Source organism: Larus michahellis, chromosome 14 (assembly GCF_964199755.1).
Source record: "Larus michahellis chromosome 14, bLarMic1.1, whole genome shotgun sequence".
Taxonomy (NCBI): Eukaryota; Metazoa; Chordata; class Aves; order Charadriiformes; family Laridae; genus Larus; species Larus michahellis.
Window position 1 is genome coordinate 14,037,630 of NC_133909.1, and position 126,793 is coordinate 14,164,422.

The 126,793-nt window shown below is 40.8% G+C and overlaps 3 protein-coding genes across 7 annotated transcripts; 1 reads left to right on the forward strand and 2 right to left on the reverse strand.

Moving 5' to 3' along the window:
- Window positions 1-725: 725 nt before the first annotated feature.
- On the forward strand, window positions 726-11,480 carry CACNG1 (calcium voltage-gated channel auxiliary subunit gamma 1). Its single transcript, XM_074608171.1, has 4 exons — window positions 726-1,445; window positions 7,433-7,507; window positions 9,605-9,742; window positions 10,479-11,480. Exons 1-4 carry the CDS (start codon window positions 1,205-1,207, stop codon window positions 10,703-10,705), a joined length of 681 nt encoding a protein of 226 aa, XP_074464272.1. The 5' UTR covers window positions 726-1,204; the 3' UTR covers window positions 10,706-11,480.
- Window positions 11,481-19,270: 7,790 nt separating this feature from the next.
- On the reverse strand, window positions 19,271-109,080 carry HELZ (helicase with zinc finger). Of its 4 annotated transcripts, none has more exons than XM_074608168.1 (31): window positions 108,992-109,080; window positions 91,531-91,758; window positions 89,566-89,602; window positions 86,084-86,208; window positions 83,516-83,572; window positions 82,636-82,684; window positions 82,144-82,219; window positions 78,984-79,182; window positions 77,780-77,887; window positions 77,154-77,451; window positions 72,808-73,075; window positions 67,685-68,018; window positions 62,246-62,376; window positions 59,619-59,798; window positions 58,981-59,082; window positions 52,624-52,802; window positions 50,882-51,000; window positions 48,973-49,118; window positions 46,349-46,496; window positions 43,671-43,854; window positions 42,478-42,706; window positions 38,208-38,412; window positions 34,087-34,138; window positions 33,060-33,253; window positions 30,436-30,646; window positions 29,880-29,956; window positions 29,168-29,732; window positions 28,558-28,798; window positions 26,904-27,417; window positions 23,821-24,073; window positions 19,271-20,835 (listed from the first exon to the last, which is right to left on the reverse strand). In XM_074608168.1, exons 2-31 carry the CDS (start codon window positions 91,738-91,740, stop codon window positions 20,504-20,506), a joined length of 5,823 nt encoding a protein of 1,940 aa, XP_074464269.1. In that variant the 5' UTR covers window positions 91,741-91,758; window positions 108,992-109,080; the 3' UTR covers window positions 19,271-20,503. The 4 variants fall into 4 exon arrangements, with proteins under 4 accessions (XP_074464269.1, XP_074464268.1, XP_074464271.1 ...); XM_074608167.1 differs by having other exon boundaries at window positions 58,981-59,085; XM_074608170.1 differs by lacking the exons at window positions 89,566-89,602; window positions 91,531-91,758 and having other exon boundaries at window positions 108,992-109,052.
- Window positions 109,081-116,087: 7,007 nt separating this feature from the next.
- PSMD12 (proteasome 26S subunit, non-ATPase 12) lies at window positions 116,088-125,430 on the reverse strand. 2 transcript variants are annotated; one of them, XR_012589980.1, is made up of 11 exons: window positions 125,247-125,430; window positions 123,418-123,477; window positions 123,045-123,173; window positions 121,569-121,676; window positions 120,548-120,652; window positions 119,955-120,104; window positions 119,656-119,790; window positions 118,988-119,100; window positions 118,427-118,601; window positions 117,834-117,966; window positions 116,088-116,532 (listed from the first exon to the last, which is right to left on the reverse strand). XR_012589980.1 is itself a non-coding variant. In XM_074608119.1 (11 exons), the coding sequence occupies exons 1-11, from the start codon at window positions 125,352-125,354 to the stop codon at window positions 116,323-116,325; spliced, it is 1,371 nt and encodes a 456-aa protein (XP_074464220.1). In that variant the 5' UTR covers window positions 125,355-125,425; the 3' UTR covers window positions 116,088-116,322. The 2 variants fall into 2 exon arrangements, 1 of the variants encoding a protein (XP_074464220.1); XM_074608119.1 differs by having other exon boundaries at window positions 117,834-117,911; window positions 125,247-125,425.
- Between the last annotated feature and the right edge of the window lie 1,363 nt (window positions 125,431-126,793).

Sequence of the window (126,793 nt, forward strand, 5' to 3'; positions counted from 1 at the left end):
CGTAAGCCAGCCCTATAGCACATCAAGCAAAGCAATGTTAACACCTTTAAGTCATATTTCAATTGCAGTTATTTAGGGTCAATATTTTTTAACTTATTCTTCATTTTCTCTCCCTTTCCCACAGTCCCGTTTAACCTTAACTCCTTGCTCCAGACTGTCATCATTAATTTAAGCTGAACCCTCTGCACCTTTCTTTTGACATCAAATTTGGGTGTCCATAAAACAGGCCCGGAGTATCTTTGACATTATCTCGACATGATAACAGGATATTTGCAGCTTTCCGCTGGCATTTTTTTAACCATTCTTCTGACATTCAGGTGCTATCACCCTCCTCAGTTTGGCATTGCAATTGTAATGTCACCTCCGTAGTGGCCTCTGCATTGACATTATCATCAAATTAGCTTTACGATCAGCTGAAATACCAAAGGGAACGAGAGAGGTTGCCCCCAGCCCTGGCAATCTGGGTTCAGGGCGACAGAAGTCACTTCCGAAGGAAGGAAAGGATGTGCTGGGCGGCCGCTGGAGTTACTACACACAACAGGGAAAACCTGGGCGATGGGAAAGCGAGCAAGCACTTGAGAGGTTTTGTATTAGAAAAAAGATTACTCAGAATGCGTCAGGCTAGTTAAAAATAATTATAATAAAAATAAACAATGTCTGCTCCTTTGCCACTTCCTTTACGCCGCAGCGCTCGCTCCGGAGGGAAGCCCAGGTCGGGACTCCTTGCAGAAGCTGCCGCCAGCTGAAGGCGTGGGCGTGCAGGCTCCGGGGCCATTAAACTGTTTAGGATAACGCTGAACTCAGGCCCAACGCTATTATAAACACAGATGTTTTTATAACCTCGCTGAAAAGTTAATCGTCCTATTAATGCCTATTTCTGGGCATGCCACAAGTCAAGAGATTACAACCCTCGGACGGCGGCCGTAGTGGCTCTGAGCGCCCGCCCGCCCGGTCGGCTCGTGGGAATCCAAAACAAACCCGGCAGGACGGGGCGGAAAGCTGAGCTCCTCCGGGCGCTGCTCTCATTACGTGCATTAATAGCCTCCTCGCTGCGCCGGCTGACACAGCCCAGCAGCTGTCTCGGCCGCCCCGCTCTCCCGGGCAGCGCGGGGCTGACATTTCCAAACGCTCAGATGCGCCAGGATTCCGGGAGACCTCGCGAATCACCCGCCGCGCTCCGCCAGGAGCACCGGGCCGGAGCGGGATGGACGAGAACAAACCCCTGAAGGTCCGGCTGACATTCTCCGTGATCCTGGTTGGCGTCTCCCTCCTATTTGCTGCCGTAGTGACTGACCACTGGGCCGTGCTGAGCCCCAAAGTGGAGGAATATAACGCCACCTGCGAAGCGGCTCATTTCGGGCTATGGCGACTCTGTACAAAGCGGATTTTTATGCAGGAGCAAGGTCCCAAAGAGAAGGGCTGTGGGCCGATTACCCTGCCAGGAGGTAGGTGACCACTCACCAACTCATGGGAGGAAGCACCAGGCGGTCATGCCGGGCTTTGCTTAGGAGGTTGCAGGATGTGGCAGAAGGAAAATTGGGTCCGTGTTCCCATGGCACTTAATTCAGCATGGGGCTGCGTGGGGCTGGCTTCATGTTGGTCTGCAAACACACCCCGTTCTCATCCCTCTCGCCGTCAGCGCACGCTCTGCTGCCTTGCCCGTCGGTTTGTGACCATATTTGAGTCTCCTGTGCAGCAACAGCAGCGGCGGGGAGAAGGGGAGGAGGATCGGGCAACGGTGGAAACCACCGAGGGGAATTGGGATGGAGGAAATTTTGCTGATATCAGCCAAGGGTCCCGCAGCACCCAGGCACACTGACGGCGGCAGGCAAGAAAGGGGATTTATGGGTCCACCATACGTAGCTGGATCTTTAGGATTTCCAGATCCATATGGCTACAAAGGAACAGCCTTTTCGCGGCTGGCATTAGGTTATCTCCAAGCTATTTCCCTAAGAACAGTTCCTCAGGGCAAGGAGGAACAGGGACCTGCAGTATGTTTTGCCAGCTTCCAAAAACAAGTCATAAACCGAGTTCGAAGCAATTCCTCAACGACTTACTGACCCTCCTCACCTCTCGGCGGAGGCAGCCTGGTCCCACACACGCCTCCATCATGGGCTCCTCCGGCGCGATGGATAGGGAGGGCGGCGGGGGAGCGGGCACGGCTGCTTTCCGGGAAGAACGTTACATTCCCATGGTAAAAGGAGCTCATTATGTTTTTGCTGATTGCAAAGTCAGCAACATTCGCGCTGCATGCACTAGTACACTCCATCCGTGACCGAGCTACGCTGCTTTTTTAGACGGCTCACGGGGTACTGGATGCTTTCCAGAACAGAAATAACAGGATTGCCTTCATGTTAGACTCGCCGCTTGAAATGAAATATATATGTTAGCACATCTTTGAAAATTTCCTGCGAAAAATCTTGCTGCCTGGGCTTACTGTGTACTCCCTGTATTACTGCAATTCTTTATCTCTTTGGCCAAATTGCATGTGCTGAGGAGAGGAGCTCAGCCTCAGCGTTGAGATCTGCCTCTAACCAAATTTGGGAGTGTGTCATCCATATGCTTAATGTCTCTCGCGAAGGTACTTACGTGCCTAGAAACATATTCCTCACTGTACGCCTTTCCTCGCATGCGGAGGAAAACTCCCACAAAAGGAAAAAACAATAGAAATTGGTGCATAAACACCAAAATTGCACAACTGCGGGGTAAATATAAAACTCATAAATATCCAGCTGTCTGCAAAAAGCAGATTCGCAGGCGGGGCAGCACGAAAGCAACTACTGTCTTTGACAGACATCAGCATGTGCTTGCCCGGGCAGTGAATCACGTCCCAGCGTTGCCGTCCCGCCGGGCACAGCGAACGACCCGGCGACGACGGAGGGGCTGAGCCACCTGCCTCACTCCGGAGGCGGTTTTCCAGTTTTTTGAAGATATTTGGGAATTTGGATGACATCCTGTGCTGTAATCAGCATCCGAGGTTTCAAAGGGCGAAATCGGCACCTCAATTATAATATAAATATTTTAATCCCCGCTTTACCGACAGCAGGAAGACAGCTAGGGGAGGAGGGGGAAAGCGCAGCCCCCGCGGCTCTGGGCTGCTAAACGATGCTGCGCCCGCATGGCTCGCGTTAGATTGATTTCACACTTCTGGGAAGAGATGTCGGCAGGGAAACACCGGGGTTGTGAAACCTGCAGCCGTCAGGAAGCCATGAATGAACAGACGTGCAGTAAAAGAGCAGGTGTGGGCACCGGTTTTCCTGAAAATCACGAGACGTAACCAGACATTACTGCCAGGACTGGAAAAGAAACATAAGAATTTATCACTGCATTAATAACCATTTACCAGTCACTCCCTGAGGAGGAAATGGATGGCACGATTAACATTATTTATTGGGTTTTGAGCTCAGCACAGTGCAAAATGGGGAGGATGGCTTGGCTTGTGTTCCACAAAGCAGGGCTGTGATTTAGGCAGAGCTTTAAAATTTTACAGCGCTCTTCCGAGGATGCTGACAAATTGGAAGGGGTTCAGCATCCTGCTGTAAGAAATAGAAAGATCAGGGAGATGGCTGTTAAAACCGGGCAAATTCAGATTAATACTGAGACATTTTTAACGGTGGGCAGTGGGCAGCAGGGGGATTACACCGGCTGTAAACTGAGTTCACCCCCCCTGCCAGTAACCGCAGGGCAGGTGCTGCCCTACAGGGTGGGCTCTCGTGTGCCTGCACGCGGGGCAGCGGCAGCGAGGGTGCTCTGCCGCCTGCCTGTCCGGCCAGCAGCTTAAATAGGTCCTTGTAAAGATGGGAACCTGAGTTCAGGCAACTGGAGAGGAAAAGTGCTGGAGCGAATGGGTTATCAGCAGGGCTGTCTCCTTCCCTGGGTCTACCTGAGAGACTCGCTCTGCAAGACCGGTATTGAAATTAATGAATTTAAACTATTTGGATTTACCATCTCCAAAACTCAGTGTGTGCCGAAGGCCTTCCCCTGGCTTGTCGGCCCAAGGCCTGGCCCCCTCCACTGCTCAGTCCTCACCTTAACACCTCCCCTAGTCACAGCAGCAGGACCTGTCCCCCAAACCCGACACAAGCAGAAGCCTCAGATTAAAATCAAAATTTTTCAAACCATCCAGCCTGACACAAACCCCCACATGCTGGTGTCTGTCTCAGGTTCAAGAGCAAGGTGGGCTCCAGCCCCTTCCCACTCCAATGCTCATGGGTGACAGCTGCCACCTGAAACTCCGCGTGTCCCAAACACCTTGTGGCCTCTCTGCCCTTTCTTCCCCCATGAGGTGTCCATATTGCAGACCCCCAAGTTTTATCCACAGCTCAATGCGATTGCATTTTGACCGCGTCCCACGGCTGTGGTAGCTGCCACCCAGCCCCGTGGCGACGAGCAGCAGGAGAGGTTGGTTCTACACAAGCAGAGGAAAGATGAACTGGCCCATTTGCCCCCGCACAGCCGTCACCCAGGAATGGTGGATCGGAGGGGAAGGGCCCAGGAGGGCAGTAAGGGTGGGTGACCTGGAAGGGGAGGACACTGGGTGATGAACCGCACGGTACAACCCTGAACTTCAGGCGAGCCTTAATGTCCACAGAGCCCCCGGGTTGTTCCTGTCAGCAAACTGAGGTGACCTCACGGCAGAGATAATGCAATTAGGGGTGGAGAGAGACAAAGATTGCCACACAGTTTTCATCCATTATAAAACCCATTTTAAATCCTATCCATTATGTAAATGTGGCGTGACACAAATGGGCTTTTCTCTTATTCATGGTGGCACCAGAGAGGCATTGAAGTGCCTCAGTTGTCTCCAATAACAGGGAGCCCTGTTGAAACAGATACTCCCAGCTCAGCAGAGCACCGAAACATCTTTAAACTGAAAGCAATATATTATTTCACCAAAAGCAATCTAGTTATATTTCCTCACAATAAATACATTTTCCAAAAACACCTCCCCTAGAGCTAACCCGCTTCTGCCATAACCTCATTCATCGCACCTTGGCAGAGCTTTGCTGTAAGCCACAAGATGCGGAGGCGGCTCCTTTTCCTGCGGACAAGTCCATCTCTAAAACAAGGTTTTGTGTGCTCCCCCTCTGCGGAGCCTTCACGGGCTGGAGGGTGGACCGGGCTGGTTTGGTTCACCTGCAACGGACACAGAGCTGTGCCGTGTCCTCCATCACACCACATCTGGGTGGCTTCACCTTGGGCTTTGCGCAGTCAGCACGCCTGGGGACTCCTTCCAGTTCAGCCTTGGAGAATTAATTAAAAGCCAAACCAAACAACCTAAGATGAAGTGTTCCGCTTCCATCCCACCTCCCTCCCCTTTAGCACAGGAGCCAAAGTATCCCCAGACTGGACGCTCAGCCTCAGCCACCACTCGGTGCCTGGCAGAGGCACACAGCCTCCGCTCTGGGGCTCCAAATTTGCAATTTCAGTCATAGAGGTCTGAGTTCAAATATGTTTCCTCCAGTCGTTTGCAGGGATAATAAAGAACGGGTCAGGAGATGCCAGAGCTGAACGTTAACCTAGTCTCCAGCAAGGAGAAGCTGCAGATGAAATAAAAGTCAGCTTATAAAATTAAGTAGATAAGAGCGTCTCGAAGGAATCTTCCACTAATGGGCCCAAAAATGCTGCTTTACAGTTGCCTATCTCCTGGGAGAGAGAACATAAATCCTCCTTGAATCAGTAACTCCAAAATCTGCCATTCACATGACAGAAAAAAACAAGAAGCAGCAACAGGTAACATCCAGTACGCTGGTGCCTTCTTGCCGCTAGAAATTAATGCTGTAAATAACTGCCTAAATGCAGTATGTGCTCCCGTGTCCTGCACCTGGCCCTGGCTCAGGCTCTGCCCATGGCCGTGGTCTGTGCTGGAGCAGCCCGTCCCAGCCTGGGTGTCAGAGAGGACCAGAATGTCCTCCCAGACCCTCTCCCAGCATCTCCTGGAAACTGATGCCAACAAGAGCTGCTGGTGTTACCCAAGTGGCCCCTCACTGCAGGCACTGTCTGTGTTTCATGCCACCTTGGCCCCATTTCCCGGCCCGATGGGATCCCATCCCAGGGCACAGGAGGGGCGATGGGGAAGGCACGGAGCGGGTCCTCTCCAGCAGCTCAGCAGAATAGTGCAATCAGAGCTGGCGCCGCTGAGCGCATCTCCGCGATTGCACCCTTCCAGCCAAATTCCTGGCGACCAACTGTTCTCCCGGCTCCGCGTCCCGGCAAACCTTCAATTAAATCAGTTATAAATAGCGAGAACAGCCTCCACCCTAACCCTGCTGCTGCCAAAGCTTCGAGTCAGCAGGTCCTCACCAGACCCTTCCCCATCCCGCTGGGGCTGAAAGGCCTGGGTGTCCATCGACACCTCTTCGCTGGCTGGCTCTCGCCAGGCTGAGCATGAAGCAATATCGTGGCCACTGAGAGACGCAGCTGCCAACTTCCCTCCTCCCAGTTCACTCCATAACCCCTCTATAAATACCCCACGTACCTGGCAGCGTGCTCACGTCAAGTCCAGCTAGAGGAACTCCATAAAGTTCCCGTTATCTAACTCTTCTGTCTTATCAAATTAGCTTAGTAGACCGCTCTGATGGCAGTGAGCTTCGGCAAAGCCAGGTGGCACAGGAGCCTCTGTGCCCTCAGCTCGCAGGGCTTTGATCAGCCTTCCCTTCCCTGGACAACCGCTTGCGGCTTCAGACAGCTTTTGTCTTTTTACTGGCGGCCAAAACAAAAGCCCGTAGTGTCCCTGTTGTAGTAAAGCACCGTGTGCTTTGCTGCATTGTACCAGCCTCATCTCTGGGACCCCCATAGTGTGGTGACCCCCCCTGCCATGCAGCAACCCCCCCTGGGCTGCTCCCCCCTGCCAGCTGCTGCGGCGCAGGGGTCTGCACAGGGAAGGAGGGATGAGCCGGGAGGGAGAAGGTGGATGAGGACACTCCATCCTGCCTTTTTGGAGTCCAGGCTCACCACAGGAGCGGTGACCCTCCTACAGCCGGTGGGGTGATGCCACTACGGAGCGGGTTGGCCGCAGGAAGGTGAGCCGGGATGCCAGCTCAGCTGCGGGCACAGCAGGTCCCATCACCAGGAAACGCAGCTACACAGAGAGGTGGGAGCATGGGGTGGCCGAAGACAGAATGAGAAAAATTATTTGTAATTCACTTTTTAAATAGATGAGCAATCAGTGTGAAAAGCTCTGGGAGGGAGCCACCGACAAAAGGTATCGGGGGGGGCTTCAGCCTTGTCCACGCTGGAGCCGGTGGCCTGGCGTGTGTGCGCCACCCATCTGCTCCCAGATAAAACAGAGCCAACTCCAGGTTCTCTGGGCCACCAAGGATGGGGTACCTTAAAAACATTGCAAGTCTGATACATCAATAAAAAGCAAATTCAGTTTTACTACATATTACCAGAGATTTCCAAGCACACTGTATTTCCTTCCCTCTTTCAGAACACAACTGCTCCTACTTCAAGCACTTCACACCAGGGCAGAGCTCGGAGATATTTGAAGTAACCACCCAGAAAGGTAAGAATTATCCTGAAAAACATTTTCCTAACTGAGGTGAACACAAGGACTAAAGTAAAGGGGTTCCCAAAATGAGGAGGGTTCAGTCCTGGTTCCGCTGAAAGGCGTACGGGAATTTCTATCAGATACCACCAGCTGAGAAAAATGTAAAGAAAAAATGCTTTGAACAAGGTCAAATGCCACCTTCCTGGGAAGAATAATTTTTACATATGATCACACCCATAACTGTGATTTTATTCAAAGTTGTCCCACAAATATATAACAATGCCAATACATAAGAAAACTGCAAAAATTCTTTTCAGCATAAAAATGACTTTACAATGTTGGCACTATCCGTGACACTCCGAGCCTTTGCCGTCGAAGGGAGAAGGCATTAATAAAATCTAAATGAATAAATCGTACCCCAAGCAGAGTCTTGACCCTGAAAAGAAGTACAGAGACTCTGTGAAGACCATTAGGAATTTTTATGCTTCATATTGATTTTATATGAAATCATGCAAAAAACAGAGCGATCAATGGAAGGAAGGAACAGAGACCCTACAAAGACACCACAGTCAGTGTTTACAGAGCATGAATTTTGTAAACAGTCTCTCGGAGACAAATTTCACATTTCTAATAAGTCCCTGATAAAGCCAAATATTTTTAGCACTCGTCTATTGTGCTCCTCTCCCTTTCTCGCCCTCTCATTAAGGACAAATTCCTTTCTTGTTTGCCACACGACATATTTTGCTGCGGAGTAAATGAGTTGCTGATTACATTACACATATTAAACAATCTGCTTTGCTTCCAGTGGAAACGATAACGGTGGAAAACCCTGCAGACAGGTTTTCTAAAAAAGCAGTTTCCTAAGAGGGGAAAGGCTGGGAAATTCAAGCGGATAGAAGAGCGTGTCTGTGAGCTACCTGCTTCTGCTCATTTATGTACTATCAGATCCAGCCATCTAATCTTAAAAATGCGCCTGATGCCGCCTTAGTCATTTCGGAAAAAAAATCAGGAAGAACTTTTCTTTGAAGCAAAAGAAAAAGTTTAAGCCCCAGCAAAAAATTTTACATTGAAACAAACTCTTTCAGGCGGTTCCAGCACATAGTAAAGAGAAACATTAAGGAAATTATAATAAAAGAGTGGTATGAAAAGCAGTGAGAACAAAGAGGGATCCGCTGCTCCCTTTTGCAGAAATAGCTATGATTTGATGGGAGCTAATTAGGAACAGGCAAAAAAAATTTCTTCATGATTTTGCCTGGGAGATATTTTTTTTTAAATGGCTTGAAAGGCAAATATCATCAGGCACTGTGATGTTCACGCATGGCTACACGTGTTAAATATTAAACTAATCTGAAAACGAATGCAATATGTAAATGAAGGCCTGAATTATTCAATTAGCAATTCTTCCCCTCCATTCGGACACTGACGTGTGCCTCGGCGGGGGGAAGCGTCCGGCGCACGTCTTGGCTGGCTTAGCCAAAACCAGGACATTTTATGGAGGGTTTAATTCTTTGCCCCAAAGAAGCTGGGTTTTCACGTAGCTGGAAATCATTGTCTTAACAGGGGAAAAAGGGGAAAAAAAAAAAAAGGTGCTATGCAAACACTTCACCTCTGGCCTCCTGCCCGCCCGGATTTTGAGGCCTACGGAGCCCAGAGCCGCGTTTCTGCGTCAGTACAACACCGGCACCACGCGCGGGGGCCTTGCCGGGGCTCTGCAATACAGCCAGGGAAAAAAAATAGCCTCGAGCTGTCTATTTACCGTGAGAGCGGAGCGTGGGCCCAGGAAGGCTTCAACAACAACGTCTGTGCAGCAGAGCTAAACCAGCTCCAGCCCAGACCTTCATCAGACCAGCACCGGTGCCACTTGCTCTTTCAGAAGGTGTTTCCCCCTTTTGCTCTGTTTTTATACCCTTCTCATTCAAAAGGTACATGGCCAATACCCGCCCCTGCTTTTCTTTGGGGGAAATACTCAATTCACCAGAGCCACCTCTCCACAGCAGCAGGAGGATACGTGTTTCTCGGACTGACCTACTGCAAAGTCACCAGAGCTGATGGGAGCATGCTCAAAATTTGCATACATTTGCATTTTTTTGGTGTTTTGTTTTGCTTTGGCAGAGTACAGCATTTCAGCTGCAGCCATTGCCATCTTCAGCGTTGGCTTTGCAATCATCGGAACAATCTGCGTCCTCTTATCCTTCAGGAAGAAGAGGGATTATCTGCTGAAGCCAGCATCCATGTTCTACACCTTCGCAGGTAGGAGGCTCGGTGCTCACGTACCTGCACGCAGTTCACAGTACAACGCAGAGAATCTTAGATAGATCCCGGGAGGATGGAGACACTTCTAAAAATGCCCTGAAAGTGGCATTTTCTTCCTTAACAGTCAGGCTACAAGTCCCCATGTGGTGCTCCAGCTGAGGAGCTCTGAAAATGTCCCCAGCAGCTTCGCTGTATTTTCTCCAACTACCTTTCGAAGGGGCATTTCTAGCATATTCAGTGCTGGCCACAGTGTAAACCAAGGCTATAGACTATTCCATCTCATTTGTTACGACTCAAACCAAGGAAACAGCTGGTCCAGGCCCAAAATACACAGCTGTCTCCCAAAACCACGAAGACTGCATTTTTACGTGAGCTAATAATACCTTGGCGTGCCACAATGACTGAAAGACAAAGGTGCAAATTCTTACCTCAATAAAAAACTGACTCAACCTTTGGAAGAGCTCCCTAGGGAATGCAATTATTCCTCCACCGCTTTGAGTTTCCCATCCAAGCCTGCCTAAGAGATCACACAAGTCACCGACTGGCTTGGATGGCCTGGGTTATAGCAGAGCTCTCGGCAGTTGTGAGCATTGGTTCCTTCAACGCTTGAAGTCAATGACTCACCTGTGAATCTCACTGCAATGCCGGTACACAAAAAGACAGATGAGGTGGTTAATTAAGGATGAAAAATTGACAGCTGGTTATTCAACCCACTGCTCCTATCTTCCTTCAGGTCTCTGCATCATCATCTCTGTTGAAGTCATGAGACAATCGGTGAAAAGGATGATCGACAGCAAGGAGACGGTCTGGATGGAGTACAGCTACTCCTGGTCCTTCGCCTGTGCCTGCTCCTCCTTCGTCCTGCTCTTCATCTGCGGCATCGCCCTCCTCCTGATTGCGCTGCCTCGCTTCCCCCAGAACCCCTGGGAGACCTGCATGGATGCAGAACCGGAGCACTGATGTTCCCAGCACCCATGACAAAAAAAGCCAGAAAAGTGTTTTGAAATGATTTGTATTTTTTAAAATGTCTGGGTCTCACTATACAATGTGCACTCCATTAACTGAGGCCTTACTGAACCAAGGCATGCTCAATTGTAATTCTTGCTTTGTTTCTTCTTTATTTTTTCTTTTTTCCTTTTTTTTTTTTTAAAAGAAAGCAGAAAGAGCGTTCAGCACCAGCGAGGGCCGCAGGTGAATGTCACCGCTCTGTGCCAGCCTGGGGACACCTTGGGCTGATGCAGCTGGGGGAAACCCGGGTGTGAGACAGCTCGTGCCCCAGAGAAGACAGCTTTCTTAGGGAGAAGACATTTGGTGTCGCTAGGGCTAAAGAGCAGATCCACGAGGGATATCGGGCTTTTACACCTCACCTGGTCAGAGAGAGACAGTGAGAAATTCAAGCGCGTCTCCCATCCGTGCCGTACTCCTCTACCTCCCCAAGAAGGGCTAGTTCACCCCTCTGAAATAAGCTGGAGATCCTTATGTTATTCTATTAACTGTTAAAATTTGTCAGGAAAAAAAAAACAACTCAAAACCCTAAACCCAACTTTGTCTAGCATTGGGATAAAACTTTCTCCTACAAATTTATACTCTGCAGCTCCATTCTTTTTGAATTAAGCACAAAACCCCTGCAAAATAGTTTTTGTTCTGCTTGAACTTTGATAGCAAATCCAAGAAGTGCTGAACATTAAGAGTGCTATTTTCCTTTAATAAAAAGCATAATCTTCCAGTAGCATGATTTTCTGGAAAACGATTTTGATGGATGAATCACTTGGCCCATCAAATTCTGCTGGGTCCAGAATGACAGTGTAATTCTGGATGGTATTTACTGCACCGAGCTCTCGTTTGTTCCTCGCGAATGGGCTTTTTAAGAACGCCGTGCTTTGCTCACTGCATGCATATCTAAAACTACGTTTTAGGAAAAAATCCTTCAAGGCAGCTGCAAAGAAGAGGAGGATTTGGACTGAAACACCCGGGAGATTCAGGCCCGAAAACACTACAAAAGCGCATCGCTGTTTACCTGTGCTTGAAGAACCGTGCACCCGCGGCACAGCTGATGGGGATGCTGCGGAGGCTGCTTGTGTTGCGGACCCCCCCAGTGCCCCACCGCCTGCAGCACTGGGGGACACTGGGGCCCCCCAGTCCCTCCAGCCAAGCCCTTTGCACCACCACGGTCCCCCAGTGCCAAGAGGTGGGTGGGTTTTTTGCTTGGGTCGGTTGGTTTTTTGTTTTGCTTTTTAGTTTTGGGGGTTTTTTTACAGTTCAATTTTCAGAATCTGCTCAGCATTTCCCCCCCGCCAAGTACAAAAAAGTATGTGTTTCACATTGCTGTTTTTTCACCCGATAATTTAAAAAGCAGGAGAAAAGGAAACTGAAGTGCCCTTCCCTCCACACTTACCTGTCCACAATTCTAAAAAAAAAAAAAAAAAAAAAAAAAACAACAGACAGAACTCAGAACAGAAGATTTTGGACCATTTTGAGGAAGTCAGGACCTGTTCAGTCCTTTAAAGAAATTCCCCAGCAATTTCATGCTGGTGCGAGGGGCTGCCCATGGCCCCGGGCCGGGAGCACCGAGCCCCAGCAGCCCCCAGCCCGACCCCGGCATCTCTCCATTTCCCCATCAGTAGAGTGGCAGCGACAACAGAAGCATTTGTGAAGTTGCATTAGTATTTCTCAAGCTCTTTGAAGTTGAAAAGCAGTACAAATAACACATATATTATAAGTTTTGGGATAAAGCATTCATTGGCGCTCAGATCCGAGTATGAGCTGGGAGCTCTGCCTGTCTCTCATCATGAGAGACAACTGCAAGTCTTCGAGTTGTCACCGAACCACTGTGAAATGCGAAATGGTTTTGAAATCTTATTTTAGGGTACGGAGCTGACATTCTTAATTTGCATTTGCATTCTTTGGGAAAACAGAGGCTAGTTTCTAGGGAGATCCTTTACATGCGACAACAGAAAGGGAAGTAGTTGGTGTGACCCCGACGGTGGCTGGCCCCGGGGTGCGACACCCAAACACCCGCAACACACGTTATTCCAAGCAAAGCAGGTGGCAGGCACAAAGGCATTCCCATCATCATCAAAATGACCTCACCTTGGACGTGCCGTGGGGTGGGATAAGCAAGGTTTGGGGACATGGGACTAAGACCGTCACCCCGTGAGGACCAATGGCACGTGCTGTGCCCCCGGGCAGCCCTTCGTCCCCACGAAGCGCCATCCCCCTCTTGCAACGCTTCTACGGGGACAAAGTGATTTCTAGGTGGCTTCTTATCCTGATGGGCCAGCCCGTTGCCCAGCCAAGGAGCTGCTTACTCCCCTTCGCGATATTCACGAGCAGTGACGTACGTATTTTGGAAGGTCTCACCTGTCTCATGCATGCTCCCGCTCCTGCCAGGGCTGAACCGCTTTGCCCGAGCCCCAGTGAGGGCAATGGAAAGATTCCCCGCGAGTGCTGGGGTCTGGCCCGGATCAGAGGTTTTACAGCCTCGCTGGGATCACTTTGCTCATGGGGCAGAGAAAACACACAGCTCATGGGAGCAAGACCCAAACCCCCAGGCAGCAGCTCAGACGCCTCCTAAAGCTCTTCAACTCGTTAAGCTTGATTCCCGCTCTGCCCTAAGATGAGGTTTTTTCATCGTTCACTACTTCGTACGGTCCCTGCAAGACTGAGAAGCACGTGGATGACTTCATTTTCCAGATATTAAGAAATGCTGACGAGGGACTCGTGCATTAAATTGGCCATTGGTATTCACAGCGGGGCGGGCGCTGCTCCTACAGCAGGTTTGTTCTGCCCTATCTAAATCTCTCTGCCAGGGAGCTGATAGTGTGTTTTGAGAGAGTTAATAAAAATGATTGGCCTTCATAAAGGAAAAAGAATATAATGTTGCAGGGGGAGCTGTAACCAGTTGAGTTTTCATTCTCTCAGCTGAGCAAATAGCAGGGAATTGCCACCAAAATTTCAGGAACGTAGCAAGAAAAGGTGAATGAAACGTCCTTGCTGGCAGGGAGCCATCAGAGCGAAACAGGGATGGGAACCCAGCTGCTGCGCGGCCAAGAGGAACACAGGTGGGTTTGGGCGATGGCCTGAGAACCGAGTGGGAAACACGCACCAGGGAGAGGAAGGGCAAATCGATCCGCGGAACATGTAACTACCACCAGCCACCCTGAAATCTTGAGCGTTGGTCCTGCCATTACCAGACCCGTGGACACCTTCGGTCACGGGTCTCTTGGGCACATGCCGTTGCCACGCTGTAAACCAACGTCACTGCCCATCACCGAGGTGCCCCGGGGCATCGCACGTGGCATGGCACTGCGAGATTTCGGTTGCTGAGGCCTGCCCGCCGCACCGCAAAGCCCAAGTGTTAAATCACAGAGTCGACACAACAGGAGACGCGAAGCTTTTGGTTTATGTAAGAGTACGATTTGCTGTTAGGCAAAAGGCGTGGAGAGAATCTGCTTCCCTTATTTTTAAATGCTGTGTTGTGAGAATTTAATGTGCAGAAAAGGTGCCAGACTAACAACCCTGAAGAACAAAACTGCCTGTTTAGCACGCAGCTGAGCGCTCGGCACAGCCTTCATCTGCAGAGGCACCGCAGCTCCAACAAGCGGCCCCCGGCGCGCCGGGGGGAAGCGCTCACCCCGAGCTCGCCGGTCACACGGTGTAGAGCGTGCGAGGGCGCAGAGATGGGTGCGTGCAGCAAAGGAAAGGCACATTCAGAAATCTTGGTACAAACCCCTACTTTTCCCTCAGTCCGTGTCTGAAAAGGGCCAGCAGATGCCCGAAGCTCAGGTGTTTGACCACCCTGGCATGTAATTTATACAGACACAGGTACACTTACTTGATTCTTTTTTTCACTGCTCTCTTTCCGCTCAGTTGCTTCCTTGTGGCCCATCACCTCTTTTTTCTCCCTGCATTGACAGCTGTGGAAATTATTTCTAGAAGGTCCGAAAGATTTGAGAGTTTTTGCTCCCCCACAACGATGTCCTTGGCCCCGCTGCAGAGGGGCGCTTTCTCTCCTGGGCTTGAAGCTCTTGAGGAACACACCTGATGCAAGAGGTGACCAACACCAAGAGGCGGCTGTTTGCAGTGTTACATCCCGCCAGCCTCAGGGAGGGCCTTGGGGATCAACACCGAGCCCTTGGGCTCCATCCAGCGCGCTCCGAGTCGGGCATCTGCATGCCAGGAACCCGGCCAATGCGCAGAAACAGTTTATAGCATAAACTTCATTTTCAACATCGCTTAAAATAAGCTTCTGCTTTCACGGTGGGGCAGTGGCTCTTTGAATGCTGTATTAATTTTATAGCTTAAATATTAGGCTGTATAACTTAAGTATTAGGCTGCTCTGTACCACAGATTACACCCACAGCAACAGGATCTGTTTTCAAGGCACCTATTTGATTTTTTTTTCCCTTTCCATTATCACCAAGAGGGCAAGAAAAGAGCGTCACGTCTTTGTTTTGACTGAAGTAGAGGATGAGATTGTTCTTGCTTTGTCATACTTGATCAATGTTCTGGCTCCGGTGAAGCTACTGAACGTAAATCCAAGCCATACAGCCATCACGCATGCACGCCCCGCATCCACGCAGACAGCGAGCTGCTCTTCTGCTTTCGAAAAGAAATGCAGAGAAGGGAATAAATTCAGATTTCTGGCCTACTTTCTTTTTACCAGAACCAGCAGCTCAAGTCGGTTTTGGCAGGGCTGAGCCCCAGGGTTCAGCTTCGTGCCCAGTGCCACTGGTCTCGCTGGGAACACCCTGATGGCTCTGCAGAGGTCTCCTGTGAAAGCACCTGCCCCTCAGGAAGGAGCGAGTCTTACGGAAATCAGACTGACAACATCTTCTAACTAGTCTTGGATCGTTCAGATGACAGAGCATTTTCTGTTAATTTATCAGCAGCGTATATTAATCCTTACGAGGTAAAACCTTCTCAACGTTTCTCAACTAAAGCTGAAGTTGCCAAAATCCCCCACACCAAACTGACACTTCCATCGCGTTTGCTGTAAATCCTTTTACTGTTCTTGAATGAAAGAAAAGAACTTGGAATGAGTCAATCCTTGCTCCCTGACACAGCTCTCAAAAAGATACTGGCGCGAGTATTGCTGTACCAACAGAAATAACCCATATTTCATGTCAAGGAACATGACGTGCACATTTTTCCAGGCACCATACATCACCACCATCCGTCTTGACAAGTTAATTGTCCGCAGTGTTTCTAGGAAAACTAGAAACTTAAACTAACAAAACAAATGAAATGAGTTGAACGATGACACGGGCAGAGCAGGACGCGCCATGGGCTTATTGCTCGGGCAACGCACGGGCTCCGACATGCCTGAGTTCACTCTCAAAAGAAAACGTAGAGTGGTCAAACACGCCGCTCTCAGTGCTATTTAGAGCAGAGATATTACATACATAGCAAAAGAATTGCTTATAGAGCATGATCTCTGCTAAAAAAAAACCAGCTGAACTTGACAAATCTGGGAACAAAACGTTAATTAATCAAAGCAGGGAATGGTACTCACAGGCCTGTAAAGTCAATGGAAGCATTCGCACGCTGCTAAGGGTCAGTAACGCCACAGCCCATACAATTAAGTAAAACAGCGCAAACTCTACTAGATGACAGCTTCCAGGAGAAAATATGGATGCAAGAGCTTTGGTGCTAATTAAGCAGCTTTTATGCATAACGCTATTTATTGGCTGTACTGTGGAAACACTTCAGGCTGCCATCTGAAGAGCAGCTGAGCACTGCGGCGGGTGAGGATTTACGCCGGACGGGCGGGAGGGGAACCGTCCCCGTGACACCTCTCGGTTACGGGGAGCTCAGCGCTGCGGGCAGACCCCGGAAGGTGTCCCCAGGTGGGTCCCCTGCAGTGTCCTAGGGAGAGGGGAGCCGGGCACGCTGCCGCGGGGCACACAGCAGCCGGGAAAGTAAGGAAGGGAGAGGGGAGCGCCAGGAGGGCTCTGCCCGACGCCGGCAGCAGCAGAGCTCTCGCCAGAACCAGGCTGGCGCCCGCCGGCAGCACCAAACCAGGCAAGCACCTTCACACCCCACGCCGTAACAAAGCTCACCCGGGACGCCAAAGGGACGCGCCACGCTGCCAAAAGGTGTAGGTGTGATCTCCGAACCCATTGGCACGTAACCTCTGTGCGCAGGGAAGTGAGCAGCATCGCCTCCCGACCCTTTGTCTGGCTCAGTACGGCCATGTCTAAAGCTTGGAGTTTCGTGAGAACTCAGTCTCCAGACACACGCAGGGAAACCTTCCGGCTGCGTTCAGTAAGTAGCTATTGAAGGGCAGAAGCTCTATTTGGAAAAAAAAAAAAAAAAATTTATAGTCCAAATACCTTTTAAAAAAATCTTTCTCTCAATTCTTTATTAGTTCTTAACACCACACTGACAACCTCCCATGCGATATCCTGATTTTTCTCAAGAAAAATTAGAATTAAAGAGAATAAAACCAGAACTTACTCCCGGTATTAAATACAAGCTTTCTAAATTCAGATTGGGATGACCCTGTCATTTACGTTTTCCCCAGACAACAAGAGGGGTTTATTCCTGGACAAGGAGCACGGGATTTGGCACTAATCGTACTTGCAAGTGTGACATTTTAGCCAGAAAAAAAAAGTCAAAGAGCCAAATCCTCAGCTGGTGAATACGCCCAGGCCTCCATTCATTTCCTCTGAGTTGAGACAATTTACACAAACCGAGAATCTAAACTCATAATTTTGAATTTTGACCATAACTGCAACAGTTCACATTTACTGTGCAGCCTGAGCCAGTGCCCACTGAGCCACCTGCGAGGCTTAATTTGATTTTAATAAGAGTTCGATTAAAGCCCTAGAAGGGTTTACAATACAGTTTGGGGTTTCTTTTTAAACAGCTATGACTTCAATAAACATTGGATAATGCGCTCTAAAAACAAAAGATCTCGCTCAGGGCCATATCCATGACATATGAAGGCTAGACAAGACATTTCAAAATAAATGATCTTTTGGGGAAAAAAAATTAACTCTAAGAAATGCAACTGATTCATGCTCATCATCTCCAAAGTCGACAGAAGGTCCCCACTATACCATCCCCGAACTCCTGGCTGAGAGCACTTCGGAGAATTCAGAAGCAAAGCCAGCAGATTTTCATAAAGCTACAGAATTGAAATCGTAAGTCAGGGAGCAAATGCTCCTTTACCCATAATATTTTCAGTGCAGATAAAATGCCAGCGTAAACCAGAATAAAACATGGTGAGATGCGACCATCTCCCCCTTAACTAAGTGACAGATAGCGGTAAATTAACAAGTGATGTTTATTAGTTTAATATTCAAATATGGTGAACAGAATCAAAAGACTGCTCCATATAAATGAGTGATTTTGAAACCCCTGAAATTACAATGCCGACTCGGCGAAGTGAAGTGCATTTGAACCCTACCTCTCCTCTGCCATGGCCTCGCGCATCCCAGCCAGAACGAACTCTTCCCCGGCTGCAACGCCCAGGCACACGCGTTTCCCTCCTCTCCCCGCGGCGCCAGGCGCTCCGGTGAGGAGAACTGGCCCAGCTCCACTGGAATAAAAAGCCTGAGGATAATTTACACCGAGCACACGCCCGGCCCTTCCAAACGAATTTCCCCTGGAACCTGTTTCTGCAACCGTCAGCTCAGCAAAATCCCATTTCACAGTAGTTTTGCTTGATTCAAGGTTGCAGAATTTGGCCTGTCCTCGTTTTTGGGTCCTCTTGATTTGATGCCATATGCTGAAGTGCTAAGCAGGACTTGGCAGGGGCTCTCCCCTCCCCCAGCATCTTTTGTTTGGTATAGACATTAGGAAATAAATTAACGAGTTACGCGTGCTTTTCTTTACAGCAAAAAAGAAGGAAAAAAGTTTTCCAGTTAAGTTTCTGAATCATGAACCAGCAAAGATTTATAATGAAAAATTTATATGCAAACCTCTGCAGCGTACTGCGTTTAAGTCAACCCCGTTATATAAAGACCCTTGCCTTAAAAGATGAAGCCAAATGCAAAAAAAACCCTAATTGTAACCAGAGCAAAAATCGGACTGAATACAGCAGCGGCCACTGCTCATTACTAAGGTGTCCCACGGACAGCTGTGAAAATCAGAAATCGCCCCCCCACGGCTCTAAAATTTTAATTCTTGTATGTAGTGAATGGAGGAATACCCCAAATACAGCCAGCTCAGCCCCTGCGAAATATTTCCCGGCTTTAAAGTTATTTCTTCAAGTGTAAAAGAAGATCTACTCGATCTGGAGAAACTCTACACCCCCTCCCAATTCCATCCCCCCGCTGCAGAAGCACGAACAGCCTGCGAGACCAGAAATCTTTACCGACAAAGTTTATCTTCTGAGTTTTCAGTCACACTTTTTACTTTAATTTTTAAATATCCCATAACCATATTTTTTTTTTCAGTTTGTATTCCTGAAGGGCCAGGTTTGTGAAGAACTTAGAGCAGAACTCATATAGATAAATAACCTGGAAACCATTCTTGTCCCCCAAAGATTTAGATTAATTTGGATACAGCTTTGACAAACATTAAATCTCTTCTTTAATGATGTTCCTCAAACAAAACAGTTAGCAAAATATCTGAATTTCCTTGTATAATGTCACATTTTAATGTAAACATCAAATAATGTACCAAAAGTTTTACCGGAAAAAAAAAAAAAAATTAAAGCGGCACAATTCTTTATACCACTGGAGAAGGGGGGAGGAAAAAGCCAGATTACAAACATTTACACATGCATAGTGGAAAAAAAAATTAAACAAACAAACAAAAAAGTATTTTACTAAATTCACGCATTTTTTTTTAAAATAGTTATTAAATCTACTAAGCACCAACATACCTAAAAATTTATTTTCAGCTTCATGATTCATTTAAAAAACCTATCAAATTAACTTTTCAAACAAGCTTATATTACTAGCTTGTCCAAAAATAAAATGTAGAGGTTTTTTTGTGGGTTTTTTTTTGTTTTGTTTTGTTTTTTTTTTCTTTTTTATTGTTATGGTTTTTTTTGGTTTGTTTTTTTTTTTTTTTTTTTTTTTTTTAAAGTATACCAATACTTTTTATCTGAATGTTTCCAAACAATGGCATAGGTGTCTGCAAAGAATGCCTTTACTTTACCCTACAGTGGATGGAAAATACAATACCACATCATACAGAATCTAAAACTATAAAAGTCTGAGAATGCAGCATCCCTTCACAAAAAAGCTGATAAAACTGAAAGTATTTAGAAGATGCTGCACCTTTATTTAAAAAAAAAAAAAAATTAAATGAATTTAAGCAGAAATAACATACATTTTTACATTAACTGGCCATTTCTGGTACAGAAACCCAGCATAGTATGCTAATGTTATTGAATAAATGTAAATGCTACTTACAATCTTCTTAAATACAATTTAGACAAACTTTTTTTTTTCTTTTTTTCCTTTTTTCTTTTTTTTTTTTTACCTTTTTTTAAAGTTGTACAGGTAACCTCTCAGCTGCTAGTTTAACGCAACATATCATTAACATTACACAAATTAAAAAATAATGTGTGTGTGTTTTCCTACAGAAAAGCTTCCAAAAGAACCGACCCACATCAAAAAAATGCAAAATAATGGAATATAATTAAAAAATTAGTTGCAAGTCTAGCAGCAAAGCAATTAAGTGAGGATATATTTACTAATATAAACAAAGGGAATATTTGCAACTACAGGTGAAGCCCCAACTACCTTAGATCTACTGACACAAATAAAAATTAAATTCTCTCTAAAAAAAATAATCTGGTTATTTAAAATAGGAGTAAAAGCCATTGCTACCTGATGAACTACCTAGGCTAAGTTCCTGAAACAAAGACAAAGGGTCGCTATTCTTTTTTGTCTGCTCAGGAGGAGGTTTGGGCTTTGGCGGAGCCCGCAGAGCACTTGCGTAGGACATGACGGGCTTGTTCCCCCCCGCGTTCTGCTGGCTGGTGCTGTTGGACTCCACGATCTGCTTGTTGGGCATGAGAGGTGGGAACTGGCCCAGGTGTTGGAGCACGCTGTAGTTGAAGGAATTGGAGAGCTGGATGTTTTCGGCCTTCAGGTGTTCCTCTGGGGGCTTGACCGTCTTCGGAGGAGCTGCGAAAGGAGGAACCAGACTTTGTCTAAATGAAGAGCTCCGACTAAGGAAATCTATTACAGCAACCCCAAACAAGCACCGAGGGGCACTGAAACCACCTCTCCTGGTAGCCGCCACCACCAATTTTCCGTATTTAGTCACTCTGGGTCCTAGGAGATTTCTTATTATTCTACCTAGCTTCACTCCCAACCATTGGATCTTGCATTACCCTTGTCCGCAATGCCGAGCAGCCTGACATTATTAAACGTCTTCTCCACGTCCGCCTGCCTACAGAGTTCCTAACACCGAACCTGTGATCCTGCCCAGCCGGCTCTAGCAGAGCGCTGGAGGTAAACTGCTTCAGAACGGGATATAGTCTAAACACTTTATCCACTGAGACAGCACAAAGAGTATTTCACTCTTCTTGCTTTATAGCTTAATAGGCTAAAATTAAAATTTACAGCACCGTATGTAATTCACTCTCAAACAGCAATTCAGAGTCCTGAATGCCAACCAACTCATTATCGATATTTTAGTCTGAATGCATTCCTGCTAATTGATACGTTCTTGCTCCACATTTAACAACTCCTGTAACTGTCAGAAAAAATGGTGCTTTAAACCATGGGTATAAAACTGCTTTCAAGTGAATTTCCTGAATCCTAATGAGGCATCTTACTTTTGGCTGCAGAATTCTGCTCTTACACAGCTAGAGAAACTCGACACTGAAATGCAGGTATACGTTCTATCTAAAATAGCCTAGGACCTGGGCAACAGAAAAATGGAAAGAACATAAGCAAAACAGTTTTGCTAGGGTTGCTACGATTAAAAAAAGAAAACCAGAACACAAGCAAAAAAACGTCCCCAAAATAACCACAGCACTCAACAGAAGGCAAGTAACGACAAGCAGGGCCACAGGTGAAAGCTACATGTGGCAGAAGCGTCTAACAGAAGAAAAAATATGAAATAAACATCTTGAATACGAACTTAAATCGTTTTCTTTCTATCAACATAAAAAGCAATGCAAATCAAGCTCTCAAATTGCAATTTTGGAAAGTGCCTGCATATAACAAGACAATTCACAGCAGCTCTCCCTGCACTCCATAAATCCACGTGGATTTAACCCAATCCTTGTGCCGCAGCCGTTTCTGTACTGGAAACACAAGCCTTTGAACGGTCTGGAGTCGTGATCGCTCACTCTCAGGCAACAAATACACAGGACTAGTTCACAGCATCTCATTCTCATGGGGTTTTATTTCATGGATAAAAATCAATAGTAACCAGAAACGCTGAAGTTACTGGTCATTAACCCTTAGCACTATAAAACACATTTGGGCTTTAAATATGATCATCATGGCCAGCGAGCTGTAAACGCGGAAAAGCACAGCGCCCATAAAGATGGGGATTTGTTTGCACGAACTATTAGATGCAGGGTAACGTTGCATATACATTTATTTACAAAACAGAAACCATGCTTAACTACAATAACAAATATTTTCATAGCAAGTGCAGATACTAGTCAAAACTTGCCCCTTCCGTTTGGGAGTTATTATTTGACAGCAGATGTGTGGATATGGTACTTTTCACACACACACCTTTCCTCTGAGGATTTTACTCACAAAGGTGCTCTCAACCTTTACAATAACGTAAGGAAATGTGGTACCAGCTGATCCCACCGTCGTCTCGCCAGGGTGCTGAGCTCCCGGCAGATAACGCCCGAGCCCAGAGAGCCACCGCAGAGACGGGTGCCACTCCTGATGACACACTGTCCTGCACTCAGCTCCTTCATTTTCAGTCAAAATATAAAAAGATTGAAGGAGGTGCCCTGAACTCGAAGCTTTGAACTAAGTACAAAAGATGCTGCCATAAATATGGTTTTGTAAAATAACATTTTCACACTTTGGAAATGAAAATGCACATTAGGAACTTAACTCTTGAGCGCTGTCACTGATACAAACAGCTTTTCTTCTATTCAGTCTACACTGCATGTTTCTACTTCACAATTACTATACTATGAAATTACAAGATGTTTTAAGTTTATAAATTTGACCAAAAGCAATTAGATCTTTTAAGGGCAATAAAACCAACTTATAAATAAGTTTTCACATTATTAAGTGTTTTTAATACACTGGAAGAGTTTTCATATGTTTATTAATTCTATTTTTAATTATCATTGAAGCCTTTCAAGCAAAATCATGGAGAAGAAACTGTACTATCGCGGTAATTTTGGTTTTTTACAAACATTAAAAATATGGAGAACATAAGAATAGCTGCACTGCTCCAACCCTCTACTTGCAGCTTTTTCTAATCACTGAAAAGCTAATTGAGTTTCTCTCTGCTAAACCAATCAGCACTGCTGCTACCACCAGGGACGCCAGGGTCCAGTGTGATTCCTCCACGGCGAGAGTTTAAACTTCATCATTACTTTGATGAAGTACCAGAATTTACAAGGAAATACACTGAAATTAGTAATTCAAGTTTGTGTCATTCCTCGTCCAGACTGTAATATCAACAAGAAACATCACTGACTCTGGAAACAGATCATCTATCTTGCAAATAAATCCCGTTAGTAACCTTAGCTCCTTCTGGCACAAACTCAGTTGCGCTTGAAACCACTGTAAGAGTATGCGTGGGTTTACTAGAATTTTTGTGACAAGACTAAGAAGCAGTATTGCTTTTTGTAGATGGAGAATACTCAACAGTTTCTTCTTTAGACATCAGCAATGTTCTGGGATGTTAAAAAGAATGCAAATGAAAATAGGATTACTCTAAGAAAACCTTTAACTACTAAAACAATGAATACTTCAAAAATCTTTGCTTAAATTAGTTGGGATTTGAAGAGATGGCAGGAAACATCTGTGAAAAAAAAAAGAAAAGAAAAAAAAAAAACACAAACAAAAAATGAAAAACCAACCAATCCTTTCATTCAGACTTGCTCACTCCAGCCTAAATAGTCTACTTACCGGAGCAGAGAGAAGCAGAGAAGCAAAGATCAAGTCTGTACGTACCTAACAGCTCCCGGGGTGGAACTGCTCTGGTGGCTCCGTTGCATGGAATGTTTGGGTACGGGGCAGATGAGGAGGAGTTTACCCACAACTCAGGTGATGAGTAGTTGAAAGATGACTGGTTACTGTGGTCCTGAAGCTCTTTACACTGACCAAGACTGTCTTGAGGAGTGCTTAATTCTTCAGAACAAGCCTGGACTGAACTAGAGGAAATTCGTCTTTGGTACAACGGCCTGCCTGGTCCTCTTGGTTCATACTGTGAATAGCAAAACAAAACAAAAAAAAGGCCTTTTGCTCCTTTTATTCAACTACATGTATCAAATATCATTTTTCCAGCCAACTTCTTTCTCTGCAATGTCTTACGGAAAAAAAAAGAAAAAAATTCCCTTGTATTTAGAAAAAAGATCTAATACATTTCAAGTTATATGTTGTATATTGCAGTCACTGATAACGTATTTTAATCGCACAAAACAGACACAGAATTTTAAAGGAAGTGCAAAGAGCATCAGCTGAGATTCCTTAATTCTTATCAGCCTTTACATATCTCACTCCTATGTGGGAGACATATCAAACAGCGAGGAGGAAGATACCCAGCATTTACAAAGGAAGCAAAGGAAGCACAGCACCATAAATGAGCAAGAGAAAATGTTCAATCACAATAAAGAGAGGAAAAAATGCCTCTCAGTTTCCAAAGGAAAAATGAGTGCCTTGTATTGCAGGACTTGGGGAAGCACGATCCAGTTGTATACTGGATTTTGTGTACGTATGAGGAGTGTGTGCCCTCAGGAGAAATAGTGCACAGAATTTTATCTGAAGCCACAGAAATTACTTGCTTCCATAAACCCTGTAGATCATGCAGATGAAGACGGCAGGAGCTCCATTAATGAACCTGTTGGCTTCAAGAGTTCAGATTTAAGGACTCTCTAAACTTTCTTAAGATTCAAAGCAAGTCTGTTGCATTACAGTTTATTTTTATAAATCAACACAGTATTGGCTCCCTTCTGCACTGCACTGACTAACAAGGGCACAAATAACAGAAAAGTCATAGATGTAAATCTGTACTTGGTAAAGGGAAAAAGTAAACATCCTAGTGAAATGTCACAAAAATATAGCTAAATAAACATCAAATAACTTGCTTGCAATGCCCCAATATCATTATTATATCATCCACAAAAAACAGACAGGGAAAAAAAGCGCATGAAAGAAAACTGTAATATCTCATTACAGCCGCCACACTACTATGATATATCAAGAGAACAGCACTTAGATATCCTGTCACCCTACTCTCTTGAGGATATTCTTCTGTAACAAAAAAAAAACAAATTCAGAAGTTACTGCCTGAATCACACCCAACAAGTATACTTTATTGAGTTTAACAGGCAATTTGGTATGTAATGAGGAAGTTACCAAAGTTCTGGACACTTGCAAGTACAGGACCAGACAGAAGAACCTACGTATTCCCTTTGATATGCAGTTCAAATCTGGTTTGACTAAACACATGCAAAAGCTTTCAAGTATCAAGTCAATCAACAGTTCTCTACATATCGATTGAGAAAACAGTTCAGTAAGGATACCAGAAGTCATGACATCCCCCCGATATCTGTCTTATACGAGGGATCTCTGTTAAAAATACACATAAAAATGAATTTTTATTTCTTTGTGTATTCAGTCCTACCTACCAGCTGAACTAGCAGTCTTGGAAACTTTACAAGCAAGTCTCTGTCTTGTAACACTTCTACTGCATTTGGCATTTCTGTCACACATTTCGAAAGGAAGAAGAAATAAGAACTAAAACGAATTTGCACTAATTACATAAAGGCTCACTCTATTTGTCTTCAGATAGCAGGAGCTGTCACAAACTCTATAGGATTATTTATTAGTTTATTAATGCTGAAAAGTCATTGTTCCTATGTCCCGCTGTACTGACCGCATTAACTGTTGTCACGAAGCATTAGACTTTATACAAGGTGGTATGTCCTAATGGACTGAGACGTAGAATTTCTAAATGTCTATAAAACCTTACTACAGCTCTAGCTGGGCCTGAGGACGCCATTAACCTCTCTGGATCCGTGTAAGACAGAAATTTGTAAAATGCACTGGAATGCCATTTTAGTTATTGTGCTCGGGCACATAATCAAAATATTTTGAGAAGTCAAAAGACAAAGTATGTATTACGTGGGATAGTGACGAGCAGGGACACCCCCACAGCTTCTGTAAAAACCTTGACAAAAATGCATCCCAGAACGAGCCATTTAAGTACAAATATTGGATTACATGCAGTCAGTGCAAGACTATCCAAGAATATTAAGTCTGACATTCCTGGAATACAACCTGGCTCCAGCATACTCCGCGTCTACGTATCATACACTCCTTAGCGCTCCGGATTCCAACAGGGATTAAAAACTCCCGTTCAGAACGTGACCTGTCCTGGCTGTATGAGCTTGCATAGTCTGCATCCCATCACTCACCCCTCGGAGCCCAGAACAAAAAGAGATCAAGAGGGACAGAGCCAGCTCTGGGGTGGCAGGGTTTGTGCTGGAGCCAGATCCACAAAGCACAGCTGGACACCTCTGCACTGACTTCCCCCCAAAATACTCAGCATGGCTTTTACACAGAACCAGCTCAGGTCAGGTGGGATTTATTAAATCAGGTTTTGTACCACGTTGAAACATCTGCACTGCTACGGTCTCCAGTTCATATGAAAAGTAACTCAACCGTGTTCACGGTTTAAGACTGAGCCAACTGGCTGGCTGATTCAAGATGACTTTCCAGAGAGACATTTCAAGAGTTTTCACCTGGGGTAGGTAAATGACACGCAGATAACAGAGCAACGATTGCAAAAAAACTATGAGTAACATTCAAATAGCCAAGACCTCCAGTTTAGTAGAGAAAATGTCATACCTGCAGTGATGATACCCACGAATACGCACAGGGCGAACAGAGAAGACGTAGAGAAAATTTCTACCTCACAGAAATTCCCAGTGTGAGCTTTTGATATGTGAGGTATTTTTCATTCATTACCACTTTTGAATATAATTTGATATTAAAATGACAGGACAATTGCATACGCAGAGAAAAATGCCTACCTCTTCTAGGCTGTGGAGCGAAGAAGCAGATACTGCTCGAGATGCGAGTGGATGAAATGGCTCCTGACCGACTGCATGCTGATGATTCGGTATTTGTATAAAAGGGTTTTGTTGCGACCTATGGGGCAATGGAGGTATACCGTAATGAAAGCCCTGCCCCATAAGGTGATTCTGCTGTAGGTTAGCATAAGTCCACGATCCATCAGGCTGCAGGTATTTCAAGGGAGATGGGGTTATATGTTCAGATGGCATCGAGAAAGGGGGATTGTATATTTGGGGTAAATGCTGCTGAAATGCTGGGTTACTGGGTATTTCAATGTCTCTGTTGTTTTCAGCGAAGTTAGGAAAGTGACCGCTGTGGTTAGAGTTGCAGGAAGGAGAAGGGAGTGCTGGTGGGCTTCTGGGCTGAACTTGTCTGTATTGCAACAGTCTTGACTGAGGGGGTGGCATTTCAGCTAAGTCCCGACTTTCACTTTGATCACGGTGTGACAGTTCTCTCAGCAAATCCTGGAACCTGTATTGACAGAACAAATATATCAAGAAAAAGAAAAAATGTTTTGCTGAAATCCCACTCTTTTTGAGGTGGAGAAAACTCAAAGCGCAAAACACTGAATTTAAATATACTCATCTTCGCGCTTACTGACCCTAACTTCAAAGGATATGACTGTGAGCAATCAGAAATTAGGCACAAGAGGATTAACTGGATGAAATACCTACCTGAATTATCTCAAAGTTTTAATAACTCTTGAGATTTCCTTTTCAGTCACAAGAATCAATTTTTTGTTATCTCTTAAGAGACAACTAAGGCAAGGATTTCCTGCTTTATTATACAAAGTAGTTAAAGAAATTTTAACCCCTTAAAAAGCAAAAAAACCCAGAACAACCAGGGATTCCCCTCACTTGCACAATATACTTCCAAACTTCTTCAAAAGGTCAAGAACATTCAATTCAGCACTTCCCAGAGTCAGATAAGAGGGCATTTGGATGCTTTACTATGGCTATAACAAACCAGATGGAAAATAAAGCATAGTGGGAGATGACAGTAAACAGAGGCAATTTAAAAATCCAGCCTTTACAATATACATGATTAAAGCTGATGACCGCTGGAACCATTTTTCAGTTTATGTTCAACAGCTTCCTTTCTTGCCCCCTAATGCTCCATCTTAAATATAAGCATTTTTTTTAATCTGCTTTTAAAAGCAAAGGCTTTTTGAAACGGAAGAAAAGTTTAGGTTTTACTGGGGAGCAGTGCTTGGGGAGGGGGTTGTTTTGTTTCTTTTCAAGCACATAAATTTGAGACTGCCAATTCAATTTGAAGAATTTACAACTTAAATAGGCCTTAACTACACTCGGACACCTCTTTTATAAACCCAAGGTTGTTACTCTCTATCCATTCCTTATTCCGTAAACACAGCACTGAAAAGCTCCATAAAAGTATTTTTTCCACTGCAGCTTTACTACCCAATATACTAACAGAAGAAAGCATAACACATAATAAAAGCATAGTTGTAAGTCAGCCTGCCAACTGTTTCACCCTTCATAATAACAGCAGCGAAAAGCAATACCTTAAGTGTCTTGCACTTGATCACCGTGTTACAGACAGGTGCCCACTGCTCAGTTTTATACAAGCTCTGATGACTCAGTAAACAAATACCTTGAATATGTTGCCTCTGTTTCATCTTCTGTATTACTGGCAAGTTTCCAGTTTGCCCTAACTTGCTGCTGCTGATGCAATCCAATTGGTTGCTGAGGAAGATGTGGTAGATGAGGATGGTGATGGTGTTGATATGGAATAGTGCCTTGACTGAGATAGGCATTATGTTCATTCCATTGCTGTAACCTGGCTTGTTGTTGCTGCCTTATTGTTTCCAAAGCTACATTTCCATGCATGCGATCTATAAAAATAGTTTTAAGAAAAAATTTTATCTAATGCCCCTTTTTAAAGATCTTCACGTCAGAAAAAAAAGAATACTTTTTATACAGTATATTCCAGGCCCTATTATACACTAACTGCATTGCAGTGTATAACCTGGTTATTTAAATCATATGGAAAATCATATAAACATGAATCTTCTAATAAAGTGCTGAATATTCAAACATGCCTCAAGCAGCAAATTATGCTCAATGACATTACTTATGGAAACTAACCCAGCAATGACCCAATTCAGAGCAATATGCCTGAAAAGGTAAATACCTCCCTTCATTTTCACTTCAATGTAGTTATAATTGCACACTCTGAATTTAAATGAAGAAAAGTCACCTACCTAAAGTGTCCCCTAAGGGCATTCCTGATGGATTCTCTTCAATGAAGTTGTTCAAGTGGGTTGGCAGAACAGGGTTGTGCTGTGCAATAGGCCTCAAAGGATTATTGACTTCTTGTAACATAGGTGGGGGGTGTTCTGAAATCACAGCATCTACAGCAGGAGAATGCGGTCGGTGGGGAATTGGATTATTAAAAAAAGACTGGCTGGGGCCTGCCGGGTAAGCAGGGGAAAGCTGCGAAGGTGGTGGAGGCTGCTGATTCAAATGGTTATGCTGCTGAACTACCTGGCTTTGCTGGGGTGGCATTTGGTTTTGTTGTTCGGGCAAATGATTTTGTTGTTGACTTAAAAGGTTTTGCTGCTGTTGCAGAGGATATGGCTGCCTTGGTAGCTGTGACAGGTGCTGGAAGTGGCGGTTGGGAACTGCGTACTGGGAGTGGGGTGGGGTGAGATGGAGATTCAGCTGCCTGGGGTTAAGATTATCTTTGCGATGAAATTTAGCGTTAGGATAACCAACGCCGGAACGTGACTCTGGGCTTCTATTCTGAGAATGTGCTTCTAAGTCAACCTAGAAAAAGAAAATGAAAAACTCTGAAAAATCACATAAAAAAACCTACACAAAAAACATGTCAGTAACGAATAAATTCATTAAAAGAGAGAATATTAAAAAACAAACAAGAAAACCCACCCACACACCCAAACAAGACAAACCCACCTGCTTGGATTCCAGAGGTTTCTTCTCAGGTGTTCGAATTTTACTGATTTCAGGTCCAGCAGTGTTTTCACTTTTACCTAAAAGAGGTAATAAGTTTCAATAGAAAAATTATTATTTATTGGGGTTTTTTCCCCCCAAGACGCAGAAAATTTAGACTTAATAGTATAGCACTTACAGCATCATAGACATTTAATATAATTTACCCAGATAATACTTCTCCTTTAAACTCTGCACTTTGTTCATCAATCATCACTAAGTAGTTCTTCCAACTTAATTGCAAATAACATCAGCAGTAGTTACCACTGGACTGCAGAACAGAGACAGACCAATTTTACAACACACACACATCCCAACTTTGTTTACTTTCTCCTCTGAATCTCTCAATATCGTACTTATTCTATCTGTAATGGCAAATGACAGGTTATTTCCCCAGCTCTGTAGATCCCTCGATGTCGCTTAAAAGAGACACAGAAGAAAATTCTTTCCGCAATACCCTATTTAAAGTACACACTCCCTTAAAACAAAATTAATCTGCAATGCAATTTCAACAACTAACCATTTCGACTTTGTTCGTGTTGCTCCTTGTCCTGATGCTGAAGCTGCTGCTGCTGTCCTAGGCTAACTGGCGAGTGATGTCCCAGGCCATAAGGAATAGGAGACCCACGCCCATGTGCCTGTAACAGGTTCATATTATATGCCATAGCTGCTTGATGAGTAATGATTCGAGGGTCAACTGCAAACCTACCCTGATACCCCGTCCATGGTACCTACGTAATTTAAGAAAAAAAAAAAAAAAAGGGAAAAAGATGCAATCACATTAAAGGAAGTACAGTAACGAGCACACTGATATTCGGTCAGTAACAAGCAGTTTTCCACGCGTTGGATGACCTGACACGCTAACACACAACTGCCGGTGGTGCTGGGAAGGGAGAGCAATACGGGCAGGCTTAGCAGCAAGGGGCAGAGAGCAGAGATTTTGAAGGACTACCCTGGGGAAAAAAAAAATTGTATCAAAACCAGTTCTTCTCTCAGTGGTTTAAAAATGCGGAGAGAAAAGACTGATTGACAAAACGTATTTTAATAAACTTTATATTAATCTCTTCTCTAAATAATAGAAGTGGGTGAAGTTCAAGAAAATAAAAAGCCCTTTCTCTTGGTAGTTAAAAGAGGCATTAGGCTACGTCTTAACGGGGAAACAGAGAGAGAACCCTCTAACCTGAGGAATTCGGTATGGTCCTTTTACCACCTAGCATTGTGATCTCGTCACACAGAAGGAGCGGGCACACCGCACCTCTGCGCCACAAGACGCTTAGTGAAGTAAGAGGACTACTGGCGGAATCAAGAGACTATCGATATGTTAAGAATGACAGGGCCACTCCAAAGTGTCTATGCTACATGACGCATGCATTGCAGATCATCTTCCTAAATATTGGCAGTAAAATCCACCTCCTGAAAGCGTGTAAAAGAGTCAGGAATTTTTACGTTTTAAATTTTATTCCTAAAAGGAATGCAAAGGAAGACAGCTCTGTATCAAATTAGTTCAATCTCATCCCGTAGGGAATTTATTAAAAAGAGGAAAATGTATGAATAAGAGGAGAGTGCAGGGAAAGTAACCATCAACACTCGGGCTGACAAAGCATCCTTTACTGATGACAGCAGACAACCTCCTCGTGTTTTTACCTTGGATATGGAAACTACCTTAAACAAAGCAAAGAGATCATTTTATCTTACATGAACATAAACACGTTTCACTGCAGTCCCTACTTGTTTTAAGTGTAACAATTTCCATGTAATTCTTTTTTTAAATTAGTATTTGCCCTTGAAATGTGCACTTTGAACTTTAGCTTTAGGCTACTATCGCATCTGTACAATCTCAAATCATCTCCAACAAGCTTCTTTGCAAATGCAGCAGTATCGTTAGTACCTCAGTCTTCCCACTTAATTATTTTTAAAAATCCATCCTCAGGGAAGGTGCACTCAAAGTACTTACTTTTAATATGTTTCTTTTGATTGGAAATACATAAAAATATATTAACCTTGAAACAATAAGACAGAGCTTTTTAAATTATCTTGGTTTGATATTAATATAATGTGAGCAAGCATGACAAAGATACAGCTGCTGGCCTTCTCATTGCATTTAAATTTATCCATCAAACACAGATTTCTGGTGAGCTAGGAAAAAGGAAAATTCCTTGACTTCGCAAAGAAAACCAATCTATAGCTGCCAGCTGATCCAACACCTACAACTGAAACTAGAGTCTCTACGGCAAGTCCCCTATAGAGCATCCATTACCTAAACTCCAACAGAGGACTTATATAATTATTAAAACCCAAATGAACTACATGCCAATGTTTAGCATTACGAATAGAGTCAAACACATCTGCACGTGTGGGTTCCTTGTCCTTCACGTCTTCAGGAGTTGTGTACAACACATACGTGTTAATCCACAACATCACTTCTGTTACCTTGGTTCTTCCCGCCCTATTCTCCTGCTGGAATATCGGACTGTGGAGGTTAAAAATAAAGTAGCAACTGCTCCTTTAGTTTGTGTAAGTTTTGGTGAGAGAGTTTTATTTGTAATGCAAAATTCCAAACTTAAATGTTGCCTAAAAGACCCGATTAGGGATCTTCATTGTGTTCTTAAATGTCATTAAGGAAAAGGATTGGAGAGGAAACTGGTTTGCTATGAGGTTCTGGAAGGGGAAAACATCCCATTATGCTTATTTTTCTTATCACTTCACTTCAGACACCTTGCACTGCAGACATCCAAAGCTGGTAATTTAAACTGTATGAAGCCAATAAAGAGAAACAAGCTCTGTCTGAATCACCTATGTCTCTCCAATGATTAAGAACTGGACTAGGCAATTAATTCAGATGCAGGTATCTCAAGTCAGATGAGACAGATCCCACTGGTGTGCTTAAACCTAGAGCTGAGAAAATACACCAAATTACACGAACATGAAATTGCTTTTAGGCTGCCTGGAGGTATTTGTGGGAGCAGTGTTAAGTCCTCATGTTCTGGTGGTCCTCTGCACAGCCACTCCTAGAGCCAGCTAAGCCCGCATATTTGAAGCAAAGTGCTGAAAAAGCCTGCAAAATATTTACTGATTTTGGCGTTCATTTTTGTACATACAATAATTGGGGAGGGAGGGGGGTCTAAACAGAAAATGATTTCTTACAGGCAAAGGCACAGACATGACCATATTTCCTCCATAGACAGCAGGTACATAGAGAATACTTGTCCCAGTGTGTGGATCTATCCTTTGAACAGGACTCGGAGATTTCCCCAGATTGGGGTGAGGTCCCAGAGGAGGAGGGGGAGGAGTATATGCTCGGATAGGATTTCCAATTAAAACAGAAGGATTGGGCTGAACTGAAAAAAAAGAAAAAAAAAAAGATATATACAGACAAATAAAAGAAGTTACATACACAAAAAGAATATGAATACTATCTATTTCTTTCTTTTTTCATCTTAATAGCATCTATCTTTACAAAGCATGTGTGCAACTCTCTAACAGCATAGGTCTGCCACACCGAGAGAAAGCATTAATCAAATCCCATATCCTATTTCAAAAATCTGAAGAGGCAGAAAATACGAGTTGAGATATAGAGAAACAGGTAGCTGGTAACTGCATTAATGAAAGAATGTCCCAAACCAATTAAATATGCTGACAGTCAGAGCAGCTGTTAAACACTGCATCAAAAACTAGAATCATGCTTCTTTCTTTAGCAGGGAAGACAGGCTTTAAATTAGTGATTTTTCAAATTAATAACAAAATTATTACGCTGTTGCATGCTACCTTGCAAAAGTAGGATCAGTAGTATCTGGATATATGACAGCACAACATAAGTTCAAAGTACATCATAAAACAGTGCCCATGCAATATATGTCCTAACTCATAGTGCAAATACACTGGTAGAGTATTTTACATCGTGAATTTCAAACACAGCCATTTTTATAAGGCCAACGACAATGTTGTGTTAAGGCTCTAACATCAATGTGCGCAACACCTATAAAGGGACAGCCTTGGAAAAACCTCATCTCCTCAGTCTATAACCTGTTTCCCAAACGCACACGAGAAGTAAATGGCTTTCAAATGGAGAACAGACCAGACAGTAACTTCACGTAAATTGAGTATCAACTTCGCTGAAGCCAAATCGGCGTGAGCTCAGAGGAATTCCTTCATTAACAGCAGAGATACTTACCAATTCCATCAGGTGGGAAGTGGTCGTTCTGGTTATGATGATGGACCTTGCCCTTTAAAAGGAAAAACAATCACAATAATGCTTTGTATTCTTATGTAAGCGAGAGTTTTTTATTTCAAGGAACATTATAATTAAATATAAAATAGACTTTGAAAGAAGTTAGTCCAACATTTCATTCTTACACATTCAACTGTCCAGTTCTATCACCTGACTATGAATTAATGAAGTTGGACATTAAATACCACTAATTCAATTAATCACTAGGTCGTTACCAGTCCCTCTGGGGATACTCCCTCCCAAGGCCTGTGTTAGATGCAAGGAGAGTTACAGCCAGCTACTGTCAGTTTCTTTTCTCACTATTTTATAATTTACCACTGTCTCACTTCTTTTAGGAGCAGCACCTGGTACTAACGTAACTCTCCATATTCCTCTTCCATGGCAGCTCTTAGTGGCAGAATGATCCATTTTCTTTTCCAGGTTTCAACTCAAGAACCTTGGAGACAAGTAGCTGCCACCAGTTTTACTCCATTGCTCATCCAGCCTCATTAGATTTTGTCTCCCCACCCCATCCCATGTATCTGCTTCTGGACTTTGGCCCCTTAGTGACTGCTCCTCCAAAAGTCCAATAGAGTAGAGTCAAGAACCAGAGTACGCTGGAGAAACTGTTTTTCCTTCGTGAATTGTACATTAGAAAAGGATGTTAACAGAACTGAGTTATCCCTCCTACATGCTCATGAGTTTACAGCATCAACTAATTAGTTAATATTCACAAACTGTGAGCACACATTCAAATGCCAGTATGCTCTTAAGTCTTTTGCAGGATAGGAATACCTTACTTAATCTGGACCTAAGTACATTCACAAGTTTAAAATAAATCTTAAAAGTCTTTCATGCTGCAAAACTTTTCTTGCCCAGGAGATAAGTCTGGGCATTTTTCCAGCGGTCTGAGCAAATTAGTCAGGGTACAAAGACAGGTTGTTTGACAATGTTGACTCATGCATAAACCAGATGAAAGAACCAGTCTCTGAATTTTCTTCTCGTTTTCAAAATGAATTATTGAAAAATAAAACAATAATTGCTTTTCATTGTAGTACTTAAACAAAAGAAACCTGTTTATTCACTAAAGAGAGCAAGATTCAGTCTAAAAATGTAGAGGAGCTACATGCCTTAATCACTCGTGGTTAGTACAAGGCATTTCTGTATCTGTTATGCTGTCAGTTAACATCAAGCTGTATGTGCAGACGTCTAACGAATCTCTGTTCTACCTACCATACTTGTATGTCATAGGGGCCACATTTTTAAAACCGAAATAGCAAATAATTACATAAATTCATAAGAACAGCTGTCCTGTTGAACCAGAGCTTCAGCACGTAACGATATCGCATTGGTAACTGTAAGTCAACTGGGGCCATTTGTAAGTTGGGGAAGGGAGGGGTTGGCTTTCTTTTGTCTTTTTCTTTCAATAGCTTTGGTGGCTTAATGACTTCATTATAGTCTATTAATGACTAAACCATTATCGTTTCTCAAAGACTTCCAGACCAAGGTTCACTTCCCTACCCATCTACAGAACACCTAAACCTACTCTTTAACTGATGGTGACTGAGAGCACTGGAGCACAGATACATTCAGTTTCCTCTAAAAACCTGCTCCAACTTCAGAGTACAAAAATCCTCGTTACATAAGGCACTTAGAGGAAACTCAGACCAAGATTTAGGTGACTTCAGGCAGTTAACAGCCGCATCGCTCCTAGGATCCCCCTTTAGAGAACAGACAGGAGAAGAGAGTGTTCTTCAGAGAATTAATCAGGCCTGCGGTCCTCACTGACTGTATAAAGTATCTGGGATGACAATGGATCCCGACAAAGTGCCTGAACCCTGGCCGCAAAGCTGGAGCAGAGGCAGTGAGCGGGAGATGGGCAGAGTTGTAAGATTCAGAGCCTAATTTACTATACGCTATCGACCCTGCAGGAAGCTCCGAGTTCTGAAAAACTTTCATCACCGTTAATTGAGGCTGTGCCTCTCCATCTCTGCTGTCCCTCCCGCAGTTCCACCGTCCCCGGCCAGGCCACACCAGGCAGGCGCAGGCAGGTGCCCCCCCAGACATGGCTGCCATGAGGCACAGCAGGCCACAGCCAGCCAGCTCCATGTTAGCTGTTCGCTTCTCAGAGACAGGACTGACTTCTTTAAAAAATAAACAGCAAAGAGGTTTTTTGTGTCCCTGCATAAATCCAAGAGCAATGTGGCTGAATAAGAAGATGCCGTTTTTACAAAATCACTTTTCACCACATGTGAAAAACAAGGCCTGAACTGCACGGCTGTCCACAAACTCACCACAAAACACTGCGTCAGAGGCTGTTCTCATTTTTTCACTACACAATACACCAGTGCTAGGTTCTTAATCTTTCATCTTTTAATGTTAACTCTTGTAGTTAGGAGGTCTAACATAGGCAAAGCTAACCATCTGCTTTTAACACTTGAGCAAAGGGACGTGTATCGCTTATCCCAGACATTTTCTGAGTGTGTTTGTGTATTACCTGCTCGCTTCACTGCTGCTACTGCACATGCTAGCTGTCAATTGCATTCAGAGGGAAGAGGTTTCATTTTAATTATGATATAGGTGGTTAAAACACTTCAGATCTTAAACTGAAAATACAGTGCTGGCAGTTTGAAAGTGTCTCTCTTGATTTCTCCAGCACAAGTGCCTAGTTTACTAACAAACTGGAAGAAAAATAAACACAACAGTCTTTTCACAAGGCTCTCACTTCCCCCACCCACTCCCTTTTTAGTTTGTTTTTGATTATTTTTTTTTAAATGTACTATATCTGCATTTTCAAATACTTTTCTTTCATTTTAGGAAACAAAAAATATTAATAGTGATGTTCTATTATTAAAGAAAACGCATCCAAGGCTGAAGCCCTCATGAAAAATGAGAGCGCAGCAATGACTTTTTAAAGCCAATAATTTTTTAATTCAGGGTTTTCTGTAAGCCTAGTGTTTTGACACATGACTAGATGCTTTAGAAATCTGGTGTTTGTTTCAGAGAGTAATGCATCTTGATGAAGAAACCAAATGTTCTCACTTACAAACACTCTTTTGGGAAGGACTGCCAAAGGCAAGGCTTTCCTTTTTGTACTGTTAAAGTTAAAAAGCCTGTCGTAAAAATTTCATTTAAATGATGCAGCCTGCAACAAAAATCCAAAGCTATGGAAAATATGTACATTTCTTCCTTCTTGTACAACAGAATTCATCACGAAGCTGACAACCTGCATTTTAGTTGCATCTCTATAAACACAATTTAATTAAATTATAACTCAAATGATTTTGAAATAAACTACAAAGAACTATTAAAATGGAATTGATTACAAATATCTCACCGCCAAAAAAAGCTCCAAAATTTAGTTTTATTCTTTATCATCCTAAAGAACATATGTATTTTCATCACTTTTTTATCTGCTTTTATAAAAACCGATGATAAAATTACCACTGAGTGGTAATTTCATCTCTCTGCCCTCTTGATGCTAATGAAATTTGGCCTTCTGAAGGACATTATCAGTGAGCTAATCTATGCAATATACTGTTTTACAACATATTTTTAATTAAATCAAACAATTATCTTGCATAAGTCCTTGAATTTCAAATGTGATTTTTAGATCAAACCAAATCACATTTGGCTATCATTTTGTGGTTTCCTTACGCTCCCTGCCACTGTCTACATCAACCCGCTGTTTCTCAGGGTACAGTCCGAGCACAAGCTGCTCGGCACAGGGATCGCCTCTGTTCGCCTTATCTGAATGCTGAGGCCACAATCCACGGCTGAAGTTCGTCAAGGTTATTGCAACACAGGCAACGAACATACCACAGTGACCCAAGATATACATTTTAGTGTGGACACAAGGCCTGGACAACCCCAAGCTATATTGCCAAATCCTGTATTACCATACAAGCCTACAGCTTTCACTTGAAAATGCCGAGGATCCCTCTGGAATTTGCTTTCATATCTGATCATATTGATGCCATTTTAAAATAACAGCTCGTTCCATAAACCTTTTATATCATTTCTCAACAGGCATTTCTACATTCACTTTCACTTTCTGACAAAATTCACGATTGGTAAAACTTTACCTTTGGTGGTGACTGCTGTTGTTTGGTGGTATTTGCTGAATGTTGATGCCGAAGAGCTCGGGGGATAAACTCAGGGGCCAGTGGGTTCAACACATAAGTTTTCTTTAACTCCAAAGCTTCCAACTGAGCTTTGATCTGTTCAAATGTGATACCGTGGAGACTTTCATTCTCATGACATAGGGCAATAAACCTTTCCCAAAATTTCCTATGGAAATAATTTTTAGAAACGATAAAAAGGAGTAAGACTCGATAGCTGTTGTTAAAATTAAAACAGATTTAACACAACTGTGTGGCATGTTTATTTTTCCTGTATGCTCATTTTACACACCAAGCCATCCATCCTGCAACCTGATCCACACATCTGAACCCCACAGCATAATGCAAAGCACCTCTGTCACTTAAAATGGACGTACTGCTCTGTCCGTGTGTATCAGATCACAGCACTGGGTGTATGTCACATTTAACAGTAATGTCACGGACAGGTCTAACTTGGATTTTTTTCCTAGAAGACCAAACACAATGCTTAAAATTATGGAAAGCATGTGATTTATGGAATTTATTAAAGCTCAAAGAGTCACAGGGATTATCCCAGAAGATGCCAAAAAGATTCTATGAATTTAGACAGATCATTCAATTCCAGTGTCACAAATATCAAAGTTGAGATATACCCTCAAAACTACTCTTGTGAAACACCCAAGAGTCACGTGAAGACTAACACGTCAGGAGTATCTGGAGATCTTTGAGATCCTCCGGTGGAAAACAAATACAACCATAGATTTTATTGCATGTCAGATATTTCTATAAAGCATAAAAGAAATTTCAAGCCAGAAAGACAACCATCAGACGACACGTGACCTTCTCTCTGAAAATTCCGTATCCAACTTTTTGGAGGGTGGAGGGGTTATTTAAACCATGTCAGAAAAGAATACTCCCACCTGTCTTCTGCTTTGTCATGACATGTCTTTCTGTTGCTTATAAAAAATGTCTTTACGTTTTTAATATCCACAGCAGGATCTATACAAAAGTTTTTACACTTATGATGATTTTATTTACGTTTTTACCCTCAAAGGAACTTTTGGTGGTGAAGTTACTTGAGCTTAAGAGATATTTAAATAAGATCTGAAGGTGTCACTTTAAAAAAAACTGATTGAGCTGTTCTCTTTCAAAAAAACCAAGAGTAATGAAAGTTATTGTAAAGGTGTTCTTGACTACGGCTCATTCTAGTTCACCCTTCATTAATAAGGGCTGGCCGATAAGCAAGTTATTTCAGTGTTGTCTCCCCAAAACCTGTAAAATGAGAGATCGCTGCACGCTAATTTTAAGAGCAGCATCACATTTTGCTGAGTAGCTGACCTTTGTGGAAAAGCATACATGTCCTTCTTGCAAGAATACTGTAATGTTACTGATGTATTTAAGAATTCAAAATAGTTTTCTCTAAACCCCCGTCTTCTGTTGTGCTTTTGTAGAGGCAAGAAATGCTCTTTTAAAATTCAGGATGCAAGATGGCCCTTTTTCTGCATTTCGCTGTAAGGCAAATATGTCTTGCAAGGTTTTAAGTGAGGATTAAAAACCAAAATTAAATACTTCACTGGGGTGCTTTAATGATGGAACTCCCTCTGATTAATCAATTCAGTCACCAAACCTACTGCCAAGTACCACAAATCCACTGAGACCCATCCACTTTTGCTTAAAATGCCCCAAGCAGTCTCTCTACACATGGAACACTTGTACTGGGGTGTAAGAACAGAGAATAAAATACTGCTGTCTCTGTCTTACAGTGTGCTCTGCAGTTTAAAGGGAGTGTCTGCCAAAACAGCCCTGTCTAGTCCGATTGTAACACACAGAAATGTAATGATTACCCTGGGCATACTTCACAAAGCTCTCTACAACTATCATTACAGAGTCTTGACTCACTTTGACAGGTATTAGAATATTTATAAAATTCAAGTACTCTCTAAACTTTTTTGAGGTCTGTTTTTCCTAACGAAATGTCACTTCTTTCAGACTTCTATGCTCCTGTTGTACTAAAAAAGAACCATCTTTCCAGCAGCATGCCTGAGCCCCTCCAGCACTATTTTCAAAGAGTGAATGCTCAATTATTCAGTGAAACAAGACAATGGTGTATTAAAGAGAAAGCTTGAGATACATCTTAATAAAGCTCCAGTGCTCCTTGTTTCTTAATTATCTTTTTGTTTTATAATTTTGAACAGCTATACATTATATAAACAGCTGCTGGTCTTCGAAAGGCAAATTCAATCCCTTACTGCCAAGACTGTAACTTACGTACCATGCTGATAGCCTATGCTTGTATTTTAGTAAGTTTTTGCATGCCCTATTTCAGATATCTTGAAGGAGTCATACTTGGAGAAACTGCTGAGCCCCCACATTTGACAATTAGGTCCCCTTTCGGTATCTACTTTAAAACCTCAACACTCAGGCTTACGTGAAAATTCAAGAGATTATCTTCCCCACTAGGATGTAGAGAGAATAAGAGATACGGTCATTCTCCAACAAAACCTGTATTTAGACAGGTGGTGAGAGGACCAGTAACGGTCTAGGTGCTGGCTGGGCTAACTAGGGACTAACTAACTCTCAGACTTAGTTAATGTTCACTGCACATCCTGAAACCCAATAGTAGGGAAGAGAGGCAAAATTTATCAACTAAGAGTAATTTCTGAACAAGCGGTAAGAGAAATCTCTGTCAGCACAGCACGGCAGCCTCTACAGCTAAAAGTCATGTGTCTCTGCAGCGTAAGTGGAGAACCAGAGACTGCCCCAGACGACAGGAACAGACACCCATCAGCTGTGGATCGAGGGCTCGGGAGGCACAGAGCTCCTGCTCACCAGGTAGCTACGTAAACCAGACCACGTCTAAAAAAACCAAGCAGTTAATGGGGAAAGTGAAATAAACCCACAAGCATTATTTCTCTTTTAGTAAGATGTTATGAGCAGTTCAGAGCAGATCACTGTATTAATGTATGGATACTCCAGACGTGTCCCCAGCAGGTAAGTGGTTAAATTCAGGTTACGTTTCGTAAATGCAGTAAACAAAGGTTGGGTTTCCATTTGGGTTTTTCAATTCTTATCTTTGAAAAGCACATCCATTTTCAATGCAGTAGAAGAATACTGCTCAGGAAAGTAGAATACGACATAGATGTAACAACTGACTAATACGTATTTTTAGCTGTATTATAATAATGTAGTCAGTGCAATGTTTCCTCTCTTCGAGAAATAAGCCTCAGGGTTTATCTCTGATCACCTCAACATTTCAGCTCCTCCATCAAAAAAAGAAACCTTTGAAGAACAAGAACTTGGTATCCTTAACAACAGTGTTCACATCTCTCAGCATTTTCCACATTTCTTCATTTAAGTCTATAAAAAGTAAATTCACTCAAATCTTAATGAGTTTTTTCCTAGTGTCATGAAGAGATACAAAAACATAAATAATGGTTTTCAAGTCTTCTGCCTTCTGCCTTTATATGCCATAATATTCAACTTTAAAATACATTATATCACAATCTTTAACTCCAAATTATGTATTAATTTTATTTATATATAAAATTGTAATAGGTATACAAAAAAAACCCCACCACTAGAAAATAAAATGAAGCATCTTCAATTGTTACTGTCAAGTAAAAATTAGAGCAACTATAAATATATCAAACAACAGTTTATCAATGACCAGTTGGCAGGTATCTCACACTTTTTCTCTAGAGGTTGATATAGATGGTGACACTGTGACCCCTTGATAAAAGGTAAAACCAGAATGAAACAAAAGAAAAAAAAAAAAAACACACCAAAAAACCCAAAAACCTCCAGAAAAAAAAAGCCTCCCCTCTCCTCCCCGTCAGCAAGACTGATGAGGGGACAGAGTGGCCCTTGCACAACTGGACGCTTCCAGCTCCAGAGAGCCTCGGGAGATGGCAGGGCAGGCATTCCCGACACTGCCCGGGCTGCGCAGGGCTGCAGCTGCCCGCTCTGCCCGAGGCTCAGCTTCGGCAGCGCGCTGTGCCCCAGCTGAAATCCCGCCTGCGCTCGAGCCTCTGCCAGAGTTGGGAACCAACTAATGCTTTACCGTCTTCATGGTTTCTATGGATATAAGCGTGAAGAATTTCAATTTCATTACACAGTTATTTTAAGGGTTTAAATATATTGTGTCTCATTTGGCACCTAAAAGAACATCCATCATTTTACTGACTCCATCAGTCATAGATAAACACATTTCCTACTAACCTCAGCTCCGATTAACTAAGGAACATATATAAAGTACCTGCATCTTCCAATGGAACATAAAGCAATAGGATCTCCCACCACAGCTACCAAGGATTGTGCTCTTGTAATGGCAGTGTTGAGAAGTTTGTAATTAGACAGAAAACCATAATCCAAGTCTTCTGTTGAATCCTCCAGTAACTGCTCTTTCCGTTTAATTGGCGTTTGCTTATGTTTGCACGTATGCCGTGTTCGTACTGTGCTGAGAAACAAAACTCTAAACTGTTTTCCTAAAATGAAACAAAAAACAAACATCTGAGATAACAGTAGCTATTTCTGAGAGCAACACAATCAGACCGTTGCACACGTCAGCCAGATTTCACACCTAGACACTCCGAAGAACTGAGAGCTACCCTTCACATGAAGAGCTTTATGCAAGAATAATAAGATTTAAAAATTTCAAGAGATGCACTATAAATAGCACATGCTATTACAGGAATATTTCCTCTTTAAAAACCTTATTTTTCATCTTGATATTAATCACTCCAGAACTTTCTGAAATGCTAATTATCTTTACAATGCTGCCAATCAGCCAATAACAAATCTCAAATTTATTTATTCTGCCTTTAAAAAGTTCTGGACGTTCTTGTTTCATATTGAAAAATTTCTCACACATACAAATATCTACCCTGAAAAAACAGAACACACCACTCACTGTCACTCAGTTACTCTCTCATCTTCCTTTGTTTAGTACTGACTCAAAGTGCAACCTAGCAACAGGCTATGCCTACACCAAATTCCTGTTATCAATGTGATCCCAAGAACAAATACCTAAATTAGTGGACCCCTTTGTACAGTCTATTCCACAAACACAAAAAAATCAGTAAAACACTTTGAGGCTAAAGCCTTGTTACCTTTTCATTTGGAACTCTGGTTTTCCCCTTACAATAAAAATCCATCCGTTTGCACGTTTTTCACTCAATCAATTTATTTTTTAAGTAAGCTTGAACTTAATTTTGAAAAAAAAGATAAGTCTCACATCCATGATTTTATGGCTTTGGTATTTAACGTTGGAATAACATCCAGTCAGCGTACTTGCCAGTTTCGTTTTGATATATTAGTTTTTATGGGCTATATCACAGCTCTCCTTTTGTTCTGATCGTTTCAAGATTATTTTAGTAAGTCTTACTTAACTTCACCAGTCACATTTTTTACTTCCTTAGCATATCTTTGAGACACATAACTATTACTTACCCTGAACATTTAGCACTCTCTCTACGCTGACATCAGACAGTCTTTTTTTCCGAAGTTCAGCCCGAATTCTGAACACTTGATCAGCGTAAGGCGTTACCACACCTATACTGCCGTCATCCAACTTGCCCCAGGCAACAGGCCATTTTCTTCTTAATTCTTCAACACGCTCTACTACTTCAAACACCTTAAAAGAAAGTCAGAATTCTTAAAAGTATACGCCACTGAAGATCATTCTTTGATATGGAGAGAGAATTTGAATGTTAAAGCCCTAAAACATTTACATGCGACAGCACTACAGAGCCTTACTGAACAAGCAATAATACTGTTGTATTCTATAGTGATACTCTAAAATATCATGTATTAAACCAATGCAATTACTATACGCCACCTTTTCATAATCTTGAAAAAAACGTTTGCCCGCAAAAATGTCACCTTTAAAGTATAAGATGGGAAATTATATAATAATCTTAATTTTCATGCTTATGTTCTTACAAAAACGTCAAGTGGAGTAGGACCTTTCTTATCATACTTTAACTAGTTTCCATAAGTAAATATACCGCCTAAATAGGGATTATTTTATTTTTATTCTAGATTTTATACATGTCATAGTAGAGTTTGAGAACTCTAGAAAAAGAATATGCATACCAGAGTACAATCACTTCCCATTCCAAAGGATACCATCAGGACTTTCGGATTATTCATCAACTGCTAGTTCATCTCTATGAAATATGATTAAGTGTGCTACCTGAAAAGACTAATGAGTAATAAAAACTGGAAATCTCCTCCTGGGAGGAGACAGGCTCAAAAATGTTAAGTGGGACTTCTAGGGACTTTTATGGACATTTCAAGAACATGAAAAGTGATATAAATCACAACGGGTATGTACAATAGTATAAAGCACAGTAGTTCCTAACTGTTGAAAATCTGTTGTTTCACACTGACTTCTTACCATCTGAGATCTGATTATATGACACACAGACTCATTTAAGTAGATTTTTTTTTTTAAGAATTAATCTAAACTGGAACAGTTTATGGAAAAACTCGGGAATTTTTAAAAAAATCAGGCAGAAACTAGTACGGCAAAAAAATCTCTTAATCCTTAAAAAGTAACAAACAGTTTATTTTTTAAAATTTCAGATTTTCAGAGGGCAGTGAAAATATGTGGCTGTTTTTGAGCAAGTCCTGAATATAACTTTTTGCAACAAAAATTCTTGTATTTAAAAGCTAGTTCTACTGACAAAGGCTATTAGAATAAACTTTGATATCTATTAGAACTGTAGCACAGATATGACGATCTTTTGCAGGTATTTTGGTACGCTTTTGTGAAAGCATATAGCTTCTGGATATGTAGTTAGAATTAACACCATATAGGGAGATTTTAGAATTAAGACCAAAAAGGAAAAGCGCATTTTCCCCAATGAATATTTAATATAGGTACCAATGAACCATAACATGCCCCAGTGCAAACGTCCACTAAGGGTCAAACAGAAAAAAATCTCCCTCATCATCTGAATTTCAGTTTTTCATGTTGGTGTTTGAGCAGCTGTTGTCCTTCATTTCTGCCTGTAGCTATTAATGACTCACAATTTTCAGACAGTTATTTGGCCACTGAAGATATTTTTAGGTTTTTTACAACTTTTTTTAAATGGCAAAGCAATCCAAGTAGATTAATCAAAGCAGTCAGGTGCCTTCGGTTTTCTTTGGCAGTAATGTGTCCAGAAGTCATTGGAGCTTCTTATTTAAGTAGATATTTTAATACCTCAAAGAATGCATAACAAGTGCAGCATAGCAACAACAAAAAGGTTGAAAACTGGGCATCAGACGAACTGCACCACTATCAACAAGGGGAAACACAGACAGCTCTCCAGTGCTTCACTGCTGTAGAACGGCAACCTAACGTCAGTTAAAATTCCTCATAAGTTTAAGAAAATTAGGGATATTTCTTTGGTTTTCTTTAAACATCAAGGGCATTTCTTAAGACATATTTTTGGTGGGGAAAAAAAAAAAGGAATTGGGTCAACCCCTCCCTAACTTGAGGTGACTGGAAAAAGGCATCTTCCACCATGGAAAGCATTACCAAGTTGGGGGGAAGAGGGGAGTGTGCGTGGGATTTGTTTGGTTTTCTGTTTTGTTTTTTTTTTTTTAACTCAAAGGAATGAGAATGAAAGTAACCTTTGAAGAATGCAAATAAATCTATGTGAAACAAACATATTAAGTTCTCACTGAAAAAAATCTCATCTGCACATGACTAGTTAGAGACTGATCCTAAACATATTAAAGGAAATATGAAATGTTACTCCAGAGGACTCTTATCTGAGTGGGAACATTTCTACAACAGTCAAAGAAATCTAAGTTTTACTTCAAATTGCAGTTACTCTCAGTTGCTAAGATACATCCATCAGAATGTCACAAAAACTATCAGGAAAGACATCTGAAGAATGAGCCTGAGAGAACCATATGCAGCTCGCAATTGCAAAGAAAAAAAGAGAAGATAAATTAGTGGAAATGTTTGCTACAATTGCAATGTTCACTACTTCATGTTCAGCAAACTCCACGTTCCCTTCTCTTAGTAGAGGACAATTTATGTCTTCTACCTACACTGAGCATAAACCAATAAATTTGGGGGGAGCTTTAAGAAAAAAAAAAATAAATCAAGAATAAGGCCAAAGAAGAGTTACCTCTGCATTATTGTAAAAAGCTGTACTATTTTTTTCTTGCACATCTTCTCCCCGTGCTGTGAAGAAAGTCAAAGGGTAGAAATCTTTGTGTGCTGGCTGCTTTCCACTTGCCATCAATTTGCCTTCATAGAAAAGTTCGGATGTATAACTGTAACGAGGCAAAACAATAGAATGTGGAGTCTACATATGAGCTCACTGATAAAATATGCAAATCTCACTGCTAAAATATGCAATCACAAAATACTTCATAAGAAAAACAGAACCACTGATTACTACGCAGCATCTTCAAGTGATTTCTCTGAACTGATATTTCCATACTACAAATGGAGCAGAAGGCACTAAAAATATGCTTTTCCAACACTTTCTCTACAAAGGCAGTATTTTCTTCTAATCTAAAGCACGACAAAGTTACTAACGTTGTCACTAATGTTTCACTCAGAAGTTCTAGTGGCTTGAAACTGGGCCAAAGGAACGCTGGCTGTCTGGGACTGGTTGTACCCCAGGCCAGCTGGACAACGAGCCTGCTTACACCAGTTAGGAGTCCTTGAACTTGGAAGATAAATTTACTAAAGATTTCACGTGCACTAAGCACAATTCAGGCCAAGTGTTTGGCTTTCAAGGAAGCTCTTCGTCTGCGACCTCTACTCCAGACCAATCTATGTTGCTAGTCATCAGAAACACAACCAGAACTTAGTTCCTCTGCTGGCAGCAGGCATTACTGAAAAAGAAATGAGGCCAGCACTACCTTCATGGTGAAAAGCAGGAGGGAAGAAGCCAAACTGAACGGAACCAGACAAAAAGCCAGCAAGAAGAGACTGCAGAGCACTACTGCATGCACAACAGAGCTAAACTGATGTACTGACTGTCATCAATTAGTGAATTCTGGTATAATCTAACTTCTGAATGCTCAGCCTCCAACCTTAATGCTCTTCAGATACAGCTCTGTGGACGCAGTAACACGAAAACAGCCTGACATGAAGACAACAAAAGCAGGGGACGGTGCAGTCAGTGGGCCCATCGAGTTCTTCCAGCCTTCCCATTATTGTAGCGTAAGATGTAAATAACTGGCCGTGGAAAAGCTGAAGAAACGATCCTGCTGCCAAACAACATCAGACAGCTGCAGCCCACTGCTGCCCAGAACGGGTTTACATGGGACAATCCTGAAGAATATGCAACTCTTCTGTGGATCGAGCTGCAGCAGTCCACTGCTGCCAACAAGCAAAACTAACAATTTCTTCTGCAAATTATTTCTTAGTAATGAGTTCTTATTAAACAATAAAACACCCTTTCCACAAGGACTGTTTTTTCCAATTACAGCTCCAAAGTCAGGCTGAACTAATGGCTGCTTCTTTCCGTAGCTTCTTTTGGTTTCCTTACTTCAGTTAGGTCGGTATGATTAATGAGCCCACTCTGAGCCATACTTCTACACTTACTTCTGTCTTAAATGCCACGGTGCCATTCGTCAGGGGAAATTCCACATTATAACAAAAGTAGACTTGAGACAATCTCCAAATGGGCCACCGTCAGAGCACTTAGCAGGTTTCAGTTCACACGGCAATACTTTCTAGTGGAAACAGGCAGACTGGACTTCCACTAGACAGCCGAGCAGCCCCAGCGGTATTTCTGCAACCCTCACCTCGGTGGCCAACACAGTGGACCCTTCTAGGAGCTCACTGTCTGAACTCCAACTGCTGAAGTGAATTTTCACGATCTGAGGCACATTTCATGGAAGTGATCTCTAACCAAAAGCTGAACTGATCCCTTCCTTTTCAGATTCTCTCTTATTTTGAACTTCCAACTCCAAGAAATGTATAAGAAACTTAGCATCACTCAGCCTATAATTGCAAAGTCCACAAAATCAAGACAGATCAAGCAGTGTAACAAAATCTGTTACATTCTCACTTTTGATTCCCCACAGCACTTAAATATTTCTGCTTCTGCTTTGAACACAGTGATAACCTAATTAGCGTGACTGGATACCAACATAATATTCCTCAGTACATATTTGAGCCAGGATTTAAACTTTAGCATTTTTCCCCATGATTGCACTTATTCTTTCTAGGACAGCTCATGGATGAGCTCATTACACTGGCAGCCATTAGTTTACCATAGCATAAAACTGCAAACCCACTGATTAATGTCTCTTGAAAGAAGTGATAAAAAAAGACAACAGGAAAGAAACATGCCCAGAAAAAAATAGGTCAAGTTTTGTTCATGGTTGAATACCCATACATTCCTTACGTTGCAGACAGCTTACCATTCCAAGATAATCCACCCCAGTAATTCTAAAATTCTGAAACAGTCCAAAGAAACGCAGACTCTATGTAATATACTGCACAAAAGTTAAAAAGGGAAAGTTAGCTCTTCTTGGCTTAGGTGCAAAGCCAAAAGCATCCCCACCTGAATGACGGGTCTGTAACGCAGCTGCCTAACTGAACCGCTGGCACCTGTGCTAGGAGACCGAATTTCAACCCAGTAACAAAGAATTACTCTACTAATTAACTTTGAAAACTATGATTTTGTTACAGAAAGACATAATGCTTCTCTCTTCGTTCAGTTGTGCTAGGCTCTTTGCTCCCTCACACCAAAGAAAAGCATGATACAGTGAAAAAGTTCACACCTACTTGATGATAGCTTCATGGGAGCGATAGTTCTCACACAGCAAGATCCTGCATGGAAATTCTGCAGGGTAGTGCTCATAGAGCCGATCAAGCAATGAAACATGAAGGTTTCTTTCCCTGGCAAATTCACTGTAGACAAAAGGACTGAGCTGTAATAGACACACACACACAAAGAAAATGTAACTAAATAGGTGGACTTGGAATTTCATGCTCCCAACATACGTATTTTGCATCAAAACAAAAAGAAAACCTTACTCTTACTGTACATTCATAGTTGGAAGACATATACCATGGCAGTTCCATAGAAGTGCCCATTCCTACTGTAACAGGGACAAAAGACCAGCATGCTCTTAAAAGGAACAATAAAACATTCAGTTACTATGTAAAGAGGACAGAAGAATCCTTATATCTACGGGTTTCCTTTGGCAGTTTGCAGAGATGAATAACTCAAAGCAGAGAGCTGTTTGACCAAAAAAACCCTCCAAAAGCATGTTTTGAATGACATGACACAATTACTCTGACAAGCACTTTACTGTTAAGTTACTACCACAAATAGTACAGATCAGAAAACATAGAGATTTGTAACACAATTTTAAAAAGTTAAGTGGGAAGTCATGGGAAAAACTAAAACCCAAGTAGCCTGGTTACTATTACACTAAATTACTACTGGGCTTGTTTAAGAATAAAAACATCCGCTACTACAGCAGGAAAAATAGAAACAAAGTTGATGAAAAAAGATTTTTAAAATAAAATTTTAAAACGCAGAAATTAAGCCAATCTATTTTGACTGAATGCATATGACTCAGATTCTGAGTTTGAGTTTCACTTCAGATAATCCTGGATACCTCATAGAGCAGCTTCTGTAAGAACCTGAGCTATACATCAGCTCTTGACGTACGTAGCCTGAGCCACACAGGCCACATCCAGACTCTGACCATCCGGCTGGGCTGATGCGATCCAGCCTTAAGTGGGAGGAATTCTAATCTCTTAAAGAGGACTTTAGAGATCTGTATTTAAAAAGCACTTCCGAGCCCTTGGCATTACTATGATTGTGACTTGAAATGATCCACTAGTATTAAATCACAGGTGGCAACACTACTTTATTACTATAGCAAAGCAAACATCCACTCTAATCCTATTGTGAAGTGTCAGGAGAATTAAAGGCAAATCTATAAAAACAAATAAATCTGGCCTAAATCAACAAAGCAAGTAAGGTTGACTTTTCCAAGCATACTTTCTCATGCCTTCGGGCTACAAAGTGGCATGCATAATCAGTGTTTTAAACTCTTCTAAACTCTGAATGAAGCAATTCCTAGGCACATTGCATAAAGGCAGTGGTTAGTTTCAGTTTCCTGTTTCTTACTTGTTCAAATCCTTACCAGATTATGGTAAAACAAATCTTATAAAATAAAATAATTAAAAAAAAAAGTTGTCTAAATCATAATACTCATTCTTCATATTCTTCAATTCTTTCAGAAATCACCAGAGAATACGAGTCATAAAAAGTAGGAGAAACTCCCACCCTGACTGTAACAATAACTATCCCTGACCTCACGCAGATAAAATCCCTTGAATTTTCCTTGGCTTCCCCATCTATTATATGACCAGTAAAATTTATGCATCGTCCTCTTTAAAACGAAATTTTACTTGCATATAGTTCAGTGGTTGACGAGCCGCCCAAGTCTGTTCTACAACAGATTTCCTACGTAACTCACACGCTTTGTGCCTCAATTCCCTCGCTGTAAAACGGAGACAGCAGCGTAGTCTCGCTCAGCAGAAATACTGGGAGTCTACCTGAGACATTACGAGGTATCCACATACCACAGAAATTTGGAGCAGATAAATACCTTAATTGTATAAATACAAATATTATATATACACACTTTACATTCAAAAACTCTATAGCTCTTACCTGCATATGGTCTCCAGCCAAGACAATTCTTGTGTTTTTATTAGCTAATGCCAGAGGCATAATAGTTTCACACTCCATAGCCTGCGCAGCTTCATCTAACAGAATGTGTGTAAAAAAACCTGTAAAATAGATATCAGCAAATAAATGAAACCTACAATATGATAAAATAAACAGCGATATCAATACAGGAAATTGTACGAAAAGTTCTGTATTCCGATAGTAACCAAAACTAGAAAAAAATTCAGAATGGCTTACACAAATTAATTTCTAGCAACTACTAGAAACCACACAAACAATTTTCAAACCCATCGAATGACCAAGAGCGGTCAACTGACTGCCAGCGACATTAGCAGTAGCCCACAGATCTGCCTTTTTCTTCTGATATACGTGAAGTTAAACTTTTATCTGAGCTCTCCTTATACTGAGAGGAAACGCCTCTTGGCAGACCTCCCTCAGCAGGTTTCTCAAATCTTAAAATCTTTTCATCATCATGAGGCTTGAAGAGCTTTGGACAATGACAATGAAGAGGACTTCCTCATGTACTTCAGTCCTATTAACTATTTTATATACTAAATTTCCCATTAAAATTGCACACATACCTGAGCACTTTGCTGGTTATGGGCTTTAAGGAATGTCGGGGGGAAAAAAGGAGCAGAAAGTGAAGGAAAATTGAAATTCAATCTTATGATAATGTTGGACCAAAAAGGTTTGTTGGGGAGGGGTGGAGGGAATGGAAATCCATGCACTGGATAACACACACTTGAAAAAAAACGGGCCACAGTAGGTTCATATTTTATGAAATGTAAATTCAGGATAGGTATGGAAGAGAAGTGGTTTTATATATACACCAAGAGATATTAAGGTTTAAAACAAACTATCAGAGGACTTAGTTTGCCATCCAATTAAGATTATATACATAAAAATGTAACAATTTTCTTTGGAAAACATGGATTTCATAAAGTTGCGCACACATTACTATGGTCTGACTGTACGCAGCTCATTGCCAAGCAAAGCAGTTACTTCCATCTGAAGTCCTGAAAGACTAAAGGCCCTAAAGACCTGCAAATATTTACCATGAATTCCGTATTAGTTTTCTCTATTGCAACAAATGCCTAAATGTAGCCATAAAAAATTAACCGTAACAACTTCAGTAAAGAAATTCCACGTTCTCCAAAAAGCAGATGGATTTCATTGGGAGACCAAGGAAACAATAAACCCTAAGCAGCCTCTGCCCCCAAGAAATCAGTCTAATATATCGCAGTTTAGAAAACAACCCGAGAAGTATCACGTTAACACAGCACGGGTTTGTACGTGTGGGAGTTGTTTGCAAAGCTAAACAATTCACAAAACAAAAACAAAAAAAAGCTCTCCGTGCGTATTTATGCTTACATGCTCCACTGAGTAATGACCATAATGAGCATAATACTCAAAGTCAGAATCTCAAACAGAATTTTCCCTCTTGAATCTCAGAAACACCAGATCATACAGTACTGCTTCTTTATTTAGGGTTTTTTTTTAAACAAGGAAAAAACAGAATAAGCAAAAGGTTAATTTAAATGCCAGCAGTTTATAGCTTTGTAATAAACATTTATTCATTTAAAAAAAAAAAAAAAAGAGAAGACCATTTTAAGATTATCATTGTTTATTTTTTAACAGTTCAAAGAACTAAGTAAAGAAGTGACACTGATAAAAGGAAGATAATTTTCAAAGCACGGACACTTCTGGTTTAGAAATTATTTTACCTGGTTCAAGATCCAGTTGACACAGATACTGTGATGTATTTAAAGTAACAACTACTACTCGTTGCTTAAGAATGTCTTCTTTCTGTGGCATCTGAAAGGTGGAATGTGTGCTCGAAATCAAACAGTACTGATGCACAACTGGGTGGACAGTCTTTACCCAGCGATTTCTGAAATATACCCTAAAAAAGAAAGAGGGGGCTTATTTTCTATACAGCTTGAACACTGTGACAGCCTAATATTTCAAAGGCTAATATTCTGTTTTCTGATAAATAAAAGTTATCTTCAGAAAGCAAAACATCACAACTGTGCAGAATTACATGCTAAAATGTCTTGGATTTCCCTTCCATTATTTGCTGCAGTGCAATACTACATACACAAAACAGTTACCAAGGATTCATTCACATGTGAAAATCTGTACATTCTTCATACGTTTCAGTTCTGCGACCCTCAAATCAACGTCTATTTCCTTTTAAACTATCAGTAAACTCATGTAGAAGAAACATTTCCTCAGATGAAATATAAATATAGCCCACAGTCTTGGAAGTGACCGAGCTGCAGTGGTCTGCACATTTCAACTGCAGCCAAAGGATCTTTAAAAAAATAAAAAAATAAAAATAAAAAGCCATTAATAAAATCCTGTACTTCTTACACACACGCTGCATGTCTCAGTTATAACAACCAAACAGGAAGTATATTCACTTTTTTCTCACGCAGGGCCATAATTACACTACACCGTATAAAAGCACCCGCCAGCAGTGCCGAAAAGGACGGCTAGACTCTCAAATACCAGGACATTGCCAGCAGAGCACGGGACTTCAATCATCGTATCATGAGATCGACGACGAATTTTTTTTTAAAAAGTGATGAAATGTTACGACCAGTCTAATGGAAGAGGAACAGGGAAGACACAAAGACTATGCCCCAGAAAACAGCGTATAACTAACCCCACCGATGGCTACAGAAATACACCAAAGCACATCAGCTGCGGATCTGGATAACGACGTCAAGGGCTGCTGTACGGGGTGTTCCGCACAAACAGGATCTGTATCGAGTACAAACTGTGGATCTAAAGTGGAAGCTTTAAACCACAGGAGACTATTGTACAGATTTTAATATTTAGAATTAAAGCTACTTTAATTTATTCCAAAGAAAATTAAGATTATTTCAACAAATTTCAGTTCTAAATATGGGATTTAATGCTGTTTGGTTTATCTATTCATCATTTATTTTCTTCTGATTAAGTTCTCCTGCGTCCATATTACAAATCCCACATCATTAATGAAGTATTTAGAAAAGTGTAATCAGGCACCTAAGTGCAAAACATGTTTGCAGTGGCCAGACTGTGGATATCACGTGTCCAGCCACGTCTGAAAATTACAGCTCAGTTCCGTATAACGTGAGAGAAACAATTATTTGGGCCCAGCCCGGGAGCACACGATACACTCCGGCACCATTCTCACAACATGAACCTTCTAATGTTACCCCAGTATATTTGTTTCTTATCAGCCATCAAACTGACAATCTGTGTTTGATAAAGCGTTATGACATCAATGTAACAACACGCAGCCATGGCCCGACGGCTGGAGGCAGGTAGCCGGAGAAGCCCTGCTCTCTTCACCCCAGCCATTCAGGCAGCTTTTACACGATTTAGTTTCTCACTCTTAACTGCAGGTAACGCTCACCTATCGCCCCACAGGAGTGCTGTGAGGATTAATGAGTTTATCGGGAGTTTATGTTTGTAAAGCACTTTGAGATTCTTGGATGAAAGGTGCTATTGAAATGCAAAATATTATGGTTATTAGACATTATTATACCATGCACTGTCTTTTAGTACAAAAATTCAGCTATGTGTGACTCACAGATTGGCTGACAGCGTTTCAAACTGCATTGCTGCTTATCCGTTCATTTCTTTTATTTTGATGTGAGATCAAAAAGGTATCCCAGAGCTATTATTCGCCATTGGCATAAAAACACCTGCCAGATGTGACTACTTGGAAAATGTCATGATGCAAGTAAGCCACACTGAACAAGCGATTTCTTTCTCAGGTGCGATTTGGGCTAATAAAATCTCCTGTAATTTCATTATTAGGGTTTTTTTCCTGAAAGCTAGAGGAACCCATTACAAAAACGGGTTTTACCAGCTTAACATGAATCATAACATTTCCCCCTGCAACACACCCTTAACTTCGGATTAAAGCAGGCACTCACCTTCTCATCTCAACACCTGCCTACGCAGAGTACCCGAACGCCAGCGGCGTCGGGCAGTCACTAATCAAACATTCATCAGTACCTGCGTTCTATTGGTGTGCAGCTATAGGTACAAAGATGAGCAAAAACTGCAGCTACAAAACCAAAACCCAGCTACAGCTCACATAAGAGTGTATTTCCTCACATCAAGACTTTAATTCTGGAGAAATTAAAACCTTGAAGGCTCAGGTTTACCCAAACCACAGGCAGTGAAATTACCAGTGAACAGAGAGAGAAGCACATTAAAATGGAAATCCCAAAAGACTACAGACGAGGGACTCAGTCTTCTGCAAACAAAAGCACTGAATGTACCCACCGTAGTTACTAATGCTGGGTTAACATGCACAGCATCTGCATTTCACGTGGAAAGTCATACCACTTTTATCTCTAAATGTGGCATCTGGGTATCTACGAAAGCCTTAATTTCTGTGGAATTCTAGCCAATGAGGCAAAGAATGGAACGAGCTGCCAGCTAACCTGTCTATATTTCCATCAACTTTCCAGCCATTATGTCAAAAAAGAAATTTGCCCAAGTATTTCTATAAAATGCTAGTTAAATTGAGTATTTTCTAATTTTCTGTGGTTTGCTTCCATTGATAAAGTTCCATCAAAGTATCAATTTGTACAGTAGACTATTTGCAAAAGCAGTGAATTTAACTCGGTAATTAAGATTCACAATCATTTCCTTGTTCATGTTTCAGGCTGGGATTGCTCTTAAATCACTTAAAATACATTTCTAAAAGTGAATAAAGTGGGAGTCGAGAGTCAGAACCTCCGAGGGAGGCTAAACAGAGGTTCATTTGCACCCCTGTCCTGCAAGTGACTCCTCATGGCTCCCTACGACAGAGTGAATGGGGACTAAATTTACGTTTTTCAAAACTTCTTTTCCCTGTTCTGAACTGGAAAACACTAATTCCTCCCAGCTCTTGATAAAAAGGCCGGGATTCTCCCTTCAGGCTGGGCTCCAAAGAAATCTTCTTGGATAAACTCCAATCCCAGCTCCTCAGATTTTGTGCAGTCAAAAGATCTTTGTTTCAGATCACCTGCAATCCCTCAAGCAAAAAGAACACAGAATCTAGCAGTCTCGTTTCATGCCTCTGCTAAAAAACCATAAAAAAATTAAAAAAAAAAAAATCTAAGTAGTCCCAAGAAGCCTAAAGAAAACTTTAAAAGCACCTGATTTCCCTCTTCCATCTCTTTTCATCCACCTCCAAGGGGAGGCTCATTCTCAGGAACAAGTACGCTCCTCGGCATGCAGAAAACACGTGAAAGAGCTGTCTTACAGCCTGACAGTTAACTTTTTAAATCAATCTTCCTTTGAGGATAGGCATAAGATAGAAGCGAGAGTTTCAAGAAAAAGAAAGTAATTGGCTAAAGAGGCATTTATTTTACAAACTAGCATTTGATAAGATAAATTAGTACCGTTTTCAGTATGAGAACTTTACTCCAGGCAAACTGGAAAACAGGGCAGTGGTCCTTTAAAACCTGTCGGCGCTTTGGTTTGGGTTTTGGGGTTTTTTTAATTCAAATTCTGATCTGCTTCGATTGATTAATTTTTATAGTCTGGGTATTTCCTGATGCTAGCAGCCACGTACTGGAGGTACCTGGTTTCAGGCCACGTGCGGTACTTACACACCTACGTTATGATCAAAATATTTACAAAAATGACCCAAAGAGATTTCAGCTGAGATCTTTCAAACAGAATCAACTTACAGTCTGTCATTGCTGAACTGATAGTTAGCAATAACATATTTAGGAAAAAATAAAGATAAAAATATTAAAAATGCAGATAAGAGCAACGTCACCCTTCTTCATTTTCCCCTAGTATTACATACAAAACTAGCGTATGGATACAACTAACTTTCATTTTTAAATTTAATTAAATTTTATTTAGGTACAGAACTTAGACTCGACATGAATTCTCGGTGTTCATTCTGACTTTGCATTTTCCAAAGGGCACAGCAAGTTATTTTGTTAGGAAAAAATATTAATTTATAACATGATATTTAAACAGAAACCCCCAAACTCTAGGCTTCGAATTGTTGTGTCGTATCACCGGCAGGATAATTTATTTAGTGTGTATGTCTTACCCATCGAAATTTACAGAAATATCTACAGCTTTCAGAACTCAACGGTAAATAATTAAGCTGTCCTTCTTTAAAAACAACATAAATATTATGGTGTTGCGCACTAAGCTATGCAAACATCTTTAGCACGGATTCTATTCACCCAACTCATCACTTGTAGAGTAAATGAGGAACAAAACCTAAAGCAAACTCTTCAGCCACTTAAACCACATCAAACTCTGCAAGCAGCACATCCAGCGTTCATAATTAACTCTTTCTACTCCATGTTTCCTTTACAATATTGCAGGAGGCTCAGAGCAGCCTCTTTAAACTAGCGATAACGAATTTGATTTGAAAACGTATCTTGACAGCAGCCAGTAAGAAAGGTAAGAGATCCATAATTAATTTTATGCCAGGAGGCTCACGTAGCTCTAGCTTTCAATTCAGATAAATTGACCCTTTAACTCCCGCCAGACCAGGCCGCCATGGAGTCAGCTTTCAAACAACGTATGCTTCTCAATTAGACGTAATATTTTTTATTTCAAAACACACATGCGTGTGGATCCACAAATAAATGTGTATATATATTTACACAATTCCAGAGGTGCCTCCATTTTCTAGAACTGCAACTTTTCCTAGAGGCATCGTGACTATTTGAACAACATCATGCAATCTCCAGCACCACTTTCTGAAGCTTCATAACAAATACTATGGCAATTATACTTAAATTCAAACATTCGGTGACTTTTAAATTATGTGCTGTAATTTTCTCGGCAAATACGTATTTATATTTTAACCATAAGAAAAATCCCACTTTTGTTTACGTATGGTTTTCATAAGTATTTCTGAGATTGGACTATATAGTTGAATACAGAACATAAAAGAAGGTAGCAAAAACCTGGCAACAACAATAAAACTGTATTTAACTTTAACTCCTGGCGCTGTTAAATCACACTGTGATATTCCCAAAAGTGTTAATTACACGCATTTTTACCCACCACAAAAATCAAGACAACACACAATGCTTTTCATCACAAAGTGCTTTACGAATCACCTTAAGACAATCTGTGTTAAAATACAACCAGATCAAAGGTAACTTCAAAAATAAGCTGCCGCCTTTGCCTTGGTCAGATCCTCGGCGTCTGTAAAATGTCACACGGCAACTAACGCCAGCAAATCTAAGAGAATTTACACCTGTTGTAAATCTAGCCCTTTCACATAACTTCATCGGCTTTACTGACACCGCATAAAATATAAGTCCAGGATGGCTTTTAATAGCTAACAAGTAAACATACAGACTCGTTTTCTTAATAATATAATAAACTCACATACTGGCACTCAGAAAATGATGCCCGTAATTTAAAAAACATATACCAAGCTAGCAGTACACATTATATATTGTGATTACTGTGCAAAATATTTCCTGGGGCAGGTTTCTGCCCATAAGTAAACCCTCCTTAACTATCTCTATGCAAGTTGACCCTCCTCGCTCTTAAAGCTTCCACCTCTTCTTCAATTTTTTCCTTACCTGATTTCCCCCAAACACCCACGGTAAGTACATTTAACCACATATACAATGGCTTCAAACTGACTTATCAGAAGAGGCCAAACTACTTGCACGTGATTCTCTAAATATGTACCCTATGACACCAACATTTTTCTTCAAAAAGCCAGGTGGGTAGCCCCGCTTTCCAAATGATCATTACAAGTGTAAGTCAAAATTTTCTGGAATTAAAATACAATTAAAGTCCATTTTATTTTATCACAGTAGCTTTTAGAGAGCACATCAAAAGTTTGCTCATTAGGAAAGACACATTTATCAATAGAATAATAAAAGCTTAAAAAAGGATGTCTTTATTTTTATTTAACAAATGACCCAAAATTACGTTGACAATGTTTCACATTCTTTTTAGTCTATGTTTTTAAAAGCACTGCTGGTAACGCCAATATGCTTTTATGTTTTAGAAGTTCTTTAACCTTTTTTATAGACACCTTTTCTTAAGAATAGTATTTTACAGATACATAGTAAGCCTTAAAAAAATACCTGAGAGGTCTTGCCTGGGGGTTGCCTGCTTCTACATATGGATGTAAATAATCCTTTATGTAGAGATCAGCAGCACTATTAGAATGGGTGCAAATGAGAATCCTGCTGGAATAAATGGTGCAAATAAAAAAGCAATGAAGAAACAGAAAACAATTCAAAGCAGTAGAATACAAAAAAAAGGAGACAGTGGCCATCTTCCTGCACATTTTTCTCTTAATGGAACTAGTCACTAACCTACCATAGTTGGCATGATTCAGCCCTTTAACTCAAATCCTTCAGCTATGAAAAGATTTAAAATTCAAACAGTTTTTCAGTAATTATTTTATGATTATTAATCTAGACTTGATTTTAAGTAAGGAACAGCTTTTCTATCTAGCATTCTGCAAAACTTTCCATATCGAGCAAATCACAGTCTTTCTACATATCGTTAATTTTATTTAGTTTTGTTCTGAAGGGAAAATACAGGCTAAGACAATAAAATTACCTCATCATTCAAAACAATGACAGATGGCTTGGGGTTTTGTTTGTTTTTAAGCTGGATGGAAATTCTCTATTTCTACCTTTCACTTGAATTTAAGCAAAGAATTACATCTTCTCTGCCACTCAAGTACTGCGGTGTATTCAGTGCCCCATCTCACCTAGTATCCTGTTGTTGGAGTATGTGCTTGACTGCCTGAGCCAGAGTGAAGGTTTTTCCTGTCCCATAGGGACCGATGATAAGAACAGGAGGCAGTTGTATGGACAGTGGAGTAGTGATAGCCAGAACAGCCTCCTTCTGCTTAGCGTTTAGTCGAGGGTCCAACTGCTCATCCCATTGTCTGCACACAAGGAGACAACAGAGGTTAAAACCAGAAGCTAGGAGACTCCGCTGTTGGTCAGAAATAAACGAGGTAAGATTTTAAAAGCTTTAAAGAAATGAAAGAGCCCATACGCTACTGTATTGATTGCGTCATTCTCAGGCACCTCGAAACAGATCAGCAAGTCTAGCAGAACAATCACATGCTTTAATTGCAATACTTTGACAATATTTGCAATCAATCAGCTGTGGTTTTTTCTTCAAAAGGAATCTAATGACTTCTCAATTTACATTATCTCACCTCACAATAATTAACCCGAAGAGTACACATTTTAGAAAACATATATGCTGCACCATCACCTGAGCACAAAAGCAAGGAGACGTACAGTAATTTTCTCCCATTGCTATGCAAAACGTACTATTAGTTATGTTCCTTCCCTGCATTATTTACATTGTCAACTTTAAAAGTCAATAGTTACACAACCCCAGGGCTTGGTAAAAACTATCTACCATGAAATTCAAAAACAATTAAAAAACCAATGGCTACCAATTAACTACAAACTTCTCTTCTGTTTTTTCTTGAGATCATTAAGGCACATACCTCTAATGAGAAAGCAGTCTAGAAGAAGAAAAAAAAAAAAAAGGCTTTTTGCTGTAACCAGCTAGCAATACCAGCATTAAGTGGAAGATGCTTTCAGAAAATTCCAACGAGCAGAAGAGGTTAAAGATTTGTAGACACAGTTTTTAATGTTCCCACTGACAGATTTAAAAGTAGACACGCACAGTAAAACCCACCTGTCACTGTGGCGCATGTGGCCATACTTCAGTAACGTGATCTGCTCTGGGACAAGCCTCTTACACGCTGGGAAAGGTTCTATTTGGTAGTAGTTAGCAACAGGGAGTAGAATCAAGAGGGAACTGACTGAATTCCTAACTTTTAAGACAGCTATGAACAACAAGCTGGCAGGAAAGTCTAGGAAACACTGAAAAGTAACAGGCACGCAGAACAAAAATAGAAGAAAAACAGAGGGACAGAGAGTCTGGAGTCAGACAGAAGTACTGAATCTTAAGGTGGGGCAAACCAAGCCACCGGATGGAAAAAAAAACCATGCTTATTACATTCACTTAAGCTGAACTACAATCATTACATGTATCACTTTTTATAGATATATACACAAATATTAAAAGATTATACAAATAAATTGTATCAACTGCAACCGGTGTGTAAATTTCTGTAAATAGAAATTTCCTGACATAAACCGAGGGGACAAAGTTCTAGCTTACTTGACTTACCTTCTTTTTATTGAAATCACTGCTTACTTCCAAACCATTCCTAAACGCTATTTCCTTGTAAGATTCACTCAAAACTTAACTAAGTGAAAAGATTGTCATTGACCTCCATAAGCTTTGTAGCGTAACTATGCAAAACCCATTCCCTTCTTTCTGCCTTTACTGTCAAAGCTTTGATGGATGCAGCATCCTCACCCAGAACACTGCACCCACCCTGCCATCGTCTCTGTCCCTCCTGCACTTCCAAAGACAAACTAAATTTTTTCCAGTAATGTTTGCCTTACATTATCTCACTGTCTCAGGTTTCTGGCCAGATCACTTTCCTTTTAATCCTTGAGCTATCTTCTGATTTGTACTGCATCACAATCACGTTCTTAATTCTCACCTTCGAGACCCCACACAACTCATCGCATGCTGTACAGGCGATCGGTTCCACATACCGCTCGTTTCCCTGGTTTCGAAGTACAGAAACCTCGTGCCTCTTTTATCCTTCCCTCCGCAGCAAGAATACTGACCATATTCCCCGAGCAACACAGCCCCACGTGCCTCTTCCCTAATTTTCCTCTTTGAGATAAACTCTTTTCACTGCATCAGCCTTAAGTTTCCTTAAAAGTATTTCTATAACAGAGGGGTTTACATTCATAAAGGAAGCTGTATGGCATGTATACAAAGACTCTCAGGACTGCTTGCAAGTGCAATGCCGGTCCTTCCAAGAATCCCTCCCACACCTTTCTTAGTCATCCCGCTCAGTGATATATCCCAATTTGGGCTCGTTACATCAAACTCAGAAGGCACTAACGGATCGCTCCTTGCACACAGAAGCTCCTGCCCAGCAAGCTCCTCGTAACTGGTATTTCCATTCCTAGAAGTACCGCGCACGTTTTGAGTGAAGACCAGCACAACAGTAAACAACAGCAGCACATTTGTTTCCTACAGCTGCAATGCCTATAAACCCACGGCTGACCCGCAGGGAAAACCAGTCACAGACTCCAGTCCTCAGAGGATCAGTTTGCTTGGTTTGGGTAGAACGGTTTCGCTCCCTTCTCTGAACCATCCTCACCCTTAATGAAGAGCAAGGCACGTTTCTTGTTCCAGGGCAGATTTCAGCCATCTGTTATGAGAAATTCAGTACTGCATTACCATACAATCTTTGATATTAAAGCGTTTGTATTCTTGTACCTGTTGGGACTCCAGGGTATGGTGGGAGTCATGCTGACATCTGGAAACAAAATACTGTTGTCCTTAATCCTGTCCAAGGCATAATGCATTTCACAGAGGGGTAAGCGATTTAACTGAAACTGGAGTTCAACCTGCAGCACAAAATGAATGAATAAATGAACAGGTGAACCAAAACCGATAAACTTAGGAAACACTCGTTAGACTTTGCTGCATATGAGACATTTTTATCTTCCTGTAAACTACCGACTCTCAGAAGAAAACAGCAAACATCATTCAATCAAAAGATCTGCAATAAAATTAACTTGCTCCTTTTTTTTTTTTAAGCAAAGATAAACACAGCATTTGCTCTAATGTAATTTTGTGGTTTGACTTTTAAGGTTAGATTCCACTGTACTTTCACAAAAAGGGAAAACATTCTTGAAATTATTTTTGGAATACAAAAAATACTTCCAGAAAATATTATTGTCCTAAAACATTGTTTTTAAAAATACAAGCTTTCATCCCTTTTTGTAAGAGCAACCTTGAAACAGTGACAGGCGAGAAATTTTTACAGATCACCAGATGACATAAATCGGATGTGTGACCAGCAGAGATAAAACCCAAACGTTATTTATTTCTAGTCAAACACTCTGGTACAATATAACTCACCATTTATGTTCAACTGTTAGAACTCTCCAAAAGTTAATTTCTAACAATTAGTTGCTTATCAATACATTCATTTTTTTTGTTCTCTCAATTACTTATATTTTAATATTAGTAAATAAAAGATAATCCCAACAAAATCCTGGTACAAAGCCAGAAACAACAAGCAGAGCACGGTAACATCCCCGAGTAAATCCAGAACTGAACGACGGATAGTGAAGTTAGTTTGTATATTACACACACACTAAAAGAGCAAAGAGAAAAATACATGCTAAGTCTGAACACTGGATAAAAGCAGCTCCTGGGGAAGCAACTCATAGAAACAGCTCGCTCAGATTACCATTCACACGTGTTTAAATTTGCAATTATTAATCTCTCCAAAATCAAATTAATCTGATCAGAGCACTGTGTCAAAGAACTAAATGTTAACAACACAGAAGCCTTTATACAAAATGTGACACAGATTTGCACTAATATAAAACAGCACAAAAACACCCAAAGCTGCTGAAGAACTGCAAGTGACTGACACACATTTTTAGGTTTTTTTCAAAGCAATGCTATCTATTGCTAAGTGCTTGGGTAATTACTGTGCTAGAACTCTAATGAGCATTTTGTGATTAAATACGAGTAAATAAGTACCTTTCTGAGATTTACAATGAATTGTGCGCATGCTGACGAACAGCCAGCCAAATTACCGCAGCCCGTCTGGAAAAGCACCCATACAAAGCAGACCCCTAATATTTAAAATTTCTACGGTCATCTTTACTGATAGCTTGCATACCCACTTTAGAGAAGCTGGTTCTGTACTAATCGGAACAGACGAGCTGCAGCTGGTACCTGGGCACCGTCCCTGAGGAGAGGGGGCGAAGGTGCAGATGGACACCCCCTGCCCTCCCAGGGAAACGCCACGGGGGCGACACGTCATTCTAAATGTACCCCCCGTGCCCAAAGCAAAAACCTGGTCTCAGATCTATTCATTTTCTCCTCTAGCACGCACCAATTCTCTCTTAATCAGTCCATCATTACTTAATCATGCTTTAATCTCACGATAATTATTGCTACCGACCAGAAAGTTCAACAAACACAAAGCAATACTAGAATATATTTTTGTAATTATCTTTTATAACAACTTATATAAAGACTTTAAAAAGTCCTTGTCAACTAAAATAAGTTTCCCATATACATTACAAACAAAACCCAATATGTTGTACTAAAGATACCTGTGGTTATCAAAATAAGACAGCAAACTTGGGAAAAATGGGGGGGGGGGCGAGCGGGAAAAAGAGTTGGAAAAGCAGACAATCATGTCTCTAAACACGACATGCCTCACCCAGAGCCATACAAACCATACAAACTTCTTCTATGGAGGGGAATTGCTCCTATGGAGGAATAATTTAGCCTTCTAGATTTAACTGCTTGTTGGGCCTGACGCTCTGTTATCTGCCCAGAAGTCACTTCCTACCACGGGGATCGCAGCTGTAAAAACCCTCTTGTGCACCAGCAATGTTTCCTACTTGAAGATCATCTCCTTCAAAAGGATTTGCAAAACACAGCTCGTAGCATTTCCTTTTTCTAGCATATTTAAATATTACACCGTTCATACTATTATATAGCATGTAAACTCAACACTAGCTTTGCTGTAGATTAACAATGTTTGCTTGTATCGCTGCAGAATGTAGCCAGTAACTTCCCATCTCTGGCAGATAGAAAGACATTAAATTTTCACCTTTATCACGTTTTACAGCAAGATGTATAGCCATAACTCTGAAGAAAAGGGCGGTAACAACATGGAGTTCACCGAAGTGATCGTAACTGCTAGGAAAACTTTTTTTAAGTAGGACACACGAATGTTTAAGAATGTTTTTTCCCCACTGTTCCACCATGTATTTCACGGCTACTTTAGTAAATACCCTGGTCTTCAAAAGCAGCGTGGTTTGGCACTTGTCAAGAACGACAGGGCCAGCTCGTCCTGCCAAGGGGGCCCTCAGGCCTCCTTCCGAAGCTCCGTCCTACCCAGCTCCACCCGGCGCCCCTCTGTCCACCCAACAACGTCCCCCAGATGTTTGGAAAAAGGCTTCCACACAAATGCAATGGTCCCAGCCTCACAGTTTGATCTATACAGGAAAAAGATCTTTCCTCAGACAGATCCAGGGCTAACAAAAGACCATCCAATATAACAATGATAATTTAAATGCAGAAAATCTGTGATGCTCATCTGAACAACGGTGTAACAGCCCCTCCTGGGAGTCCGAGCAAGGTGCCTAGCATTAAATACCTCTTATTATCTACCTGCATTCACCACTGTTTTTAACAGCTTGTGATTTGTTTTGGTTTTAATGCAGTTTGGATTGAAACAAATAGTTATATTTGCTGTTGCAGAGTACCAAATGAGGCCATCTGTGAAGGAGAGGCATGTAACCTGCTTTAATACACATTCCACAATAAGAAAACAGTGGGAAAGGAAGTTAATCCATTGCCAGTTCCACAGAAGAGGACACAGAACAGAGTAACCACTCCAAAAATAAAACAGTCGCATGTTAGTTTGGTCACCAAAAAGAGCAGCAGCCAAGGGGGTTTAAAGCACCCGTTCTCTCTGCCCCACCTCCGTGAACGGCACTTGATAAAGGCAGAATTGTCTATTCATTACAGCTAAGCCAGAACTGCCAAACAAGCCATCAGGAAGTTTCCAAGATTAATTATTAGAAGGGAAAAGGAAGCAAACCACCTAACTTAGACAAAACACACAGAAATAAAAGCTATTTTGTCAATGTTTAAGAATCGCATAGGGAACACTACCTGCACTGAAGGCAACAGCAAAATTTCCAGCATCTTTAATAAAAATGCTATATATCCAAATTATATCCTCAGCTCTAACCTGAGGATCCCTTTCCAAATTTTCAGTCAATACTTAATCACAAAAGATCTCCTCACAATTAGAATTCATTGAAATATAGGTAATACTTTAAGGATTTGACTACCAGTTCACCGATATATGTATGAAGCACTACATGGTTTTACAACAACTTCAGAACCCAATTTTTAATGCAGAATAGATATGCTGTCTCAGGCGAAGTCTTGTAAGACGCTCAAAGGAAAATAAGCCAGTTACTGAAGCCGCAGCTCATTTTGCATTCCAGTGGAGGTTCTGATAGAATCAATTAGTAAGTTTAATTATTGTTTTAAGAAAACAAACACAAAGCCAAGAGCCCAGAACAACATAAGTCTTCCCAGACCAATTATCCATGTTAAATTAAGACATTAGGATTCTTGCATATGTTTCCCCAAAACAAAACGAATGGGAGGAGATAATAGTTTGGTGAAAATGCATTCATGTCAAGAAACTCCAGTGACCTTAATTTGAGGTTATTTCTGTTTAGTAACAAGATCGATCCCAAGGTCTACAGCGGACGCACACCGGGGATGGGTGAGGAGTTTAAGCTTTTAACCTAACTACAGCTTTGTCTTGTCTTCCCTTACATGCATTTACATCTAATGCACTATCTTGTTTGCAAAGTACACTATTTATTTTTCTTAAATGCATCCTCACCCATTTCCTGTTAACTGCAAAGTAAACAAAAGCCTGATCTTACTGCTAACACAATTTTCTCCAGCAAAAGTGTTATAACTCCTCATTTTGTGACTGAATGCCTCCAAGACAGACAAACATCTGCCTCGGATATAAGTGTCAGCAGAGTGAGAGTCATAGAGGCAAGTGTTATCATTCTGAAACACAGGATATAGATATAAAATAAAAGTATTTATTCACCTTCCTCACGCCTCCATCTACCAACCCTCATCATCTTCATCAGGGAAATACTTTAAGTTGAAGACTTTTCCATGGAAGGACAACATTCCTTTTGTTCTGCCATGGGCGCAGAAAGCAGCACAAACACCATTCATAACCTCAACAGACCTTATTAAAAATTAATCTCACCTCAGGCCTAGGAACAAATAGTGGAATCCACAATAACAGAAACAAAAAGAATAAGATTTAAAAAGAATGAGAAGATACAAAAATAAGGAGTCAAAGATGCAAGTTATCAAAGACCGAGTTCTAGCTGGCTATGTCAAGAGCAGCAAAGATTTTTTTTTTAGAGGGAAAAAAATAAAAGCCAGGAATAGAAAACTCCTTCCTTTGACTTTGTTAAGAAAAGGCTCCTGAGGTCTCCGGTGAGAAGAGCTATGATGGACAGAACGATGGAAGCCACATCAGAGAGCCTACGCTGGCAAAAGTCCAGGCAGCAGAGGGAAGCAATACATCGAGTGGGTTTAGAGTGAGGGGGTGGGTAGGTGTGGTGGAAGAAAGCCTATGAACTACCCAAACACCTACCTGCAGGAAACCAAAAATAAGACATAGCTTGCCTTTGGAGGTCCATAGAGAGGGCTTCGTATTTGAACCAGACATGCAAAAATAATGTCCAAGACAACTTTCAAATCACACTCTCAGAACCATGGGATATACGAGCAAAAATCTGCAAGCAATGCCTAATCACCTCAGAAGAATTTTGCCAGAAATTAAATCCATTAAAATGTTTTTTTACTCTAACACTTCTAAAATATTATTTTATTTTCCAAATGCTAACTCATCTATACACACAACACACCCATATAAATACATGTATATTTACGTATAAGAAGATTTCACCTATCTGAAATTCTCATCTGGGCTCTGCTTCCTGTGTTTGACGATGAATAACAGAATTCCTTTGCATGTCTTCAAGCAATTATTTCGGGTGGAGCCAAGACAGACACAATGCAAACCGTTCCCATATTAAAACCACTTCCACTCAGACTCACCTGCATTTCACAATCTGCCCGAAGATTAAGTTCTTCGCAGCATTCCCTGGATACCCTCAAGAAGATATAATCCTTTGTTTTCTCCTCAATAGCTGCTTCATAAACCTTCTCTTTGGTTCCTTGGGTCTGTGCTGACTTCTCTTTAGTGACAGGCAATAAATAAACAGCATTGACTTTGGTCATCACCAGCCGTCCAGCCAAAGTGTCTTCCGAAAGTGTTTCAGTGAGCTTAAAGCGGCCAAAAAGTTGTCCATTTTGGGCGTACTTTGCACCTCCAGAAACCCCGGTGAGCATGAAGCTTGCTACAATCTGCAATTGCACTTTTATGTTGAACCTGAGCAAGAAAGCATCGAGTCAGTGCAGAAAAACGCTCACAGGTACAGAAACTTCATGCATTCAGACTTAAGGTTCACCACCTGACATTTTGACTGGGTAACTTTTAAACATAAACAAGTACACAATTACAAATAGCCAAACTGGACCTTTGCAAGTATGTGGCTGTTGAATGTTTACACATTTTCCTTTTGACTATAGCCTATAAAACATATATTCAAAAGAATCAACATCTATGAAGCTTAAAAAAAAGAACCCTCACAAGAGAAAACCAAATACTAGATTTTCTGAGACCAAAATAATTTAAGAGTGAATCAGAGTTGCTGTGTATGTCCCAAAGCAGTAAAAACTTCTTACAATTTAAATAATTTGTAAGCTTATGTTAGGTATTCAAGGAGAGACGTGCAGGTAAAGAACAGAGTAAGATTCCTATTTATGTATCTCTTCCAGGCTGCACACCAAGGATGGTGATCTACATCTTAAAAGGTAAATGGTATTATACCTATAATTCAGAGGAACTGATTAAAATGCCTCGAAAAAAAAATCAGGATGTAGGCATTAAAATGAGATAATGTTATTTGAAATGAGGGACTGGCATCGCAGGCTCAGCCACAGAAGCCATCTATCCACGGAATTCCTATTAGCAGCAAGTTCCTCCTGTAATCGGAGACGTAAGACATTCGTTCTTTGTAGTTACCATTTTCTAGAAGTCACATGCACAACACATTAAAGTGACTTATTAGCACGCTTCTTTGACCTCTCCCCAATACACAGTAATCTGCTCCTAGAGTCTTGGGGTTTTTTTTAAACAGATTGCTTCAACCTGGTTTTAAAAAGGACAAAAGGGGGAAAAAGTCTGTCACACTAACAATATTCTGTTCTCTTCTCATCAGCAACTTTTTCCAGAATTTGCAACAAAAGTAAAACACAAAGGTTTTCACAAATGAAATAAAATCTCTTGGAAAAAAAATTCATTTTCTTTTAATACTTTTCATTTCATATTGGTTTTATTTGATCCGTTCTTCTTATAATTTCTATTTTAACCTAATAAACTGGTAATTTATCGTTTAAGCCCTGCAGTGTCAATAATCATAAGCCTGTAACAATAAAATCCAACATTTTAGCTCACCTGGTAATTAATCATCTACCAAACCAATCAAATACAGTTTTTCTTATGTGGCAAATCGTCAGTCCTGCACACAAATTGCGAGTTTGCCCCCTTGTGGTAATAGTTGCCTCTTTACATAATACGGGCATTAAGTCACTTTCAAATTTCACACTCCACTCCCAAAAAGCAGGAGATGAAGACGGATTTGTTTGGTTCATCAGTAACGGCCGATTACTGCAGAAGCTACAGTTAAAGCAATCACTCAAAAGCGCGTACTTCAGGGAGCACACTAGAGTTAAGTGCAATCCTTCCAGTTTCCACCTGTGCTAAAAAAAAAACCCAAAACAAAACCAAAAAAACCAAGCTTTCTTCTATCCAAGCACAGCACTATTCAAAGGCGCTATCAGCAAGTTAGCAACGTCTCAAACTGCTCATATCTCATTCAGGTGATTGTTAAAATACTACATAAAGCATGTAACACAGTAACCAAGAGCTCGGCATTATTACTAAGATACAATCACTTGCTATTGTTAATTTCTTTTGTTAAAACTTTCCTAAGCTGAATCCCTATGCTACTGAATGTGCATCAGCTCATTCTCAAACGTGGATTTGTGAAAACGCGCCAGGAAACAGTAATACTGCCATTCTGAGACAAGGCACCAGTTAAGGTCTTGAGAAGGGACTAGACCGGACCTGCTGTGGTAAAGGGAAGGAGAGCTTAGAGATTATCGAGCAATTTCTATTGAGTAAAACGACACCTTCTGGCAAACTGTTAAACTGCAAAATCCTCTAAGGATTAGATTTAAAAAAAATCAGAAGTTGCGTCTTTCATCCGTTCCTCACCCTTGCTTTCCAGATTCATACAAAATAAGGTTTTCAGTCAGGCTTATAGAAATCAAACAAAAACTTACATTTCCTCCTAAGCACTGCAAAATCCCAGCCTAACTGCAGTGTTAATGAAACTAGCTAAAAAAAAAAAAAAAAAAAGCCTCTCGTTCATATTTAAAAATACAGAAATTAAAGAAAGACTTCATAAATCATTAATCACTCAGTACCAATACAAACAATAAATTCCCAAAAGGCAAATAAACCCATTCTGAACAAACCCCATATAACACCTCCTTATTGTATACGTTTCCTCTTACATTTATATACGTGGAGTTCAGACGGGTGTGCAGTGTGACACCTACCTACATATCAATAAATTTAAGACATAGTAATGAGAACAGCAAATTTATTTTCCAAAGTCAGCATTTTAAGTTTTCACAGCTGTGAAGATACAGATACATCTGCTCTGTAATTCTGGTAGCAGCCAGCGTGCTGCGTGGAAGGAGCTACGTGTCACCTCATGCACAATTTAATGTTCATACAAGAAAATACACAGTAATTTCTAGGCACTCCAACAATTTTACGCTGTTTTTCTTTTGAACATGCAAGGCAGAAAGGGAAGAGTTTTAAAGACATCAACAGATGCATGTAGGCAAAACTTTACAAAACTAAACTAGTATCAGGACGAGAACATCGTTTAGCTTTTTCTTACAGACTATGCTTGCATTTGGAAATTGGGCAGCAGCAGCTCCTTTATTCTAACCTTTATTACTCTATTTTGTGATGTACTCATGTGGAGTGACTTTTACAAATGCCTCTTGAAATATTAGAATAAACATCTTTTAAAAGTAAAGCGCTCTGAGGCTATCCAGAATGAACTCCCTTACAACTGAGTTCAAGACTTCTTAAAGCCACCGCAACCTTCATCCAGCGCTTTTCAGCAGCTCTGCTCAGGTGATTCCACAGAAAGTCTGAAACAGTGTTTTCCTAGAAAGTGAGAAACCATCAACATTCTTAAAACCCAACAATACACTCCAATCTGAACTGCAGACACTGGTGTTATTGCAGTCGTGTCATAAGAGACCGTGTTGACATCCCTACCAGTTTTACGATATGGATACACAAACCCATTAGAGAGTAGCAGCTCATCAACATTTTCACTCACGGCACCACTTCAGAGGTATCACAGCCCACTTGCGTCTGTGTTTCTGGGCCCATTTCAAGGCTTGCAACCCTGACACTGCACTAGAGAACAGCAAGTGTGTGATCTCAGCCGCAGAGGATCAGAAAAGTGTGCTAGTTTGAGCCTTGTTGCAATAAAGTGGGTCAGCTACAAGATCAAAAGAATATTTCTGTCATCAGCACTATCAAAACAGATGATTTCAAGAACATTATTAAAACTTCCTTTTATTCATCTACTAGATAGAAAAAGAAGAGCAATAACTTAGCGCTGCACCAAATTGTCCAAAGGGGAAGCATTACACACAGAAGTCACTTATTACTCTCTCACTTCCACGGGCACGCTGCTCTTTGGTTTCCTATGAGGCATGAGAGCATAATTCTCATCGCGAATATTCACTCAGTAAAAATATTGTTTACTTTTATATCATATTTCATAATGTTTACTTTAAACCCACTTTTGTTTTAAAAGCCCTTAGAAAAGTCAACCTGCTTATAAATAGGTATGATGGAGAATATTTCTGTATGCTGAAAAGAGTGTTCAAGCACAATTCCTCCCTATGCCAGATTCCAGCTCAAGAGCAGACAGCAGCAGCGATGAAAGATATGAAAATAGTCCAATAAACTGCCCTGCATCTGAGATACAAAAGAGAAATGGAACCATTTTTCTGCTTTAAAAGCATCAGAAAGACAACTACTCATACTATTTTCTTCCTGAATTCCAGAGGGGTGAGTCAGCTGAACCTCTGGAGTTCCAGGAGTGGTTCATCTTAAAAAGACACTGCTGGTTTGGAACTCAAGTAATTGATAGAACTAAATTTGCTACCAAATTAAGTTAAAGGGAAGTTAATCCTTTTTGACTTTCCGTTCTGAGTAGTGTTAACACTTTAAAACTCTTTCGTACCACAGGAGCGCAGGCAAAATTTTAACCACAAATACCAATCTACAGGAAAAAAAGGCCCCATGAGAGTCTATGCACGGGAAGTTCACATCTTTTTCCTAACTCTGTATTTGTTCATGCAGCTAATCCAGTTGGGTAATATGTACATGATACCTAAAGATATTACATAATAAAACAAAAAACTTATACTATATGCCTTTTATTAGGAACTTCTATTCAGAAGCAGCTTTTCAGACTATTTAGAGAATAAATATAATAAAGGCAGCTGCCACATCATTGCAAGATCAGAGCTTGATCCCCCCACAATTCAACTTTTTTCTTAAAAAAAAGAAAGAAAAATATTTTACACTCCCCCAAGGCCTTTTACACAAAGATTTCACATATTACTTTGCTGTAACCTACTTTCACCACGGAACAAAAAGTATTACTCCTCTTATTAGTATCTTTTTGTATGGAGCGCCAAAAAACTATGAACAAAAATAATTATTATCCAGACATTAACAAAACATTGTACAATAGCTGTTTTGCGCCTCCCATCACGAGCACAGACTGAAACATACAATTTGTTTTAAATGAGTATCAGTAACTTATATTTGTTAAGTGCTAGTGACCTTTATCACAAGTTACTATTTCCAGGCTCATACTCAACTTCATTTCCAAGCGCCAGGAAGACTTAGTATCTTAAACAATCACGTAGGTTTAACGGAAACAGTTGCCATTCTAACAGGACAGCGAGAAATATCTAAGAAGTATTTTTATGAAGGTATCACTTACTTGCTAACTTCCTTATACTGTGCTATTTCCTCAATGTACAGGAGGTCATGTAGCCGTGACTGATAGTTGCTCTTGGTCAATGATTTGTCCAGCACAGATTGTGTAAATAGCTGGTCAGCAGACAGAGGGATTTGGTATCTGGTAAGAAGGCTCTTCTCCAATTCAGTAGTTTCATTAGGCTCAAATTCTACAATAGTCTTAGAAGTGGAATCCCAACGCTTAGCTGTGGTTAGTAGCTGTTGCCGTGCATGCATCAGGTATTCAAGATCTGGATGTAAATACATAACAGGGAAAGGAAATAAGTTCAAACTCTGTATGTGTTTGGGTTTTATTAAAAAAACAAAACAAAACCAAACCAAACCAAAAACCCAATCAAGACAACAAAAAAACCACAAAAACCCCCCACTACTAAAAACACTCCCGTTAGAGATAACGAACTAAACGTAGGTAAGAATCTCCTCTGCCTACAACAGCTTTAGTAAGTTCACTGCTAGTAATTACCACCTCTATTTTTCAGGTGTACACAGAGAGCAAGCAGGCTCTCAAACAGTATCAGAAAATAAAATATTCTACAGATAGAAAATAAAATAAATACAGACAAACAAGGAAAGCACTTTTATTTTAATAATTGCAAGCAACTTTGACGGACTTGGCATCACGACATGCTTTCAAAGCCTAACTGCAACATCATCTCATTTCAAAGATATCAAGTAGTGAAGAACCTTGCAATATGCACTATAAAATTTAGACAGTAATAAAAACAAGTTGATAAACTGCCTGGTAAGAAATCATTACATTTGCAACATTGTGAAAACCTTTAAAAAAATTCTACAGTGCCATAATGTGTGTATTCTGCAGACAGTTGCAGTATATAGATAGAGTAAGTTTGCTAGGAAAAACTTTGGAAATGTCACCTAACATGATATACACTTCGAAAATTAAGAGGAAATTAATTTTTCAGTATACCCTAATTTCAAGGAGCACATAGCTTAAATGAGAAACAGAAGACCAAGCACTGTCTACAGCCACCCAAAATATATCCATTAACGCCACAAAACCATTATGACAACAGCGCATCAGTTCACAGAATGAGAGTGAAATTGCAAAGCTGAAAATATCTGGCATTTATAGTGAAGCTATGGTATCGTAATGTATTATCTCCGAGTAAGATTTAAGATAGGTATCCAGGATATCACACCAACGCTGAAAGAATGTGGAAAAAAAAAAGACATTTTCAAATTCAAATTAAATACCGAACATCATCTTGACTGTCTTCATTCTAAATGGAAGGAAAACAGCTTTTTAGCAAAAGAAATCTCAGTTCAGCTTGACTATGACTATAGGAACGTAGCTTATCTTACTGGCTAACTGCATAAGTATGTGTTCACTAAGTCACATTTAAATATCTACCTCGAGCCTGAACCATGTTAGTAGCTACAACTGCATGGCAAGAAAAAGTCCATGTTCGTGTGGTTTCTGTGTTTGAAACATCTCACCATAAATGAGGCTCTCTCTGGTAGTAACAATACCTCAGATCACAAAAAGCTTAGTAACTATGCTGGGGCTGAGTTCTCGTTTGCTAGAAAGACAGCCGTTTCATTCCCAGCACTGGAGAGGCTTCCACTGGAAGCCTGACATAAACAGTTCCTGGCACAGACTGCGCATACGGTGACCCTTTTGTAAAGAGCATTTTGTACATTCATAGTGCACAGAAAACTTCTCTTAGTTCTCTTTTTCCATAGCAAATAAAGATTTCAAAATGCATAACGGAGGCTACACCACTAAAATATTTTAATGTTGACCTTTCTTTCCTGCCTAGGTACCTACACAGGGCCCTGAATTACACGCAAATGTAGAGGCCTCAGGCAGCTTGCTGTTTGAGAAGCGTCTCCATGAGATCCCTATCCATATATACCCAAAGTAAAAGAAACAATGGAAAAAGACCCGCATCCAACATAGGTTTTAAACTGAAAGAGGGCAGATTTAGACTAGATCTCAGGAAGAAATTTTCCACTGTGAGGGCGGTGAGCCCCTGGCCCAGGGTGCCCAGAGAAGCTGTGGCTGCCCCATCCCCGGAGGGGTTCAAGGCCAGGTTGGACGGGGCTTGGAGCAACCTGGGCTGGTGGGAGGTGTCCCTGCCCAGGGCAGGGGGTGGCACTGGGTGGCCTTTAAGGTCCCTTCCAACCCAAACCAGCCTGTGATTCTGTGGGAAAGTAACGGAAGGCTGGTGAGGAGGACTATAAACATGCTCAAGTGACTCGCTGCTGGAGTGCCAGACAACACATATATCCCACTAATCGTTCAGTCGTATGTGCTCGCAAGTAGAACATCCGCACTTAGATAACCTAAGTCTGTAATGGACTCAGGGACACCTTCAGGGACACCTTATCTAACACGCCTGAGATTCCTGCCCTGCTGTTGAAGAAGATCAAAGCACAGTGGAAAACCACGCCTGCTTGAAGCCTCGAAATACAGGTGAGAACAGCAAGTCTGAACTCTCGCTCTCTCGCTAACAAGGACTCTCTTGCTCTGCAGTGCCTGTGTCCTCGGCTTGCGTGCCTCTGCCCGGGTGTTGCTTTGGAGATTCCCTGATCCGCAAGGTATCAAGATTACATTTGTTCTTTGCCTTTCATCCGTGGTTTTGCTGTTGTTCCTGCGTCCTGTCTGTGTTGGCTCAACAGACTCTGTGATAGTTGTCCCTTTCACTTGCCTGCTTACACACTTCTTAGATTACCTTAGGAAAAAGCCCAGGATTTTGTACTTACGTTTACCCGAAAAGCGCCTAGCGCTCTTTTCATTTGAATTAAATATTAGTAACAACCTGCTTGAAGACTTCAGTATCCATTTGCTCACAGACAAGCAACATGTGAAAAGGAAGTACCGGTAACTAAAGCTAGAAAGTGCTATCTCAGCTTCATCCGTCACCTCCACGTGGACTTGGAACAGGCTGCTCCTTGTATTGCTCTGGTTAGGAGTTAGCTCACACCAACAAGGGCCAAGACCATGGACTGGTTTGACAGTAACTCCGACTTTGCAAATAAGTAATGGTTTGGTTTTCTTGATCTTAAGCAGGTTTACAATAAAAGGACACCTGTTCTCCACAAACTCCATGTCTCAGGAAGGCTGTCAGCGGTGATTACCCATACTGTTACATGGAGACCATGTAATAGTTCCTGAAAAGACCACAGCCTTGCTTCTAAGTATAGTTTCTCATTCGCAATGCAATATTCTCTGCTTCCAGAGACGTTACAACTTGTACAGTCTTTCTGCTCTTGGCTACAGCTACTTGGGTCATCTGGAAAGATCAGTTCATGATCTTTGGTATTTGCTATTTACAGTTTCTTTTTGTTAGTGTTGCAAATGTTAACCTGTTAATATGAAAACAAAGGCCAGGAACAGAAAACTGCTGTTTTCTTAATTGAATCTTTTTTCTTTCTTTTTCCTTCTTCTTCTTCTTCTTCGTGCTTACATCCCAGTGCTACAATTCTGCTTCTTTGGTGGTTGTATGTCTCCAATTTTAATAAAAAATTACCACACTCTATCCCACCCCCTTGCTTGCTGCCAAGCGACATAGTGACCTATATTTAGCTCTCTTATCTTTTACCATAAATCAAAGTGCTTCCTTCTTTCTTGCACTTCTTCGAACATCTTTCAATTTGTTGACGTCTTTCTGATAACGGAGTTACTTCAGGTTTGAACTGAGAGGCGCAGATCAATTTCATAAACAGAACACAACCCTTACAGTAACACGTAGTTAATTTTTCTTTTGACTTGAACACACACAAAAATATAGTTACACTTCCTTTACATTTTCAAAATTCATGTCAACAGCAATTCATTGAATTACAAGCCTATACTTTGCCCCTTGCCTTTGACAACACTAGTTAGATAGTGCAAGGGGAAAAAAAATAAAAAACTCACTTCTCAAATAGTCTGCCGGATGAATTACCAGGTGTATTCTTATACAGAAACACTTCCTCTCTCTACTGACCTTCTTCTATGTGTTTAACGTTTCCATCGATACAAGAACGATTATAAAAACTTAAACATACTTTAACTTCCAGTGCTTCCTTCAGACACATACCAAGCTAGAAATTCCCACCATTCTGGCAAGACTTAGGAGCTTTATCCCAACACAGTCATAGTCATACTCCAGTTATCTGCCTTATTTACACCCTCTGAAGCTTTTGTCCACTACTTATATTCACACATATGATGAACCTAACATACAGTAAAAGACATTCACTAGCTGTTGATACAGATGCTGTTCTGCCCAGAAACGTAAAAAGAAAAGAGATGGCATGAAAGATTTCCACTATTAAAAAGAAAAAAAATTAATACATTACCTTCAGTTGAAGCAGCATCAATCATTACTCGTTGCATGAGGACTGGTTCTAATCCAAAATCAAACACAACAGTTTGGCGAAAAGTTCCAAAGATTTCTGTGTTGAAGGCTATACTGACTTTGTATATATAATGATCTATTCCATTCTGGACCATCTTTCCTCCTATCCATTCCTGACAGTTTTCTGGAACTTCTTGTGATACCTGGGTAGTGCTGTCTCCAGCAGATATTGCAACGATGCTAAAATGTGGACGATGGGCATCATAAAGCAATGCCACTCGATACAGCATTCTTGCAGGCTATAAAAAAAAATGCAAAGGTTGAAATGACAGTACACTGGAAAACTGACATTATTTCAGGAATATCTTAATTTGCAATCAGATAATGAGAGCTTATACGAACTCTCAACTTCTTAGAGCAGGTTCAAGTCCTGCCTGCTTTCCAGAAAGCTGGGCAGTCGGTACATAATCACCAGAGCTGCTGGGAAAGGAGAGAGAGAAGGGACGGTGCTAGGAAGTTTCTCTTTTTTAAAAAGAATTACGCAACTGAAATCTTAATTGCAAAAGGCAGGCTATGGGCTGCATTCTAGTTATTATTGACTCACTTTCAAAAGATAAGTAGTCCTACCTTACAAGTGAGAGCAAACGTCCATGTCTGATGAGACTTTTTGGTGGTGACAGTTACCGATAGCTCAGGATTATGTTCTACTCTCACTCCTTCTACACTTTCACTAAGCTAGATTAAAAGAAAAAGAAGATAACATTAAACTTCTACAGACAGAATCAAAATAAAAACATTCAGGAAAAGGTAGTATTTTTTAATAGAAAAGGTAGCATCTTTTAACAGAAAGCAGAAAGAATGGTTTCCTAGATTGTGCAGGATTGATGCAAGGCCTGCACAGGAATTAATGAAAATATGTGCTAATTCAGAGAGACACGCAAGCCAAAGCTACTAGATCATACCATGTAAGCAAAGAATTGCCCATTTAAGGGCAATTAACCACAGCACTCGATTTTCAAAAGCCAACTTAATCGTAAATGTTTGAAGTCGAACAGGATTCCATTTTGAAAGAAGGACGTGATACAATGAGGCCCAAAGATTGCATTTCCAGAAGACCCCAGATCTCACTGACATCAATGAGACACCAGGAAACTAGAATGAGGCTTTCTGCTCATTAATGCATTTTGCATAAAGCCCACTCTTCCCAGATTTAATCAACAATAGATGGACCGAAAACTCCTTAGGGTCAGTGGTAAGTAGAGCTGGTCGAATGCCACAGAAACATTCTTTGGAATTCCAAACAGCTGCTAAGTTTGATCATATCCATACCCCGCACTCTTCAGTATTCTAACTTTTTTGAACATTTGGGGAATTGGCTGTTCTTCATACAAGTGCCTGCAGCTGCAGGAGGAGCCACGCACAAACAAGAGTATTCTCCACTAAGTCATGAAAGCTTCGCCATTTACTTTTCTCCAGTTTAAAGAGTTCTCTGCCATCTAGACAAGGAACAGGAACAATACCACGAGACTTGGCCGACCCATCCTGCACTGGGAATAGTAAATATGCAAAATGAACAAGCTGCAATTAAACCATAAGCTGTAATTCACAAACTCTACTGAATTTCTGAAAAGAATGAGTACATTTGAAGACATCAACTTAAGTCTCCGGTATCTTTGCAAGAAGACATAGGGCAGGATGGAAAGAGGAGCAAATCGGTTGGACAATTTCTTGGTAAGGAGTAATTCGACCAGCTCTGATAGTAAGGGCCAAAAACAGGCTCATCTGTTAGTTTTAAATATGAGCACATAGGGAAGTAGTATATTTTCCTTACCACTTTCTCAGGAGATAACGAATTCATCCATTTCTCAATCAAGGTTTCCATATAACTGCCCGAACATTGTTTGTTTTCCTTCTGCTGTTTTAATCTGATCAAGCGGGAAGCATATCGTTTTTGCCATTCTGTTAGCTCTTCCTGGGAATGTGCTGAAGTACACTGTGCACCGTACCTGCAGATCCCTTGCTCTAAAAATCTACATAAAATAGGAAAAACGATTATGCCTTGAACTTTTCGGTCTCCAATTAAAAAAAGAAATTTATCAAAATTTTACTTTTGAAGCCAGAAGGACATTCTTTTAAGTCTCTCACAGAACTAAAGGCAGTTTGGTCCATGTGACCTAATTTGGAAATACATACATCTATGCAGCGTTTCGTAAGAGAGACAGCAGCCTCTCTTACTGCAAAGTCCAGAAAAGTATACCAAATTTCTTTGAAACACAGGGGGACACAAGTCTTCTTACGAATTTTCCAGCTTCAAAGAAGGAAGAATCAAGTGTTTGTACAGCAATTAACACAATGAGATCACGGACCATCCCTGAAATGACTAGGCACTGTATTAATACGAATAAAACACTGTTAATCAGGGGCAAAGGGAAGATATAGCAAATTTCCTCCAACAGTTACATTATTAGCTGATAAATACTCATTCAGCAGCTTTTCCTGGAGCAACAGTGACATCACATGGTCCTTTCTACTAAATACACCTACGCAGAAATCATCTCTCAAGGAAAAGGGTTAATCCTCTTCTTTGTAAAGCGTGGATCAGTCTAAAAGGATCTATTTTTGCAGAGGTTAAGGATTTGTTAAAGTACATTTTTCATTTAATGGCATGTGCTGATGCATCAAAATTAATGATATTCCAAAGCCTGTATGCAATTTAATCGTTCGAGTTCCCAGAATTCATTGCAAGTGTGGGCAAACACCTGTATAACTTGGGAACTATTTTTATAATTAAACCTTGTATTAAAATTATAAAACACAAGACAGTAGCATTATTTTTCAAACTGAAGCACTTCAAAAAATGTATGACAAAATTAAGAATAAAATGGAGGGGGGGGATGTATATTCTGAAGGTACTAAGAAAGTACTGGATACCCAGAACACACACCAGGCCAGGAGGCCGGTTGGTTGGTTTGTTTTGCATACGGAGACTATAAAGAGTTAATGTAAGCATCACATTTACTACAAATAAAGCCAAGCAGGCTGATCTCTGCCACGATATTAAGTTTATAGAAACTCTGTAAACATAACTGTATTTGAATTTCAGGTGGATATCTATGCATATACTTAAACAAAGAATCTCTTCCTGCAGCGATGAGCTACTGTAAAAAAGAAAGGAGGCACCAAGACTAAATTAATACAGGGAGTCAGGACCCCACACCACTGATGAAGACAGCGGAAGGGGATCAGTGGCTGAGTAACCTTCCCATAGCACATGTACTATGTAACGTAAGATGAACCAGAATATCAACTTTGAACTATGTGACAAAAACAAACAACACCCAAAGGCACCTGGATATCTAGGCCACACTTTTATCAGTGGTTACAATTTGATTTAGCGTACACTTTTTCCTTTAAGAAAAGTGTAAGTATTTAAAGGTTTGCGTGCCCAGAATATAAATAAAATAAGCATGATACATATCACGATGTTACTAAAGGCATTCTCAAGCTATGTTCCTTAATATATTTTGAACTAAAATATTTTTCCTGGCAGTCAATTTCAGTGTTTTTATTGTAAATTTTCCAATTCATCATTGCATTAGAATGCTAAAGTACAATTACGATTTTCATGGCCCAAAGTAAACGGAATGGAAGCATATGGTGATCTGTTCTTATTAGCTACACAGCAGATTTAAAATCAAGTGGGTTTCCTTTTCATTATTTAACAGGAAAATATATTACTTTAAAATTTGTCATCATTATGCAATTTTTCCAAGTTCTTATTGTTCATATTTTTAACACTGTTTTTTCTCATTTTTAGTTTCTTATTTAATACCTCCTGCAATTCCATAGCTTCATTATCTAGAATAAATATGCTGTGCTCCTACTGCTTTATGGCACACGGGAAAAATAAACCACAGCTTGAAAAATTCATATTCAGTACCTGCAACTGCCTCGTCCTAAGGAACTAAAATCTTTAGTCCGTGGTCAGAACGACACTGCTCATACGGATTTGCTGAGTAAGGCACATCCTTCTCACTGTAAGGGTTAACAGCGTGCATAAAGCTCATTACAGCTTCAGTGGGAAAACTGTTTCAGAGCAATGGGTGGAAACATGGTATAGATGCCACTCAACAGAAAATCATCACAAGCTAAAAACTGTAAATATCTGCTTTTTAAAAACTGCTGAATAGGCACCAGATACGATAAAAGTCAACAAGCGTTGCTAAGATTTAGCATCTCTATAAAATCACGCCAGAAGTAACCCAAATTCAGCAATTCCGTCATGTCATTTTAAAAGCAGGTCAGATTCCTGCTCGCATTTGTAAAACAATTTATTTGCATCAGTTAAATATATGGCAGAATCAAGTGCATCATGATGGTTCCTTCCCATATATATTAACACAGCTTTAGGTAAGGAATGAAGATTAACAACACAAACTACAGGCAATATTGACTAGTAAACTGAAAAAGACAAGGAGGAGAAACTCCAATACAAGCCATTGGGTCTTCAGCACGGCAGTTCACCTCTGTGCACTGCAGCTTACGCAAAATGGGAATAATGAGATCCAGAGGGAAATTCTACAAACTTTTTTTTTCTCCAAAGACAAAGCCCATTTATCTGAAGGCATGCGCCCTATCTGCTGTCAAAGCACACTTCACTGAGCTTCAGTTTGTTAACACCGTTGGCTGTGGGAACTTTACACATCTCTGAAAACGATACAAATTAGAAAAGGTGGAGGAAAAAGATAGGTGCTGACCTGTCACTAGAAAAATGGTCCTCGAACCAAAAAAATTGAGCTAGTGATTCCACGTATAAACTGAGGTGCTTCCATGTAAACTGACCCTTCCAAAAATCTGTGAATGGATCAACTCCTGTTTTAACAAGTACTTTCATTTTCCTGACCTCTTAACCACTCTGTCAGCAGCTAAATAAAAGAGGTATTATGATCCCTTGGAAAATGTTGGTATAAAGCAACGACTTACGACGTTACCTTTTACATAGTGTATATTCTTCACTGCTTGTGACTCCCCGGGGTGGAGGGCGGAACTGCCAGCCATCCCGGGACCCTGCAGAGTAGGCAAAACTTCAGTCACTTTTTTAATTGGCAAGTATTTCTGAGTCAGATAGTAACTGTCCAGGGAGCCATATCTCTAAACAGCAACCCAAAGTCTATTTGTACACAAGCTGAATTATCCACCAAGAATTTTCAATCCTTAACAAATTGAGGTACAAAGGCTGTGAAGGCAAGTTTCAAACAATTTGCAGAACGGGGCAGGTTCTGATACAGCACTTTGACCAATAAATAGAAACTTCTGCCTCCAAATTCAGTCAATGATGAGATAATTCTACCTCAGTCCCCAGAGCTCATCACAATGGTCAAGCCCCCTTCTTTGCTTTTTGATTGCTACGCAGTGCTGAGCACTCAACAGAATCCAAGTCTTCCCATTACAAAATGAAGCAGCTTTAGAATTGAGTTACTTACCTTCTTCTAAATCTTCTACAAGATATCCTGATGGTACTTTACCAGCTGCCTACAATCATATAAAAAAACCCCACAGTTATAAAGGAACACAAAACAATTTCATTAGCAAGCACTGCTGTGGCTTCTTTGCTGTCAAAACATATTTTAGAACAACCAATACAAGAATATTAATCAGAAGTCTGAAATCACTTCCAGTCACAACCATGAATTTCATATTAACCGAACAAGTGGACTGAAGTCATTGATAAAAGGAAATCTGACATGAACGCTGAGTCCACTCATTGTTAGAAGAAAATTTTAGAGATTTTTACAAGACCAAATTCCACCCTGTGATTGTTTTAATGTGGACTGCAGTAAAGTCTTTAAAAGGCCAAAAGTCTGAACTGTACTGAGATGTATTTCAGCTTTGAATCTACATTAAAAATAAAGCCCAAATCAACAACAAAGCATAGGAAAAAAAAAGAAAAAAAGAAAAAAGAGGGAAGTGGCAATTCAACCAATAGACATGACAGATTAACCTCTAATACAAAAGAAGGTGACTGAGAGGGCATTTGTATTTGTTAACCAATTTCTTAAGTCATGTTTATTACTTCAGAATCATTTCCAACAGGGAAAAATACAATAAATAAACTCTTTCTACTCGCTACTTCAAGGCAATCAACAATCTATTAGCATCTTTCTCTACTTTCTCATACGTCATGCAAGATTGTGATGAAAGGCTCCTGAATAGGTAGGTGGTAAAGAAACAGACCAGGGGAAACGAAAACGTTTCCACTGGTACGTTCATAGTGGGCCCAGATCTCCTGGGATACATGAAAACAAGCCTTTCAGCTGCTTCAGGTACTGCTCATTGTTTGCCCAATAATATGCTCATTATTACCTCTGTTTCAGCAAGAAGTGTTTTCAGTCGTGTCAGATCTTTAGTTACCATCCCGTTCTGGGGGAAGAAAGAATATTAATACCTCAAACACATAAACCTTCACATCCATTACACCACAGCAACAAAGCGCATCCCTCCGGCACCACCTCCAAGAGGAAGGGCAAGAAGGAAAAATGAGTTTGACTTACGATGCACAATTTGAAATGATGTAGTACATAACACTGAGCAAACGCTGCAGTAAAAAACGGAATTTTGCACTAGCCAAAAATTGCACCAGACTTTGAGCAAGTATCAGTCCAGGACAATGCAGGACAGCAGCATATGTAGAACAACTTGGGGAAAAATTATTTCTTGTGAAGTTTAGCTGCCACTCAAGACAAATATTAATAGCTACAATACTTATTGATTGCTATCCTCCAGAGCAGAACTCCAGGCGCACAGCAGCCCTGGGGGCAGCACAGCCCAATGGACAAGGGCTCAGGAGATCTATGCGCTGCTGTAGCTTGGTGGCTGGGTGACCTTCGGCAAGTCACTTCACCTCCCCATGCCTCAGTCTCCTGTCTGCAAAACGGGGACAGTGATACCGACTGCCTTCACCAAGCACTTCGTAGGCTGCTGGTGAGAAGCACTCCGCATGAGCCACACGCGGTATCTACTGAAACACTTCAGCTCCAAAGGAATCAACATAAGAAACTGTCACTGCTGCTGTAGTGATGGATTAATTTCTTCTTAAGGATCTACTTTACAGATTACCAATTTCTACAGTTTCATAACTCTCTCTGCTCTGATGTAGACTATGTAACTTTTGGAGTTTTCACTAAAGAGCAAAGATTAGCCACGTAACTAAAAATAACTGCATACTCAAGTACACCTGAAGTAAAAATCTTTCAAAATTGAATTTATCTGAAATACATAGCTAAGTGTAACAATTTCACACTCATGTAAGTCAAAACTTTGATTAAAGGAACACAGACCTGTGGGTTTTATTTCAATAATCTCTTGCAGAAATTTAATTAAGTGCTACTACATTTATTGGACTTCTCCACATTTTGACTGTGCTACTGAGCAGCAGAAATTACTCTGCTGAAAACTTACACACCCAACAATTCTCACACTTCGGCTTTTTTCAAAATGATTTTTGACTTCTTCAGCGGAAATGCTGCAAATTGAACCTGTTGAGCTTAAACGTATTAGAGCATAAAAATTAACAAGTTTTTTAAAAATCATTCTCTTAAGTCACTGGGGAGGAAACTGGATGGATCCCAACTCTTCAATAAATTCATTCCCAAACTCTGTTTCCTTTCTTCTCTCAGACAATGGCACAAGTCAGTAAATCAGCTGTTGATTTTAATATTCCTACTGAAAACAACTGTGTCTAACAACCGAAAGCTTGTAAAAACCTCTCAAATCCTGCTGTGGGACGACACTCTGGAATTATATATGAAGCCACCTTTATTTGTACAATAGCTCAAAACAAGGGCACTGCACATTTCCTGTGACAAAGAGCTTTTGGCTATTTGACTACTTTTTTCTGAAGGCAAGTTTCCTTCGACCTCACCAGGAATTTCTCAAAACATTTTTTCATTAGAAAACACCAGCTAAACAAAGAAAATATCCCCGTTCTTTATGTAACAATAGCCAACAGCCAGGCGGGGAGGGGGAAGGCAGGATATATACCAGACAGACAAACAGAACTCCCTCTTAAAAACAACCTACTGGTTAACTTCAGTACTAAGATATGGGAGACGTGATCCAATTTCAAGGTAACAGGCTCTCCCACAACACCTTCTGATGTCCTTTACACGTTCCTGGAGGTCTGACCAGAGCTGCTCTCGTCTGTGCTATGACCACGGTTCTGGGTTTAGCATCACCAGCAGTTCATGGTGATGAACTGCACGCTATTTAATCTAGATTACAGAAATAAAAAGAACACTATCCTTTGGAGACTTATATAAATGTCCGTAATTTTCCCCATATGAGTAGTCACATAAGAGTCAGTTACTTACATGGATGGGGTTAAAAGCATCTTTACGAGTTTTGACAGTTCAAGGATAACATGGAAGCTCTGAAGTCAAACCCTTAACTTTGTCTCGAAATGGAAGGCTTTTTTTATTTCCTGAAAAGCTTTTCATGCTGTCTTAAAACTTATCATGGGGCAGTTACTTAAAAGTCGTATCGATAATTTTCCTGCTTTGATGGCTAATCGTCCTGCAGTGCGTACAAAACAGTGTCAGGTGTAATTTAAGAAAACTAAACAAAAGTTTGAGACTCGCATAATTCCATTAAATTGCACCAAGTGTCCAAATTATTTTGTATTCCCTGAGGATTCAGAGCCAACAACAAAAAAACTTTTCAAAATCATAACAAGTCTGAAACACTGGTAATGCAACAACCCAGATATCCCGATTACATATGCCTACCCATATACTTTGTCTTTTTCGTACAAATCATTTTTCTTGCAACCTGCCAGTCAAACATATGTTCTGAAGTTCATTATTAAACACGTTTTTAAAAAAGGAAATACAAAACTGCTTTTTAAATTATGTAGATTGCGGCAAACCCACTTACCAGTGATTCACCCATCAGTGATTTGGAAAGAACATTAGACACAATTTGCAGCTTCCCTTTAAGATGCATGCAGCAGAGCACTGCACGGAAAGATCCATCGCCCTTGGCCAGCCCCTCTCCCAGCACTGCAACACAAACCAGCAGCTATTAGCTTCAGCACAGGATACATTCAAATAAACTATACACAGTTTCCCTTCACCTTTAACATGAAAACGATGTCTGAAACTTGGGTTGAATCCATGGCTTCTTGGAAAGACAAGTCTTGGATGTGAAGGAAGTATTACTTGCTCTTGTCTAATATTAAATTGAAACTTGTCTCTCACCAGCTAAGAAATGCTGTACATGAGCTCACAAAAGGTTGTAACGTTTACAGGCTAAAATAGGCAAAAATTGAACGTGGGAAGGGTAAATTCAAATATCTGACACAGACACAAAGGACCTCCTCTTCACAGAAAGAGGGAAAAAAAAAATAGCAACCAACAACCTCTCAGCAACACAAACATGCTCAGGAAGATCCATTCATGCTCACAAAAAGCATGCCCTGTCGTTTCCAAATATAGCTAACCTCCTCGTGGTCAATTCCTGCTACTTTAAAAGGGCTTTTATTCACTTACGCTGTAAAGTGCAGGATATAGGAACGATTGTTTGAGTCCAGAAATTTACAGGCTCCATGTAACAGAAAACTTTCCTAATGCTTTCTAGCACTGGATCGGATAGCCAGACAGACAGACACTTTCATTGACGCTTCCAATAGTGAAAGGATTTATTTCACGATATAGACATGCTTCAGACAAGCAGGAGTAACACTTAACCATATATATTACCTGTCCAGAAAACGAAATGCCAGAGCGACTAAAAAGCTAGTAAGCTAAGCATGTGAGTTGAAAAGAAGGCTGGACAGTTGTTTAAAATTACGGAATTGTAATATATATTACTATTATTGCAGGCAACATCAACATCTGTGTTTATACTGCTCCCCATGCAGATGCAAACAGCTCCTGTTAGTGCTAACAGGAATTTTACGTTCACCACAATTTCAGGATTACATTTTAGAATAATAAATCAAAACTCCTCACTCAACAGACGTTGACATCATTAACAGAAATCGCATGAAAGACTAAAGAAAAATCAGTCCCACAAAACATTTACATAAAAACCACTAGACATCTCTTCAAAATGAAATGGTAACTAAATCCTGTTTAAAGTGCCCCAAAGATTAGGCTGAATTTACCACTCTGATGTTAACTGACCACATTTCCAAAAATAGCGCTTACTTCCCAAATCAGAAGAAGCAGTGCCAGAAATAGCTTTAACATGTCTGACAGTTTGCTATTTTAACCTCAAAGATTAAATGTCCAATTATGATATTCCATATCATTAACTGCATAGTATCGACCAAGCTAAAACATACAGCTGCTCATAAAAAGTTACAACACATTAAGCAGTATCTTTTGGTAAAGATTTGTGTAATAATTTAACAGACTGTAAGTCATTATCATTCCTTGCAACAGTGCAAGCAGCATACTGTAAAAAACATACATTTCTCTAGCTATTCCAAAACATACTTATCATTCAGGTTAAAATAAAACACTGTCATAGGTATGCAACGTGTCAAGTCTCGTAAAAAGATAGAACAGCAGCTTGAATAAAGCTTTGTCTACCAAAAAAATTGTGAGTATCAAGAAGCGTGAGTATAAGGTAGGCCGTACTAAGGTTGTTTCTTCCCAAGGATATTTCAAACATAAAACTGAAACCAAGACCTTTCAGGACCATAAACACAGATACTCTGAACTGTCAGATGCTGGGCTACAACTGACAACAGCACAACAGGGAACCACAACCAAATGGTTCACTCATATATTTATAAAAATATGGGGGGGGTGTATACAAATACACACACACCATTTTTATATACATGCATAAATATGGCATTAAGAAGTTGAAAAATGTCCTCAGTTTTAGTTCTGGAAAAAATATTTGCAGAACATGTTGGCATGAATTAAGGAAATTAACATTAAACTGGACGCTGTTTCTTTGTTACTAATATACATTTGAAAGCTGTTTCCTCTACTTAATTAAAGAAGGGGAAAAAAAAAAAAGCAGATATCAGTGCTCCTATTCCACCCACTTCTATACCCGTCCACTGAGAGAAGAAAAATAGTTAAAATTACAGTTCCTTTGAGATACTGATAAGTGACACATATGCCAAGAAAAGGTTTCACAGATGAACGTCACCCATCTACCCCTACGACAAACCCATCAGATCTCATCAATGAGAATACTATTCGTTAAACAGCATTCTCCCTCCTACCTCCTTTAACCGTCATTCATCTTTCCACATGTGTCTCTTGCTTTTACTTGCCACCATGAAAGACAACTGTGAGGTTAGTCAGAATATCACACCCTTGGCATACATCAACCGTTAAAAGAAGCAGCTTTAAAAAAAAATCCAACTATTTTAAGAATGGTACTGACGAAGCAGTGTTCAGCCTTTTTAAATTTATTAAACTTCAATTTTACACCTACAGAAAGCAAGTTTACTTTTCTTAGTTATGTTTTATGGACCTTCACGAGCAGGCTGCAGAGCCCCACAAATTCCCCAGACTACGACTTGAGTATCAGTGAAGACAAATGCATTAAAAAAAAAAAACAACAAATAAAAAAACCCTACCCGCCAAAGAAAACCACCACTAAACCAGAAAGGAACGACATAAAGGTTGTCATTGCTAGTAGAGGAATGTCAGAACAGCGTATCACACAGTCTTTGTTACAAAACTGTGTTTGAGGAAGCTTCCTTTAACATTCAAGAGTAGTTAAGGAACTAAAAACTGAAAGGTGGGATCTACTCACCTTTTCTTTCCAAATCTAACTGACAAATCCTGTTCTAACACTTACCAAACTCAGCAAAGACTTCTCAGAGAGTTTTGAATCACTTGCATTGTATATGAATAACAGAACATTAGAAGGATGGTTAATTCCTTTAAAAATACCCCAACTGAATAAGGCAGTGAAACGTGAAAGGCTCAGCTTCCATGTGACATGCACATTCGGAAGCTTTAACAAATAGGAATAAATGTAAGTACATCATCTTGATTTTCTCTGAATCAAGTCTCAAAATGTAAACCAAAATATCCACCATGCCCCTAGGAAAAGAGACGGAACAATCAGCTGTCTTTATCCTCGCAAGAATCCTACCACCATCGATTCATCCTACATTTGCATACTAAAATTTCTACTAGCCAAATAGCACCCCTGTGGCAAAGACATGCATTTCAGTTCTGGTACTTGAAAACGAGTTACAAAACAGTGAGGTCTAAACAAAACCGGGAAAAAAAAACTAGAAAAAAAGCAGATACATAATTTTAACTCATGGGAAAAAAAAAACATCATTAGCAAACTAACAAATCTGGGCATCAGTTTCATAAATTCAGACAACTGACTGCAATTTATAACACTATGTAATAAAAAAGAAATAAGCATACCATGCCTACAGTCTTCATCTGCTTGCCCATACTTTTTCTGAAAGGTAAAACATGAAAAGTTTAAAAATGGCAGTTATTCCAGTTAGCATAAACAACTACATTGTTTGAATTACAAGTTTCTTAAATTTTTTTAGAGTCCATTACTTCATCTTTTCCTGGATGGAACATGTAAAGAACTTCAGGCACATGTCAAATATAATTTAATTAATTCTTAGAATGCTGACCTTTTTTTCAAATTCTCAGCAAATGAACATTGTAAAAGAGAAATATGAATGGACAAATGTATATGTTTTACATGTGTTTGCAGGTGGTCACAACACCTAGGAAAAAATACAAAAACTTAACTTTCTTTTCTAGCTACTGTAATTTTTTTTAAAACTTGCACTAACATGGTGCTGTTGAAATTTGTAAGGTACGTATTTTATTTTACTCTGTCTTGTCAGCGGTGATTTTAAAAATTATTTCATTTAGTAAAACAAGAAGGAAAATGTGGAGGGTTATTTCTTTTTTTTTTTCTTTTCTTTTTACTTATAAGCCTTCAAATATCTATATAATTCAAGTCTTCAATAGGAAGGTTTTGATTACAAGTATTTTTTCAAAGTCCCTGAAGACTTACTGCAATAATTTCACCACGATGAACACCCAGATAGTTGCCTCACAGGATTCCCCAAGACATCCAGGTCAGAAACGTGTGAAATCCTGCTAAGCACCTACCTGCACATCGGCCTACGTAAATAATTCTCAGAAGCCAAGTCTGCAGCAACACAACTTCCATTAAAGAAAAAAACAATAATAACCTTAGTTATTTCTGAACCTCTTCCCCTGAGGAGCCATAAGATAGGTCACATCTTATTTTAAGAAGTTTCCCAATTCTTGTTTTGCACACCGAATAGTCCAATTCGGCTATCTATTTAAAGAATGCTTTAAAATGCTCCCTAATCAGACGGGCAAGATTTGTTTTAAAGCTGCCCAGCAACGTCTTACAACTTGGCCAAACTTTTTCCAGTAGGGATGAAACTGTTCATTCCCAATACATGAAGATTTGGGGTGGACAAGGCCCCTGTAAATCTGTAATAACATTTCCAAAACAGAAAGGTAAGGAAAAATGTAGGTGCATTGAACAAGTTGTATGTTTATTCTTAAGCCCTGTAATGTCCTTTCCTTTCAGGAAGTGAAGGTCTCTGATGCTTTAAAGGAAGGGCACGGATTGGGCACTGGCATCACCTGTCGCTCAGGGTTGTGACTCGCCTTCTTGCATTTACAAACCTTTCCAAAGACCGCCGTTTTCACAGTTCCACTGAAACTCTGCCAGAGTCTAAAAGTTGCATCTTTCACCAGATGTGCTCTAGCCTAGCCGTGGAAAACTAGTGTATGATCAAGTATTAAAAAAGACTAACGTTAGGCCTGTGCAAATGGAGCTACGTTAGGTATGAACTGGCTACCTGAATTCTGGCATTTCTTAACTTTGGTATCTGAGTGTTCAGATTTACAACTTTAATTTCATGCTCTTTAAAGATACGGTAACTTGGTACATAATTCAGCAAAACTGTACAAACATAATACCCTAAAACCAGACATTTTGCCTTCCTGGAATATATTTGTGAATGTGGTTTGGTTTTTTGGGTTGTTTTTTGGGGTTTTTTGGGGTTTTTTTTTTGGGGGGGGGGGGGGTGGAAACAGGGTTGGTTGTTTTTGGGTTTTGGGGGTTTTTTTAAGTATTTTTCCTCATTCTTTTACAGAACTGTGATTCAGACTCAAACTACTTAGAGGTCCCGATCCTGAAAAATAAACAGATCAGCAAAAATTACAAGACAGAAGCCTCATATATGCTTCGGCAGGTGGGATTCTGTGGCAAACCACCATGCCAATCACAGGAAAACGCTGAATTTTATTTAAATCTTGACAGTACGAGATATTTGATTGCTCTTTCCAGTTCACTAGATACTTGTAAAGAGTCACACTCACAAGTTGTAAAAAGGAAGCAATTCTATACAGAAGAGTCTCGATTTTGATGCGGTCGATTTGTGCCTGGCATGGCTCCGGGAGGTGAGCTGGGGGGTACTGGCTGAGGGAAAGGAGAGCCTCTGTGCAATGCTTCACTGCCACTTCATAATCCTGCTGCTTAAGAGATTCACATGCTTGTTCACATGCCTTCTCTGGTCTTCTGTCTGCCATGACTCAGGGACAGAAATCCTAGAGTGGGGGCAGAGGGGATGACAAAATGTTGGTTAGCTGTATAATGGCAGTGACAACTTGCCAACCAACTTCCGTTCCCATCTCAAGGTGCTGTGTCACATCCCTTTCATTTGATGCCAGTCACATTTCCTATCCCAAGCTTTCTTGTTGACTAACTTCTTCCCAGTCTTTCTTCCATCGCTCCCAGCTTTCAGTTTTGATTCTAATTCAAGAAGGTATTTAAGCCCGTGACTGATTTTAAGAACATAAGTAGTGGTTTCAAATTCTAAAGTCAGCACTTTCCTACATAGAGGCTTCGGGGTCTTCACTGACAACACAACCTTTGCTTTAGAAGTAATACAACTCATCCACCAGCTGCTCTTTCTCCAAGCCTGCAGCCACTTACTCCATGACACCTTTCCCTTCCAAGCGTTCTCACCTACTCTCAGGGGAAGGAGCCGCTCTCTCCGGCTGGGTGAAGCCCAACGGGGATGGGCAAGGACGAACGAGAAAGAACTGGAGGTCAACAGGAAATCTCTTGTCTCTTCCTTCTCTTGGTTTATTTCCATGTATGTCTGCGAAAGCCTAGATACCCCTGCCACACCAACGCCTTTGTGCACAACTTCTAAAATAATTTTAAAGTCAATATTTTTAGGGGCAAAAAAAATTGAAACAGTTTTGATAAAAACCTGTACACAAGACAGACAACATTGTCTGCCAATAAACTGAGACAAATGGTTATCCACAACCTAAACCACCAGTAGAATCATGGAATGGTTTAGGCTGGAAGAGACCTTAAAGACCATCTCATTCCCACCCCCTGCCCCAGGCACGGACACCTCCCGCTAGACCAGGTTGCTCAAAGCCCCGTCCAACCTGGCAGAAAAAAAAAAAAGCAAAGTATTTCTATAATCCCTGTCTACATTCTCCCTTCATTGACATAATATTTAAATATATGATACATATCCCTAGAGACATTATACTTCAAAGCTGACTTCACAAAAACGTGTTCTGATAACTGAAAGAGGAAAAAAAGTAAGTTCCCATTTTCATTTTTAGCAAGCAGCATACTATCAATAGTTGTGATTATATATCAACTATTATGATTGCCTTGAACAATTATCTTTAGCCAACTTCAGAAATTCACTGCTAAAAAACTTCCTTTATACTTTGTAGTTTTAGGTTTTTAACCAAACTAAGGTAAAGTAACTTCAAGAAGTTAATCTGAAGGTCAAATAAATGCATTTTCCTTACATGAGAAATAACTCACTATTCCACTTCCCTCATTAACACAAGCCTAAGCCAATATACAGTAGAAATGTAAACAAGACTTTTCACATATTATACAACAGTGTTCTATGTGTTCCCTTCCGTTCTTAAAATTTTATTTTTAGTATGAATACAGAAACATAAAGCAACATTGATTTTTCAAGACAATTTTGACTTAAACCACCTTCCCTTTTACATTTATAAACAAATTTCTTATGTACAACAATGTATCTTCCCAAAAACGAAGGAACACAAGCATGAATATTTTGCAGTTATCCTGACACACATCTGTGACATATGCCTCTTTCTTAACAATGACCTTTCAAAATATTACCTCATTCATCCGGATATTTCTTTTTCTGCTAAAAAAAAGTCCCCATTTTCAATGAGACTATGAACAGGCAAGTAGGTTTTGCATTTCCATACATATGAGTCAATTCATTCATAGAGTAATTCTACTGACATTAAAGATACTCAGCTGGACCACCTAAGCACATATTTCAGTGATATGAATGTTAGGTGTTCTTAAGTGTTTATGTAAGGATCCTTTCTAGATACAATCAAAAATGACAATGATTTCCATTTCACTAACATTTTAGGCCACACTTAATCTTAGAAGTCTAGGATTTGCTTAATAGTAGTACAATAGTTAATTGATGTTTTTCTCGTGTACATTTTGTTTTCCTCCTAAGGGACTGAAAAGAGAGGATTTCATGAACTCCGCTGTACTTTTGATTTCCTCACTTCCTGGCTGACATACAACCAAAATTCCTTTGACCAAAAGTCTCAGCAGAGCTTCTGTGTGTTTATTCCCCAAGAACTGTTTATACACAGACCCCATCCCAACCGACCCGGCCAGCAGAGCGGACAGGCATTTCAAAGCCACATTACCCTGCCCTTCTCTCCAACATGGCACCATCCAAAAGAACATTTTTATTTATCAGTTGCCTTATGCCGGCTGTTTTGATAAATATTGAACTAGCCTGTCTGAGGAGAAGAGGGATGTTACAAGACCAGCAGTGGCCTACGATACTGCAAAGGCCACACAATTTCTTTGGCCAACCTGAAGGCTTAGGGGAGCACTTCAGAGGACATCACGGACTCTAAGCAAAAACCCGTGGATTAAGTTAAGTGGAGTTAAGAGAAGTCAGGACCAGGCTGTCTGGATAACTGGGCTAAACTGAGTCACACTATCAGTATTTCAGAGTGTAATTAAAAAACCCACTGAAGTCACAGTGCACAGGACACAGTGACAGATAAGGAGCCGCTGCAGTGGAATTTGCTTTTTAAAAAAAAAATCTAACCATAACAAAGAAAAACAGTATGTGGACGACATATGGAAAACAATACACTGAGGCTCTCAGATTTCATTTCCATCCCATTTGCAGACACAAACACACACATTTATTGGGTATTTGCACCATCTACTTCTGACTCCAGTCCATGTGCTGTGAACTGTTCCTTGGAGTCACTCAACTCTTCCTGCTGGGTCTTTAAAAACCCATGCTCCTAGTTTTGGTGCTCTGAGCTGCACCCAAATTAGCAATCGAGATGTGAATGTGAATTGCAACCATGCTCTCTTAAAACCTAGACTATTGTAGTACCTGACCTACCCATGTTTAAAATTACTTCAGAACAGTTAATATTTTAACAGCCAAGGAATGGAAACACTTGTCAAAGGAAATTTATTTTGAGTTCCATAAATGTTTATTTTCAAAAATTTCAAACTGGAATTTCTACAGTAACTCCAAGAGTAGAAATTATTACAGATTAGAACTGAAAGCTAAAGCGTCACAAAGTCTGCACTGTATTCCCAACTCTCTTTGCAAAACCGAGCAAATAGCTTATGCTCTTCACTTTCTCTGTCTGTAAAATTGAGACTAAAATACTAAGCATGTAACAAAACAAATGTCAGGATTGTTAATTTTCTCAAAAGCGCCTGGAGAACTGCATGGCAGAAGAATTCTAAATTCAAATTTGGGAAACAATTTATTCTAATGGCAAAGCTTAATGCATCTTCAGAATTTTGAAGAAACAGCAAACAGGCATATTCCCACTATCTAAAATTACACACCCAAAACAGGCGAACCTACCTTAGAAATACAGGCACAATATCTTATCAACAGAGCCTTTATCATCAGGGGTCAACTGAAAGCATTTCTTAGCTTTGAATCACCTCACAGCAGCATCACTGCCCACAGAAAGGCTCCCAATTTATGTACTTGAGTAAAATATTTAAACACAGTGCCCGTGAATTCCACCTGATCTGACCATAAGCATCACGTTGACGGGAGCACATACAGAAGTCTACACAACTCCTCCTCACTGGCTAATCCAGAGGTCTGAATCCTGGCTTTACACTTCAAAAACACTGCAGTAGAAGAAAGCTTACTGATCTTAATTTCTTTGAAGGCCAAGTCGTGCTCAGCTTAACTTACACAAAGTATCATTTAAAAGATCTGGCTAATTCCAACTGGTGTGACTTAAACCTTGGTGTTTGTTTCAATGAACTGGGAGGGATTTTTTTTTTTTCTTTTTTCCCCCTACAAGCAATGATTTTCAGGCTTACTAATCCTAATGAGTATGTCTCCTTCTTTCCAAACGGATTCTGTAAACAAACATGAAAAGAGTAACTAAAATCTAACCCCCAAATAAAACCGCGCATTTCCCCTCCAGAACCGCAGAGGGGGCTGGGAAGGGCAGAAGGGACAGTTTGAGGAAGACGAGTGATAAACAACGTGATCTACACCGTCATTTATTTCCAAGTAAACATTACTCCTGCCTGGTGCGCAGGACGCTTTTGAAGAATTATTCCACAGTCTGATGAGTCCAACTTCAAACTAAAAATCAATGTAGGAGGAGAGAACGCCGTGAACTAAAATTTTAGTGTTTCATAGCAGTTTAACTCATGACTGTGCACTTTCACGCTTCACAGCTTACTGATGTATTTTGTGGAATCAAAGGGTCCATACATTAAGATAACGATAAGTTAAAGCATGTGACAGTTCCTAAAAAATTTCCAACAGATGCTTTTTCAATCCACTGTAAAGCATCTAGCCAGATAACTCTCGCTGTACTTCATAAACAAACAGATTAGAGGGCACAATGCTGTTCCTATTAATGTTACTGGCAAAATTCCCAATGTCTGCCAAGACAGAAGGATCAGATCCAAGGTCTCACATGCCAAACTGACAAACAGTAGACAAGTCAGTAAATATTTGCATATTTTAACCAGACATTAACATCTCTTGTAAAGATTTATGCTAAAGCAATGATGTTCAACTTGCAGTCCTACAGCGAGACTGGTAGGGATTTACCGTCAATTGAATATACTTCAAGAGCCACATCCTGGGATTCACAAACTGAAGCAAATGAATGAGACCCATTGCCATGGGGAACATGCAGGGGGAAGAGCCTCTCCAGCTGCCTCCCATTACAATCCATAACCCTTCAAACAGTTCTGCTGTGAGAAATAAGCACCCAAAGAAATAAGCAGCCAAAGCTATTCAGCTGTGTCCTCCAGTTAAGAGCCCGCTGTATTGCAGGAAAGGAGTGGAGAAGAAGGGTTTGCCATTCCATTGCCTATTGCGGTCAAGCTGGCACGGGCTCCGAGAAAGCAGGGCAGGAATTCAACTCATCCTGTCGCTCTCCAAGGAAATGCGTGCAGTGACCATGCTGCGTGTCCCAACCCTTTGTGATTTTTTAGCCCTTCTCACAAATTGGAAAGGCTGGCCACCAAACCAGACAGAAGTTTTAAACATGTAATAAATTCAGGTAACACGTCGAGAAGAGATAGCTGTTATATCGTAACTTCCCAGCAATTCCTTTCAAAGGGCAAGAAGAGATCTACTAGATTTATTTTTGAGGTCGGTTTCTCTGTCCTTCCCCTGTAACTTTTCAAGTTCAAGTCAATTTGAACTGAATTTCACAGAATTCTGTGAAAAGAGTCACAAAAACGCTGCAGGTTTTATGAAAAATGTGTAATGAGACAGACAACAGAGACCCAGCTTTTTAAGTCCACCCAGGGAAAGAAGTTATAATTCAGCCTCTTATTGATACCAAGAGGTTAGTCACCCCATCAGTTACTGCCATGTGATGCCGTTTACCCAGCCAGAGAGACAGCACTGTACCAAAACATCACTCACCAGCAGGAGAAAAACCCTACTTGCTTTTCTTGCCCATAATGATAAAAGCCATAAACTGCATTCATTAGCTTAACTGCTCAAGGATCCATCCAGTATTTTCCAGGTTTCACTAAAGTAGCATTTCCAAACTTTTTAAACTACAGACACTAGCAGTACACACACACCACAGAGCTTTCTGAAATTTGCTACTGCTAAAACTGAGCTGTAAGCAATTCACATATGAAGGCCTCAAAAATTTGTTGTTTCCATAATGCAGAAAAGTAGTATCTGGGAAGTCAGAAAGTTGGCATGGACACAATCTCTGTTACTGAGGAGTCTTCTAGTTCCCTCTCCCTCAAAATTATCAGGAAAAGACTAACAAGACACATTAATTTACACAGGTATGGAAAGATCTGGGTTCATTTAATAATCTGGATTAATTACAATACATTGAGTACCCTACACAATAAAAATGTTAGCTACTGTGAACATGCCAACATTACAGTTAAAAATGATGGGCCACTGAAATTCATCTCTCTAGACTTTGCAAACCAACTGCATTTGTCAGTACACATACCGAACAAGGGACCAATACATCTCTCTGCTGTTAAATCATAATACACAGTTGCTCTGGCATCTCCAGCGATCCCACTTTAAGGCATGCTTGCACCTCTAGATAGTGTTATCTAATTGTTTTTGTAGTACTGCAAAATTCCACTCAAATACCTTTAGATTAGTAAAATAAAATTAAGTATCTATTTATTTTCCCTACCTATAGCGATAAAAAAAAAAAAAATCTTATCTTTGCCTTAAGACAAAAGAGTATTTTATTGAAGCCTCCAGGAAGGAATAAAATGCAGTTGCACACAACACAGAAGCCACTTAAAGACACATACACAGAAAAAAATGCACTTTTCTAGTGTCATGACATATATATCGTGAATAATCCCACACTCAGAAATCATTTAATAAAATGAGAGTAGATAATGACAGTGCACTGCACCAATGTGAAAGACTTAACAGAGAGAAAAAGGATGGCACATCTTTCATGTGCAGGGTGCAGAAAAGAATGATACAAAAGGTGCTTTTGCTTTTTTTATTTTAAGAAAAATACAATAGCAGAAATATTATACACTCATTTATTGCAGTTATGGCTGAAGTCAGTAATATTAGTTATACACAGTACTCAGAAATGTACTGCATACCTTACAGAACAAATACAAAAGTCTCCACCCTTGAGAGAGGACAATCTAATCAGTTTTCTGAAATAACTGAATTACTCTGGTTAACGTTGTACAACTCCAGGCAAAATGACCCTACTTTAAATTCCAAAAATGATGTTAAATCTGAAATGGAGCATACAGAATGAGGAAAGCTTATTTCAAGGTTTTATTATATAGCGTAACAGCAGTGAGAACTTCTGCTATGTGGCCTCTAAGGAACACGATATGCTTGATTTCAGGAAGGGGGGGGAAAAAGGAATTAAGAGGTTCATGATGCCCCCTACCATTAAATACTCTGATTATCCTTCCACATTGAAAAACCGAAGAGGGCACCATAAATTAGGAGGATAACTGATCTCTGGCCACATAAATGAAGCCTTGAGTCTGATCCTGTAAACTTAGTATAGGATAAACACATCCACATTTACTGAAAAAGGAAGAGGTGCCTGTGGGTGGTTTACCATTCACACAACAATAGTAACACAAATATAGCAGCAATTGAGATTAAGAGCAAATGCCTTCCGCGTCTGGATCCTCTGTGTTCTTTAAATCGCTCTTCATACATCACTGTGTGCCAGTTACGATTTCGGTACAGCCATTTTAGTTATTATTTACACTTTATTACCTTTACTAATCTCTTTTGGTTTTATTTTGGAAATAGCAGCAGAAAGGGCAATCTATACAGCCAACAGCAGCAACATCTACACGGGGACAAACTGGCTATCTTTGGCTGAAAATCTGAATAACTCATGGCCTCAGCACTCGTAACCACCTCATCCACCACAAAAGTATCCCTAACATCTTCACCTCCTGCCTTTTAAATGATCCTTTTTCCCCACAGCTGTCTGAAAACACTACCTATCTTGATGAAACGAAGCAAAATACATGGCAAGTCAAAGCCCAACATCTATGTGGCGTCTGCTCGCTTTGTCTGAAAGCCACCCATAACTGACAGACACAAGATTCCTAGTTGCACAAAGCAAATATATATACATACTGCAGTCATTAAAATTACAGTACAAATACTAGGTTGTTAAGTTCAATACTCAAAGGCTGTGTAATGACGAAAATATCTGTACAAGCTCTTGTTGGCCCTCCTGTGTGTCTGCATTACAATACAGCCTTTAACTGTATTAGTCACATACTGCGTTTTCCAAGGGCTACCTGGCAGAACAAGCAGGCAGAGCAGAGGCACGCTGCTAACGGGCATAGATCTATAGATAAATACTTCAGCGCAGGGCCTAAGGCCTTATGTACTGCATGCTACTCAAATCTGGTTCTCAAGACTGCATTTTAATGTTTTCATTAACTTCTCAATAATGCTTATAAACACTGTGACCGAGCACTTCACAAGTATTAAGAAAATATTTTTATCCTTCTGACATTATTCCCATTTTACAAAGAATTAAGACATTAGAACACATTAAAACCAAAAGTTTCTATAAACTTCTTATATTCAGATTAAGACAACTAAAAGGGATTTTTCCCCCCATTACGCTCTGCCCTGTACTATATAGTCCTTTACACAATCAAAGCGGAACACGCAGTGACTGCAGAGTGACTTAGGAGTATTCAGCATTTCTCTACACCACAACATGGGAGCATTCATTAGAAATACAAAAATTAAGTGTAGCAAAGACAGACTTAAGTATGATTTGCATTTTTTTTTGCTATTGCCTACTCCACTTCAGAAACGCTTTCTAATTCATGCAAGTAGTGAAACTTTAGTGCAACAAACAACTGTATTAGCATTATAAAATAAATTATATGTACCCACACAGAATAGCTTCCTTTCTATTTCTTTCTTTCTAACACTAATATTTTTCAATCTAAACCTCCTTGTTCAGCTACCCCCATCTCCACGTTTATTCTACATATTCTGTGAAATTCAGTCACTGCTTCCTCTGTGCTGCACGAAGGTAGAGCTTGTAGGGAAGTGGGAGTTGGTATCAGGAGTACAGAATGGGAATTCTCTGTGCTCTCATTTTTGCCCAAAAATCATAGCAGGGAGGAATGCAGAAGCCCTAGCCTTCAAATTGTACAGAAATCTCAGGCTGAAGTAAATTCACTGCAGGGATAATCTTTTAGATTTGTACTAAATGCTAATTTGACCAACGCTGAGCAAATTTTCACAGGGTTGACAACAAGTATATCCTTGGCAGAAACATCATACTATACCACATCTCAACTTTTTACAAAGCAGCAGTATAGGACATTATAGGGTTTATTTATTTTACTGTGAACATAAGTTTTGCCCAACAGGTTTTGGGCAAAAACATAGGTTTTACCCAATTTCTAGAAAAGACCAAATCATGTTGGCAGAAGCCTTCACTCCCTCCACAGCACCTAAAAAGTCAGCCTGCGATAGACACCTACCATGGGAAATTTGAACCCAAATAATTAGAATTTGGCAAGTAATAACCAACTGAAATGAAGAGTGTGTCATAGTAAGCATCAGGTAACATAATAATAGGTGGTGCTTCTGCCCCACCTAAAGTTCTTTTGGCTCCTTCATAGAAAATCTTCATGTAAACAATCTTTCATAATAACCGGGTAACAGCAGCAGTTTGTATTCCATATACCTGTATGTTCTTTCTGCTTTCCGAGAGGAGAGTTTCTCACACTTATCCAAGATGAGGGCATTTTAATTGAAATATTGTCCCATGGTTACCATTTTATCCCCATAACAACATCACCAATTACTTACTTTAAAAAAAATGCATTAGAAAAGTAATTTAATCTTTGTTTCTCCTAATGAAATTTGCCAGAGAAAAACAAAGGGAAAAATCAGCACTGCACGACCAGCCAGCGCTCCGTGGAGCAGGACCGACCTGCAAGTGTCAAACTCAAACACACTGTGCAGAGAAATACAGTATCTGTATTCCAAAAGCTGTTTTAAACACCACAATCCACAACTTTTAAAACTGTAACCTACTTGTGGCAGAACCTCTCTTACAAACACGTGAATAACAGGACAGGGCCTTGTTCCCGAGTCTCTCTGCACATTTCACAATATGTTTAGTAATAGTTTTGACCAAAAAAAGTGAACACCATTAATCTTAAGGACTGACACAGTCATGCAATTACCACTATTCTTCTCTGCTGAGTCATAAGATATTGCCAAAAGTCCTTTTTGAGAAATGTCTGCTGTATGATATATAGGTACATCTGTGTATATGCGACTAAGCACCTGTCACCTAATTTTAAGAATGTCGAGCAAGTACAAAACTGTGTTCCCAAGGAATGCAAATGGGAGTCAAAGAAGATTCCCAAGCACTTCAACACAAAACAATTATCAGCATATTTACAAATGTTTTTCAGAAGTTTAAATGCAAACACGTGTCACAAAGTTTTCCACGATGCTCAATGAACTTGCCACTCACACAGCACTGTCTTCAGAGGGAGCACTTGACCACAGTTCGTTTGCCAACGTTCACCAATTTAGTCACTCTCAGAGACAGAATCGAAATTACTAGTTCCTAACTTTCAGTCTTTTGTTCAATTCGCAGCTTCCTCTAATACAGCTGTATTTGGATTTCAGCAATAAAAGTATTTTTAAAATTAGGATATTATTTATCACAGCATATTCCCTTTTGGAAAGCCCCAAACTCTTCCCCCCCACCCCAACAGCTAAGCAGCTTCAAAGTTCAGTGGTTCGATCCAAGTTTTCTCCTCTCAGCAGGGATATTGTAGAGATGTTGAAACAGTCTTTCCTCAAATGTCAAACTTTCATTTTCATACCAGAACCTTCTCCACTCTTGACACGTCCCAGTATTGCAAAGCAGCACACCCCTATCACTAGGGATCCACCTCCAGAACACAGCTTTGATCACTAGGGCAAATGCAGATGCTACAGGTATAAATCAGTTTTACAGTTGGACAGGGAAAAAAAAAAAAGCCCGAAGTCTGTTTTCTGTGTGAGACGAAAAATACAAATCACTCTTTCAATCCAGTCAAGAGGCAAAAAAATGTATAAATCTTCATGCTGACTATCAGTTACAGTGCACAGTTCACAAACTGAACACAGAAATAAGCCAGAAAGTTCTGACACAAAACAGGAAAGTTTTCTCTCAATACACCTCAGTCTTCATTGTAGCGTTATAAGGAACCTAAACTTATTATAGTAGTGAATAATACTGTGACTGAGCTTTTTGTTACGCATTTGTAAGTGCTCAGCACAAAAGGGTCCTACCATACCAGATTTAATAACACAACGATGCCACCCACAGACACTCCAAACGCATCTCTCCCAAAACCATACCTATTATGTAACTGCGTATATTTTTGTGTGCTGTTTTGAAAGTTCAAAGCAATAACTAACCTCCACCACTAAAAATTGCCATCTTTATTGTAAATAACCTTTGAAATTCATTTTTACATGACTGTGCTTCAAATAATTTGGCATAATATAGCTAAGTCTGCTTTGGGGAGTTGTCTTGTAACTCCGTATTTTAACGATATTAACCCTTCTGCATCCAGATAAAGCTTTTATAACATCCCTGCTTCCTCTCCTCAAATGCACAAACATGATACTACCAACAGGTTCAATTTTTAGACGTCTCCTGAGAATAGAATATGGATTCCCAAGTTCTCCTCACACAGCAAACCCTATGGGCAATGCCATAACTCGTATCCAAAAGACAAGTTTCCCAGCGGCGTTCACCCTACTCATTCCTTTTGAAATGAACATTAGAGGTCACGTATTTTAAACCCCACTCAAAGAACAGACATCAGCAGGAATGAGTAACGATCCTACTGTGGTTAATGGCATAACTCTCACAAAACTTCGGAAGAAGAAAAGCGTTGTGTAGCCCAGCCAAACAAATATAAACAAAACTGCAGCCAACTAATATCAGTCAGTTCAAACGACAAAACAAACGTCCTGCACCATTCCAAACGTGTGAGTGTCTTCAGATAGGGCCAGAGTACAGTTACCTCAAAACCATTAGCACAAACAACTGTAATCAAAACCATCACTTCAATAAAATACCCACAGCACTCGGCTACAACATTGCATTGCGTGAGCGCAGATTCAGAAGTATGCTAAAAAACATTCCCCTTAACGACCTCCCCATGTAGACAATGAGAAAAGCCCAACAAATTCTGGCTCCCGAGATGGCAGCGGCTCAGATGCAAGGCAGCCCTCGTGCCCGGTCAACAGCATTCGGGAATACCAGCTAGTTGATGGGGAATTCAGCTAAGAGGAGCGAAGGAACATTACTTGGGAACAGAAGCACACCGCCTATCCCCATCCCCCCAAAATTACCCCAGAAGAAAACAAAATTTTCGCTCACAAAAATACAGATTATCTTACATTGAGTGAAAAGGTATATAAGGAAGAAGCATTATTTTATATGCTGCCAAAACCACTATGCTTTTCATTTGTGGCATTCTGCATTTATTATGTCCACAAAGATTTGCTACTTTCTTGGTTTGCTGAACCACTAAATATTTTCCAGCAAATTAAACACTCGTGCCGCACTACTAACATCCAAGATTCTCAAAAACAGCTCTAGTTGTGTTATGTATTTCTCTCTTGCCATGGGGTCTGGAGGGCTCTGAAAGACCTTCTAAGCATATTTTAGCAGTGTAATTTTTACTGTTTTGATGAATACAGTATTTTGCTATATATAACTACAAAAAAAACCCCACCCTGTGAAATTCACAGACTGAAAGATCATTGCTAAATAACACTTACCCTAACTACCATAAAACCAGCTCCGATGAATCCACACATTGCTCACATTTCTACCCTTCACTTCCTGCCACTCCAACAGTCAAAATTCTGTACCTAACATAATTCTACTCATCTTTTTCTTCCAATTTTTAGTCAATACAGCTCTGAGAATCATTAGCCTTCCTGCTGCTTACAAAGTGGAGAGATCATGAAATGTATTTCCTCAGACAACACATAGGCCAAAGATTCAAAACCTCAGTCACATCATTCTTCATGCAAGTAGTACTTCCTGAGACTAACAGAAACAAATCGCACAACAGTTTACAGTAACATCTCCAAAACATCTTTTACAAAAAACTCTTGCTACCAACCCAGCAGCACTGTGTGTGTGCTGCTTCCTGGAAAAGCTGTACAGGTCAGCGTGGCTAATTCTAAACTACCTTCTTGCTACAGTAGAAATCTTCTGACATCTGACAAAGACTCCATGCCACTTAGAAAATTTGATAGTTTGTACTCTTTCAGAAGTAGGATGGGACCACAGTAGCCACTCAAACTTTTTAGTCATGAAATGGAACCTCTCAGTGTAGTAAAATTACATTTAAGAAGAAAAAAAGATTGAAATCTATGATTTCTTATCTTGCTTTCCTGTAATAAGTCTGCAATTTGTTATTTTGGAGGACTCTGAGAAAAGACTGGACAAATAACCAGTGCGTTTCTATTGAATTTATGACAATGAATTTGCATACAAAATTATAGAGAAATAGTTGGATATTATGTTATGGCCACATCAAGTATGCTTTAACTTCAAGTAGCAGTGCAATGGAAACGCAACAGAAAAACAAATTCTCATCCATGGGTAATTACAATCTCCCTGCTTAAATTTCTAAGCACTTCCTTTCCTACAGTAATATTCACTTTTCTATGTTTCTCAGACATGAGTGATTGCTTCTGGTTGAAGCCTCATGTTGTAAACATTTGTGCAAAGAGAAGATGAAAGCTCAGTAAGCGAGACTGTTTTTGAATAAGGAACTTGAGTTACATATCAATACCACCATAATAAGATCACCAGAAGCTGGCCTGTCTCCGTAGAGCGGTCTGACCTTGCAGGCTCCCAATTTCACTATCTATAAAGTTTAGTTATTTTCTTCCCCCATCAAAAAACAAATACTAGAAGAAACCAAGCATTTACTTTCCTAGTCAAAATCTCCAGAAGACCAAGCACGCCTTCATCCTAGCGCTGTGTGCAGACTTTTGGAAAGAAGTCACTTTTTTAATATTCTCTCTCTTTTCTTCCTTGATGAAAAAAGAATGACAATCACAGAGGTCTACCAAAGGGAGCAAGAAATTAAACACATGAAATACGATGTCTTTAAATGTATGACATTAATATATATACATAAACCCAAGTGCTGACTACTGCCAAAGGCCACAGAAGAAATAGGAAGACGGACAAGAACAAAAAAAGGAAGGTTTTGTTTTTTCTGATAATCTAACCCATAATACTCCCATTTAAAGGGGAAAAATACATATACCATGTGCTGGTAATGGGAACTCGCCTTAGGGCCTCAACAAAAGAAGTGAGAAATGATTAAACAGCTATGATAGGCCAGCAGGAGAGAAGATCAGGAACACAAAATTTGCTATTTTCTCCCCCACGATGAGCCACTTGCAACCTTGCAGAAAGAGGAACGCTGGGGATCCACTTCCAGGAAGAAGCCTTTAACAACGCTAGGAAAAAAGGACAGGATTCACGTTTACTGGGATTCTTGGCCTACTGATGCCCAAGGCAAGGGGAATGCCAGCTGCCCAACAACTCTATCCCTAAGGTAGAGCAGAGTGACGCCATCCTTCCTTCTCATTCTCCAAGCCAGCTCCCATGGCTTTCCCTAGTTATTCAGGCTGTACACAGGGGACGGGATCCAAATTATTACAAAAGACTCTTCTAATTTAGATTTCACTCCTGCTACCAGGCCTATCTGTGTACCACTGACCTCACGAAGGAATGCCAGTGAGGTGAAAGATTCAAGGGCTTTCAAATAATAATCTGAATTGCTCCAGCAATTGCTTCTGCCATTACTAAAATGAAAACACCTAGAATAAAGTGCAGTAGCAAATGTAAGATGGTAGTAAACAATGAATAAAAAGGAAAAAAACATGCTGAAAGTCAAAAAGAATATCCAACTATAATTGCAAAGGGGATTTTAGTAACAAAAATAATTGCCAACGTTGGAGAAAATGTTTCATCAGACTACTAAATTAACAGAGTTGGAAAACATTAGTAATAGTAATAATACTGCCTAGCTCTTACATAGCCTCTTTCATCCATAGGCGTCAAGACTCTTCCCAAGTTGTTAAGATTCACTATTCCTATTTTAAATTCCTTCAAAAGGAAGCATAAGCAGGTGAAGCGATTTGCATCAGGCTGTCCAGATCTCTTAAGCACTAGGCCTGTACCCTGTCCCCTTGGAAACATTACCTCTTCAAACCTTCTAGACACTGTTACTTACATTTTTTGAGATGGGAATGTCTCCACCAATCTAACCTTTGAGCAGAAGTTCTCTCTAGACTACAGCCCTTCTCCCGCAACCAGATCTACTAATCCCAAATCCCAGGAGAAACTTCTCTAAAATCAATGAGAATTCACAAAGGGAAAGGATCCCCCATGAGAGATCAAGAAGCAAAACTGGGACAAATCACAGATCAAAGTGCTACTTCCACATCTCCCTTTAATTTTTAGTCTGCTATGGAGAAACAAAAACATCACACCACCACTACCCCCCCCAAAAAAAAAAAAAACAAACCCAAAACAAAATAAACCCCCCAAACCCCAACAAAACCAGCTATTACAACCTTTCAAGTCCCTTCGGGCTGTCCCTTTAATAAGCCTCTGTCATAGAAAAGTTCATCTGGCTCACTTAAAAAGGCACAGTGTCCATATGAATTAAAGGACGGGAGATACATGCCGTGCATTTGGTAAGTCAAAAAAAATCATGGAGGTGAGGAGTGATAAAAGAAATGTGATTTCATCGAGGGAAAATAAAATTTCCGCTTTCATAACAAATTACAAAGAGAACCCAATTTTATCAGTAATAACACACAAGATGTTCCTTCACTTACCAATAAACTGTTCTGCTAATTAAAGTTCAACACAAAAAAAAAGCTTAACTCGGCTCTCCCCACTCACAATTTCTCCACTGTAAAAGCTAATCCTACCAAAGTCTGATTCACCTCAGAGCGAATCCCTCGGTTTGCATCCCGAGGAGGGGGAGGGAACGCGGTGGTCACTTTCACGCTCTCCCCTCATCTAAGTTTCAGCTGCATGTTCAAAATCAGCTCCTCGCTACCAAGGCCCAGCAAGCTGCCCAGCCTCCCTGGACTGCCCCAATTAAAGAAGCTTTGCCATTTAAAAAAACCCAGAGTTTTCATTCATAATCTGCTATGACTCAAAAGTAGTGAAACAACTGAATTTAAAACATATTATTTTAAAACCTCCCTGTTCTACCAGGCACTCTTGGGAAATAATACAAACGTGCCAAGTATCACTTCATTTAATATGGAGGGGCTTTTTTCATTTTTACAAAGGAATGTGTCTTTCCTTAAAATAAATAAAAGGGGGTATTTTATCCTTTGCCTTGTTTCAATTACACTATGCACTAAGAACATTAGAAGACCCCAACAATCCAAACCATCCCAACAAGACCAGCCGTGATGCACTCAATCTATCAACGGAGAACTTCATTTTTAGGACATTTTTGTGTCTTAGAAGAATTCAGTTGTATTTCTTCAACGAAAAGCAAAATACATTATGTTACTTTAAAACTTCATCTCAAGCTTGCTGTACCTCTGATAATGCAAAAATCCTATTATCTTGTTATCTCTTACTCATTTTGTCATTAATTGAAAAGCATCCTTGCAACCGTTTCCCTGCAGTTATTTCTTAATTTCCATCAATGATATGTTTAATCAGGTTATTATAATCAAACAACAACAGTTTGATTAACAATGCATGGAAGCCAAACAACTTCACTCAACTGGAAACTAATAAAAGGACACGATCCACCCCAGGAGGGCTAACATATATGCTTCTCCTACTTGGGGATTTGTCCTAAAAATATATATATATGTACAGTCTCCATCGGGAGGACTGCATGGCAACCTGCAGTATAAACTCTCCTATTTTCAGTTTCACAACAGTTGCATTGTATTAAAGGCGATCTCAGGATCTCTGTCAGACCTCTCAACTTCCAGCCACTCGGCCCTGACAAAGCCTTCCTGCAGAAAACAAAAATATCAGCTTATCTGCCAAGCCTTCATTGCTCCGAGGGTTAATTTTACAACAGCTGTTAAATTCTTCCAATTTATTTTTCCATCCTTCAACAAACCCTACCTAAACCGTTTTTGTTTGTTTTGCTTTTTTGTTTTTTTGGGTTTTTTTTTTTTTTTTTACTTCTATTTTATTGTTGTTATTTCCTGGCTGTCGCTGGCCGTCCCCTCCCGCCCCGCCCGGTACAAAACCAAAGCTGACTCCCACCCTCGGCACCCCCCCACCGCCCTCCCCGCCGGAGCACCCCCGGAGCCGGGGGGAGCCGGGGTTCCGCACGGCACCTCCGGCTCTCCAGGCTGCCCGCTCCGCCTGCCCCCGCCGCGCCGGGCCCGGGGCCGCTCCGGCCCGCCCGCCGCCGGCTGCGGGCCGCCGGGAGAGCGCGGCAGCCCCCGGGGCTCCGGCCCAGCCCGCCCGTAAACAGCCCCGGGGCGGCTGCCGCTGCAGGCCCCTCCGCAGACACAGGGCCCTCTCCAGCCGGCACCGCTCAGCCTCCGGCCCGGCCGGCAGCCCCCGCTCGGCCGCTAGGCCGGCCGCAGGGCACCGAGGATCCCCCGAGGCCTCCCCGGAGCCCTCTCCGGCCGGCCCCGGCCGCCCTCGGCCCCCGCGGGGGGCGAACGGGGAAGTCCTGACTTACCTGTCATTACTTTCTACGCCATCTTGGATCCACTTGTCAACGTCCCCACAAAGCATTGTGGGAAAGCCCTCCCCCGCCCTCCTCCCGGCCCGGCGGCGGAAGACGGAGGGGACGGGACGGGGACGGGGACGGGGACGGGGACCCGGACCCGGACCCGGACCCGGACCCGGGGCAGTGTGAAGGGAGGCGGCGGCAGGCGGGGGCAGCCACGGCCCGCAGCTCTCCCCTCACGTGAGGGCGCACAGCCGCGCCGCTTGCGCTGGAAACCGGCAACCTCTGGGGGCGGGGGGGTTCCTTCTTTTCTTCCCCCCCCCCTCTTTTTTCGCCCTCTCCCCTTTCCCGGGAAGGGTGTCGGCGTCTCTCCAGGCGCGCAGCCGCTGCCCAGCCCGGGGGGAGCCGCGCTGCGCGCCCGCGGAGCCGCCGCCGTAACGCGGGGTGAGCTGCACACACGCGGAGAGGAGGTCCCGGCCGGTAAGCTGGGAGACGAAGTGCTGAAAATACAGGGTTTTACCCTCGCCGTTACTCTGCACCTGTGTTTTTTGGTTTTGTTTGTTTGTTTTTTGTTTTTAATATATAAAAAAAGTTACTTCCCGTAAAGAAACTCGCAGGAACGTGGGTCCGTGCACGAAGGCCGCGGGCAGGTGATGGACGAGCTGACACCGCACATGGATGTTGGGACAACCCCATCTGCTCTTGCCCAAGGACTGTTGGTAACGCATGTCTGGCTGCCCGTGAATCCCCGAAACTGCTTTGCCTAACAGTTTTATTTTCAGGGAGTAATCTTCCCTCTTAGCCGTGTTTTCAAAATGTTTGGCAATCAATTCTTAACACCGGCGCTGTTTTGCAAACCGGCTTTTTGAAGGCGATGCCGGCTCAGCTGCCACGGATGGGTTCCCCTCACGCTGCGTCGGCCCTCTTGGGCAAAGTGGACCAGAAATTGGGGCAAAGCAGCTTAATTCAGCATCTTAGTCAAGTTTATCAACAAGACAGGATTCTGATGTTTTTAACAACTTTTCCTTCTACTTTAATTAAAATAATTATAAGATCCAGATCATTTTAGTATTGGATTTTCCTAAATACATTTATATTTAAATTTACATTTAACGCCTCCTAACTCTTTGAAGAATAACCACCAGCCAAGCCTCTGATGCATTGCCACTGCAAGAAGATACTTGTGCCCAAAGAGTATTTTCAATATTCATCAGTGATGTGTTTATAAAGAGAGAGCGCCTTGCAAAAATGTAAATGCAGACGGAAATAAATTTAAAGAAATCCTTTGCATGTGCAGCCTCAGACTGAAGTCAGTCCACTTTTCAATTCAACTTCAGAAATAGGGTTGGGAGCGTAGTGGCCTCTTCCATTGCCTTACCAGCGGCCGTGCCGGAGGGGAGCGGGGTTAGTCCCAGCCCCAACCCAGGAGACACCATTTCAGGAGGCCCCCGGCCGCCTGCAGGGGACACGGTCCCCAGCGAGCCTGGAGGGCACGCTGTGACACTCGGATGTTTCCCGTGGGCACCGTGCAAGGTGAAGCAGATAAAGGCGAAACCATGTTTAGGATCTAACTGACTTTGCGTATCATTCAGTCGGGGTTGTCGAAGTGGAATTAGTACTTTTCTTTTGGAGCTGAGTTGTGCTTGGGTCTTGGTGAGCTTTTGTATTACCGATACATTTTTCTGTTACAAAATGCAAGGAAGGTTTTCTTTAAAATAAACTATAATTTTTAAAAAATGAATAATTTTTAAAAAACTGAACTCTTGAGTGAGTTTTGTACGTGTATGTATATATCTAAAAATATGCATATATCCTCTGGAGTTCAGTTCAGGGTGAGACAAATTTACTGGGTTTATTTTTCACATAAGCTGTCGTTAACTTCTGAGACCATTTGTTCTGACAGTATTTCTTTAGGAAATGCACTAGGAAAAAAATTGTGTGGCTACTGACTGAGCTATAGGGGGAAGGACTGGTTCAAGGACAGACACCATTTTTCCTGCTTTTTCCTATCTGTCTCTGCTGTTTTAAAGTTCTTAGGCTAAAAGTACTGAAAGGCGACGACTGCTGTAAAAATACGGCAGCTCGGCATTGTAGGAACAGCCCAGAAAGGAGCCGGGAAAGCCTGTGGCAGCAGGGGAATCCCCAGTCTCAGAAGAAGTGCTGTATATAAAACACAATATGGAGACCGTGCCCTTACACCCACTGGTTTTTATTATCTTGTTACTTAATTTAAACCTCTTAGCCCCCATGTGGAGTAGGTTTTACTGTATTTTGTAGACGGGTTAATTGTATTGCAGAAAGCCCAAGTGGACATGCCAGAGGGCACCGAGGGAGCCAGCAGCTCTGGGCTGGGGTTGGCTGCCAAGCACTGTTTTGTTCGAGTCCTGCCACGGAGCCTGCGGTACTGGAATAACTGTATTGTTTCCATGTGGTGCCCCCTCCAAGCTCATTCATAGTCTGTTTTACCAGATAGAAAGATGAGGACTGTTGGTACAAAACAAATTTGGGCTCCAAGCACTCATTAACTGTGGAAATTCTGCTCAAAGTGCAAATCATGTAGCAACCGGCCTAAGGGATGAGATCCCAAATCCAAAGGGCCTTAATATAATTGAACTTTAGTTTTAGAGCCATTTCTGTTATGACAGCACAGAAAGCAGAGCATGCCGCTGGCAACCAGTTATACGCTACATGGGAAGAGAGAGACTTGTGGCTTTTATTGACATGTTTCCATACAGTATTAGAGGGTAATTTAAGGAAATAAGCTTATAATATTAGCTGCTACTGTGGGAGGGACTCCATGAGATATGTTTCTCTCTCTCCTTGATGTGTATTGCCCCACTGGAAGCTGCAATTTTGGTTTCCAACCTCTGCAATCAAACACATCACTCAACTCTCCAGGCTGGGTTGACAAGCCAGGTCTTCGCTCAGCGTGGGCTGGCCACAGAAACAGATGTGTTATGTGCTGACTACTGGCTTGCGTTTCCAGAATTGTCCAGACTTCTTAAGTTCCCGGAATCCCCATGTGCTATGCTCATTAATGGGATTTCACGACAAGAGGCGAGCTCACAGTGCTGGGCTTCTGCTGAGGAAGGGGGGGGTTGCACTGATGGCAGCACACTCACTCTTCTGCCCAAGGAGACCAGGAGCAGCCGGTCACGCGGAGGCTGGGAGCAGAAGGAAAGCACGAGTATATGTTGCGAATGCAAGAAATGCCAGAGGCACAATGGGGAGGCACGAGATAGGAACAAAACCAATGGATCTCTGCTCAGCATCGTGAGACTTGACAGGACTCAATCCTCAAAAGCCTAACAGTGATATTTCTAGGGACTCGTTATAATGGAAAGAGGAAAAACAAAACAAAACAAAAACTGCCACAAATGCAGGCATATCAAATTAAATCCCACTTTTACATTTTTTTTTTAAGATTTCAAAACCTTTCAGATCTGAAAATTGCAATTCCCTGCTGGAAGTGTAGAAAGCCCAACCTCCCCGGGATCGTAACTGCAAGGAAGCCCTGTACAGAAGGCACCGCCACATCCCATCTCCCTACCCTTAAGTCAGGATTCCTGAAATCATGACTGTTCACAGGGCTTCTCCCTGCTCTGTGAGGTGAAGAGCCGTGCCCAGGTCCTCGGAGGATCTAGGCTCCGTGCCAAAAAGCAGGAGTTTGAAAACCTGGGGCCACTCCGGGCTGCTAGGCTCCCTGCCACGACGCTCAGATCCGAGCAGAGCTCTGAAAGGTGTGGCACAGATTCTGGAAGAGTTGGGAACTCAGAAACCCTCGCTTGCTTCGGGGCTAATACAGAGCTGGTAGCCAAAAAGCCCTAGAGTCCTGGCTCGCCCACGAGCTGCACGCTTGGAATCAACAGCTATGGCTTGGTTTCTCCATTTTCAAAACAAAACTATTTTCATTATTTCAAACTGACGCCACTGCTTTTTCTCCTTTCTCCTCGGACTTTTGCTTTCACAGGAAATTCAGAAAACCAGTTTTATTATCTATGATAAAGTTCACTCCTGTTTCTGGGAAGTGGCGTTTCCTGAATTCCAATACAGAAAGCCCGATTTCAATCAGCTCCGCTCCTGATGTCTAACTTCAGAATACAGGAAAAACCATTGTAATTAACACATAAAAGTAATAAGCACATAATAGAATACATTCAGCACCAAATTGCCTCCCTGACCCTGCAGCCTAAGGTCCCAGCAGGCATCTCGAGCAGTTTTCATCTCTGAGGAACAGAACAGGAGGCCTTTCTCAATAGAAGTTCCAGACTGATTGCAGTAATAGAAGCAATGTTTTTATTGTCTCAGCACGCTGGACCTTTATAAATTTTTGAACTCCCTCAGAAGCAGCAATCATGGGAAACTAACAGAAGTTAAGTGGTTTACCCTCTGCCACAAACAAGTCAGTGGCAGACCTGAGGTTAGATAGCAACAGTAATTCTTAGTCTTACTAAACAATAAAGCAGACTGTTTCTAGGCATCCGTTACTGTCTGATTATTAGGCTGAAGAGAAGCAAGTTTTGATTTTCCACAGCATGAAAATTCCCCTGGAATTACTCCAGAGTCCTCTAATGAACAGATGATCTCAACTTTAATCTTACTTCATAATTATCCAAGGATAACATTTCTTCAATGCGGACTCTTCAAACATACACAATTTCTAGAGCAAGTAATATTCAAACTAATTCATTTTTCCTTTGATCCACAAAATGAGAGTGTTGAGAAGCAAACAGCAAGAAGGGATGCCGAGGGTACCTTGAGGAGATAAGAACTACACAGTTCAGATTAATGCAATGGTTTGATCCCATATTGTCAAGATCAAAGATCTTCAATTTCAGTGCAATTTTTAAAAGCAGCTGGCATGCCTTTATGGTGACCTTTAAATTGCTCATGGAGGAGTTCCATCTGACGTAAATCTGTATTCTTGAGATGAACTAGCACCAAAACTTTACAGCTTGTCGTTTTTCCTAGCAACCTGGATGTGGCAACCTTTTCCAGAGAGGCTCCAGCTACACTCCTTTCATTTTCATTAATAGTCGTCTGCCAACAAAATGAAACAAAACAAAAAAAACCAAACTCCAGGCTAAATGAACAGATTCTTTTCCATTCACTCGGACTTACCCTACAGGCTAATAATTCTACAACTTTGTTTTAAAATTCCTGTTCTGATGTTGTGATGCATGGGGAGGGAAGCCCCGAGGGACTCTTGCTGGTGGCAGGGGGTTCTAGGTGCACAACAGATCTACCTTGCTCTGAGGACAGAGTTCAGAAGGGAGTTTGCCTTGGGCAGTATGTCATCAAACCAAGACGAAGGTGCTGTAAGTGAACTCAGCGAGGACAAAAATCTATTTTGGACCAAAAGGCAAAAAGCTTGATCATTGTGGATCTTTGGTATGAAAACAGACCGTGAGAGCGAACCTTCATAATCCTTCTGAATTGAGTTTTAAGATACCTGGGCTCTTGAAAGAGGAGAGAGCTTCCGTGTTCTTTCCACTGCTGACAGCAAAAGGTAGTTGGCAGGGGAGAGAAACCACCTCCTCTCTCCACCGAACCCATGCTCTAAGCGCAAACAAAGGCAGCAGAGAGGGATGTAGCTACGCCAGAAAGGGAGCAGGATCCGCAAGAACCCCAGAAAGTAGGGCCAGGGAACCGGTGAACCATTCTACCGTAGGATGAGGAGGAAAAGAGGGTTTGCTGGGCAAACAGGTCCAGTATCTCTCATCTGGTCTAAGTCACAGAGTCCATAAGCTTGGGGTTGTAGATTCCAGAACAGATTTGCAAATGGAAGAAAAACGTTTATGATTCTAAGAACAGGGAGAGGTAAGTTCCCACTTCACCTGATGACCCACTGTTCCCTTTCTGATATCTCTGGCCTCCGTTTCCAGAAGATTTAATTTTGCTGCTAACGAGGTCAAAACAGAAGTTACTTTGCTCATTATCCTAGCTGCTGCTTGGTTTGCTGTTTTGCTTATGCTACTAAGGCTAGCCTTGCCAAGAGCAGCACATCCCCTTCTCAGACATGACTATGACAAGATCTTATAGAACTCGTAAAATTTGGTTATAATACAACGTAAGAAGTTAGACGGCAAGCATTCTATGCATTCTAAAGAGTCTGCTCCTCTTTCTCCCTTCACTCGCTGGTAGTTCAGCTGCTTTTTTGTTGCTTAAATGCAGCGAGCTGGATTGATATGGCTCAATAAAGTTAAAAGCCTCCGAAATGACATTCCCGAGTTTCCCTTAAGCTATGTCTAAAGTCTACATTTCAAATGCAAATCACTCCTTAGAAGCTTCCATCTTTTCCTGGCCCTTCCCAGACTTCTCTCGCTCAAAATCACTGTCTAAAGTTCCCTGACTTACTGCGTATTCATATGGTAATTACCTGTGCTAAGAGCGTTAAGTCTGAATGAAGTTCAGTGTGCTTTGAAAGAGACAATACACCATTTGCAATTATAATCTCTACCTAATCAGTTATGAACAGAATAGTTAGTTATGGCTAGCATTAGAAATTAGTAAAAACTAGAGCAAATTCAACAAAAGTCCCATTGACTCTTACTATACTATTCGTGCTATTTTTACTTTCTTAAAAGAACAGGGAGACATGGGGACAGCTTCCCTCCATTACAAGTAGGTTAGAGCAAATAATAGGATGTTATCTTGTGTGAATATAACACGCTCAATTATGAGAAGCAGCAGCTTTGAAGTACTGTCTTAGTTAATTGCATAATTGCTATTGTAGCCATTACAAACTGGAACTTACAAAACAGCGAAAATTCGTGAGTTGCAGCAAGCAGACACGATTCAGGTAGATTTCTCAGTCAGCTCAGAATTAATTAGTAAAGCCTATCTGTGCTCCCAAACCACAAGAAGTAGCATTGTTCTTAAGTATGCACGTGCAGAATTTTGTTCAAACACTCTCTTGACAAAACATTATAATATTATCATTGTAAGTTACCTCAGTGCCTTCTACTGTAAAACCCTAGGATTTTATTATTTACAGAATATCATCTCAATCACAGCCTCAAATGTAGTCCTGTAATGAAACAACCACAGAATTACGTGTTGGATAGATAAAAGTACACATGGAAAAGAAATCACAAGACTACTATTATACAGGCAATATAGTTTTATTATGTTCTTTCACCAACTGTAGCAAAAACATTTAACAACTGAATGAATAATCAAGGGAACATAAGTGTCAACAGGAATTTCAGAATTATGTTCTACATTTTAGACCAGGAAGGCTTGACAGGGAGAAAACAAACCATATACACACTGTAATAATAGTCTCTATTATGAAGATTTAATGCCTTCTTTAAAAGCACTGCAATTATTGAGGCACCTTACTGCAGGTTATGTATCATCTCCTCTTTGGCAATGAGATGTGTGGTTTTGTTAACTAGGGCCATTAGTGAGTTGAGCTTGTGAGACCAGTCATTGAGGATATTGTTGGGGTCCTTAGGCCTCTGGAAATTGATAATTCCTGCCAGCCTGTCTACTTTAGCAAAGATGGTCTTATTCACTACCAGGTTAGACAGGAACTCCTCCGATTCCTGCAAAGACAAACAGCACTAAGTCAAGAAAATAGCATTTATATCTCCAAACCATCAGAATTCCTCCCAAACAGCATTAAAGCACAGGGAACAAGATTTTCTTTATACGTAACAGAAATACAGCTGTAGTAATATTGTACTTAAAAAAATGCACAATACTTGAATGTTACACGTGTTCGCACTGCAAGGTGCTAGCACGATCTATTAAAAAAACTTTTTTTTTTCCCCATTTGACCTGTATCTGGTCATGTTAATCATGTTTAATATACTACATCAACAGACTTTTATACTTTGGAGTACTTGGCTACACCGATATTAGAACAAGCCATCTGACAAGCAAGGCAGACGAAACTCCGTGTGAATTACTGACCGCTGTCAAAAAAGGTTTATTCCGAGTTTGTGGAAAAGAGCAGATTTGATTAAAAGACAGCAGGGTAAACCTTTTCATTTGCAGTTGAAATACCAATCTGCCATAATGCATGAATCTCTTTGGAAAGCTCTTGAAAACACAAAGGGGGATGACAGGAAGACAGTTCCCAAAGCGCAACCATCTACAAACAGGGGCATTTAAAGGTGAGAAACCTTGTATCTTCAGTCAGTTTTAATCCCACTGACAAGAGCTTTTTAACACCGAAACACAAGACAAGCAGCTCTAGCATTTCAGTAAGACCTTGAATATAAATGAATTTTTAAGAGCAGCTTTTGCCATGGGCACATGCGTCAAGACATTGAGTTCTGCCTGGATTAAAAAACAGTTTTCCAACTCCCAGAAAGGCATGAAAATACACTCAAATCTTAGTATTGCCTAGTAAAGTGTCAAATATTTGGATTAATACTATTAGTCCCAACAGCATTTTATGCTACTTCTCATAAAAGAACACAATCAACCAAGTTCTCTTAATGCTCCCTGTCTATCTGGCCTCCTGCTAAGAGCTGGTAACAGGAAGAGGGGAATTTAAATATTAAAGATGAAGGTAGGGGAGCTGCAAGGATAACACAAAGACAGATATACAGAGATAAAATAACAAAAGGTATATCCAGGAACACTCATAAACACACAAGCATAAACCCTAAGAATTTTGCACCAAGCAGTGTATTTCTGCAATGCTGTGTCTTTGTGCACTGTCTGTAAAACAATGCAATGATGATCTATCAGACCACTTAGACCTTCTTAAGCTAAAGAGAACTCAAATTCCTATTAAAAGAGAACGTTACTCTGCTGAATACTTACATTTTTGCCACAAACGCATGCACACATACACTTCCATGCCGTTTATAAGGATAAGCAAAGGAACACTTACATCAACGGACAGATCCAGGAGCTGTGCCATTCTCTTCATTGTAATTCTGGTATAATATTTAGCCATTATTCTAATATTCTGGAATAAAAGTGTTCAGAGTAGAGGGTTATGTGCAAAATATAATTGAAGCAGGCTGCAAAAATATAAAAGTCAATGTTAAAAGCAGATTAGGAGCTATAGTGCTCTAACGCAGTCCAGCATAAGGCACACGAGGGAGTTGTGAAAGTTCTTTCGCTTGTAAAATGTATAAAAGTCTCTACATGACAAATCATTAAGTAATTAAGTCAACTAATTATGAACTTAATACAAAGCAAGACTTTCAAGTTTCTGCTCTATTGAAATGAGAATGCTAAATCTCACAATTTGAGTGCAATATGCTCTTTTTTCTGGCAACTATGCCAAATGCCTATCTGTAATAAAGATATATTTTCAACATTTTATTTGCTCATATAACACCGCGGGAAAGGCAAGTTGTCTGCTGCCTTTCTACATACACTTTTTGTTTCTCTTTGTAACTAAAATATGGCAAGCGAAAAGCATTTTTAGTTGAGGCACTGAATGCATAGCTAATGCTTAAAGACAGCCATACTCACATGTTCCACAACTCTATTCTTTAAATCTTTCCATCTCCTTTCACCCTCCTCCGTACAGCCAAAAACATCTGTTGCAGGACTGTCGAGGGATCCTTCTCTCAATTCTTTCCCATATTCTTCAACTAGGGCAGTCCATCGCATCAATTCCATGGTGGTAAACAGTTTTAGGAGGTCTCTAAATGGTTTAATAAACTTGATTTACAATCCTGTATTAATAAGGCTCATTTCATACTTAAATAGATCAAAGAAATAATTTTACATGTTTTAATTTTATTACCATTAATATTCATTGTTCTTCATGAATACACTCTGTAATACATCACACAATCAGGGAGCAGCTGAAGTCAGACCGTGTTTCTAATAAAGACCTTTCTCTTACAAAGAGACATTTATTTTAATGTAGAACTTGCACAATCATGAAACTTTTGCAGTATTTTTCACACACCATTAAATTCTGAGATGCTTACACCAGGCTCGGTGTCAACAGATTTCACTTGCAGAGCTAGTTTCAAAGACACTTTTTCTTTTACCTAAGAATTGTTTATTAGAAAGAATACTTACTTATACTTCGGGATTTCCTCTAGCTTTTTGTCACTACTAATTCTGTGCACCAAATCAGACTGCTCATTGTCGTAAGGTGAAAGAATAACATAAAGAACAACGCTCTTCAGTGCCTGTTTAAGAGGAAAGAGTGTGAGGTTTCTTCCATAATTAGAGGAATTGAAAACACTGCTCCGAGAGCTTAGAGTTTAACATCTAAAAGGCTTAAGCCCAGCATATTAAGAAGTTAAGGTGAAACTGATGTCACCTTGCAGAAACAAACCCCCATTCACAGTGATACATTTAAATTGACTCAGCTTAACTAAAACTGTAGTATTTAAAATACATACATGAAAAAAAAATCTTTTCAAACGTGTAACATCTGTACTGCATACACAACAGTATCATTTAGACCACACTTGCACAGCTGTTTCTAATTTCTGCACTTCTATAAAACAGACATTCTCAAGATTTCAAAGACAATAAAACGATGATGTAAGTTATAAATATTCATTTGAAATCAACTTTATTGTATCTGTTTTCAACTAACCAATTTGTTAATACAGCCATTAAAAAAACCTTCGCACAACAGACTGATGAGCTATTTAATCTGCTGTAAATTGATCTGGTAACGAAATGGGTATTTGCCACATGAAAATACAGACATTTGGGATGTGATGGTTTTTTACCTGCTGCCACTTTTCACTTTCAGCCTGGATACAGGGAGTATCATAAATGGCTCTATAGTGCTTACAGATGGAGAGGTAGGAGCCTTCATGTTGATCCAGCTGGATCATTAAGTTGTAGTATTTCAACTTTAGTTTCTGAAAGAGTATCAAACAGTAAAATTAATACAGCTCCATGAACCACGTAAATTAAATCCAACTGGACACCACAAAACAGAGGGATTCAAATACACTTGAACCTGAAGAGAAGCACGTCAGACTAAAATTGGGATGGGGAGAGGAAGAATCCTCCAATGACTTACTTCTGTGTTTTCTTCTTGAAAAAATTTTGTATTAATTTTTTTGCTGATAATTTGAGTCCGAATGTAGTCTTTTACAGCTAGACAGAGTCTCATCTGCTCCAAGATAAATTCTACACGTTCTTTCTTTTCCATTGAACCATAGGTTTCCACCTAAAATGAAAATGTAACTATTTAACGCTGTCAAAGTCAAATCAAATGAAGTCTTAACTGTGCAAGAAGAGTGGAAGGTTGTCAGGGTGGGGAAAACAAAAAAAACCCACCAAAACACCAGAAAAAAAACAGCTATTCCACAGCAAGTGAAAATGCAGAAAAGGTTATTCAATTTGAAATTATAGCCCCCACTTACACCGGAAGAATCCACTAACACTAAACTCAGTGCACTACCTAGAGAGTTGAAATCTCTTTTCCAAATGAGAAACACTCTATGTAACCTAACCCCAATACTAACAAAAGCAGTTAACTTCCACTAATAAGAGTTTATCTCGTTCCAGGCATTTCTGCAGACGTACCCGATTAAGTTCTAAACAATAAACTAAGAGCGGTCAGGATTAAGTTTTATGGCTGACGCAATTTTGAGTTCTGTGGTGTGTTACCTGCAATTCTTGCAGAATAGAGGCAGCTTCTTTCACTTCACCATTCTGTTCTTTTATTGTTGCAAGTGTCTTTGTCAGGCGAGCACGTTCAATTTCCACGTATATCTGAAACCAGAAGTAGTATTTTAAACATTGGAATTTTCTACGGAGTGCAAACTCTAAGACCACAACCCCACTAAGACTTATATTGGATGTTTTCATACAACTAATTAATTCCTTGTGTACGCCTATACTATACTGATACTATCCACAACATACACAGATAAAATATGATGGATAGTTGACACACTGGAAGTATTTGGACCAAATTAATCTAAAAAATAATGTCTAAATTCATCTACCATTGTTTAAGCAAACACAAAAGGAATGAAGTATTAGATATTTCGTCCGCTAAAATATATTGAAACAGGTATGAAGTTAAGACCAATGGTTCACGCATACTAAGTACTATTGTTGTCATTATTTCACTCACTCCTAACCATCCATAAATCAGCAATACTTGATTAGTAACAATTTAGACTGACTTTGAACAGGCAAAAGCCACAACAGTAATACAAATTTGCCTTAACGCAGAATTGTTTATTTTCTGTAAGTAAAAAGAATATTATGTAAGTAATTAACTTGGTATAATGCTTTGATATCACCTTCTGGTTACCGTTACTGTAAACGTATGTAACGCCTTGCTAAGCCCAGGAGAAATTAAACTAAACTGCTCGTTTCTCTAACAACTTCAAATACATAACATTTTAAAAAGTTAAAACCAAACAACATTTTAGAACTCTGAAATATCTACGTCATGGAAATATGACCAGTGTTTCAGCAAATTATTTAAATGTGAAATCTGGAAAGTATTTGCAGTCTTTTGGAAAGAAACGCACTACTTGACTTCTTGGGTTAATTTAAAAATATACTTTTCCTCTTTTTTGAACAAGCTTAGAAAATAATATTAAGCTATGCTTTTAAAGAAGGTGAACATTTTTATTCTACCTTTTAGACATTCAGTCTTAAAACAAAATCTTACTTTTCCTTCTGTAACCATACGCAACGTGTCAATTAAGCGCAGTTTGACTGGTAAGTCTGTGATGTCTTCAACGTAAGTGCAGCACTGCTGGACCATTTTAGCAACTGCCTAGTACAGTAACAGAAGAGAAAAACATACTGTGTTTTTAGATTTCTCAAACACATTCAAACTATAACACTCAGAGATAAGTACTAAATAATTGCATACCAAACTAAAGAGACTCATCTCAACAAAAAGCACGCAACATACATCTAATCACTCTGATTCATAAAAATGTGTAAAATTATGCCAGCAACTGATGCTAGAAGTTAATAAATGCTGTCCTCTCATTTCTTTCTTCTCAGTTTTTCCAGTGATACTCAATTCATCCCATGTGGTTCTCTCTTGAAAAGTACTACCCCTCTTCTGCCAAATCCACACAGCTCTCACATGGACGGACAAAACTTATCTGTTTGCCCTAATCCCTGCACGGCTAAAGGGAAGGTACATCTTCTCTGCAGTGTGTGCACTAGCCTTTTGCTTTAGGACACCTGTAGATTTTTCGGGAAGGGAAGGAAGAGGGGTAATTATTTCTGACTGATGCTTTTCCATCTCCGCATATTCCCAAGTAGCCACTAATAAGCTAGCATCCTTCAGTGGCAAGCACAGGTAATGGAATATGTTCTTCTGGTAACAATGCTGACAAAACTATTACAATTATTACTAAATAACCTACTTCTAAAAAAAAAACAGAATGGAACTTCTAGGAACTTCTTCCTCAAGAAGCAAATTCAGCTGAAGTGATACAAGTCTTCAGCCACAGTTTGTGCAAGTAAGAGAACTAAACTGTATTCCCCTTTTATACAAACTCCTAATGTTTCTGCACATTAAAAAGTAGGTAACCTTTTTCTTCCAAAAGCAATGATGCCATTAACATTACCTGTTGCTAACTTCTAATTAAGTCAAACTAAACACACAGCGCAATAAACTTTGTACCTTCTTAAATGCCTGTGCCTTCAGCTATTCTGACAGCCAATTTCTTAGACAGAACTGAATTCCAGAGTACGACAGTTTCAAAAGCAAGCGTGTAAAGCATACCCCTTACTTGATCACAATAAATTGCAATGACTCTGTTCAATATACACCTCATGTGAACATGAAAAATTAAACATATGTCTACAATACAGACTGCAGAAGAGTGTAAAGATGAACTGACGTCTAAAAGGACTTGAATGCACTGAAAGAGGAAAGGTCAGAGCTGTGTTGCCAACAATGGCAAGCTGGACCACACAGAGATCAGGCACAAGGGGAAGACAGACTAATTCCAGACATCGGTTTCATTATTGGTTTTCATCATGGCTACCGAAAAATGTCAACAGATGCTAATTCTGGGAGGTGCTACAAAGTCAGGAAAGTCCCTACGCATGGGGTGGAATCAGATACATAATACAGCTCCAAATATAATTTTATTTTTTTGTTTCAAAGGATTAAATTCACCTGTTTTAACTGACTTCTTCTCTTCGATAGAAGAATAATATTTTCATTAAGAGCATCCCAGTCTTTAGCTTCATAACACATTTTCACTATAGCAACTAAGATACGGGATGTGGAGACCATATCAGATGCCTGTAACAAAGAATCAGCATATTAGTGATGGGTTAAACAACCTGCAGACCTCTATCACTTGCACCTCTATTGTACAAAGGGAAAAAATACTGATTATATCTAGCCTCATTGATTTTCTTTTTAAAGAAAAGAACAACAGAAGAGAAAGACTGATACTCCATTTCCCTTCATGACTTTAAGGCAATGGAACAAGGGGGTGTGTAGGACAACCCAGAATAAATGTTGCACACCATATGCTACTTACCGTTCGTGTTTGTTTTTCCAAGGAGAGAAGGTTTTCGATTACTTCTTGCAATCTTCCTTCCTAATGTCATAAGCAAAGAATTACCACCATAAGTGAAGAAACAACTTAGTTTAAATTGATTGCAGCTCTAATTCTCACATAAGGAAAAAAACGTAAGACTAGCCTGTACGCTCATTTTTAAGTATTTTATTCCTTAAAAAAAGAAACAGACATAGCACTAATTTTAAATATATGGTTCTACACATAGATTAAACTGGAAAGGTACTAGTTCCATTTTTGCCTAATACATGCTATAAGTTGTCTGTCTCGAGCGAGAAACCTAGCAAGTTTCAGACAGGTTTGGTTAGCTCACATTCACTGAGCCAGATGGAAGACTGATTTCTTTCCTAGCCAAAACAAAGCTTTAAGTGAGAACAGATATGCAATTGGATGCCTTGGCCAAAAAATTGTTTTACTATGACTTTCATCCACATTCATCGTATCTTAATTACAGCATATTATAGAAAGCATAAACTACATGCTTTACAGTCTAAGCCTGAAAGTATAATAGTCCTGCTTTTTGGGTTTTGACAACTATATCTGCCTTTTTTTGGAGGAGTTAAAGATACCACAACGTACTTTTAGTCCCAAGTTGTAATTCCTAGCAAATATCTTGTAAAAAACATTAATATGAGAGAATTTGTAACTGCCCATGACACCTGCGAGGCTGCAAAAAAAGGTTAGCAAATAGAAAATCAGTAACAAAAAAGAAAAAATTAAATTTGTTTCTAAGACATATCTAACCTACTGAAATCTTTTAAACCATGCACAATGGTTTTTCAAGGATGTGCTCTTACTGCCACAAAATTTACATGTTATGCAGCAATGAAACATGGTCACAGTGTCCATACCTACGCAGAGCTGTGCCTGTGTGATAAAACATCTGTGCCTACTCTCCATACAATACAGTCTTAAGATAGCGTAAGATGCAATTTTCTTCTCTTAAGGCTACTACCTTCAGAATCCTACAATGTGCTACGTAGTACAACATGTCTATCACAAGGAGGCACGTGGATCAAGCAAGAGTATTTGCAGCATGTAAAGAATCCAATGCCATCCTATTGGGACAGAACATAACAGCAAACCCAATCTGTCTGAGGTCTGAGCTGCATAAAAATCTCTGCTACAGAACAAGTCCATAAAAGAAACCTTATGATACACCATATGCACGATTACCTCTACAATCCAAATAAACTAGACATTCTGTGGCCATCTATGGCTGGGCACACATTCACGTTTGCTCAGCAGATGCCAGACACCGTATCAGTCTGCCATGGCTCTGGCCCTCCATTCCAGTCTTTTGGGGCACGTACAAAAGCGAGTCAGAAGCATACAAAGCGCTGCCTCTCTAACCTGACACAGGACCAATGACACGAAGGCAGCTTTGGCGCACAGCAGTCCTAGGATGAACAACCACCTCCATGTCTACCCAGCCGCGCTGCCCATGGAAAGCGGCAGCAGGGAAAAGCCACGTCCCCTCTGGTGGACTCGGGCCTTCCTGTCCCCTTACCCGCACGGCTGCACCCCGACATCTCCTCTCGCCTCCCTCACCGCCCTGCTGCCCGCCCGGCCGCACACTGCCCGCGGAACGGCAGAGCAGCCCCTTCTTCCGCCCTTCCCCAACAAGGGCCCGAGCCCCGGACCCCTCAGCACCCCATCGGGTGACAGGAGGCGGCTGCACGTCGCGCCGCGCGTCCCCCCGCCACCGGGCCGCCTCCCGAACGCGGCCTAGCGCGCCCCACGCCATGACTCAGCCCATTCGCACCGCCGGGCTCTCCCCTTCCCCTCACCTGCGCCAGCCGCTCGCACTCGGGCAGCCGCTGGTCCACCGTCGCGCTGTAATCCACCTCCATTTTCACGATGCGGCCGTCGGCCCGCTCCGCGCCACCCTCCGCCATCTCCCCGGCTCCGCTCCGCGTCCCCCTGCGAACACACACCGGAAGCAGCCAAGCTCTGCGCGCAGGCGCGGCCGGGACAGCCCCGTGGAAGGCCCCCGCGCCGCGCCACACAGGCGCTGACGGAGCCACCTCCGGCCGCCTCAGGACCCGGGGCGGGCCGGGGCTCAGGGGGCGCGCCATGTCTGAGGGGGTCGGTCCCTTCCGCGGCTTTCGGCCGCCCCGCCGCCGCTGAGCGCTGGCTTGGCTCGCGTGGAGCCGTGCCCCGGGCTGGGGGGACCCCCGGGAAGGGGCAGCTGGTGCCAGATGTGGGGCAGTGACTTCCCCATGGAGGCCAGTCACGGCCCTCAGCTTGCCCTGCGGCCTTCTGCCTCAGCAGGAGCGTAGGTTTTCGGCACAGTCACCACAGCCAAGGTGTTGCTCCTACCTTGTGTGTCAAGGGCTTGAGACCTTGATACGGTCCCAGGGCGGTGAGCCAGTAGGATCGTGGTTTTATGCCGTTTCCCCACATTTTGAGAGAACCATGCCATGTTGCCGTGGCAGGCCGCACCGCAGTACGGCCTCAGTGGAGGACTGGACTTGCGGTAGCTGGTGATTTCTCTGTGGTGATTTCAATGTATCTCATGTCCCAGCCAAAAGTCTCTTAACCCTGCATTGCTGGAGAGATGGGGAAAAGGTAGGAGACACAATGTTTCTTAAGAGCACAAGGACCCTGATTTTAGACAGTGTTGCGCCATCATGGTGTTTGATAAGTTGTTGTGAGATGTTGGTGCAATACTTGTGGTTATAGACTGCCAACGTCTCCCATTCCAACACAAGTTTCATTCACTGGAGAAATTCAGAGAAACTCACTGATATTTGCAAGCAAACAACTCATAAGGAAATACTGATCAGTGAATGCCTTATGTCTTTGGATGTTACTTAAGACTCCCTGAAAAAATAAGTTACAAGGAAATTACGTTTTGTGTTATGTTACTTTATGACTATACTGCATACATAACAACAGGTTAATATGTCAAAAGGGTATTTGAGATAACTGTTTTAAATCTTTTGTTTACAGAATTAAGACTGAGTTACTACATCTGCTACACTGGCGTAAATTCAGATTAATTCAATTAAGTGAATTCAGAGCTATAACAATGTATTTTGGAATTGTGTCCCATACATGCTTTCCAATTAGCGCAGCACAGACCATGGACTTCTAGTCACTTTCTATTTGAATTCAAAATTCAAACTTGATTTTAAAAGTCTAGTAACAGAATTTATCCATTATCCTTAATAATTTTTAGTTATTAATTGATCTAAGTACTGAAAATTCATAAATGTATCATAGAGAGTGTATGAGATGTTCTTTCCTAACTCTGGTGATTTACAAATTTTTACATAGCTTTGAATACTCATTTTGAATTTAGCTTGTTGTAACATTAGTATATTTTTACAGT

Coding starts and splice junctions, on each gene's coding strand:
- HELZ (XM_074608167.1), bottom strand. CDS start 91,740: ATGGCAGACAGAAGACCAGAGAAGGCATGTGAACAAGCATGTGAATCT. Junction 86,209..89,565: donor AGATGAAGACTGTAGGCATG/GTATGCTTATTT, acceptor TTTGTGTTGCAG/TGCTGGGAGAGGGGCTGGCC. Junction 52,803..58,980: donor CCCCAGGCAAGACCTCTCAG/GTATTTTTTTAA, acceptor TTTCTTTTTTAG/GGTATATTTCAGAAATCGCT.
- CACNG1 (XM_074608171.1), top strand. CDS start 1,205: ATGGACGAGAACAAACCCCTGAAGGTCCGGCTGACATTCTCCGTGATC. Junction 1,446..7,432: donor GCCGATTACCCTGCCAGGAG/GTAGGTGACCAC, acceptor TCCCTCTTTCAG/AACACAACTGCTCCTACTTC. Junction 7,508..9,604: donor TGAAGTAACCACCCAGAAAG/GTAAGAATTATC, acceptor TTGCTTTGGCAG/AGTACAGCATTTCAGCTGCA.
- PSMD12 (XM_074608119.1), bottom strand. CDS start 125,354: ATGGCGGAGGGTGGCGCGGAGCGGGCCGACGGCCGCATCGTGAAAATG. Junction 120,653..121,568: donor GTATGGTTACAGAAGGAAAA/GTAAGATTTTGT, acceptor TTCTGGTTTCAG/ATATACGTGGAAATTGAACG. Junction 118,602..118,987: donor GAGGAAATCCCGAAGTATAA/GTAAGTATTCTT, acceptor TAAACCATTTAG/AGACCTCCTAAAACTGTTTA.